The sequence below is a fragment of the Pelecanus crispus genome, chromosome 5 (assembly GCF_030463565.1).
Source record: "Pelecanus crispus isolate bPelCri1 chromosome 5, bPelCri1.pri, whole genome shotgun sequence".
NCBI classification, from domain to species: domain Eukaryota; kingdom Metazoa; phylum Chordata; class Aves; order Pelecaniformes; family Pelecanidae; genus Pelecanus; species Pelecanus crispus.
The window spans coordinates 1,070,805-1,214,983 of NC_134647.1; the positions used below are offsets into that span (position 1 = coordinate 1,070,805).

The window sequence follows — 144,179 nt, forward strand, 5'->3', positions numbered from 1 at the left end:
TGCGGCTCATTCTGTATATCAAAAGTAATAAATAACGGCAGTAAAACACCAAGACAGTTATAAAAATGACAACTCGGCCTCAAACACAGTATTTAACAGTTCAGTCTGGAACGGTAACTTAACGAAATATCGAAGTGCCACACGTAAAACATGCAGTGCGTCCGTACGTGTGTGTATGTGCACCCCTATCATACACACGCGTACAAACGCACTGCATGGGTGTGCATGCCCTCCCCCCAGGCATGCAGTGTTTGAAACACCAAATAAACCGCCCCCTCCAGAAATCCAACTCCCACTTCAAAAAAAAAAAAAAAAAGAAAGAAAGAAAGAAAAAACAAGAATCACATGACTGGTTTTCCACCTAGGATCAGAACAATGCAAGACAGGGACATCTTACAACTCTTTCTACAGTACATTCACATGGAAAAAACAACAAAAAAACCCCCAAAACCCAACAAAGCCAACATTCCTGAAAACAAGTGTGAGGTGATAAATAAATACTTCTAATTTTTTCCCCATGTACAGATTCAGCTGGTTTAAGCAGCACATGCAATCTTCTCTCGTTACACAAGGCAGCCACGCAAGATCTTGCTGTGCCGAACAGGAGGGCAGGGAAGCATGACAGTAAAGTGCCTAAGATGCAAAGCAAATTCCTATCGGAGGGCGCACGCAGAGCCAAGAAAATCCCGAAGTCACATTCTGTATGCAATATTACCAAAACAAGAGAACAAAGAGTATACTTTGGGTACAAAGCAGAAAATCCTGGCTTCACAGGTAAACTTGTTAATTCTTAACAGTGCCATTTAGAGAGGAGTGGAGGAGAATTTTTCTTTACATCATAAAAAAAGATGTTAAATATTGTAAATATTTTTCTTTAAATATTGTAAATATTTTTCTTTATGTGGCCTGGAAAAGGTCTCATTACTTCTACTTTTTTTTCCCTTAAATTATTGTTAATAGGAGAATCCTAAACCACTTCCCTCCTTACCTTGCTCACTGAACCAAAATAACCTGTGCGTTGTACATTCATTTCCCTCCGACGCTGCAGTATATGCAAAATCTGTTACTGAGTTCTTATTTGAAAAGGATTTTGGAAATTCGAAGCCGCGTCAAACATTACATACTTCACCTGAATATACTAGAACATATTCCCAAAAGAAAAGTTTACAGGACCACAGAAACAAACCCCTTTGTTCATAAAAAAATTTTTACGTTGTCAAACGTGCTAACTCCTCATTCACACAGGCTGTGCCTCGCTAGCGCAGGACTTGACGCAAAAAAGCCATAACCCCTTAATAATATCTGCACTTTGGTACAAGGCAGCGTCAAAAAAAATTTAACATGCAGAAACTGTCTGAAAGGCATTTTACCCGAGACTGTCTCCTTCCCTCCAGATTTTACCAATTGTTTGGACTGACAGAAATATAACCGTTTACTGAATTTTAAATGAGGCTTGCCCTTTTTTTGTAGCTACTATTTTTAAACACATGAATTTTTCTGTTTTTTTTTTTTTTTTAAAAGGACTCTGCCTCTCCAGCCAAACGCAACATCCGTACTTACTATGCTACATACTAACACTCCTCAGCATCTCCCTTTTGTGTATGTAATCATTTTCCTTTTTTAAATATCAAAGTATTCTTTGCTGCTCATTCCTGTACTGTTATTTTGCATTAGTGAAAGTGGTCACATCAGTTAAAAAATACCAGATTTTACACAAGTAGCAATTCTGGCACCTTGGAAGTGAGGCTTGTTTTGAGTTGTAAATTGGCATTTATACTCAAAGAATATAACAGAATGACAAATTCATCAATAAACCATTCTTTATGGTTTCCCTTCCTTGTTCTACAGTAGGCAGAAATCTTCCATCTGATCTTGAACCCGGTCAATCTAACAACAGAAAGGTAGATACCCAGATACAACAGTGTTGAGAACAGCTCAAGTGAGTGGTCCTAATTTTTTTTTTTTTTTCCCCCATTAATCTGCTGAAAAATAGCCCTTTCACTTTTCTAGAAAAGTTAGTGGAATGCAAAACAAATTTCATTGTTTCACTTTGTGTTTGAGCATTTTTAAATAAACAATTAAGACTGTTATGCTATCAAAACCTGCCATATTCTACGTATCATCAGTGTTTGTCCAAAACTGGGAACAGTATGAAGCACTTTACAGCATAAAACACCACCTGCCAGACAGTGCTATTTATTAAAGGAAGCTTATTTTTATTAATATGGGAGAAAGGAAAGCTGTCCCCTAGCTTTTAACTAAATTATTAGCTTGGGTGATTAATCAAGATGTCTTGTAGTTTTCCAGCTTCATAGCGCTGATATTTTTGTCTGGCCACGTACTGGTACCACTGAAATACAGAGCACTCGAAGGAGCAAACCCAACCACCTACGGAAGGCTCGTGGCAGTTCTTCACCGTAATCACCACCGCAGGAAGCGTCAGGTTTGTTCCTTTTGTGCTAATATCTCCCTCCAGAACATCAGCCTTCCCCCTCTCGCTCTTTCTTGAAGAGGACAGATCAGCAGCTTTTAAATACTAAGCACGTATTCGCCAAACTCAACGCGATGCATTTCAAGGCAGGGCTCACCTTCTGAGCATCGTTTTCTTTAAAGGTAGGGGTGATATAAAAGTTGATGAACAAGGCAGCATGTGCACGTGTGCTCGCGTGTGCACCCACGTCTTTCCACACTGTATTCCCGAACTCTTGTTAATAAACTCCTACGTCTAAAGAATACCCAATCCAAAAGGCCACATACTGGAGTATCAAGAGCTGTACAGAAAACTGTTAATAATGAAAACCAACGCACCGATGTATTTCTGTAAGAGCTACACTGATAGAGAGATCCGGTCATCTTGAACGAGCAAGGACAATCAGAAGTGCTGGAATGTTCTTCAGCAGAGAGGCGCAGCTACGTGTCTCGGCTAGCTGCGGCTGCGAGCGGACGTTGTGTTTGAACTCACAGCCCACCACCGCTCCGGTCCACCGGAATCACCGCCCTCTGACGCAGATTCTCCTCGGCAGTCTTCATGAGCACAGCCAGCCGGCTTCCGGAGACGTGGCCCTTCTGAATAGCACTCATGAGCTGAAGACACAAGAGGGAGAGCATCCCGTTAAGTCATTTGCAAGACAAAGGACGCAGGTAGACGGTGCAGCCCCCCATGGAAAGCAGCCAGAGGGCCATCAGGGTGCTACAACCCAGTCCCTGAGCAGGCACCGCGCGAGCCCTCCACCGACACGGCTCACGTGGTGCAGGACTCCAGCTTGGTGCTAACAACTCCTCTGCACGAGAGGCGTACGGACACGGCTGGCTGTCCTGCCCCGGGCCACCGACGGCGGGCACCGACAGTTCTGGTCTAAACAGTTCTGGTCTAAAGAAGGGCAACAAGGCTGGTGAAGGGTCTGGAGCACAGGGCTGGTGGGGAGCGGCTGAGGGAGCTGGGGGTGTTCAGCCTGGAGAAGAGGAGGCTGAGGGGAGACCTGATCGCTCTCTACAACTACCTGAAAGGAGGTTGTAGTGAGGTGGGTGTTGGGCTCTTCTCCCAAGTAGTTAGCGATATGATGAGAGGAAATGGGCTCAAGCTGCGCCAGGGGAGGTTTAGGTTGGATATTAGGAAAAATTTCTTCACGGAAAGGGTGGTCAAACATTGGACCAGGCTGCCCAGAGAGGTGGGGGAGTCCCCATCCCTGGAGGGGTTCAAAAAACGGGCAGAGGTGGCACTTGGGGACATGGTTCAGTCTGGTCTACCCTTGATTGGTTTAGAGTGGACTTGGTAGTGTAGGTGAATGGTTGGACTGGGTGATCTTAAAGGGCTTTTCCAACCTCAACGATTCTATGAACTATGAAACAATGGCGGAGTTTGTCCAAGAGCCATTAGCAAGCGTTAATGAGTGTACAGAACCGATTTTTCCCATCTATAAAGCAAACCTGCTGTATGGGTTCAAAGACTCGCCTCAAAGCTCTTTACATTTTCCAGGAATCTCAGTGAACGCTTTGGCCAGGCATGGGTGGCAGGAAGAGCAGAAGCACCAAACACGGCCCACTTGGAAATAACAGTGCAGGCAACCATCAACACCAGGGTTTTCCAGCGACATTTAAGAACGCAGGATAACCCATCTATTTCACAGGCTTTTTTTGTTTTTTTTAAAAAAAATTCTGGAAGACATAACTAATATAAGAACACCATTCCTGATCTACCACTGACCCCGGCCCATACCCTTTTTCAGTCACATGCCCTTCTCTGTGGAGACAGTGTACTTGACTTCCACAATTCTTTCAAATCCAAATTCCTTTATAGACTTTTAAAACTAATTTGCCTTTAAGTCCTTGAAACTGGACTCAGCTCTATCTTAACGAACACACACTAGTGCCAAGATTTTAGTTAATTCTTTTTTATCCCATGGATAAAGCGAGCATTAGACTTGAAATTACATGCAGTCAGCTTGTCAAAGACTGCTGTGGAAAGCAATCGGCACTTACAAAATGCAATTTCTTACTCCCATTGAGTGCTAAGAATCCTTCAGATTTCTTCCCATCTATAGGAAAATCTATTCATTATATCTGCAGCTGGACCTACGCAAATGCGGTATCAACCCTGCCAAGGCAGGAACGAGCGCCTGGGAGGGGAAAGGGTCAGAAGGGAACCCCGTGCTTTACGGACGCGGCTGAGGCTGCATTTTGAAGGCATTTTGATTGCCCTGTGCAGCCCGGAGGCAAGGCAGATGGCGGAGTCGGGGAGGACCGGCAGCAGTAAGAGCAGTAGCTACAGCCAGCAAGGGAAGTCCAGCGTCGCTTGGGCTTGGCGCGCTCCCTCGCCTCCCTCCCCACGTCCAGAGCGGTCCCCACGCGGACAGGGAGGCCCGAAGAGGAGAGGCACTGCCCTCGCGCCCCTTCGCCCTGCCCGACCATACACTCGACCGCCAGCCTGCTGCCTGTCTGGTCTGACCACACCGCACGCTCTTTGGGGAAGCGACCGCAGAAACGATGGCTGAGCCTCTGCCACCGCCATAAAAACAGGAGTTCCTGGTACATGGGTCCCAAAGGAAATCTGCCGTTGGGGGAGAAAAGCTTCCTCCTGATTTAACATGGGTTTTGTGGGGTTTTTTGCCTTTATATACCCAAACTAGTTCCCAAGGTCCCCCTCCTTTCTTGAGCATAAGCGACAGCAGCGCTCGGCTTCTGCACGCAAGTCTTCAGAAAAAGTCACTGCCGTGAGACAGCTCCGTGTGCACCTAAACACCGCCGGAGCTCTGCCTCCCTGCCACGGTGCAACGTCCTGTTTGCATTAAACGCCGATCAGTGCGCTCCGCCTTCTCCTTGCGGAACACCTGTAAGCATCGGTGCCTGCCGGGGCCAGCGCTCAAGACCTTTATTTGAGGTGCGCTGGCAATCTGCAGCTGGCCGAATGAACGCACTTGGCATGGCTCCGCTCCCCACCTGGAGAGCTACGCAGCCACCCTCGTACAACGTGTTCTATATTCTAATATAAACGTCCACAAATATTTGCACATGGCTTTCCAGAAGCATTCTGCGGTAAAACGCAATTACTTGAAAGTTTTCAGAAAGCAAACACAAAAGTATTGGGAACTGACTTAACAGATCCATTTAAAAAAAAAAAAAAATTAAACAAACATTTAATGTATTTTGTTCCTTCCATGGCAACCTCCTGTTAATTTTATTACCACACTTCCTACTTCGCACTTGGCTACTCAGCAGCTCCCCGCGCGCCGCTCTGCCTCTGCGGGAAGAGGCACAAGCCGTCGCTGCTGCAGTGCCAGCCACTGGTGCCGAATGCTTAGATTGCACTGCGAAATGTATAGCAGAAGCCAGCAGCCACAGAGTTACAGAGTTTTACAAAAGTAAATGCAAAACTATACCAAAACAGTGATGTGCCTTTTATATTTTACAGATATTACGACTTAGGGTGTGCAACCGCTAATGAGGCTGTTCAGCGCAGTAAGGCAAAACCCCAGAAAGACACCAAAAAATCCACAGACGACATAATTACTAGTTATTTCAACTTCTTAACCACAATGCATCCAAACTAACCAAATCATAGTTTAACACAGCCCTTACAGTAAATGGTGGGTTCCCCCCAACGAATTAAAAGTTTTCAGATGCAGAGGGATGCAAGAGGGAGACCCTTTTCGATAGCCAGAAAACCAGCTGTGATCTTCTCTTATATTCAAATACATAAGCATAAACTCCCAAAGCCACCATTTCTTCTCCTCCCCCCAACCCACCAGAGCTTGGTTTGGGTTTTTTCCCCCTTCCCCCAAGTACATTTCAGTTACCCAGCTAACTTGCTGCATTTTAGGCAAATAAATAGTCCTTTTTTCTAATGCTGGACACAACCTGTGAAAATTTTCTGCATTTAGATTCAACAATGCTGCTCTTATCTACAGCTCATCTCGAGAGAGACAATTACCACTTCCTTTGCCTTGATCTTGTTTGTTTAACTTGACACAGTGAAGAAAGGGCTGACATTGACCAAAATCTCCAGCATTAATTTATCTCATGTTCGGCATTCATCATTGCCACCATGCAGGAAAGGCATGGCAGTCACTTGAAATACCACACCAAGAAAGACTCTACAAAAACAAAGCTGGCTGGCAAACTGCACACGCAAGAGGAGCTGGGCAAACGTACGCTTCAGTAGCACCCTTAATTTTATTTTAAAGCCCTGCGAAAAGCAGATGTATGGGTTGTCAATGTAATGCCTTTCATACAAACCGAGAGAATGCCAGCCAATCCAGGAGTTAAAATGGGATTATATGGACTGGATGTGCTTTAACCACAAGCTCATTCTTTAAAAATATTCAAAATAGTTTAGAAACCACTAATCACTTAACAGACCCATATAAATGTCAGCGTGCACAACCGTGCCATATACCTTCCAATGGACAAGGGTATCATTTTGAACATATTTAAACAGCATTTCTGTACTTAAAAAGCCAAATTCAGGTCTGTACTGTGGTATACTAAGTTGGACCTGTTCTTTAGGTCTCACTGTTTCTGCACATAAAAAAAAAATCCTTGAATTTCAGAGTTGCTTGAGGATGGGCTCTGTGTGTCACTTGCGATCTGGTAAATAGCATCAACACTACAGTGTTTACCCAAGTAAGACTCACCCAGTCTCCAACTCAGCCCTTCAGCAAAGAGGAAAAAAAATTAAATACCTATGCCTTTGTTCATTAAAGTACAGCTTCTCTTGTAACAAAGGAACACCTACCTGCAAAAACTCATTGAGCTCAACCTGTCCGTTTTTGTTCAGATCCACTTCATTTAGAATATCGTGAAGTGTATTTTCAGCAATTTGCACACTGATGCTCTAGGCAAAAAAAAAGCACAGAAGTATGTCAGCTGGATTGTTCAGCACTATTTATGCCACACTCTGAAATTCAGATAAGAGGCTTAAAAAGGAAACTAAAAGAACACAAGAAAACATTACCTCCAAGACACGCTGCACATCCAGTATAGTAATAAACCCTTTCTTGTCCTTGTCAAACATGTGGAATCGCTTCTTGTACCTGCAAGATAAGGATTATCAGTGCGAAAAACTGCACTCAGAAGAATGACAGGTATTAATTCCTAGCAGCACAGGGAACTCTCTTACTTTACTTACCTTTCAATATCTGAAGGCATTAGACTGATTTCAGACCTGTCTGTTAATTGATCTGATTTTACTTTGTAGCCCATTTCATAATAGAGAAATTTTTTAGCAGCATCAAGTTCTTCCTACAACAAAAAGAGAAAAACCGTATCTGAGGAATAGCAAGTTCTTACACAATTATTTTTAATGTAGTATTTATTATCTTCTTCCACTTAACTAGAATTTATCCAAGGCCCCAAAATTAAGCAGATGGTAGCTGAAAAGTATTTAAAAAAATAAGCTTAGGCACTTTTTAGTCTTGAAAAGAGACCTCAAGTCTAGTAAAGTCTTCTAATTACTGTGTAAGTGCTTTCAGGGCCATACCACACCTTCAGTCACACATGGTATATATACTTATTTCATGAAGAATGGCACTTGCAGGTCAGGCCTACAAAATGCCATTGAACTCACAGCGGATATCTGAGTGCAATGTTTCACCTAACTGTGTAAAATCAGGGAAAAAAAAAAAAAACCCCAAACAAAAAAAACCATCAGGAGGCTCAACACCAGGCAGGCTCTTTATGTTTTAAACATAAATGGTTTTCTTGATGGTAGTAACATTAATTTATTACCTGAAAGCCCAGTGCAAGGTCTTCCACAGCCAGCTTCTGAATAAGTGCTAAACACCTGACACACACAAAGTACTGCAGAAGAGAGTTCTTTCTACAGCGACGGGTACGCCAAACGCTGTTCTACGAGCGCTACAAGCATCTGCCACACGGGCACCACCGTGCAACAGCCCGCACCGCAGTCAACAAAGAGCAGTAAGCGTGCCGAGCAACGGCTGCAGCAGCAGTGGAAGATTCCCAGGCACGTACACACAAGCCACTTCATCCAGCAGAGACTTGCTCTTGGAGGCGCATTAGGAGACCAACTAAACTACAGCAGGCTGCTCTTACATCCTTCAGTATAAGCACACAAATTAGCCTTCGAGTCCCAAACCAGCAAAGACTTATTTAACGGTCTTACTACAAGATCTAAATTACAGAATGCTCTTCTGGATAGGCATTGAATTGCCTCGTCTGTCAAGCCGCAATCTAGCACATGCAAGATTGCTGTAAAAATGGCAGCACTTCAAAATGGCCCAAGACTGGTTACAGAAGAGACGCGCACTAACTCAGGGGGGTTTTAGCCTCATTTGAAAGAAAAGGAGACTTTTCCAAAAGAAACCCCAGTGACATTAAGGGAATGCAGAGACTGCCTCGCTGGCATTCAGGAGCTCACACGGGCCACAGACGGCTTTGCAAGCGTTACAGGTGCATGCAGGACTTGTTCGTGTTCCTTCCTGTGGGCTACGGTGAGAATGGGTGCCCAGCTCCCCAGCTACGGGCTGCTAAGGCTGTAGCCTTAAGTAGTAGTCTACAGTCTTAAGGAGTAAGTAAGTAGTAGGCTACAGTCTTAAGCTGTAGCCTAAGGCTGCTAAGGCTGTCCGTGCAACCCTAATGTCACGCTGGTTTCAAATTCTTTGCTTTGCAAGCTTCCCATTTTCTAATCTGTTTTTATGGAAGAACTGATACAGCCTTAACACGGTAAATTATTCTATGAGCAAATCTCACTGGGTAAGGGCGAGACACCTCTAACTTCAGTCAAACACCTCTGACGATGAGGTTGCTCAACATACACGCACACAAGCAACACAGCTCAACTGGGACATGATGGTCTCCCTTTCTTTATGCACTCCTGTGGGGAGGCTTTAGGATCACAGCAGGTCCTCTGGCCAGCAGGATTCAAATGAGCCCCTTCCAGAATGTTAACCAAACTTCTAACAGGCTAAAAGGTTTCATGAACAGTCCAAGGGAAACTTCCCATCCCCTTTGAGGTGGAAGAGCTAGGTGAGCATTCACGGGTTCTGTTTGCTTCAGAGTGAAACAAGTCCCAAACCATGTGTCCCATCGGGGTACAACACTCCTTGCGCTGCCTTTCCTCCTCCACACTCTGGGCAGCGTTACAAGTGCAGCCTCCAGTATTGTGGGCATTTCTCTTTTTATGACAACAGAAAGAAGCGATAATCGGTAACTTACACGATGTGACAGTTCAGGAGGGGCAGGATTCATGTCAGTAAGTGGGTTGCCTACATCTAAGCTAGTTATCCTAGTTATCCAAGGTACTCCCGACAGTTTGTGGAGATCTAAACGGGGCTGTAGGGTGCACTTCAATGCATGTACAGCAGATGCCTTGATTAGGGTAAGTCATCTTACCATTAGGGTAGTCTGGGCCATGGTTCAGTCTGGTCTACCCTTGATTGCCTTAGTGTGGACTTGGTAGTGTAGGTTAATGGTTGGACTGGGTGATCTTAAAGGGCTTTCCCAACCTAAATGATTTGATGATTCTATCTGACCAAGGTCTGTTTGCTGCAGAGCAGGCATGCAAAGACTAGCTTAGACAGAGACAGCCTGTTACCAACACTGCAAGTAAAGCGGGATGAGTCCCACACCGTACGTCTGAGCGCAGACCCGCTGGGGAGAAAGGAAGCTCACAATGACCTTAAACATGAGTTTAGGCCGGAGAATGGTGCAAACTCAGTATCATCACTTTTCGAAAGACACAGCAGACAAAAAGGAGTGACACAGATCACAAGATCCTCCTTTTCCAAGGCAGATCTGTTGAAAAGTGTCAGTAAATGAAATATCTGAATGGGAATAGGATAGTAATGCCAAGTCGGCTTTCATTTTTAAAGCTGGGGAACAACAGGATACAGATCTTCACTTTCCCCTCCCCCCTGGCCAACACCAACTCATTTCACAGCTATTTTGATAAAATCTTTATCATGAAATACATGAAGTGAATCATTCTCTCGGGAAGAAAGTATCACTTGAAGTTTTCTATTCAACTAATTTAGATCGTTAACATGGAAACTACTTAAGAAAAACAAAACAGTTTCAGATGAAAAAAGCCCTTTGTACCTTTTTTTTCTGCTCACTCCAGTTAAGTTCCTTCCCCATTATATCTACGATTCTTGGCAGGGCTTCCTCTGCAGCCTGCACGTTCAGAAAGGCCAAGCGAGTACGTCGGGAAATCATATCCACTGCCGTGCGGGCATACTCTTTAACACCATAGACAACCTAGGACAATACGACAAGTGGAAAAAATGCAGATGAGAAAGCAGAGAGGCATTGTTGGAAACTACGTTCAGCATCACAAACCGCGCTGCTGGGCTGGCTATACAAAATGAGCTTTCTGGAGCTAGTTCCCACCCACCCCAGAGAAGGGTTTGAAAAGCTCCCTTTTCCTTGGAACATTTTATAAAATGCATTCTGGGATCAAACGTGTATATATGAAAAAACAGACGTTATATAATTATACATATTTAATTATATATAAATATAGTAATATGTGTATATATACACATATAAACATAAAAATAAAGCATGGTCCAGGAAAGGGGAAAAACAAGAACAGAAAAAAAAAACAATCTGGACCTCACCAAAGGAAAGGACTTATGGAGATGTTTTACAGAGCGAGACAGACTTGCTCTAGAACCTGCTTATCCCAAGAAGAGAATCAAAGAACGTTGTGTAGTTTTTCCACGTACCTCAGCTTCAATATAAGGAAATTCAGATACAAGACGTTTTCCAACAATAGGCCACCTCTTTCCAGTAACTTGGGCTATTTTGGCCACCTCAAAAGCCTTATCACCGTATGTCGAAGCTAGATGCTGAGCCACCTATGGAGTTGAAAACAAAATTCGATATGCTTCTGAAAGCACATCAAATATACACACGTTTTTTTCTTGTCAATTCTCTTATCACCAGTAACAACTAGGCTGAAGAGAGTATTAGGTTTTGATTGTGTGGGAGGAAACCGCTTGTGTTGTGAATGGGTTAGACCAGCACTGACACCACTATGTACGTACCATGTAACTGTGACTAGTGACGCTCCAACTCTTCTCCTACAATGATCACATCTGAAGTACAGATTTTGTTGGGATCAAAGGAAGACAGACCCTAGCACGTCATAACGTTTTAAAGCAGGAAACAGTCAAGATTAGGAGGAAGGGAAGAGGGGAGAAAAGAAGAACAATTACTAGAATTTATTTTTGTTAAAACTAGCTTTGCTTCGGCCAGATAATAAGCTCTTATCAGGTTCAACAGACCTTTGTACAAGTTATGCTGGCATTAGATTTAGTGGGGAAAACAAAACCCTCTGACACAGAAACATCAGAGCATCAACAGAAAGCATGACTCACCTCACTTTCAAGTCCATAGTCTTGGACCAACCTAATGTAGAGAGTGGGACTCCAGTCCTCAGCCCCTTGTAGCTGCAGTCCGATGGTCTTACTGGAACCTGCCTTCAGACCATGCGCCTGAACAGCTGCGTCGATGGTGTCCTGCGCCATGGCACGGTAGGTTGTCCACTTCCCACCTGTAACCACACATTTACTTCTTTATTTGGGGACAGCAGGTGGAATACCAACTTGGTATGTACTATATGTATTTTATATCACATCATTGTTACTAGACTTGCTCCAACAAGCCAGTCGTGCCACCAGTAACATCATTATCTAGTTATAGGAACATGAAGGATTATCCTGTAACAAGGAAAGTTTTGAATAAAATAACTGGGGAAGCCCAAAACTGTACTTTAAGAGAATTTCCAGTACCTGCTATTGTGACAAGGCCACTATCACTAATGGTAACGACATGATTCCGGGATATCGACTGCGTGTCTTTGGAGTTGGGGTCTGTGACCAGAGGACGAATGCCACTCCATGCTGCCAACACGTCTCCTCTTCTCACTGTCCGGAACCAAAGATCAGCCAAAGTCAGCCAGGAACTGATGAACATTTATCTCATATCCCTCCCGTGGCCTCTGTGGCATTGCCTCCAAGCAGGCACTCGCTGTGAAACAAGGAACTGCACCACACCATGCTTGTTAGTGGAGCAACTCAAAAAGCTGGAGAAGATTCTCCAAAGTAGTGGAATAAGCTGGGCTACAGAATTAAAAACAGCACTGCCCTGATCAGTATCAATAATATTCTCTAGCCCAAAACAAAGTCAGAGACAGAGAGGTCCATTTTTCACGCTGGTTAAAAATTCAAAGGAATAGAGATAACCCGGGAACTGATCAACCAAAAGAGATTCAACTGTCATAAACTCACCAATCAGCTCAAAAAAACCCCAAACCCAAAAACCAAACCCTACCAAAACCAAAACACACAGACCCCAGCACCATGTCTTCTCCTTGTTTGTCTGTGCTGACAGGACAGTCCTTACATTACGTTTTAGAAACAAAAATAAAGTTTGATCCCCATGAGCACAGCGTTTGCTTTTAGGACTTCAAAGCTTTTTCTCTAGCTTGTAGGTTATTTTTCCCTAGTTCTCCTCCTGACAAGTGATCTTTAACCGCACTTCCAATGGAGACTGCGGATACACATACGCACAAGCAGAAAATTTACTGGCGAGGTTGTGGTCGGCTGCAGCACATCCCCAAAGCCTGTATCCCGACGCCAGCGCTTGCTACTGCACAGCAACCCAAAAGGGCCCAGCTGACTTGTCAAAAACCACCCAGAAGTCCACGTCTCTTACACAACCACCTCTTCCAACCCTGCCTTCTCTTCCTCCTCCTCATCACTGCTTCAGAAACGCTGTCCCGCTCCACAAGAAGCCCAACTAAATGGCCACTTACTCCCCCCCGCCATGCTGCTACTCTGCTTCCAGTCCAGTTACAAGCATAGCCCTAAAGCCGACCCTGACTTCTCAGGAAAAAACTTGGAGGAAGAAAACCTGAAGGCATCACGTAGTCACAAAAGCCCTTAGCGTTTGTAGGAAAATGCCCCAGCCTCCAAAAGTCACTTTTTTTAATATATAAAACATGGGACCAATAGAGAATTTAATTAAATTAGTTTTGTTGCTTATTAAATTTGCAGTAGAAAAATCGACTGATCTGCTTTATACTGAAGTCTTTGGAACTTTTTTTTTTTTTTTTAATACAACTTTCAAATAAACGATAATTGAAAAATCAGTAACGGGGTGTAAAAATATCCCCAAAGAACACAAAATAGATTTCAGAAATCAATGGTGCTCTGCCAGCATGTTTAACCTGCCAAAATGAAGTGTTAATCACAGAAATAAGATACCATATTACGTTTATAAACTAATGAAACTAGAAAAAGCAGCATGCGTGACACTATAATTAAACAGTTGGAACACATCCAAGCCTGTGTAAGTTGATAACCCTGGCACTGTCTCTGGCAGCAAAAAGGCAGGTCTGCAGTGAGTTGATATGGCCAGCACAGTTGTTAATTCAATAACAAGCAATCTATAAACACTGCTAATTGCATATGTGAAAAACAGCGTGCACCTAGGTAGGTTTCATTCAAAAGAATTAAACCCTTCATAATGTACTTCTGTAAAATACCTTGCAAAATCTCTGTCTTATTCGCAGTCTTAACTCCACCAGCTACCTGTCTGGCCTCCCACACTTACTTCTGTCGACTTCTGCTCAAGAAACTTAGAAGTACATTTCCCAAAGACTTTTTCCGAACTTTATACAGTACAGAGCCATCAGTTATCCGCTTCAGGAAACAGGCAAGCTAGCATTTCCAATCTCCGGACCGCACGTTTTCCTAAATACAAGGATGTTGCAGTGTTCCTGACAGAGTGCTTTTCAGATTGATTTTAATGCTGCCACAACAGAAATACAGAAGTATAAATGCTTTCAGAGAATAATTTCAAAAAACCTCACTACGAAAAGAAGCCTCTCTGCGTTACACCAGCACGGCGTCAACACAAAGCAGGCCAGCATCTTGCAACAAACGCGTTCTCAGCTCAGCTACCGAAGGGAACAACTGTCAACCAAGTAATTTTTACAAATTCCCCTTCTCGCCTGTTATACTTTCCTCTCCCACTGAAAACTGACACTATTAGATATTCACCATATCAAGAAAAGTAACTTCTAAGAATAAAGCACCTAGAAAAATGAAAATGAAACCAAAAATACAGAAAAAGTCAGAACAGCTCTTCCTTCAAGAACAGCAGGTGAATTATTTGGTGTACTTGCGTTGACGTACAACCAAACTGTCCCAGTTCTGCAAAACCTTGCATCTGCCACCCAAAGAGAGCAGACTGGCTCGGCCGCGGAGCGAGACGGTCAGCGCCAGTCAGATGAAAGGTGTGTGAAATCTGAACTGGCAGATACCAGCCGATTTCCATTTCAATAGTCCAAGTAGCGCAGGTATATCTGGAAAAGCATCATTTTTTTTAGCTCCGATAACATAGATCAAGACGACACTTCTGTCCCCCTAGTTTTAGAAACCCCCAGATGCACAAGAACCATAGTTACCAGAGTCACAGGAAAATCTGCAGACAGGCAGCATTTACTCAAACTGCAATGCCACAGACTCATCTGCACCTTTCCAGGGAAAAACAGAGCTGGCACAGGTTTACCTTCAACGTCAACGCTAAGGTAGTTGCGCACTTCATTCAAAATGAAGTTTATATCTTCTTCTGTTGGTATCGGATGGGAAGTAACATCAGTCGGGCTGTCTGTGGTCCCTGCTATAGTCATCTTCTCCCACGGCAGGAAGAAGATCACTCTGCCGTCGCTGGTGGCTGGGTCAAGCAGTCCCATGTTATCAGGGCTGAAATAAAGAAGGGACACGGTTCAAAACACGTCAGGCATCACCAGGGATTCTGTTCTCGCACACCTTGTACCCCAGGCAAAGCATTAGAACATTACCTTTGTTCTTAGGTCAAATGATTTTTAAAAAAAAAAAAAAAAAAAAAAAAAAAAAATTTAGAGATTTCACATGTGGCCATGACCCGATTTTAAAAGGTAGTCTGGAGTTCTGAGCAATAAGGCCCCTGAATGTGATGCTCAGGTATTAACAGAATTTGGTTTCTTAAGCAAGGTAGCAGACCACAACCTTAAATCGAGCAGTCAGGCCTTTGGCACCTCACATTTCCATTCACTCTTGAAAGTCTTGCTCATTGGAATTTCAAATAGAAACATTTGGAAATTTTAAAACAGCAATTACTTGAAACTCCGGATGGAACGAACAACTGGTTTTAATCCAAAAAATGGACAATAATTTATATTATGCCACAAAGAGAAGGGAAGGCTGAAACAGAATACACGTTAAGATGGAAGAAATAAGAACAGAACCCTAGTTCCGTCTGTCTTACCATAGTTAAAATAGAAATGAATAAGGGAAGCACGTATACAACAGAGAGGGAGAATGAGTTCTAGGGCCCACGCAGCTAGATCCCATGCATCTAGGTATATAACAAGATAAATTTAAGATGAAGTATTATTAACCCAGGTTATCAATGATCTGCTCCCTAAACAGAGGGCAAAAGCGAAGGCGTACAAAATCCCGACGGCTTCTACAGCCTGCGCTCGCCGTAAGGGTGGGGTGGGAGGGGAGGTGGGGGTCAGCAACAGAAAGTCGAGAAAAACCAAGAGAACAGCAACACTGAGATCGTAGGCATTACGAGGACATTTAAAGAGAAAAATCCCGCTGATAATGCAGCCTGAGTTTGCTGACCACCTGCCACCTGAACAGGAACAAACGCCCACAGGCTCCCCAAGGATTCGGACCAAGAAGCGTATTCCGCACGCTCCCAGCTCTCACCACAGCGTTCCTGAACGGGGAACCGCGTTTTAAGGAAAAAAGGGCAAAAAGGTATCACCTCCGTAATGACTAACAGACGCTAATCGGATGCTAGTGTTCAGAGGTTGTTTTTTTTTTTAATTTATGCCAGTCCTACAAAGAGAGCGATTCAGTAAAATGAAGAAAACCAGTAGTTCTTCACACAGGGAATTGTAACTGGTGTATGAACGTCTCCACTTGTACGAACCCAGTTCTCCTTATCACTTATTAAATAGCTCTGCTTATATTTCAGAAAACACAAGGCTTCTACAAACACTCCAAAGCAAACAGCTTTTGTCGAGGAAACCATTTCAGCTGCCCTCTCCCTTCCCCACCCGTTTTCCTCTACAGGCAAGGTGCTGCCGGTCACTGCGAGCCCCCGGTTTGGCACCCGTTCCTGACAGCGGGAGGATACAGGAGTCTACGGAGGAGGACAGGAGGCATGCATTTAGGTGCTAATAAGGACCATCGGAGGGGAATAATTCAATGTCTGAAATAACTACTAACGCAATAAGCTGAAGGTAGACAAAGACCTGCTTGGGTATGAATTACCCACTTAAGAGAGCCGCAAGCTGAATCACGGAGTATTTCATTTTTAGGGACTCTAAACTGATTACTGAAGGTAAGTTTTCAATATCTGGAAAGGCTAGAAGAGAAGCTGAAAATTTCATATAGAGCATGTATATTAGAACATTTTTTAGATGATATTTATAGACAGCTTAAGCATACAGTTGGAGAAGTACAATTTAATAGGGGAAGTCAACACAGATTTGTGAAAGATAAATCACGTCAGGCAAATGATTACTTTTTAAAATGAAAAAGCTATTGATTTAGAGACAGGGGAAACTAGAGATTTAATATATGGCAGAATATTCAGAAAACTTTAGACGTTTTCTCAAAAGTATGATTTTTTTAATGTGATTTCGTAAAAACTGTTAAAAGTAAGGAAGAGAAACAAGTAACGACTTGTTCATCAAGTCTTGTACTAAGTTTCACCGCAACACCTACGGACTGAAGCATTTTCAGTTAGATTACACAGCAAATGATGACAAAGGATGAAACAGTTTTCCATATGCCAATTGATTTACTGAATTAACAACTACCGGCTATCCTGGGAAGCTTTCTCAATCTCTTCTTGCTATGTTTGTTCCATCTTACATAAATAACTGAAAAGCCATGAAAAAAAAAAATTAAAATAAGGTGTTTCCTGTCAAAAACAAGCATCCTAACACCCAAATATTTGCTGTTCTGGGATTCCAGATGCACTCGACCAAAGCACCACAAATGCCGTTAAAGAGCAAATACGTGACTTTCCACAGAGTAGAACTAAGGTTGAACAGACAAGTTTACCTGGAATCTGGAATGCAGAGCAGATAGGAGAATTCAAGAAAGACGGAAAACATCTGATATTTGTCAGAAGGGAAAGGGGGGAAAAGAAAAAAAAAAAAAAAAAGAAGTATTGCACTCATAGGCACATTTCAGGCAGGAAGCCTATCTGAACACAGGGTAGCCAAAACCCCCTCTCATTTTAGCAGATAATAAACAATAGGGATTGAAAGAGACTTGCTGCAGCTACTAGAATAGATGTGTATACTAAAAATAGAATTAATTAGAGGAGGAATACTGGGACTATTAATGAAGAACATAAATGAGTAAGAAACCCAGGGGAAACGAATGCATTAGGTTAATATTAGGTTTACAAATCTTAACTACGTTTATGTCTAAAAACCTCTACCTGTTACAAAATTTTCATTTCTGTGGGTCTGGGCCAAAATTCTATAAAGATTTACCGCAAGGCAAGCGGACGCAGTGAAGTGACAATCTTCCTTTGTTGAGGATTATTCCTTGGCACCAGGAGAAGACTGGATACAACGAAGATTAAATACCACGAGTATTTTCCATTTAGCAGACAGTTCCTGGTTTCAGCTATCCCACTTCAAGGAAATGCAGTACAGTTTTATCTAATCAGCTGCACTGCGGAGGCAGTATGTGGGTAGATACTATTTTACACGAAAAAGTAATGCCCACACGCTGACATACACAGGGGAACAAGGAGAACAAGAATTCTCTACATTTCCCATTAAATTTATTAGGTTATTACACAATAAATAAATTAGAGTCCTCATGCAAATCAAGCCAGCTTCTACTTTGAATTTACAAAGTGATTTGAAGTTTTAAAGCTTTACATGTTTTTGCTGTAGGGCCGTGAAGTCAATCACACATGTGCTTCTCATGGCGTGTGAGGACACCAGGATTACAACCCACTTCTCCACGCTGCTAGTGCTTTAAAGCAGCTATCGGGTCATCTTCCCATTTTTCATGTGGAAAGACACCAAAAAAAGAAGAGAATGCAAGAGTGATTTAACACGAGGCCAAAAATGCCTCAATTTTACAGTCTATGGTCATGCCCTATTGGGACAGCTCCGGCAAAAACAACGTGTTGTGCACTGGAAGCCTGAATTTATATTCACAGAGGAGTGCAATGATGATATGGAAGGCATTATTATAAGTGCACTGTATCAACAGAATTGGGATAAGTCTACAAATGTGAATTTCCATTAGGATGCTAATGACTTCAGAAACCAAAGGTAATATTTGAGCTTCAACTGACGAGGCTGACTTGGCAGAAGGGGATTTGGTTTTGCAGCAGCAAATAAGGAACGAGGCAGGAGTCTGCAGAGAGCGCCCAGAGTGCCACGGAGCCTCTTCTGTCACGGGGGCAGAGCGGGGCGAGTCCTTTCCACCGAAACGGCCGCGGGTGGGTGGGCTTGCGTCCACAGCAGTGGCAGAATTTAATCCTGTTATTCTGAACTACTTATTATATTGCCTACGTGCTGCATTCATACTTACTGTGAGCGGAGTGGTGATGTGGCAGAGCGTTACTGCATAGAGTTTGATATTTAACAGGACAAGAGTTTTCCTCTCTGGAAGGGTTTCTTAAGGGAGGTGAACAAGCAGTCAGTACACTCGACTCAAACTCATTGTTAAAAAAAGGTGCTTTTCACAAGCCTGTTGTAGATGCTCTGCCTAAGCGCCCTTCTGCTTCAGCAGGAGTTCTGCCTTGGTGAGTTTTAACTAAGAACTACAAAACTTCAGTCTTTTCTGAATATATGAAATTGTTATTCTCGCAGGCAGTGCCAGAATCCTCTTTAAAAAAAAAACAACCCAAAATAAAAATCAAATCATGCGTTCAAACCTACCGTAAAACCCACAAATGCGTCTCCGCAACCTTATTTATTACAGACGCCAGCAGAGATTGTTACAAATGGTTTCGGCTTTGGGTATCGTTACCTGTAATAACCAGGCATCACAATATGCACGCCTGCACTTGGCTGACAGATGTTTGGTACTTCCTGATCATCCATTTTGCGCACAGAGTCTGTGAAAGGTCCCGTAGCATTGATAACACATTTGGCTTTGACATCAAATTCCTGCCCTGTGAAAGAAAACAGTATCCATCACATACATCATTTGTTTTCCTGCTCACTGACACTCTCTATTATTAATCTACCTATGAGCTTAACCTACTGTAAAGTATATCGTGCCTCTCTGAACAGAACAGCTGGAACGGTTTTTAAAAATTAACAAAGTTTTCACGTAAGACCAGATTTGAAAGAACACGTTTTACGGTGAAATTCCGCCTTATCTGCGAAGGCAGAAGAAGGCAGACTGGGTAGAAGAGGTTCAGCTGAAATCTGCCTCTCAAACGAGAGGGATTTCAGTCTCAACCCATAGACTCGGTAAATGGGATTATTACTGTACAGCACGGAGCATTTTACAATATCATCTTTGCTTGACAGAAGGGTTTGGATGTAAAGCTTAGTCTACCCTGCCAAAACACTAGGATTTGAGTGAAAAATCTGACAGAAGCTAAAGATGATTGATTGACACTAATGGCATGCCACTGCACTCTGGGAAGATGGCTCCTTTCTCGGTTCATCGGTATTTACAAACAGCAGCGCTCCCCGCTCCTCCCTCGCTTCGTTCTTCCTTTAACGAAGGGAGCGGGCTGTCGTGGCGCGCCGCGCCTTCCCTTCGCCCTGCCGCGGAGAAGCCCTCGCTTGCCCCCGGCGAGCGACGAGCGCGCGGCGCCGCAGCGGCCGGCGGGCGTCGAGCCCCCGCGCCGCCGGGAAGGCACGCACCTGTGAGGACGTCCCTGCAGCGCACGCCGCACACGCGCTCCTTCCCGCCGGCCGGGTCTGTCGTCTTGAGCAAACGCAGCACTTCAGCGTAATTGGCCGTGGCAGCGCCGTACCTGGCAGCGGTGAGGGCGATGGCGAGGTTCATCCGTGCGTCGTTGTGCTGTCCTGCAGCGGGGACGGGACCGGAGGAAGGACACCAGTCACCTCCAGCCACGGACTTGCGGTACGGAAGCGTGTCAGAACCGATCTGTCACATCTGTCCCTGTCACATCGAATAGGCGTGATGGCTGCTCGCGTCTAACGAGAATTATTTAAAGATACATCCCCTCCGCTGCGCCGGAGCAGCCGGCCGCCGTACCGGCAGCGGCACGCCTAGCTGCGCTCCCCGCGCCGCGTCTGCAGCAGCCGAGACGATACAGCACGCCGCAGCCTTTGCATGCTACGAAACTGAGAATCAGTGCTCGCTCACCTCCAGTTTAGGAGAGAACAAATCGCTTTTTTCTTTCCCTTTCCCTGTGCAATGGCGCTGCAGTTCTGTAACTGTACCTAAGCATTCATCTGACAGTCCAACCAGTATTAATCAACAATTCCTACCAGCAAGCGTGCCACACAACATTCAACATCCAAGAAACAGCCTTTCAGAGACTCTGCCAAATTACCAGCTTTCTGTAACTGTTTTTTCCTCGTATATGCATTTTAACTTCCCAACATACAACATAAAAGCATCCAAAAAAGAGAAATAAGTAGACAAGAATTAATGAAGGATTCTTAACATATATCATTAAAGATTTATTACTGAAATTCCCTCGTTAAAGAAAACCAAGAGAGAGGCGGAGGGACCATGAGGGGAAGATGATTAATTACTTTGAAATACTGGCTTCACCTGAGACTTTTCCTATTTATTATTGCCACTGAAGTTAAAGTCCTGGATGCTGGCTGGAAAGAATTACTATACACTGAAGGGGCCAGGCTCTGTGTGTCCTGAATAATTAATTTACGAGAGGGGTAAACTTCCTGAGGTACGGTTCACTTCCCCACGTGTTTGGACCCGCTTCTAGCAAAGATAATACTGATAAAGTGATAAATTTGTAATAGATATTGTAGTTGATTTATGTTGCCAGCATTCCCAGCGTTTAGTATAAATGGTTTATGTAAAGTTTGGTCCTTCTGATTCTGCCTGTGCAATCTCCAGCCACTGCGCAACTAATCTGTTCCCAGCTAAAAGGGCAAAGTTATAAAGATGGGATCAATGCTTCGAAGGCACCACCTCCCCTCCCCGAGCTGCTCATTCTAACACAGCCCAGGCGATACACTGCAATCAGTCTTCAACTGCAGGAAAAAAAGTTCTGCGAAGCGTACAGAAACAGTAACATGATAAAGCACCGATGAAGAAACAAACACTAACTCCAATTCAACTAAGCAAACAATGCCCAGAATAAACTGCAGAAAAGAACAGCAAAACAACTGAGCGAGATGTCAAGAAAAGTTGGGGATGCTCCATCACACAAGACGCATAAGACTAAACAACCATCTGTCAGAAGTGGCAGGCAAATCATTAAATAAATGCATCAACATTTACGCTGCGGTAGCGTCAGGGAACGGGTAAAACCACCTTAAGAGGTTTACCTCAAACCTTGACGTTTTAACGCAGGGCTGAGAGAACGTCTCTCTCGTATACAGAGGGAGCAGCAGACGGAGAAAAGACGAAGAACAGCGACGAGCTGCTGTACAGTAGCTGCTTCCAGGCAAAGCAGAACGCAGCACATACTCCAAAGTAATCCACAAAACGCTCCTCTAGCCCAGAGTCGAAGGCTTTCGGAAGTGCAGTGCTCTGGAGACACCCCTCCGCATTGTGGCGCCTGACCTGGGACCGCCTGACGCGCGGGGTCCCGCCTGACGCGCGGGGTCCCGCCTGATGCGCGGGGTCCCGCCTGACGTGGGACCGCCTGACGCGCGGGGTCCCGCCTGACGTGGGACCGCCTGACGCGCGGGGTCCCGCCTGACGTGGGACCGCCTGATGCGCGGGGTCCCGCCTGACGTGGGACCGCCTGACGCGCGGGGTCCCGCCTGACCTGGCACCGCCTGACACGCGGGGTCCCGCCTGACGCGCGGGGTCCCGCCTGACGCGCGGGGTCCCGCCTGACCTGGGACCGCCTGACGTGCGGGGCCCCGCCAGTCTCGGCTGTGCGGGACAAGCAGCCCAGCGCAGAGCAGAACCACCACCCCCAACCAAGCGCCGTCTGCGCGTAAATGAAACCCTGAAGCACCCGTCCCCGTGCGGCAGGATTTCTCCTTCTGCTGCAGAAGGACCCCAGGGCCAAGAGGGTTCCCTCAGTTACTTTTTGCTCCCCCGTCAACTTGCTCCTGCCGTCGGTGCGTCAGGCGGCACCCATACAAACGGGTTTTCCCTGACGCAGGGCGTGGGTTCACCACGCAAAAGCAGCACGATTTACGCTGCTAGCCAATATTAGCTCTGGTCTATGGGAAGTCTTACTCTCTAAATTTTGCAAGCTTGCCTCTTCCCAGTGTTGCGACTTAATTGTCCAGACCAAAAGCAATCCAGAGAAGCCAAATCGGCAGAATAAATAATGTGGGAACAGGTGTAATTTCTAAAAAGAACAAACATCTAAGTAACAACTGTTTATTAAACCCAAAAGCCAAGAGCTGCTCAGCATTTTGTTGAAACTCCTAATGTCAGAGCGAGCTAAGGATATGCTCGGTGCACTTCAGGGCTTGGACTACTGTGTTCAAGACAACATTTTCATGCTTCCTCTGAAACTCTCATCCATTTTCCCCTCATCGTTATTCCGATGTGAGAAACCCCTTGCCATTACTCAATTCTCAGCTGTCCAAAAGGAACTCTGAGTGCCTGTGTAACATATTTGCAGGAAGAGGACTGGGAAATAACCTGTTCCTGATTAACTACACATCTAGAAAAACCCACTGGCTTCACATCGATGTGATCTACAGCGTGGAGTCCTAGAGTATTTCATAGTATAAACAGCAGAGATCTGTAGAGGTCTGGATTTGAAAGAAATGAAGAGTGACTTACCGGCTCAGAAATTTATCATCTGTGGAGAATAATACTGCAACAGTTTGGTAGACATCAGGTCACAGTACAATAGTTTTTATACTCAGGAACAGCTTTTTTTTTTAAAGCCCTCCAACTCACATGTGCACATATTCCCCCAGACAATTAGGTTAAAATCCTGCACTTTATATGCAATTATCTTTTATTCTTGACGTCGGAAGAAGCGGTTGCTGTTCCTCCATGCACACCCACCATTATAAAGGTTCCGTAGCCAGATCAGTTCTTACTACAGCACCACTCACAGCTGACAAAGCGTATTTTCTGCCAATTAAAGTAAAACTAGTTATTTACACATGTGCTAGTTTGGAATCAGGAATGTTTCTTGCAAAGAGATTGGTCTGTGTCCTGATACTTAGATGATCCTTACCACTCTAGAGAGAAACCGAAGGATGAAGCAAAGATTCTGCATCTCAACCTTTTTGACTTTTCACTTAGACGCCATTCTCCCCAGGTAGGATTCGGAGATCGTCCAAAGCCAAGATAAAAGCACCTCCAAGCTTAACTTCCACCAGAATAGACGTGTAAAGCTTTCTTGACACGAGCACCTTCACCATGTTCAGAAGATGCCCAGGAAACCCAAGGCATAGTTGTGTGATACACTGCAAGGTAACCAAAAGTTTCTGTGGAAGGTCCTGGATTACCTCCTTAAGATAGCTCTGCATCCCCTGTCCTGCACAGCAGCCACTGGTGCGCCAAAGCAAAGCAAACAACTGCTTCCCCTTGCTACCAGAGACAAACCCTCTATGATATCATGGGGTTTTTTTTCCAAGATGTTGTTAAGCCAGAAAGTTATTTTATAACAACAAAAAGGGCTAAGCCAAATTAATTTGGCATCCTTTTCCATAAATGAGCAAGCTCTGGAAGATCTCATAACTAACCTGTAGGCAATACAGTGAAATTACCATTATGACATTCACCAACAACAGATGTTCGCAAACACCCTGCCCTGGAGCGGTCACTGCTGCTTCAGTCCCGCGGCTCGAGGGCTCGTTCTGAGAGCACGTGTTTGTTGTGTGCGTGGCAGCTGTCAGCTGGATGCGTCTCAGCGGTGGTGCGAAAGGCAGCCGTACCTCAGCATCTTTGGAAGAAGCGTCCAAGAGCCAACGGATGGAACATTCTGAGTTTTCTTTGCAACTCCTCCCGTGATGGCTCCCAAAAGTAAGAGGATGTTTAAATCCTTTATGTTACTTCTAGCAAGAAAAACTGAAAGAATCATCCCTCTCATTATTCACTGTTGTCATCTGCTTGTAATACAGTAATAATGGAGTGATGCTTTAATTTTTATTAAGGGTAGTCAACCTCGCTTTTAACAAAACACCAGCCTAAGTGCTTCCATTAAATTAACACCAAATCCTCCCAAAAAACCCCTTATTCTTAGAAGGCATACTGCTGAAGACATTTAGTGCGTGAAGACATTTTGTGTAAGTGTGTCCTACATCATTTTAAGACCAACAGTGATGCCATTTGGTTTATAATTTCTTTTTTGTGTAATTTAGGAAAATTCTATTTTCATTCCTTAGTAGCAAATGTTGTATTTCTTCAAAGACGAACAGACAATGCTTCCGTTGGCACTAAAAGAATCCTCCCACAGAGTGCACATAGTGTACATTCAATTTTATTTTTATCAATGCTGAACCACAGCCAGTAGTGGTAACATAGCCCACAGACTGTAGAAATTTGTTTGTGACTGATTCAGTAGAGTTGTGTGAAAACTACAGCGCTAATCAGGCACTCTGGCAGTTCTAGTACGTTCCGTCCTGTGTCGCTCTGACACCTATTACTTTCATACCAACTCCTGCTTTCTCCTCTGCAGCTCCATGCCGTTGAAGATAAACAGCACACAGTGGCCAGTGACTGCTTTTTTTCTTTGGTTTAAGAAGCCAGAAGCTCTTTTAATCCTACGAGCGTAACTTTTGTTCATTTTAACCTTTTTATGCTAAGAACTAACACTCCGTTATCGAGTATACCTGCTGCATGACCGTTAGTCACCTAACAACGCACGCAAGCGTTGCGGCAATTGCCCCAAATACACTTTGGCTCATTCTGCAACAGCAATAGCTGTAATGTGTGGGTTTGCAAACTTCTTGCTTTAAAGAACAGGTTGGTCCCTGCAACACACACGAAAGGCTTCTCACCTTTTCTCAATTTACAGTCTTTTCTGATTAGGCATGTCTGGTTATTGCTGTGGAGGTCAAGTTTAATGGAGAGTTGGAAATTAGCCATGCAAGAAGCTGTATGACAGTCTTAATGAACTTTCTCAAGAGGGCAAATCTTTCTGTAGAACCACCTACCAGGCTTCTTTGAAAGGAAAAATACATTAAAAGAAATATTTGAATGAGAGCGCTGTGCCCACAGTACGGTCACAGTTTTATATCCCTACATAATGCGGCCGTGCAAGTAAGTAGGGGGTTTTTGTTTTGTTTTCTTTTAAAAAGCTGAGGGAATAAAGACAAACAAATACTTGCAAATTAATCTCTTGCTTGTAGGTTACTCCCTTACTGATACCAGTGAGCTCCGCTTATTTAACTAGAATACTGAACTGCAACTCACGTGGCAGTCCCTTGGAATTGGAACATACCCAAAAACCTGTCACCCAGCACCAAGACGGGGATATTACTGCATCACCGCAATGACGACACCCATTCTCCCCAAAAGCACTGATACTCTGAAAGTTATTTTAAAAGCATATTTCTGTACCTATACACTATATTCTTACAACGGCCTTGCACTAGATAATTGCATGCACACAGTAAAGAAAAGCACTGCATGAAACTGGGTAATTTATTTCATATGCATGGAAGTTTTCTTGCTGTGTATATACAAACCTTACCAAAACCTTGCCAAATTTAAGGCTAATAAGTGATAATTATACATCACTATACATAACTAAGTTACCAGGACGGCCTGCATCCTCTAATTTTTAAATAAGTGCTTAATTGCATGAACAGTTTTATTACAAGCATTAAAACAGGAACTCAACATCTGTTGTACATACGAAAGTCAGCTAGATCCAAGTTTAGGCATTATGAATCAGCTGGAGTGACTCAAAATTGTTCCAGACTTCTCTGAAAAAGAACTCAGCGAGTTCTTCTCCCCAAACATAAGTAGAGTAAGTTCAGAGGTAAACATCGAATTTGACTCATGAGTCACATGTCATTAAAAATGCCCTCAGACCTGAACTATTTCTTGCTCTCCAAATCACATGAAACTTAAGTCAAAAATTCGCTGAAAACTAACAGACTTTCTAGGATACGTAGCATGCACGCATTTGTTCTTGGACCGCTTCAGAGGGAAGAGCGTTCTGACTCAGTTAAATCAGTTCCACGCCGCCCACGGGTAAGAGCACAGCAATACCACACCAGGCTGCTAATACTCCTCGTACAAACCACGTACAATTTGCATTCTGCTTTCCACTGCGTTATCTGTGCTGCTGACATACGGCCCAGCCAGGTGGGGAGGAGACACATCCAAATACGCACTCTGCGCTGGGAAAAGCCACACACGCCACAGTTTAGCTCTTCAAGATCTGCCCCACGATGCAGATATTTTCAGCCCTCCCTCTGTAGGAGCTTTGATGGAAAGGGAAGCCTTGAGCTTGGCCTTCTCACAGGTAAATTTATTCTAACAGATTCAAACTCAGATTTGACACATCAAGTTTAAATAATCCAGCAGCAGTCGTTTTAAGTAATTTCTTGCTTCCTCCATTTAGCACCACCTTAGACCACAAGAAATAAGCTTCTCTACTCCTGGAGCGATGGAGGTGAAGAGGTAGCCATCAGCATCCGACTTTCGGGTTCTGCTCCTCAAGGGTCGGGAAGGACCGATGCCCATTTAGCAATAACAGCGACATTTATCAAGCCTTGAGACACGCGGCTTGCGAGTACGCTGCAGAGACCGCCCAAAATGCAACGTAACCACTATTCTACAAGACAAGCTTAGGGAACTTGAGAAATCCAAGATTACTTTCATAAGGCAAGATTAAAGGAATGGAGGAACCTGTGACCAAACAAACTGCATGTACGGATAAAAATGAACAAGACCACAATGAAGATTAGGAAATGAAAGTATGACACGTTCCAACTTACGTACAGAGTTATAAACAAACGAATAACAGAAGCAAGAGACAGGAAGCCCATAAAAGCTTTTAAAAAAGAAAAAAATAAGAATCACAATACCCTGAGAACGTCTGTCTAACCGAGTCTACTGCCAAGTTATGGAACAGAAGCTAAAACTCCTACTGAAACTAAGATATCGGCATACAAAATTAAGCCAGAATATCCAGGCAAATCGAGCGAGAGACAAAATTTGGAATTATTGTTCTGTGCTACTGCTTTGTAATTATGTTGTTTCCCACTTCTTTTGTATCAGCCTTCAACTTGTCACTACACTCATATTGCAATGTCAGCGCAAGTAAAAGCACAGTGTTAAAACGAAACTAAACATTGTCACTGTCAGTTTATGGAAGCCGTGCCGAAATGTCACCGCGAACAACTGTCACGGCAGGTCTGCCGCGGCCGTGCCACCGCGCCGGGAAGAAGCGCGGTGATGTCAGTGCAGCGCAGCACCAGCACACGTGCCGACGCGTGCGCCCAGCGCCCACCCTAACAGCTTCCCAGTCTGGGCAAGCTTTGCTTTGTGTGCAGCAACAGCTATTTTTCAAGCCTAAATGAAGTAGTGATCTACTTGTTGGCTACCGCGTGTCGTGTTCGGCAGCGGGACGCCCGCCTCCGCTGCGCGACCCAGCGGAGACCGGCCGGGGATGGAGGGACCAGCCAGGGAACAAGATTCTGTTCTAGTTTTACTTTCACTAAAAATAATCCAGCCACCAAGGCAGGAAACATGAAATTATGACTCTGCCCTTAATGGGTTTAGTGGTGGACTTGCTAGTGTTGGGTTAATGGTTGGACTGGATGATCTTCAAGGTCTTTTCCAACCTCAACGACGCTACTACTACACTATGATACTACTGTGAAGTCACAGGAGGGACGGACTGCCGTCGGCGCTGCTCCCGGGGACGTGGCACGCTGCGAGGGGCCGGGCCGGGCAATGGGGTGCCAGCTGGAGGGGACCTGGCAGTGTTGGGTTAATGGTTGGACTGGATGATCTTCAAGGTCTTTTCCAACCTCAATGATACTACTACTACACAATGGGGTGCCAGCTGGAGGGGACCACATGCACCGAGCGGTGCCAGGCAGGGGAGCCGGCAGGGGAGCCGCTGATGGAGGGATCCACCCCGTCCGATGGAGAAGTCGAGCAGCAGCGTTTTAACTGATTATTCTCCCCTGAACCTAGAGCGACCCCGTGCATGAACAGATGCAGAAACAGGCCAGGAGGTGCTGGGCCAGGTGAAGTCTGCTGATGGGAGAGGAGGAGCGCGGCGAGGAAGATGAGCAACGTGCACCTCCCGGGCCATTCCCGAGGATCGGCGCTGCTCCGGCCCTGTACCCCAAATGGTTCGGCCACCGGAGCAGGGGAAGGAGCAGCAAGATGTAGAGGCATCCTATAATCCATTTTCCTTCAACATACATATAATCATACCTACGATATGGAACAGTGTACATATTAACTAATGACCGACTATTAAGTTCACATAAAATGCACACATATAAATTACAGCAGAGTTACATGCTTCGGTGGAGTCTTTCCCCTAAAAGCCACGGCACACTGGGGAACGCTCAGATGTTTGTGGCACAACGTGCAAATAATGTCGTTTTGCTCAGGAATAATCTTAAATCTTTTAGGTAACGTGATCTGAAGAATTATTCCCCGTTCACTTCTTAAGGGACACAAAACCCATCCTTTGCTTATACGAGCATTAAAAAAAAAAAGAAAAAAAAAAAAGAGAGAGAGGCACAGAATTCACTAGAATATTCATCATTTCCAACCTTAAACCCACAGCGTACAAACAGACGAATCCAGCAAGTCAGAGAGCAAAGCCAATTTAATCTGTGGCTCCCCTGAGGTAAATGTAGTTCACAGTCCTGCCCCCACCCCAACCTCAGCCATAATCCCTGCTTCCTGGAGGTAAGAAAGCACTGGAGTGAGGAAAATTCTGCAGCAGGATATAATGATCCAAAATGACAGGGACAATAATGACAATGAATTTCATGTCTCCCAGTCATGAGCCTGGGATGCTTGACTGGGCTGACTTACACAATTAAATTGTTACAGGTACAGCAGGAGACGCAGTTATCGTCTGCAGGCTTTTGGGAAGGACGCCTCCGGCACGGGGAGGAAGAGCGCTGCGGATGCACGGTGCCTTTTGTTCGGAGCAAAGGGCCGCTCCTGCGGGGCCGCCGGTGCGGCTGCACCCTCTGACAGAGGCGAAACCGGGTTAAAGACGCAAGCCATTTTCGGCTATTGGCTTTAGCCCTTTCGAAAAACGATAAAAAAGGCTCCGAGGGAATGGAGCACGGCGTGACCGGAGCCACCGGGCGCCGGGAAGCGCTACAAGCAAACGGAGACCCAGCGCATTTTATCAGAGAATCGGGAAGCAGCGCTTTACGAGGGATCCCCACCAGTGTTTATACTAACGCCAGCAAGGAAAAATGCTACCGCTTCCTTAGGTTCAGCCGGAGCCGCGCATTTCATTTTACAGGCGTTCCACTAGAGGCAGCCGCTATTACCTTTACAAGCCCTCTCGTAGCAGGCTGCCGATTTTCTTCAGGATCTCGCACACAACTCTATTACACAGAACATGGGGCAAAATGCATTTGAAAGCAACGGGATATGGAGAATACGCGCGGTATTTTCCAGGTTATACCTGCAGTTAGTGTGCCTGCAAGGCTTCTTTCATTCATCCAGCTTCAATTTTGAAATGCCGAGAAATACGGTTAGCCGTGTATTTCACCTATAGAAAGTCTTTTTAGTGACAAACTGTCAAAGAGTTTTTATATCCAGGGAAGGAAAAAAAGTCACACAGTTGTCTGCGTCTGTAACAGGGTAATACCCCTACTACAGCTCAACATTCGCAAAATATTAATTTGTCAAATATGAATTATAAAGCCATAACATTTCATAATTCAGGACACACTCAAAAACTAGGAAAAATAGCTACAAGAGCCTAAATAAAAAAAAAGCATTTATTCCATTTTTGACAGCTTAATGAATGCCCTACTCTTTTGCATTGATTTTTGCGTGTATGTGTCTGTGTGCGCACGTGTGCCTGAGAAGGATTTCTCGTGGGGTTTGCTGTAAGCAAGGAAAGCTAAATCCTCTGCCAAAGCTTCTTTTTCTACCTTTAAATAACCTCCATATTTAATATTTCAGGAGAGAATACATACAAAAATACCGAGAATGCAAAAAGTAAAAACCAATCACTTACGTCGCAGCAAGTATACCGGAAATTAGTAGAACAAGACCTTAAACAATCCAATACCTTCATGCGGCAAAAGAGTCACAGAAGTAGTGTATGTTAATTCCTGCTTTCAGGAAATAGCAGTAAATTCAAAGAGCGGGGTGAAAGCAGACCCAAAATCTCGCATTCATGACCGATTCCAGAACACAGGTTTTCCTTACACACCTAAAGGCTCATCTTGCAAGGCAAAATATGTTAACAGAAGAGTCTGCAGGCACCTACAGATAGAAAAATAATGCTTCTTTAAAAGAATTGCGCCACTTAGAATTTCTAAACACTTTAAATTGAAATATTCTGGCCAGTTGGATCTCTGCTTTAATGTTTTTCCTAGTTCTTAACATAATGAACTATGTATAATTTAAATGGAGATTAATTCTTCCATTTAAAGTGCTTTAAAATAATTCTGCCTATGATCTTGAGATCTCAACCCAGCGTCTCCACAGTGCCTCTTCTCCAGTTTTCCTTGAGCTACATAAGTGGAACTGACAGATCACTGCTCAGATAGCAGCCACGTTCTTCCCCCAAAATGTTGCCTTTTTGCTGTTCAGGAGTATCCTAATATCAACAAATGCTAAATGAAGTCTGACATGTACCCCTAAGAAACAAACTTGTAAGTTGAGGCTTCAAAGAAAACCTTGAATAAATAGGACACATTGTGTACACCCAGGCTAACATCCAACATATGCTTTAGTTTCCCGATGCTGAGACAGAGCAAGAATAGCCTCTGGTAAAGTCTGTGATTTGCTGTTGCTGGTACTTCCAACATTTATAATGTACCATTTTTTTTTTTTTTTGCCTGTATAAACATTTAAAAAAAAAATGTAATTAAGAATACCGCAGCAACATTTCAGAACACAACAGAGTCATGAATAATGGATTATCTGACATGCCGCTAGTTTGATCAACAATTACAAAACAAAACAGAGAGCATTCCTGATATTTCCTTTGCAAAAGAACATTGCCGCCAATAAGTCACAACTGGACAGGTGGTTTTATCACATAAAAAAAATAACCTACATAATGAATGTTTTTAATTCTTCCCTTTGGTGGCAGTGATCAACATGCCCAACAGTGAGATGCGGCCAGTAGGTGCTATTAACAGCTACAAACGCAAAGAAAGTACGATTGAGACAGGAGTAGGGAAAAGCAAGGAAACAAGATAAAACTACATTTAACTGCACATACAGAACCAGTTAAGACACGCCATTCTTAAGAGGCCAATTTATTTGTTATTTAGAGAAGACAGAAGGGATGGACAGAGGAAATACGTGTCTTAAAGGAGGTCATATCTTTATTTGTGCCTTTATTTAATGCTCCATTTTGACTAATCCTCCTGAAAGAACTAAAAGGAGTTTAATTCAGTCTTATCATCCCCTTCTAAAAGTTCAATTCCCTCTCCCTTTTGTCCTTCATTCCTCTGGATTTAGGGCATGAAAGCATATCATTAAAATTCAAGTGTAACAATTTACCAGATCTAAAGTATGCTTGCTGAAACATTATGACTTAAAACAAATTTACTGTGGACAGAACACAGGTTAATTGATCATGATAAAATAATTGATGTGTTACAACACAGCATGAGCCCATCTACACCGCGGGCCATAGGCTGACCTACAGAGGAGTCACTACAGACAAAATTTAATTCTGGAATGCGGCATCTTAAAAATTGGTTTAACGCTGTAGTTGGAAAGTTTTTATTCTGGATTAGGTGCAGCCTCAAAGCACTCAAATGTATATAATGAACTCACAAGTTTCATACGTTAGTCCTTCAGAACCACCTTACTCTTCTGGGAAACTGAGGTTCGGTGGAGCTTTCAGAATTGTTTTAACTGCAAAATACCATTTCTTTAAATTATGCATTAAAATCTGGATAACTAAACTGTAGTCTTATAAGTGAAGCAAAATAAGGCCAGATATACTAGCATGAACAAGTAGTTTCACTGGCAGCAAAACTTCAAGCCTATTTTTGGTATCTCTCACCAAATTAGTCTCCGAGAGTCCGGCTAGCATTGCAGCGGCTCCTCTGAAGGCGAACCCTTAGAGTCTCCGCCAGCTACCTGATTTGATGAAACTTGTGTGAATAAACAGAGTGATTACACAGTCCTCTTTCTCCATTGAGCTGCTCTTTAACATTTTGTACATTATTCCCCGCCCCCCATTTGACACTTCTTGGTTTCCAATATGCAGAGAGTGGGTTTGTTTCCTACTGCTTGGGAAGGCAATAAACCATCAGAACTCTGTGAATGAGAGAGATGTCTCCGCACTGTGCTTCTGCACAGATGTTTTCCACTAACAGACCACATGGTATCTTGGTGCGCAATTTTCATTTATTGTAACACTGTTTAAAACAATCATTCGTCCAAGAAACTCAAAGTCAAATTTTAAGGCTATCTTGTAAATGCGTATCTTTAGAATGCAGGAGTAGTAAATAGCTGCGACACATCCAAACTATCTATTTAATCTGAAAAAAATTTCAGTAGATTATAAATAGATTTCAAGTTACAGTGCTCTTATGAGAAGTGTAATTACAGATAAGAGAACCACTTCGTTCTTCTTGCATGCTCCTGGGATCCCTTAAAACAGTCTAAGGGATAGCTTATGGTAATGAAAAAATAAATCTGAATTACTTCTATGTATGCTATTTACAGCAGCTCTTGTTACAGTATACAAAAAATACCACATAATCCCATAACAAATTTCACTTTAACTTATTTCCTCTAGACCTTAAGAATAAGCTAGAGAAGATGCAGTCTCCATCAGAGATAAAGGATGAACTTAATTTTTTTTACTTAAATCTCACCCCACTCCCGAATGAGAGCCTACACATATATATTCCTGCACAAATACGTAAACTTTTTTTTTTCATTCTGTTGGGCTCTGTAAGAGCCAACTTGCCACTATCAACATGCGCTTTTGCCAGAAGCCGCATAAATACTACCCGAGTCCAGGGTGTTTTGAGAGTCCCTCCTACTTCCCGGTACAAAAGCCCCTATTGATAAGCTGATGAGTAGCGTAAATGCAGTTCTAAAAAGAACTACCTTTATAATCAATTTTGTCTGAAGACCTTTCCGGCTGCCAAAAGGTCAGAAACTACATCTTCAGGTAAAAACTAACTAGAACTGAACCGCTACTGAAGTAAATCAGTATTTAAGCTATTTATTCTTTGGAGGGCTCTTCCAAGCCTGCAAGGAATCTATGGCTTTTTGCCCTATCCTGAGCACAACTGACATTTTGATATTACCGAGCTGGCCCCATTACCAAGAAAGTTTTACCAAAACTTTCTGTCTTGGACGGGGAGTGGAAAAGGCCTGACTGGAGAAGGGGGAATACCAATCTAACTAAAAACACATCATGAAACAGCGTATAAGTCTGATGAAAAGAAAAAGCATTCAAGAAAGCAATTACGACAATGTATCCCGGTATTCAAACCTAAACATTGGAAAGATCACTGTTTAAAATTTGTAGAATTTCTGTATTTTTTTAATTACTGAAGTTCTGACAGTTCGGGGATGTAACCTGCATGACACTGAAAAGTACCGAGACACAGCAGCTTTGGATAAAGCTCAAGACACACTTACATCAACACAAACACCGATATTCCAGACAAGCGAAGTTTCTAGGCAGTTATTTGTCAAGTAAGTCAACTGATCCTTCACCAGGGTTGCTTCAGATTGCCTTGTGCATCTGTAGAGACTGAAGGGACAGAGCCAGAGCCAAGAAGTTCTTTGCTTAGAAGATCCAGTGCTGCCTGTTGCTATACAGCCATGCTAGGGACTTACGACTAGACTTACTTCACAGAACAAGACAAAAAGGCTGATCCATTCTCACATTACAAGCAAAAGTGACGCTCCTTCCAAACGTGAATACATGTGAACACTTTTGAACACAAAACCTGCTATTTCTGGACAACTGCAATGAGTTCTATTAAATCATCATTCTATTTTGAATGAACATCAAAAGACTTGCAGAAAGCATCTTCATTTTCTCCCACTCAGACACTGATTTTGTGTAAGTGTTATACAAAAACACACCTAAAGCTAGCTGATACAATAGACTAAATAACTCAAGCTGGAAGCATTTTTCCCTCTCATGAATTTGTAACGCTTTAAATGTAAGGGGGTTTTAACAGAAACCATTCATGCCTTATAGCAATCTCTAGTATTTGATTATAATTACAATGAACCCTGTCTTTGCAGAGCAACCAGTTTTACTGGTGATACAAAAAGCAATTGGTCCAGGCCTCATCCAACCCAGTGCAAGAACCACAACCAGCAACCAGGTCATCTGGATGGGTTTGAAGTTACTTGCACAGTGGAAGTGCTACAGCAAACCATTTAACACCACTGGAACGATCACACTTTCTTGACTTACGATACCTCAGAAAGAAGTGTTCAGTCTGAGATGTGTATAGCAAAATCATGCACAGCTGGAAAGTTGTAGGGAATAACCAGAACACTAGAATGTTTTCACATATCACTATACCTACTAGCCAAGAAAGCTAATACATTCTCTCCTACATCCAGTAAGTTACTGTTGCGAAAACCATAATTTATCTACCAAATTAATGCTTAAGATGCAAGCTGAATCTTTCAAGTTGTTGTTCTTCCCTTTAGAAAGTCGAGGTACATGATCTACAGTTGCATACCTGTGTTCCCTCCCCATACCTGTGTTCCCTCCCCACCCCAAAACACAGCAAAACATAATAATAAAAGCACAGAAAGGCAACATACCGTCATAGTAGACAATAGCTCCAACAAGCTCGTCTTTGCGTAGCATTGGAAAGAGCTCCAAGGCTCTTGACTTGCTAAGGACATAACTACTTTTCAGACATTGACTTCCAGCCACGAGGTCATATAGTTTTATTCCAAACCAGTAGTATGGCAACTGCCACCATCTGCAGGGGGAAAAAAAAAAAAATTCCCCATGAAATAAAATTAAAAAAAAAAAAAATTTAAAAGTGCATGCACACACTGTTATTGTAATATAAACATGTTACATACCACAGTGTGTTGTATTTCACCAGTTTTACTTTGTACCATCACAGAAATTCACTGTATCACAATATAATGTAAATATGCAAGAACTTATGTATTGTTTGTTACTGTTTTCAACTGATCTACTCAGTGCAGTTAATCAAGCAGATTCAAAGCTTTATTTATTCTAGAATTAGGATCGCAAACTGGCTGTTTGTACTTCAGTGCAAGCTGAGATATTAAAGTTATGTGTTGAGGGAAGAACCAGGCCATATGTGCAAGCTGAAAGGTCTCCTCAAACACACATCTCAACTCATGCCTCCTGCACAAACAGGACCAAATAAACGCAGCTGACCCCGACCTAGATGAGCTCCAGCTATTACAAGCCCCTTCTACCAAGACAGGAATAAAGCCATACATTAAGATCATTCAGCAAAAGCTCACTGCTCTAAGCCGCCTGTTACAGCCAGTACCTGTTCTTACAGATCTAAAAACCTAACCCAAATCACTTAAGGTCAGTCTCTCTCATGCGAGAGGCAAACTCTTCTCTCAATACCAAGCTGTCGTGTGCTGCGGAAGGCAAATGCACCGAATTACTGCCCTGAACACTGGTGGCTGTAAGGACTAAACAGCACATTGCTAAGAGCGCTATGACAGCATGTGCTGGAGACAAGGATGTACTGGAAATAGCAGCAAGTAACACCCCAGGCATGAGAGTTCATTCCAGCTGCGGGCTGCCCTCCTCCACCGCACTGGGGTGGTAGAAATGCACGGAAAAGCTGAAGTCTGAGAGGTGCTCCCAGACAGCAGCGATAGCTGGTCGGTGCCGTAAGAGAATTTAATGCTTCTACAATACGGCAACATCTCACCTCCTGGAGGACAAAGCTTGTGACAGGTTTAAAGACATGCTTGGAAAGAGGCACCTGGAAACTTCTCCAGGGAAATAGCTCGCTTGTCAAAAGCAATGGTAAAGGAGAGATATTATAGCAGAGCTTACTTGTAAACAGGTAGCATTATCGGCAAAGGAGCTGATAGGTGAGGAGCAATTTCGAGCAGATTTGCGCGCTCCTCAAGTGCTTCTTTCACCATCTTGTACTGAAAAATAGAAGTGTACGTTACTCAGTTTTGTCTCTATGTGCAACATTTAATGAGAAACTGTTTACTGAAGCTCTCACGTTTACCGTTCTTTCAAAGACACACTGAGATTTGCTGAAACAAATCAGAAGTTAAGTAAGTTTCCCAAGAAAATTAAGTTTCACTGGTTTCATGTTGGTGTCTTGGCAGGTCAGTTGAATGATTTTGCATTTGAACATAAAGCTGTGTTACTCCTAACTGTGGGCAGGAGGCACTTAAGGAGGGTTAGAGCTATCCCACGGTATAGCTTCTGTGCTGATCCCCACAATTAAATCCCATACTAACTCCGAGTTGCAAATGCAGAAGTGTTCTCCAAATCAATCAATACGAATCAATATGAAGTTGTTCTTTGGCAAAAAAGAAGGCTGATTTCTATAGCTGGATAACTGCACGTTTTATACATTTTTGCCCTGAGAAGTCACCGTTTCTGTAGCGGTATTATAACCACTAAAACATTAAGTTAGAGAGGTTTCAGTGAGAAGACAAATCAATTTCCCCAAACAAGAACATCATGCTTCCACCAACAGAAGAATACATAAAAGCATTTATACATAATCACTCATTTACCTTATGTATAATCACTCATTTACCATGTTTTCTGTCCCGAAATAAACAGGACAACCACTCACTCCCCCAAGTTCTGATCATGACAGGTAGGAAGCTCTTTTTCTTCTGAAGGCAGCCCTGTCTCTGCCCTCCTTCCCCAGAGGATACACAGTCTGCAAGGTATGGCAACTAGACTGCCCATAAAAAAAATTAGCCAAAGGCAGCAGCACCGATTTCCCCAGTCCGGAAAGCTCAACCGGAGAAGACACTTTCTATGTACAGTAGCTGTGGAACACAACAGTCAAGCATTGAAAAAATAAAAAAGGAGACTTGGATATAATTGGGATAGTGGAAGTGTCTACCAGCAATTTTTGCTTAACAACCAGCATAAACAATTACCTGCTCAAAATCCAACTTCATGATGGCCTTCTGAAGATACCTCACTCCACCATGGATCAATTTAGTACTCCTGCTGCTGGTCCCTGATGAGAAATCATCTCTTTCTAGAAGGGCTGTTTTTAGTCCTGTGTTACCAGAAAACCAAATTAACTTCTTAAATTACACAATTTGTATGTAATTCATTAAAGACACTTCTCTAGGGTAGAGACAATCAGAAGAAAAATTACTCTGTACATGGATAAATTTGTATTCAAAGTGTAGTGCACTGTCTATATTGTAATGAAAAATTTTAGCCTCCTTCCTAAGGGAAAAGTCAAAACAGAACTTAAACAGAAGCACATTAAAACCTGGATATTTCACAATAGAAAGGCATTACAGTACATTATAGGGGCCATGCTCCCTCAAGCAAATTATAGTTCGTATTCATGGCAGGAACAGAATATTTTCACGAATACTTTTAACTCTTTGCAGCAGAGAGCTCTAAACCTATCACACTAACAATTTAAACAGCGTACCAGAGAGGCAGACAACTGGCATCTTTGTCTGCTTAAGATGTGCCCAAAACCAGAGGAGAGCCAGCCATGGGCATGCCCACCGCTCAGGGAGAGCTCACCAGAGAACGAGGTACACATATACAGAATTCTGCCCTATACGCAAAATTGTTTGATAATTGAGGCTTAATACAAAATACAGCAGCTTACCTAGGAGGCGTAGCAGAGGGAAAAAGTTCATCTACAGCTTACTATGCAGATACTACAGTGCTCATACAGCACACAGACATCCTCCTTTTCCACATTACCTATGCAAAGGGCGCACGCATACACAAAACATTTGCTACAAAATATTATTAAGTATTTCAGAAAAACATTTACTCAAAACTGCGTACACGTGTTCCCTGACGCTGGCCAGCACTGACAGTCTGACCACCACAAGGAAGTGGTAACCACAGGGCTCGCCGACGGTCACGCAAACCCAGAACACAAAGTGCTCTACGAGGAATGTTGCAATGCTTATTCTAACACTTGGGGCGAGGTTGGCATGTTCGTTGCACAAGTTCCCAGTTACCCTGAAGGCCAGGAAAAAGCTTTCCATGGGTGAAGGCACGCCATGTCATATGGAAGTCGCTACAAAACCATAGACCCCAACGCTGTCTACACGGCATCCCTTGTACAAGGGAAGCGCCAGCACCTTCTTCGTGAAGGAGGCTGATGCCAGGCTCTGTGACGGAAGTTAGGTGAAAGGAAAAGTTGCAAGAAACAGATGATTAACAGATGCCTTTTGATGATAAGATACAGGCAACAGCCTGGCCACATCCTCTGGCACATACCTACAGGGCAAGCACCACTGACTTCCAGCACCCAGCGTGAGTAAACCCAACCAAGACGAGCACCGTAGGGCAAGTAGGCAGCAACCTTTCACTTATAAAAGCTATGTGGAAGGACAATCCGTTAGCATAACAGGCCCCCTCCATCACTGGCAGAATTTTAAAGGTAGGCAGGCAAGGCAAAAAGTAAATTAAATGCAGTGACGTTGCCACCAAAACTAGCAGCAACAACATGACGATGCATAGCCGAGGAGGAGAGCATCATCCGCCTCAGCAGTTAGCCCTTGGTCTTCCCTTCGCCCTCTTTGAGGGGTGCTTTATGTTATTGGTTGGTCAACATACATTTTAGCATTATTGGTCTCCCAAAACTTTTATGTCCTTAAAAAAAAAAAAAATCTAATTATTACCGGTAACTTCCAAAGATCAGAGCAATTTATTTTTGTCAAATGTGACTGAAGATTAATGGATACAATCAGAAATAATTTGGCAAAGATGTATCAAACGCATGAAAAGCAAAATTTGTTGTTAAGTGAAGCAAACATAATAAAAGAGCAAGTTCCATGAATGAACAGCAACAATACACAATTCATTAACCAAATGCCTAGGAATATTTCACACTTCAGAAATCCACTGATATAATCAGAATATCTAGTAGAAGGGTAAACATAGATTACATATAATAATTTCTGTGTGCTTTACAACTACATTTTCTACCACAATATAGCAGAGGCAGAAGTGAAGAGATCCCAAGTTATCTTTAATAATACATGAAAAGAATTAATAACCAGATTTGAATTTGTACGTATCTACCAGTGGTAGAGACCTTACTGCTTTATCTATTTCAGAATTATCACACCTTCTGGACAAGTGTTTTCCAAATCAAACTACAAACCACTCCTGGAGTCAGGTTTTGCCCCTTGTTTCTGAGGTGTATCTACAGGTTAAGGAACCTGAAGAACATTATGGCTATCTACTATGTTTTACACTTTTTTTTTATTTTATTTTATCTTCAAACCCAGAAACAAAGTCTACAAACACAGAAACCGAGGAAGGCTGGTTCTGTCTTTCATTGGCTGATTGTACCAAAAACAACTGAGAACACATATTCCAAGACAAGCTTTTCTCACAAATCTTTTACATAGCTTTTTGGATAAAAATACGATACTCTGGGGGAATACAGAGTTTTACTAGAACGCTATTGACGCTACAGCCTCTCCTGCAGAAACAGTACCCGTGCATTCTCATCTCTGCATCTGAAGATCTATTTTCTGTAAACTTTTAAAACTACTTATTCTCTTTGAGAACCACCAGATTTGATTGAACCTGCTGGCCAATTTCAAAAGTTACTGCATGAGGTGGATGACACAGAGCGGACATTAGCATCCTGCTTTTTCACACCCCAAACAGAGTTTTTCGCACGTCTGACTGACTGCATGAGCTATTGGGCAACGTCTGCACGTCGAGTGGGCAACAACTGACTGTCACCATACACATTCTCATCCTCCTGCAAAAGCCAGGTAGAAAGAATTAGCTTAAACTCGTTTTACCTTGAGCTTTCCGTAAGCTAAGGCTATGCATTAAGTTAACATCAATTCTGCTGCTTCTAGTAGCTTCTTAAGCCAGTTACACAGCTAATCCCCCAAAAAGAGGGGAAATCGGAGCACAGATCTACTGTATGTGCCTTCAGACTGAATGGTGCTAGTACCCTTCACTGAAAATCCAGACAGACTTCTCCAAACCTGCAATATCCTAAGCAGCTACAACTCCTTCGCAGAAGTTGAAGATATCTCATGTTGTAAGAAATATGAGCTGGAGAACCACTGTGCCTCATCTAGAGTTCACGCTTGCCCTTTCAAAATGGTTGCTGTTCAAGTCTTGTCTTCTCTTTGCTGCAGATATTCTCCTGCACAAACAAGTGAAATATGACTACAGATAAACCCACTAAGTAAGGAGCACCAGAGAATAAGTCCACCCAAGAGGCCCCAGCAAAAAGGTTTGCTAGAAAACTGTATACAAGCACCTAGACAATAAAGACTGCTGAAACAACCAAACACAATGGCTTTTTTTCCTTCAAGTTCATTTTAGCTTCTGAGAACAGAAGGAAGTTTTATAACCAGGCATTCAGAGTACACCTTCTTTATCTTCAAGTACTTTTGAAAAGCCGGTCTGATAAATTTATTATAAACCCCGTAATCCAAGAATAAGAATGCAATTAAATTTTCAAGCCTCACCTCTAGTGACTGCATCTAAAGCACAGCCACATCCTGTTGCTCCTCCGCCTATAACAAGGACATCAAATTCACTTGTGGTTTGCAGCGCCAAAATCTGTTGTTCTCTTGTGGGGAAATGGCTCTTTATTGGAACAGTCACAGCTTCTGCAGCTTGAACATGCACAAAGGTACCCTGCAACGATTAAAAACAACACACAGGGATCTGTAGTTATTGTTTATAGACACACACGTGTACACATACACACACAACCAAATCACAGCATTTTCTGTAACCATAAAGGTAAACTCAAATATTCCCAGTCACTTCACCTGTATTTAATGATACTGAATTAAAACATTATGGAGCAACAAACTATTAAAACCATAAAGGGTTAGCACACATTTACTTCATCTTGCCTACTTCAACATAATGCTGTACTCAAGCGCTACTACCTATATTAATTATTTCTAGGAATAGTCTTCTACTATGACAAATGTTACAGGATGCTCGGGAAGTATTTTAATAAAGAGACACATGGATAGGCTCTCAACTCTCTACCAAAAAAATCCATCAAAGCAAAGGACTTAAAGATGAATGTACATTTTATATTTTAAAATTGATTACTTGTACAGTGGCATTAATCTAAGCCCATATTTGATCAGGTTCTTGAGACGCTGCGGTTTACTGTCAAATATAGTATACTAAAACACCAAAGAAACATGATTTCCATATCCTTTTTAAAAATCTTATAAGCAAAGCAATTTACATGCTACAGCATGCTAAAATACAACTTTTCTTTAAAATGACAAAACTTAATGATGTGGCAGTTTCCAGACAAGTTCAGATTTTACTGGAATGGCTTTGAGAATCTCTCGTACTCCGATACTCCATGGGACAGAGCTGCTCTCCATTTAGCGACCGTGGTGAGAAAGGCTGCCATGCTTGCTCAACTAATATGGGCCACTGTTTAGATTTTAAGGTTTTAACCAGTTTCTGAAGGCTCTCTTCAGTTAAGATTAATGTAAACTGAATTCTGAAAACCTTTAGAGCCACAGGAATCCCCAAACCCTATTACTGGTCACATACTTCATAGCAATAATGCTATGAGTGCCATCACTCTGGGTTCATATTCATCACGCTAATTTAACATACAACGGGCTGTAGGCAGGTATCACTTGCAGTTACTCAGACAGTTAAATAGAGTGCAAGACCCCAAAAGTCATGCTTGCTTTCTCTTCGCTCTCAGCTCTAGCTTTGCTTTTTGTTCCAGCTCTTTTCCTCCCAAATTTTATTCATTCACCATTGTCCCTCACTCTGCACAAAACTAGTCAGTGAATTTCTCTCACCACTATTTTTGAAGACCCAAAGGACCCATCTTTTCCACCACAGAGTAATCACTTGTGCGTAAGTGCAGACAAAGCACCTACATTTACGATACAGGAAGGGCAGTCGAGGTCCTTGGCCACCAAGCCAGAACATCCTAGCTCGGCAGCAGACCCCCCCGACCTTGAACATTGCTCGAACCGGCTCTTTCAGAAATAACAAGGTTTGGGCACTCTGAATTTTGTTTGATTGAGAGGAGTGTTTTTATTGGTACCTAGCACTTCCGAAGGAACTGTTTTAACCCCTACTGATTTGAAATACATATGTGAAAACAAATGAAGGCCTCCACTACACAGACCAGGAGAACAGGACAGAAGAACTAATCGACCCATTTGGAATGGATCAAAATAAACAAACAGGAAATTAAGAAGTAACATTTTCAGAGTTTCCTGAAAATTATAAACACTTTCGACAGAAGAAAAACCTGTTTAAAACCTATAGTCTAAGGTCTGAGCATAAACCAGTCTTCAGTCCAAATGGCAGACTTAACTGTTGTAAAATAGCTGGTGTCCAGATCTCCTAGACAGGAGAGAAACCAATACAAATTTGAGTGACAAAACGCTAAATACTACTTTCTTACTATCATCTAGAACGATTTGTCTAATCTCTTTCCATCCACTGCTTGCAATGTGCAAGGACACGCTCTCATTTAAGTTTTTATTACCAAACGTTCCTTGAATAAACTGAACTGGGCAAGTTGTTCAATTACAGAAATAACTTTATTGCTTGTTGCAGTGTTAACCGTGAATTGCAGTTGCCACAGAACTAGCTCCTAAGCCCAGCCTCCTGTTGCAAACACCATCACAAGCACCCTCCACCCTGCCCTGCTGTCTTATCGTTACTCGGCCCGCATGTTGAATTTCCCCAGATAGATGCTCCTACATCGCTGCGGTTATGAAAAGCTCTCCACCAACAAAGGCCACCTCCAGGTTTTAGGAACTCCAGCCACTTTCCCTGGCACTTGCAATGGGGAGGGAACATACACCTGCCAGATGAAGACAGCCTGGCTGCCAACAGGTAGCTCAGCCGCCTGCCACCATCTGTCCGTGCGCGCAGCTGAACGGTCTCTGTGCGTAGCTGGTGCAGCGGCGAAGCTCCTCTTCAGCAAGCAACTCACTGGTTGTCATAGAGCTCTGAGCGGACCTCGCGAGTGAAAGGCAAAAGCGATTCTTGCAACACGTCCACTGTAAATGAACAGCCAGTCCCGCCACGCACAAGAAGCCTGAACTCCGATTATATGGTGCGTACATCCTAAGTATTTTTGTTCAAAATTATTTGCTCATTCTTCAGCAGTATTACGATTGAAATGCATTATTTCTCAATGTTCCTATCGCTACTATTACAACCAAAAATAAAATCTAGTAACTAGTAGCCACATCTAAAGGAAGTGCACATTCAAAAGATAATTAATGATCAAGTTCATCCTGTAATTATGGATTATATTGACTATAATGCGAGCAGCTCATGCAAATTACTTAGGAGAGCAGCAACCACTTCCATTGCACATGTGTTACAACTCAATCAATGAGGAAAGCTGGACTAGAGAGAGAGTGCTTCACTTTATATTAAGGATTTATATCTTCCCAGGAATAAAGTGAAAATTAAGATTTAAAACAACCAAAATTTGGCAACTGATGACTCCAGCTGTGGCGTCACCACTGATTTTCCCCGAGCACCGTGCTTGTGGTTTCCGCTGGGGTCACCTCCAGCCCAGCCAGCCCAGACCCCAGCCCAGCTTGGGCACGGGCTCCCCTCCGGGCACACGAGCAGCCGCATTAAGCACTCAACCAGCTGTGGCCCGGGCTTAGTCACCAACTACAAATGCACAGTAATGATAGCTCTCCTAATTAGAGGCTTGTTTAAACCCACCGCAACCCTCAAAGAGAGACATACGCGCTCCAGCCCCAGGAGCTGAAGGAGATAGGAGACAGCGGAGAGGTTGGGTCAGTGAAGCAGACAGGTCAACCTTGATGAGCCTCCCAATTACAGCTCCCCTCCCGCTCACACGTTTACGTACCAACACGTGGCAGCTGGCAAAGATCACCAGATGAGGTACAAAGTTTTGGCACTCCAAAGAAATTCAGCTTCCACATTGTTCTTCTGACCAACGAATTCCGTACATTCCCACCTACTTTTGCCTCTTGCCCCGCTCTCTCCCCAGCCTACTCATCTCTAGCAGCGCTAAAAACTGTTATATCCCCCAAAGTATGGTAGAAACTTTTATATCCCTAAATATGGTAGACTGATGCAGTTCCAGAACGTGTTTTTCCAGGGAGCGACGGACACAAGGAGGGAGACACTGAGAGGATCCAGCCATTCCCATCGCCACTCCTTCCTCCGTGGCTCTAAAGATGACCCTCCTGCTTCTGCGGAGGTTTGCTCTGCACAGCTTCCCCTCCCAAACGGGGACAAGAAAGCAGCACATGAAAGGTTTTTTTCCTGCTGAATACCCAAAAACTGCGACAACGCTGCAGCTTTCTGGGTTGCACAGCAAGTATTGCTGTCTGGCTTCCTACACTGCCTCTGTTTTTTCCTCAGTAAGCTGCTGCATTAAGCATGCTTTCTAGCGCTGTCTCATTACAGAGCGTGCAGACAGACAGCCGATGCCAATTTCCTAACTTCCCTAAATGTCACCCTGCGACTTGGAGACAACGGTGACAAGGCAGAAACTGTGACGACCAAAACCACCCGTGGCTTAGTCTTGCATGCGTTCTGGTTGATCAAGTTCAGCTACATACGCTCAACTTTCTCAAGCTTTAAAAAAGCGGAAATCCCCATCCTCAAAATCAGTTTTGCGCTGCATTTCCAGACATGCCTTCTTCAGCAAAAGAAGTGACTACTTTCAAAGTGTACAACTTAACTTCAGGAAAATAAGAGAACACAAGAAAAACAAAACTCAGGGTTCAAGAAGTACTAGCATCATTTGGGTTTGACTATATTTTTTGTTTTGTTTTTGAACACATTTACAACAAATGGCTTATAGTAAAACACAGACCAGAGTCCCAAGCAGATAGCCGATGGTATAGCAAGAGCACAGAGATAAGCATTGAAATACAAGCAAAGTGATTAGCACACTAGGAATTGATAGAGATATGATTCATCTTGCTGTCAATTAAATGCGAGAGTGAAGAAAAGCTGCGTACAGGGGTTCCATCTGCAATAATGTGATTAGTTTGGCAGTGAACAAGTGTGTTTACTGAAATAAGCAATTGCTGTTTATATCTACAACTTCTCAGGCAAGAGTTCCCTGAATGGTTTTGATTACACTCTTAGCAAGAAGAAATTTAGTTTGGCAGTTTGAATTCAATCATGAAGTTATAAAGTGATCTAGTAATCCATAAGCAAGCATTCTTGTTAATTTGCTAATGTAAATCTCCAGGTAGGTTTCCAGAGTCAAATTCATCATCCTTATTCATTAAAAAAAGGAAGTAATTTAAAAACCCCGAAGCAGGCCCCAATGCATTATCGTATTATCGCACTCTATTGGATTCACCTTGATGAGTAATTCCTGCTGACCAAGGATGTACTTCTACACCAACAAGAGAGAAGGACTGCCTGGTGGGCTTAGTTAGGAAAAGACAGCAATCTCTTACAACTCCAAAACCAAGCAGTGCTTTTTTCCTTAATGATTATGGGGCGGGGGGTGGAAATCATCAGTGGTTTCAAACTTGGCACATCGAAGAACACCCACATCATATCTAGTACTAGCCCACTTGGCTTGATGCATTAAAATAAAGGCACAAAAAGCAAGAATGCAGCAATTCAGTCAGCATCTACAGGAAGCAAGAGAAACTGGTATTGCCATTTCTCTATCAGCATTAGCGTTAGAAGCACTGCTGAAACAGCTAGCAAAGGCTGGCTGTTACCACCTTTGCCATTCAGGTATCTGAATATTTGAGGCAGAATCAATCAATTATGTACATGGCCTGTGTATTTTATGTCTCAGAGGGGCCCAACTTCATCTCAGATGCGATTCTTCTTTTCAGGAGCACATGACTGGTAGTCAGCGTAGTGTACACAGATTTGAGAGTTTCTGTACTGTTTAAGATTAAATTCATTTACAGCGGTAGCACTGAAAAAAAAATCTAAGAGTCTACACACACACTTTTGCTTTATCAAAAAACAGTTCAGGAGGGACTAGTTTCTTCAGACCGCTGCACTACCTGCTGTGAAGAGTTCCTGAACTGTCTCCTGTTCTCTGGAAAAGGGATTTTTCTTTTTGATCTAACCAAAAGCCTCCTTGTCACTTATGCATTTGCCCTCAACAGCCTAAGTCAGTAAGGCTGCACAGAAAGCTTGACCAGCTTCCTTAAGGGTAATGGTTATTCAGTATGAAGGAACCACTCCTGTGTGCTTACTGAAAGGGGTTTTGCTTGAATTAGTGTCATTCCTATTTATTCCCTTACACATAGCATTAAGCTAACCCAGCTTATTAATTCAGTAAATATCCCAGTGATCAGGTTACTCAACAAGACACAGAAGTGCAATATTCATCTATCAGCTCATGAGGCAAATTCAACAACAGTTCTGTCATGTCAACACATGTTCCCATCCTCCCTTTGCTCAGCAGGAACTGCGCGTTGTCAAAAAACCCAACGCACAGCAAGGGCAGTTTACTAAACTGCTTGTGTGCCTGCATACGCCACACACAGATACAGATTCTCAGGTTATATCGTCTCAATTCCTGTTGCAGAAGCACGCTCCAAGATGTCAGCACATGCGTGTGTGTATAGAAAAATAAGTTGGGATAAAAATCTTGAAAACCAGGACAGATCTGAATGAATGGAGTGTTTTGTTTCCAAGGTGTAAACACTTTACAGCTGTTTACAGACAGCCAAGGTTAACCCTGCTAACTGTGCCATTCTCCTCACAGTCAGGCTTTGACCCTCAAACCTAGCAAGGCCAATTTAAATTTCAACCTCGGAACTTGCCAATACTCATCCCTTTCAGCAGGCAAACCACTCACTACCATGCTTGACTAACAAATCACAGAACCATCTAGGTTGGAAAGGACCTTTCAGATCACCAAGTCCAAACGACCTCCCACCCGTGCTCAAGCGCCAGTTCACCACCCTTCAGCTTCTCCCTTGGAATTGCCTGGGACAGCCAAGTTTCACAGAAGCTTCCAACACCAGCTGAGTGAACACGGAAAACAAGGAAAGACAGATCAACTAGACTGTGTGTTCAGGATTACCAGCCAGCCAAGGTCTTTATTCTGTAACTGGGTGTCCAGGACGCCAGCCACAGCACAGACATCCAGTCACTGAGGCAATACAAACGTGGGTAAAAAAAACCCGAGCATTTTATTTGTGTCTTGTTATGTGATGGATTCTGTTCTTGAAATAACAACAGATTTCCTACAATGTGTAGCCAATTAGTGCACATCTTGGGGCATTATCCTTCCCTGGCAAAGGAAGACAAGATCTTTGCCCTAGCATATATTTGATTGGCAGGCTTTATTAAAAAGAGGACACTCGGGCTAGGGGACATGCCCACAGCTTAGATATGTCAACACAACAAATGGACTGTCCTCCTTTGTGTCAATCCCTCCAGTTATGTTCCACCTGCTGCCCTATATTAGGTGTTTAAGGCAGCAGCTTTAAGGGACATCACGTGGGAAATGCGCAAGTTAGTACAACATGAAAACAACACGCTGTTCACTTGACAGATCCATTTGCTTACACATATGCTGGAAATTTTCAGATCCTTTGTAAACTGAGCCTACACAACAGGTTTAGAAACTGGGGAGGACAAGTGGTTATTTCATTCTGACACCATGATCAGCTTCTGTAAAACTCTGGTTTTTAATCTGTCTCTGGAAATTCATAATGGCCATCCAATGGCCACCCATTGCCCCCAAAAATGGGAATTCCCTGAATTCTGGAATACTGCATATACAAGTGAGCTCTCCAGCTCACACTTCACTCCCAATTCCTCTTATTTAAGAGTCCTAAAATTTTAAGCTGCCATTTCCAACAGTAATGAAGCCAGATTGTAAAATCCTGTGATAAAGACTCCAGAGAGAGTTAAAAACAGTATTATCAGCTAGGTGCAAGACAGGCAGCCCAATGGGAAGCTCACTTTAAATGCTAGGTTTTATTTTCTGCAACATTTTTTCAGAAGCCATAAGGATCCTGGCTTATCCACTTTCCAGCTAGGTTCCCCAGAAGTGACTCATCTCATTTGCTTTACCAATACCTCAGCTGCTACTCCTCCTCCCCATAGAAACAGCCAGAAGATTCAGATTATCATTTACATAATACGCATCTTCATGGAGCTAAGTGAAGACTGTCTCCCATCACCCACTGTTTTACCTTCAGCTAGGCCATTAAGATCCACTTCTTCCGTTCCTATCTTCAGTTTGCCCAATTTGAGTGGCAACTTATACTACATGTGTGGCAACTAAAGCAGTTCAGAGTAACAACTTGCCTGGATAAAAAGCTGACTACATTTCTAAGGTGCAATGCAAAATTTTGTATCAGGAATAGCGTGGCCAGCAGGAGCAGGACAGGGATCGTCCCCCTGTACTCGGCGCTGGTGAGGCCGCACCTGGAATGCTGTGTCCAGTTTTGGGCCCCTCGGCACAAGAAGGACATTGGGGTGCTGGAGCGTGTCCAGAGAAGGGCAGCGGAGCTGGGGCAGGGTGTGGAGCACAGGGCTGGTGGGGAGCGGCTGAGGGAGCTGGGGGTGTTCAGCCTGGAGAAGAGGAGGCTGAGGGGAGACCTGATCGCTCTGCAGCTCCTGGCAGGAGGGGGCAGGGAGGGGGTGTTGGGCTCTGCTCCCAAGGAACCAGCGATAGGACCAGAGGAAATGGGCTCAAGCTGCACCAGGGGAGGCTTAGGTTGGATATTAGGAAGAATTTCTTCACGGAAAGAGTGGTCAAGCATTGGACCAGGCTGCCCAGAGAGGTGGGGGAGTCCCCATCCCTGGAGGGGTTTAAAAGATGTGTAGATGTGGTGCTTAGGGACATGGTTTAGTGGTGGACTTGGCAGTGCTGGGTTAATGGTTGGACTCAGCAATCTTCAGGGTCTTTTCCAACCTAAACGATTCCATGATTCTGTGAGCACCTGCCCACCTGGCTGCTCAGACTGACACCATCTCAAAGGGAGGATGAGGTAGCTCCTTGGGCTTAAGCTTTTTCCAAACGCAAGCAAAGCAAATCAGGCCAAAGCTCTGACTACACCTACTTCAACCAGTTTCTGGAACACTGACTGCAAATATTTTTGGCCTCACAGCCCATATTTAACGGAAGATCAAAAGACATGTTCCCTTATTCAGATCTACTAAGCCCAGTCATGGTTACAATATAACTCTAAAGCACAGCACAACTGCATTAAAATTATGGGCATTTATTTGCTTTAAGACAAAGAGGAGTTGTTGATCCACACCAGCTCTGCCTAAAACCAGCCCACCACGCATGTTCCTTTTACTGATTTTTCCTTGGCTTCTGCATCAAGAAGCAAGTCAAAGAGCACAGTGACTCCGACTCTACTGCGAGGAGCAGCTATGCCAATGAAATCTGTGTCCTACAACAGCAAGAGTCAATCCACAAAGTGACACGGGAATCTACCGCACCTCCTTCTGCTACCACTACTTTACTTTAAGAGCAAGTCTCCAATATCACCCTTCACTGCTCAGGGAATTTATTCTGCCTGTGTGCCTTGGTTACCTGGAAGACAGCACTGAACTGTGCCTTGAGCCTACCGGGGTCCAGGCTGTGCCCACCCAGATAGCGGCCAATGCCCACCAGAAACAACAGGGGCCTTGCCACTGACTTCTTTGGCACATAGCCCATCCTAAACCAGTTTTCAGCTTTTTGAACTGAGCGAGAGCTGCCACCATGACTGTTTTGAAGCCGAGATTTTTCAGTGGTAGTGCTAGTGGTTTCACTTCAGGCTTTTAAGTTTGAAGATACTGTCCAAACTCTACTTAGTGCTTCTGCTTCAATCGGTACTTTCCACCCCTCCTGCAACTGAGTAAAATCCCTAGTGATACACAAAGGTCATTTTTTTTAAACATGAGAAGTGGTTTACAAGAATCTCACTTCCCCACTGGTTAAAGACCTACAGCAGTGAAACATCGTTTAATGCCATCCTCCAGATTAGCACCTACCAAATCAAGCCGAGAGGCTCTTGGCATTCCTTTCCAAACAAAGCTATTCGTATAAGCCTAACATACGCTCAAACAGATTTTAAGTTTCATATTTTATCAGAAATCATAATTAATACTTACGTGTTTGTTTCTATACTGAGAAAATTGAGAGAGGCCAAAAACTGTTGCTATGGCACCTCCTCCAATGAGAGCGGTTCCTTTCACTGCCTTCTGAAATGCCATTTTTTACTGTAAGAAAAGATGATAAAAATTAATAGGCAGTTTTACCATGTTAGAATCTAGGCTACGCAGAACAGACCATTTGCAGAAACTAACGACAATGTTGTGACAAGTTGAAACTTAGGGTAGCAATATATTAATTAGCGATTTTCATTGCAGTATTAATAATTTCTAAACAAAGTCTAGACAGAGGCAAGCCAGAGCGCTCTGGTATTTGCCATGATAGCCAAACAACAAAAGAGTATTTGGATATACAAGTAGGTGTACACACACACCCCCCATTTGAACTTCAGTACGCACATATAGAATCATAGAATCGTTTAGGTTGGAAGAGACCTTTTAGATCATCCAGTCCAACCGTTAACCTAACGCTACCAAGTCCACCACGAAATGTGACAAGTGCTTACAATACTGCAGCAAAAGCAGAACAAGAACACCCTGTTGTCAGCCAGATGGTCACCAAATGTTTATCACAACAGAACAGCTGACCTGCTTGACAACATCACCTTTAGCTACCCTCCCGCCCCACCAAACTGTTTCTACAACCCCATTTGCCTAACAGCACTCCATCCTGCCTTCCAGCCAGGAATTATGATCCCAGTAGGCACTGTACACCAGCAAAGCTTGTCCTACCCAGGAACGGCGAAGAGATGAGCTGCTAGTCAGGAAGCAGGTCCTTCAATGAGAAGCAGCAGAGACAGCGGACAAGATTAAGCGGCTTGAAATAAGTGCAGAACTTTGCCATCCAGCTACAGAGGGTTTAAAGCTAGCCCTATGTGGGTCAGGCAAACTCTTAAAAGACCCAGTGTTCGGATGCTGAATGACAAATTTGCATGGAACTGACCTGAATCTTAAGCAGGCACAACCTAATCCATCTTCCCAGGACCACGGCAGCTCGCCTCGCATTAGAAACAACACGCGTCAAGTCTGCAGGACTCCCGTCAGCACTCCAAGCCCTCCGGTTATGAAGACATCGTTGCCCAAGCCCCACACTCACCCAGCAGTCTCCAGACGAGAGATTTCGCGCCGTTAAGGCTTACAGCAGAAGCAGGCCACGTGTACGGCCCCGTGCCAACACCAGAACACCAGCGGACTCACAACGCGGCAAGGGCGGCCCCGGGCCAGGGGCAGGGAGCCGCGGCGGCTCCCCGCGCCGGGGCTGGGCAGGGGGAGGCCCCGGTAGCCTCACCCAAGCCTGGCTAGGGGCCTCAGCCCTCGCCCTGGACCCGGCAAGGTGCCGCGGGCCAGCCCCGCCGCCCTGGTCCAGCACGGCTCCGGCACGGCACCTCGCTGCACGCCGCGGCTGCTGATCGAGGGGCTTCGCAGCCCTGCCTCCGCGGCCCATCTCGTGCCAAACAGACTGGGTTATACACCATTACTCTTGGCACTGCACAGCTTTCTCGCCCAGGTTTGCACCAAACTACAGCTGAAGAGTTATTTCTTTGGCCTTAGACATACGATTAAACATGAAACACTGTATGTTACTATACGCCTGTACACATTTCATCTATTAGCTCTTCCCGCTAGCGTAATTGGGTTTTTTCTTAAAAAATACCCCAAACACGTTTAAGACACAAGCCAAGAGAACTTCATTTTTAAGATGGTATAGACCTTAACTTCATTCCCCGTGCGCTTTACTTGCAGCACACTTAGTGGGGGGGAACTCCACGCACAATTATTGTACGCAAACATTTGATGTACAGATGTTGTATGTATGTGCTATGTACAAGTTCTTATTGCACTACATACAAGTTATTATTGCATGGAAGGCCAAGACTCACACCTTGCCACAAGTTTTTCTGAAGAGCAGCACGTATGCTCTTGGAGACTCCCACCATAACAACCTTTCTTGGTATGTATGGAGAGTATCACATTTTCCATTTACCTCATGCTTTGGTCTCAAAAAAGGACCAACGTCATCTTTCCTTTATACCATGACAGGGAGGAGTAAAAGGAAAAAACCACATAGCAAGGGACGTTTCTCAAAGGAAAGTTACTGCGGAGGCCTGGCCTCAAAAGCTACAGCACCTACATGGAAACAGGGAGTAAGCGTGGAGTTAGGTGTCTCGGACCTTGTTGCCACAACAGCGAGCAGCCACACTACCACCGGTACACAGCACGTAAGGAGCGTGCCGCGCCAGCATGCCATCTGTCACCGGCAGCCAGGCTGCTGCAGCCACCCCTGCGCCTCCCCAGACGCTCGCTACGGAGCACGCCTCAGCACCTGCCCTGGTTCCGGCTGGGATAGAGTTAATTTTCTTCCCAGCAGCAGGCACAGTGCTGTGGTTTGGATTTAGGATGAGAGGAATGCTGATAACACGCTGATGGTTCAGTTGTTGCTCAGCGCTGCTTATGCCAGGCAAGGACTTTTCAGCTTCCCCTGCTCTGCCAGGGGCACAAGAAGCTGGGAGGGGGCACAGCCAGGAGAGTTGACCCCAACTGCCCCAAGGGCCATTCCATACCATACGGCGTCATGGGCAGTATAGAAACTGGGGGGGTTGGCCGGGGAGCAGCGATCGCTGCTGGGAACTGGCTGGGCATCGGTCAGCGGGTGGTGAGCGATTGCATTGGGCATCACTTGCTTTGGATATTGTTATTACTGTTATATTGTTATTATTACTACTACTATTTTACTTTATTTCAATTAGTAGACTGTTCTTATCTCACCCCAGGAGTGTTTCTCACTCTCACTCCTCCGATTCTCTCCCCATCCCACCGGGACAGGGGCAGCGAGCGACAGCTGCGTGGTGCTGAGCCGCTGGCTGGGGCTGAAGCAGGACAGCACCGCAGCACCGCGGCTGCCTCTGCCCGCTCCAGCTCCCAAGGGGTGCAAGGCTCCCCGTCGGGTCTGCGGTCCGCCGTGCCGCACACAGGCTGCCACTGCAAGAGGAGAGCGAGCGCCCACCGAGGAAGGCTGCCCGGGGGGACCCGCTGGAGCGCTCCCACAGCGGCCCGGCACCGCCAGCTCGTGGGACAGCCACGCACGCCAGGACGCAGGCCTGCCGCCTGCAGAGACCCTCTGCCGTCGGTCTGGCACAAGCCTCGCACAGCGGGATTTGAGCAATCAGAAATGTCTTATCACAGGGTCCGATTCTGAGGCACTATGCCCCGATCTTCTAGGTTTATCCCCCCCAATTAGGAAAAAAAAAAAAAATCACCAAAACTAACCATCAGCTACGCCCTACCACCATAAATCTGTTAAGACTGCCTTTTGTAATATCACTTCTACATACCTGAAAATGCCTACGGATACTCATGAAGTTGTAACACAATATGAAATTCAGTATTGCACAAGAATTAAAACTTGCAGCTGGAGAACACGCACTGCCGTCACCACACTCGTAATCTCCTGGCAAATAAAAGTACTAAGACAATCAACACCAGTTCACACACCGTCTATAGCCGCACGAAGCATATGGTGGTGGTGAGTACATACACATCATCCAAGCTCTCTGCGTACTACACGTTTCTACCATAAGGTTTCTCCAAGTCGCTAGAATAACAACTCGTCTTTCAGATTGCAAAGTGGTGGCAGTCTTGAAGTAGTTTCACACACCTTACACATCAGCAAAGGAGTCGCTTCAAATAGGAGTATGAAACCCTTGCAAGTGCCTGTTCCGGGAACACAATATGCTCTAGAATCCAAGGGAGTTCAAAAAGAAAAAATTCACATCTTCCAGCCAGCTGGCTTACGTGTCTGCAGAGGCGCTGGCTTTCAAGAAACCAAGCGGAAGCGTGTCCTTTCAATGTTTTACCAAGTTCATTGGTAAGGCAGGGCGACGGCTGAAGCGCAAACCCTTACTTATCCCAGTTCAAGGAAACTCTTCAAGAGCTCGCTAGCTCTGAACAAACGAACCGAGAGCCACAGCCCCGCAGCCGGCATTCCACGGCAACGCCGTCCAGCGGGCTCCTAGCCAAGTGGCGAGCCCGCTCCGCGGCCCAAGGCACCCCCAGCCCGGCTCAAGCCAAGCCTGCGGAGGGGCAGCTGCAGGACCGGGGTAAACGGAAGCACGGCCAGCACTCACCCTTGCTTCTTGTCGCCCGGCCTCCTTGGGCCTTTTCTGAGATTTTGTTCTGACGACCAGGTACACACCTACCAGAGTTAAACCTTTACACGTTCACTGCGGGGCACTGAGAGCAGCACAAGGTGTACAAGCCACTGACTAAAAGTCTCAGTGACCACTGCCTACAGGAGCTTACTTTAAAAATGCCGTTTCCCAGACAGCTTTGGAAGTCATTTATTTTTGTTTATAAAACAAGTAAATCGTGATCTTTGGACTGTATGTTCTACTGGGCCTTTTTAACAAGCATTTCGTCAATGCTTCTGAAAAAAAAAAATCCGAGTTTTGAAAACTGAAGAAATAATGTCCATGTCTTTTATTCAGTTGACCTTTACTTCTTTAGTTATGGGTTAAAAAAACCCCTTACTGCATCAAGCAAAAGCTAAAGCTTCCTTGTGAATCACACTAGAAATATCATTGCATATATGAAGAAAAAGCACAAATTTCCTCAAAGTTGTGTGGTAGACTACTAAGTTGTTTGTACAACGATGCTGCATAAATTTATGAAATAGTCAGGAGAAATAAAATCAACACTCACCACGATTGTGAGTTGCGTAGATAGTGTTACGCTATTTTCTTGGTAGTTTGAAATAACAAAAAGGTTGTCAGAAGAACAGATAAGAAAACATCCCTCAAACAGAACATGCTCACGTACAGAATAAAAGCTGTACGGGCCAGTGCTGGGCAATAAGATAGTGCCTAGTGTCACACCTGCTCTTCGTGCTCAGAGCGCTGCATCTGCTCCGCTTCCACGTCCCGACGGGCCTCTGCAACGAGCAGGCGCGGTCCCGAGGTCTCTGCTTTCAGCCCCTTCAGCTGAAGGAGCTCCCTGGGCCATCTCCTCCGCACCTCCCGCCGGGCACCGGCCGCCGGCCACGCTAACGCGCCTCTCCTAACCCCCCGCCCTGCTGCTGTACTCGCACGTGCCGACGGGCAACGCTTCGTTAGGATGCTATAGGTTCTCATGCATTAACTAGAATAAACACTACTTCTTCCAGATAAGGGAATGTGCTTAAACAAACAGCAAAACCAAGAAGAGCCCCCATGCCCCCACAATGCTCACTTTGATCCAGAAAGCTTTGAAGCATCTGTCACCAGCTCTAATGCAACACTACAGAGGCAAGCAACCAGCTTTTAAATAAAAGTTTCCTATACAAACTCTCTGTTAGGAACGCGAACTCCACTGCCAATGGCATGCAATAAGTGTTCCTTCATGTGTATTAAAGGACGGTCAGTCTTCAGATGTTAAATGATTATCAAAATCAAATGAAAGTTCAACTCAAAACTGGTTTCCAACTCATCCAGAATTTTCAAGAAACCAATTTTGAGATACAAAATCTTTAGAACGGTGTCTATTTACCACAGTCTTTCGGCATATTGACCTTTTCCACCTTCAAATTTCTACCAGTGAAGCTTTTTACCTTACAGAACCCAGTGCAAGCCACACAACACAGGCAGAGGTCTGCGGAGCTCCACCGGCACCTGGAAGTGCCGGCACAGGCACGGGCAGTCAGATCTGGGGAGCTGCAACACCGCTGCCTGTCCGCTTCCACCGCCTCCCAGAGCTGGCGTACCCACGTGCATCCATACGCAAATGTGCAGTGCTAACAAGGGCAGAGGAAAAAAAAAAGAAGAAAGATCTGAGAGTACCTATATACCAGGCTGGAAAACGCAGCTGTAGAGAAGCTGCCTCAAAAGCAGCAAAGGCAATAACCTCAAAGGAGGATCAGACCAGACAGCCGAGCGGCACTCACCTGTTGTCCCACCTGAATATCACAGAACCGTTTAGGTTGGAAAAGACCTTTAAGATCATCCAGTCCAACCATTAACCTAACACTACCAAGTCCACCACTAAACCAGTTAAGGGGAGAGGAATAATTGCACGTTTCCTGGCTTGGTGGCTGCATTATTTTTAATGAAAGTAAAAACTAGGAATCATTAAGGTTGGAAAGGACCTCTAAGATCATCAGCCCAACCATCAACCCAACACCCCCATGCCCACTAAACCATGTCCCCAAGTGCCACCTCTGCCCGTTTTTTGAACCCCTCCAGGGATGGGGACTCCCCCACCTCTCTGGGCAGCCTGTTCCAATGCTTGACCACTCTTTCCGTGAAGAAATTCTTCCTAATATCCAACCTAAACCTCCCCTGGCGCAGCTTGAGCCCATTTCCTCTCGTCCCATCGCTGTTCCTTGGGAGCAGAGCCCAGCACCCCCTCCCTGCCCCCTCCTGCCAGGAGCTGCAGAGCGATCAGGTCTCCCCTCAGCCTCCTCTTCTCCAGGCTGAACACCCCCAGCTCCCCCAGCCGCTCCCCACCAGCCCTGTGCTCCACACCCTGCCCCAGCTCCGCTGCCCTGCTCTGGACACGCTCCAGCAGTGTATTCTGTCCTTAGAATACAAACGTGGTTGCCCATGTACTGTTACAACTCGATCCGACTGCCCCACAGCTTCCCCCCACAAACGAGCACAGCTTGGTTGCTGCACATGTGCAACATGCAAAGAGCTGCACCAAGCCCTTCCACCAACACAGCCCGTCCGCAGCAGCCCAGCTGGCATCAGCGGCGAGCGCCGTGCAGTACGGCAGCGGGCACGAAGGTACAGGCACATAGGGAACAGGGCTCAGGATCACTCCTGAAGCAGGTCCCTATACCAGTCTCACCACGGATACAGCTGTACTCACCACACTGAAGTGGCATTAGATACGCCAGGAAGAACAATTTTGCCACTTGCATTACGCAAGATAACGTGTAACACAAAGGAACTGGCAGGCTCAGCGCTCTCTGCGCAGGAGGGATTTCTAGCCTCGACCATCAGCTGTCGGTAAGGGGCTCCCCTCTGCTTGCCCGACAGCCGGGTACGTGTGTCATTAGCTGTACTCGGAGCAGATAGCCGGATTATATGCAATTCTCCGGAGAAAGGAACACTCCCAGGAGACCAGCTGCTCAAATTGCCACATAAATCTTGCTCACCGTCGGCAAGAGAAGCTTATTCAGGGACAGAAAGGAAAATACGGCTTAACGTAAGCCACTCCAACGCAAAGCCAGACGGGCATTCAAGCCTACAGACGGTGCTTTCACACCTAGAACATCTCAATTGCATCCTAGGAACCCGCGAGCCCGTATTTGCGAGGTATGAGCAGATGTATTTGGATTAGGCTGAATTGAGCTCGGGGCATTAGCAGGTACCGCAGGCAGGCAGAGCTCCAGGCGAACGGCCAGCGGAGACACGATATATACGTGCCGGGCTGCCGTGTGCCACGCCAAGGCTCTCCCCAGACCCTCCAGCGGGGCCCTACGAGCGCATATTGCAACTCCTCCCTGCCCAAATGCTCCGGCTTCTTTCCGAAAGGAACTGCATTGCATGTGGGACATGGCATGCAGCAAGGTCTCCTCTAGGCAGGAGGACAGCTTAAACACTGCCCACAACCAGAGAGAAATTAGAGGCTCTCTAAACACATGCTTGTGGTTTTTTTTTTCCTTAAGCTCTGTCCCAGAATGGCTGCTGAAGGCTACCGTCAGCACCAGGCAGGATAAACCAGAGTGCAGAAGATGAAAGGGGAAAGAATGCAGTCCACATAGCTGTGACAGAGGTTGTACACACACTGCTATGTACACGGAGAAGAGCCTACGCTTAAAAACCCCTCATCTTTTGCAAGTAGGTAATAAAACTTGACTCTCTTCCAAGCTGAGATCAACAGCTTGTGATGGAAACTGAATTTTATTTTAATGAAAATTATAACAGCAAACAGCATGAGAAGTGATGCAGTCAGAATTAAAGTCATCTTTCCATAACACAAACATTTTGAGTCACCTTTTAAAAAAATGGCTCAAACAGAGTATAGTGCTTTAATGCCGTAAGTGCCATCCGACGCTGTAAATGTGCACATTAAGCCTTACCCTTAGTTTCAGTACAGGTCAGAAATGGCACCCTTTGCACCATGCCCCCGATTCGAGGTGGGCTGAAGGCCCTGCCAGGCTCTGGAAGAAGCTCAGGCAGGAGCGAGGAGCCCTCGACTGGCACGGGAGCAGGCAGCGGCACGCCGTGAGGAGCGGGTACTGCGTACAGCGCGGTCTGGCCGAAGAGTTAAATAACCCACAGGGAACATTGCTCAGCGAGGCAGTCGGGTATTGGTAAAGATTCACAGGGACGTTAGCTCAAACTTCTAGCTATTAAAGGACTCATGGTAAGAATAAATAGGCTTTAAACTTGGAAGGAAACACAAAGGGGGAAAAAAAAGAAAAGGTACTAGTTACGTGAAATGGAAACTACACAAAAGACTTATCAGGACAAGTTTGTGCTTTCAGTTTCCGTAAGTTAAAAAAAGTTAATACAAGCTGTCGTCACGGCAGGAACCGCTCCCTCCTGCGGCGTGTTTCACCGGCCGCCCAGCGGCACCCGCGCTGACGTGAAGCGGCACGCAGCGGCGCTTCCATAGCGAGCTCCCACTCCATTCCAGGCTGGTGACCGGCGACCCTGCCTCAGCGAGGCCCCCGGCCGAACCGCACGAGCTCACAGGCCCCGGACCTCCTGCACCACGGGCAAGGGCTGCGCTTCATCAATTAGTACGCTTCTTAAAGGCTGGGTTCTTCTGCTTCGCTTTCAGCCCCACATTTAAAAACCAAAAAGCACACAAAGCACAGCTTATATCCTGGTTTTTTGAAAGAGAGGATTTCATCCCCCATCTTCACTAGATGCTTCCGAACAGTGTGCCCCACGCAGCAAATATCTGCCACCGCGCCGCCCTCGTTAGCCTGACATAAACCCTAGTAGTTGCCTGCCTTATTTCCCGTAATGCCCAGCCCAGGTAGCTGCCAGACTGTTGGCTGGATCTTATTTGGAGTTGTGCAACTCTGTCCAGCCCAGAGCATGCACAGGCACGTACCGGGGGTCCCGCTCCCACCCGAGGAGACCCTTCCCGAAAACGAAGCACTGCAATTGCCGGCACTGCTGTACTCAAGCACTTTCTAATTATTAAGATACCGGGCTGGACCTAAGCAGTGCATGGCGAAAGTTGGGGGAAAGAATGAGAGGAATGAGGGAAGAGGGAGGGATGGGGAATGGTGGAAAAATTCAGACGCAAAATCGTGAGTTAGAGATCAAAGAAAGATGACTACTTTCGCAAAAGTGGAGAGACAGATGGATACAAACTGTGGTTTAGCAATAGGAGTGTGTGACGCCCTGTGCGCTGCCATCAGACATGGCGTATGAGACGCAAAACCTGTTAAATTAAGAGAAGAAATCCAATCTGTTATGTTGTATATCTGTGTGCTTTATGAGGCCATTACCATGGAATCTGGGTGCTTCACATTCCATTTTAAACGAACACATCTAATAAAGTGAGTCACTCAATGGAAGACTTAAAAATAGAAAACTTATAATCATCACCACTACAGTTTGCATAATTTGCCATTGGCACAGTAGCATTGTCTAATGCAATCTTTCTCATTCCTTCTACAAGCTTCTCCGGTGAGTTTTGGATGGCGAGAGCCCCAGACCGATGTCCCTCCAGGCCGAGTTGAGTCTTGCGCTGCCTCCGCTTCCCCAAACAGCCGAAGTCGCTATCCTCAGCTCCCTCCAATCCAGCTTCTGATCCTTCTTGCAGGACTACTGAAAAGGTGGCCGCTGCGACGGCGCGCAGAGCAGCAGTACGGCGGGCCACAATTAGGATTCTCGCTCTAGGTAACTTTGGCGTTTAAAGCTGTGCTATTCAGAGAGCGCATTACTGGCAATTTATGGGTACATCAAGGCAGCAAGTGGCCGAATAACAAGAAAAAGGGGATGCGATCAGAAAAAAATCCTACTGGCACCCCCCTCAACAAGATCATCTCCCTGCCCTCCTACAGCTTTCCCTGCCTGCTTTTAAAAAAAAGACTGAAGTGGTTAATACTAAGTTAACTTAGTCAGACCATACAAGCCAAAGTAAGCATCTTAGAAGTGATTAAAGCTTAAACCAGCCAAAACTGAAGATGCTTCACCCACAGCACTCCTAGCAGTCATCGAGCACCCCTCCTCAGCTGATACGGATCTCATCTCCTGGGCTGCCCTGTGCTACGCGTGCCGAACCAGCAACGGCAGCAAGCACGAGAACAAAGCAGCACCCTCTGAAGGGCAACCAGGGCTGGTCACCTATCTCGCCAGCAGAAGCCCGGGCCACTGACTCATGCACTCGTGACTTCCACATGTAATTACTGCAAGCCGTATCCATAACCGAGCCACACACCAAGAAAGAGTTCCAGTAGCTACGAAACATGGCTGATACCATGGCAGAGTCCATCCTCCTCATCCTCTCCCAAAGCCTCCGACGGTTACTTCGGGTTCTTACACGCAAGTTAGGGCTCTTTTTAATTAAAGCAATTATCCAAGAACTACCTCACCAAGCAAGCACAGAAACATAACCCACAGTATCTAGGCAGCTCACAGGGTTACAAGTCCCTTTCAGCCACAGACCACACCACAAATTTGTAAGTTCCTGCACACAGAACTTAAAACCCAAAAACCCTGCAGGCCACCCTGCACTGACAAGTGGAAGCAGAGCAGCAGTTTGCCATATGGGGAAAACCCTTCCCACGCTCCCGTACAGGCAGCTAGCTCGGCTATCATGCCCAAAAGTAGTTGCAGCGCTTGTCATGCACAAAAATACAGGAAAAACAAAGCAAAAAATAGGCATACTATCCTCATTCCTTCTCTCGGTCCCCACTGCTTCAAACGACTTAATTTGCTTTTTGTACTCAGGTGACCAAGATCTTCCCACCCAGCGTTAGATGATATCCCAACTGCTTTAAGCTGTATGCTACAAGGAACAAACTTTTCTGGCTTCTCTTTCCACTATTTATATTTTTAACCTAACCACTTTTTTCTTCCATTTCATTACCCTCTTACAAACAAAAAAAAATCTTATAGATAACGAGGAGCAAAGTCTACTTTGTAAGTCTTTCTTGGGATTTCAGATAGTAATAATTTTTCCAGAGAAAGCAGTACGTTTCTGAGAACAAGGCAATACTTACAGACGACGACGGCTGTAATCCCAAGCACTGTACCCAAGAACTAACAGGAATACAAAGAAACGCTGAGGTCACGAGTATTTTGAGTTTTCCCACCATACAAACATCATAATATATTTATCAAGTTTTATGATAAAAGTATTCAAACAACTCCCTCCTGTCCTGTTGAAAGATTACTTCAAAATCTGCCATGCAAAGAGTGGGAAACCCAGTCTCCAGCCTGATTACTGACTGAGTGTACGCAGGATGATTTCCACACTTTTTTGTTCTGGTGCCAACATTGTGTTTAGCTTAAGTAGTTCAAATAGTCATTCTTGCTTTCTATATTAGCGGGGGTTAAGATCAGCTCTAAAACCCACCACACACACACAACACAAACTTGCAAATACTAGAAACCAATTACTGTAATTAGAAAGAAATGTTCTTGTTAGCTACAGTTGATTTATAGCTGCTCACCCATTTTTTTCCAGATACTCTTCATTCCTCTTATATTCAATGCAGATATTTGATTAGACAGTATACCAATTTAGCTTGATCCTAATACTGAATTATAGCCATGGTTTTCTTCCCACTCCCCAGCCAAACACTAAAGCAGAAAGGATAAAAAACCAAGGTGTTTTGCTTATTACAAGACTGGACATAGACCTGCATAAACAAACAGGTATGTGCCCCCAAAAATACCTACAAATTAGGTGATTGCTTAGGTGTGTCACGGAAGTAACCTGGTTTTATATACTGGAATAAAGATTGAGACCTGATAGTACATGCAAATCTAATCCCAGAGGAGGGGCGTGCATTTGATACCGTTTTGAAATCAGACTCAACACCTGGTTTGAGAAACACTTTGCTAAGCAAAAAAGGCGCAGTCCAAGACTTCGTCAGCGGAGAAACGACAGTCTGGGCTCCACCAGCATTATCAGGATATAAACCGGGGCGAGTTCATCCCGCATCTGGAAACCCCTCTTGAGGCAGAGCTACGCATTCCCTCGGGAACCCGGCTCCAAGAAAGTTACTTAGGGATACGAAGCGTTCCTAAAAGCAATACCGTGATACTGTGGAAGAGTCTTGATCACAAATGGTTTGTTCATTTACGTAATAAAAATTGCTTTCCAAAATAATGCTTTTTGGAAGAAGAGGGCCACATCTACATCAGCAAGAGCCGTGGCACAGCTGCAGCGGACCCCTAAAGCAAAGGGCTGTTGCTGAGAACACAGCCTCCGTGCTCTCCGTGCTCCGCATCCTTTACTCCTAAGTAGCTCCAGCCCGGACCCACAACTACCCACGAAGGAGCCAAAGCACACGAGGCCTTCCTTCTTTAAAGGGCGATCTTCCCACTTTTCTCTGATCTGCTTCAGAATTTTTTTTCCCCCCCAGCCTCTAATTTTTATTTTGTGTTAGCTTCCCTCAGCTTTTCAGCTGTGTCCCACCCTCCGAGAGCACCCAACAAGGAAGGGGACAGGCATGTGCCCAGCTCTCTGCGCCCGTCCGGAGGCGGAACGCTGCGGGCTGGCTCACATCAGCTGCAGGGGCACACCCACGATGATAAAGCTAATCCCTGGAAAAATGCAGGCTCAAACTACAACCGGAAGGCCGAGCAATATACAGGGATTAACTAATTTATGCAAGTAGACTATCACACCTCTGGTTTAAGCGCAGTGCAGCAGAGGCCCATATAATTTAGAGAAGGTAAGAAAATGAAGTCCTGTTTGCCAGCATGTGAACAAGCTTTATGGTAAAAGTAAACTGCAGCTTAACAGAGCTGCTTGCAAATGCAAACCCTTGTTTTGAAACCATTGAGATATTTACATGGGAAAGTAGAAAGTAACAATTGCAAACCAACTGTGGAAAATGCATGTTTCTTTCAAATATTTGCTAGAGCTTGCAGAGACTTGTGTGAAGACAAGGTAGGGAGCAGAAAGGAACCTGTATGAGCTTTCATTTGGAAAACTGGTTTGCATTAAACGGCCTTTGAACCTACCACAACCATCCAGCTTTCCAATCTTCTATTAGTGACACATTACCAGGTAGAGATGGATCTCTAGAGAAAATACTACATAATGTAAGGGCCTAGCTGACAAAAGTTATTATTACTATGCTCCTGTGCATGCATACATGTGCACACACATAATTAAACAAAACAAAGTGTATATCCATACATACACAACCAAAGTAACACCATAAATTAGATATAAAGTGTGTGTATAGTTTTTCATGCACGTGTGCCTACTCAAAATCTTTCATCCAAAGTTGGACTAAATAAAACTGGTAAATGGCTAACATTAAAATTAGTAATAATACTCTGCTTAGTGCTATTACAGAAGAGCCAATACTGGATTTTGCCCTAGCTATCAACCCTTCAAGACCTTGAAACATCGGTTTGAGCCTTTATTCGCTAATCCTCAGTCACTGCTAATCACTAAGCATTTCTGAGGAACCACACCTACAAATGAGAAAGAAAAGGCTTGATTAACTTCAATTAAAAATACACCACGCTCCTAATAGCTGCGTCTCCAAGCTTGTTTCTTACCCATGGTCAGACAACTATCTTACAAAGGGACTTTAGAGTCTCCAGGCCAACGTCAGTGTAATTACACTTGAGCAAACCTCTCACGCAGGGAAACTTTCTGGGTGGAAAGCCCATCGCGGAGCAGCAGTCACGGTTCAAAGAGAGCTCAGCGCGCAGGCAGACTGCGAACGCAGAGAACGAAAAGACGACACGCAGAGAAGCCCAGCCATGGCCCGAAAACCACTAGAAGACAAATGCCAAGAGTCTGTAGTGGCAACAGACCTGCGTGTCCGCAGCGCTCCAAGCCTTCAAGAGCAAGCAGTCCTTGCCTCCGCAGCCACCCTGCACGTAGCTGGAAACCGTCCGCACTCCGGCCGGCCGCTCCACGCCTTTGCCCCTCGGGAAAGCTCGGGGCAGCTGCAGCGGGCACCGCGCTCCGACACGAGGGCTTCTTGCGCAGTAGAGACATTAGAAGCGTGGCAATGAGCGGGGCAGAGAAGAAAAGTGCAACTACTTCAGGGTGGAGAAGGGAGAGCCCCTGCTCCCTAGCAGCGGCTGGAAAGGAGCTCGCTTTCAACGCACCTTTACTACCAGTTTACAGTTAATAGTGCAGTAAGCTCAGCAGGTAGTAAATCTGGCTGGTTGAGACCCAAGGTCTCCACACACACGCATTTATATCTTTTCCTGCAGTAATGGGTGTGCAAACATTTACTGAAGTGACTGGTTAGATAAGAACTCAAAATTAAGTCTAGGACTTCCTTGTGACGCCAGTACACTCTCACCCAGAAACGGTCCCGCGAAAGCCTTCAACGCAAGCGAGAAGCAACCGTTCTCACTTTCCAAAGTTGAGTGTAACTACAGCGACGCTTTTCTTCGCCCAGCATCCACGGGTTTTTTTTTAATAATAGGAGCTGCTGTATTCTACCAGCTCTGGCAGAGAACGCCTAGCCAAGGAGCCCTGCAGCCCCCGTTCCTAGAGGGGCACCCACGGGCACAGCTCTGCGCGGGGCCGCGCGCCCGTTCAGGGGGACGCTCTCCGGGAGCTCAGCCCCCCGGCACGGCTGCCAAGGGCTTCGCCACGCTCCCGCAGACCACGCTCAATTTGGGGGGGGGTCATTCTTTCCACCCAAGAACTTAACCAAGGGAGAGGGGAAGGGGGCTGGGGGCCCTTGGCAGCGTACGCTCCCGCTCGACTTTGCAGAAGTCAGACCTGGAGGAGAAGAGAGGCGGCGACGACGCGTTTGCCAGCGATTATTCACGAGGAGGCAACGGCAGCGCCGAGCCCGAGGTCTCAACACGCGTGTCCGTGCCCGTTCCCGTGCCCGTGTCCGCGCCCCCCGCCCGACCGCGCCCCGGCCCCCCCGCCCGCCCCGCACGGCCCCGCGGGCCGCCGCCCGCAGCGCTCCCGCCCCGCCGCCGGGCCCAGGCGCTGCCGCCGCCGCCGCCCGCCGCTCCCCCCCGGCCGCCGGGCACTTACTGCGGGGGCACCGCCTGCGGGAGCCCGGCCGAGCCCGCGTCCCGCTCCGCGCTGCTGCCCGGCCGGCGGGAGGGGGGGGGGGGGGGGGCGGCCGCCTTGCTCCGCGCCTCCTCCGGCCCCGGCACGCCCCGCTCCGCCGCCGGCAGCCCGCCACGCTTCCCCGCCGCCCGCCCCGCCCTCGCCACCGGCGGCACCTCCCCGCCGCCCCGGCCGGGCCGGCCTGCCTGTGTCCGGGAGCGCCGGGTTGTCGCCTGGAGCGCTGCGCTGCCTCAGGGAGCGCCGGCCGGGCTGTCTCCGGGGGCGCCGGCCTGCCTCGGGGGGGGCCCGGTCTGTCTCCGGGGGCGCCGGCCTGCCTCGGGGGGGGGCCCGGCCTGCCTCGGGGGGGGGCCCGGCCTGCCTCGGGGGGGGCGCCGGCCTGGCTCCTGTAGCGCCGGGCTGCCTCAGGGGGGGCCCGGCCTGCCTCGAGGGGGGCCCGGGCTGCCTCGGGGGGCGCCGCCGCGCTAGGCCCCGCCGCTGGGCCTGGGCCTGGGCCTGGGCCTACGCCCGCCTGCCCGCCCCGGCCGCTATTTAGAACCACGGAATCGTTGAGGTTGGAAAAGCCCTTTCCGATCATCCGGTCCAACCATTAACCGACTCTGCCAAGTCTACTCGAAGCCAATCAACCCATTTAGGGGCGTCCCGGCCCTCCCCGGCCCCTCGCTCCGGGCAGGCCGCGGGGTCGGGCTGGGCTTCTCGGGCTGGTTTGCCCTTGGCTTTGAAGCGGGAGCCGCTGCGGGAGGGCATTGCTCGTCCTCGGTTCTGAGCACTGTTCGCTTGTGGGCCAGAGGGGCTTCCTCCTGGCGAGCGGGGAGCAGAGCCATTACCTTACAGCAACACACACGAATACATTATATTATAATACACATTAACACATTACAGCACACAACACACATTATAACACACGTTATAACACCTAGTACACATAACACACTATAACACACTTATAACATTATAACACACATTATAATACACATAATGCACTATAACACACTATAACACACATTATATTATAATACACATAACACACTATAACACTATTATAACACACATTATAACACATATAATACACAACACACTATAACACACATAACACACATTATAATACACATAACACTATAACACACTATAACACATTATAATACACATAACATTATATTACAATACACTATTATAACACACATTATATTATAATACTATATTATAACACATTATATTATAATACACACAACACTATAACACTATATTATAACACACATTATAATACACATAACATTATATTACAATACACACTATATTATAACACACATTATATTATAATACACACTATATTATAACACACATTATATTAATGTCCATTTATCTACCACAGATGCTCCCCTGCCTGCCCAGCGGGTTAAAGTGCAGCGCGGCGGAGAGAGAAGACCTTTCCAACACCTCCCCCGATCAGCGTTGGAGCTGTGATATTCATCACCTGGCTGGTTCACAGAGGAAATCCCAGACCAGAAAAATGCCAAATCTCTGAGGGCCCACCTTTGAAAAAAAAAAACCCAAAACAACAGGCAGTGCACAATGGAGGTACAGCGCCAGATTCACATCTTTTCTTTTCCAGTTGTCCTCTCCGGCGGCTCCAGCGTGGCATGAGGCTGGTTGAGGAACGTCGTCGGAGGCTGCCTGTCAGTGAGTTGATCCATCCTACCAGCTCTCTTACTTGAACTGGAACTTCTCATGAAACCCCGCTGCGCTCCCCATTTCTACCAGACTTGGCAGGAGCGCAGTTCAGCAGTTCATCCAGGTCTTCACAGACTAGGAGCCAGGCTTTCCACCCGCAGGCAGGCTGCACAGCTACCCTCCGGCCGATGGGCTTTGTCATACGACTTTTCCAACCTAAACGATTCTCTACGGTGTAGTTACAGGTAGTCCTGCAAGGAGCAGGGAGTTGGACTGGATGATCCTTACGGGTCCCTTCCAACTCGAGATATTGGGTGATTCCGCCCCCCTGGGGCACAGCTAATGGAGCCCAACGCAGGATGACACTCGCTGTCCGGAGAGGAAACCTGCAGCACCAAGTGCTGGGACAGGGTGGATCTCGCTTTGGCTTTGCAGCACAGTACGCAGGCTTGTTTTTCTCTATTGAGGCCCTCCTGAACTGAAAGCTTTCCAATTCTTTACCTCTCCAAAATAGCAGATTTCCAACCTTGAACTTCCCTGGGCACTTGCTGTGTAAGGCTTGTAAGTGAGTTGCTGACTGGGTGATACCTTGAGACATTTTATCTTTATTCTTATTAGTACTTTCTGTTTTGTGATAGCAGCGACAAGACTTGGAAGAGCTGCTGCTAAGAGTTAAGGTATCGAATGATCCCCTTTGTTTCTCATCCTGGTTCCCATGCTCCAGGCTCCTAGGGACACAACTGACAAACACAGCTATGTTTTTTGGGGCAATCAGCTGGAGATTCCTGCCTGTTGCTTCTTTTGCAGTGAGAAAGCCAGACACACATTAGTAATGAGCCAGGATCTCACTCCCCCTCCAAAACTCATTGCTGAACTTTTGGCTGCGCTTTTCCCTGCAAATTTACATTTTTAGTGCACTGCAGTTGTGGTTCCACAAGTGTTTGGGATCTCCTTTTCCATGCTGGACCAAAACACGAGGTGATCTTGTGACTGTAAGCCCGTCACGGGTCTGCCTTTGCCCGTACGCGGCCTCTTATCAGTTGCCTGATGCAGCCGGTGTCACGCACGCAGGACCCCTACGCACCCAACGCGCTCCACTGTCCCTGTTCCCCGCTTTCCAGGCATACCGGGATCAGCTGTGCATAACCGTGCTTCTTGGCTGTCTCCCAGAAACTGCTTTTATTGCTGTTCTTCCCTGCTCGCTGCTTAGTCAACACGCTTTACGGGCAGCATGAGGCGTGTTTTCTATCAGGCGCAGAAAAAACAACCTGCTGCTGCCATGAAGGATGGGGCACGTCTCCCTCCCACGGTGTCCTTCAGGCACGCTCCAGCCTCCCGGCAGCCAGCTAAATGTCAGCAACAGGTCCCATCTGAGGAGGCCGTAGGAACCTAATCCCTCCCTCTTGGGTCAGATATAACCAGATGAGCTAAATTGGAAGCTGCAATAATAATGTATGGCTATCAGCTCTCTAGGTGGCATTTAAAGTCAGTAAACAACTGCAAGGGTTGGATTTCAGAAGTTTTGCAAAGTCAGGGATATTCAGGCCACCGATGCTGGAAGCAGTTTTTATCCCAGACGCATTAGGAGACGCGGTGGTGCTCTTAAAAGGAAGTAAGATCTCAAGTGGCAGCTGGAATTAGTACGCTCCACGGATACTCAGGCTTAGAATCCATGGGAATACCTCAGCTGAACAGAAAGAACGGAAAGTGAAAGGAAACCCCCCTTCCCGAAGTGGGTTCATTCGTTTTTGGGGGTGTGGTTTGGGGTGTTTTTTTTGAGAGAGAGTGTGAGAAAGGAAGAACAACAATTGGGCTAGGAAAAAAAGGATTTATATGCAGTTTGCGGTGAATAATTTCAGCGTGCTCCAACAGACACAAGTTCTAGATGTGAATACCTACCCCATATACGTGTGCTACCATGGCACTAAATGTTGCCGTTTCGTCCGAACCTAACAAATACCCAAAACGTCGTCAGAAATTTGTTAGAACTGGGAAAATATCCTGTCCTCCCACCCTGCAGGGCTGTTGTCTGCCCAGATGTGGCTGCGTTGTCGGCATCAATTTAGGATATTTTTTGATGGATTCAAAACCAGGCAGTGCATGAGTGTGAAAAGCGCCTACGTCCAGTTTCCAAGTGAACGTGTTCTGCACCCCAGCGCTTCTGTGTTTCACAAACCCTTCCAAACCAGCAAAAGCTTAAAGGGGGTAGAAAATGAGAGTGCTGCACTACTCTTCTCGTAAAAGGGAAATCCAAGACTGAGTGGAAACTTGTATACAGATCGCATTTACCCAGCACTCTCCCTTTCCAGGCGAGGTTCTCCACACGTTCACGGTGCAGCTACCAGCAGCCGAGGGGTGGGCAGTTCTTTGCTCCCTTGGTTAGGCTTCTTTTAAACTACCGCTGCCTTTTTATCTTAGTTGCTTTTCATCTGTTTTTTTTATCTTAGTTACAGGCTGGTAAAGATTGGTGTTTGTAAGTTTGAATCGTGAAAGATTTTTTACAAGTTTAAGCAAAAAAATGAGATGCCTTAAAGTATCACAAAATTCATCCCTCTTGAGTCTGTTTTTTATTTAATGTCTAGATGAAAATATTACCTCCTGAGTCTCCGTGCCTGTGGCTTGGTCCCTGGGACACCTGCCAAGACAAGAGTTTTAGATGCCCGAAATCATGTGCTCAGCAGGTGTAAATTGTGTTCAGGGAGAGTTCACCTTTTGTCCTTAACCCCAGAGGCAGTTTCTCTTCATTAGCAAGGGAAGATGGAGAAAAAGATTATCATCATTTCCTGACTGCATGCCAAAGTTATGTATCATAAGAAGAAAATCTGTTCGTACGTTCACAAATATGTTTTCTCCTCGTCTGTCTTCAGGAAAATGTCTTTGTGAGGAGCAAGGGATAATAATAATCGCAGAGGAGTTGAAATGAAGTGGCAGAAACAGAAGCAGAATTGCTCTACCGAGATTTTTTTCAAGCAGATCCATGGTAGGTCCTCCCATTGGAAAATAAAAGTACGTAGTCATGGCTGTGATTAAACATTTAAAAGCGTTCCCATCTCTGGCTGCTGGTATCAGGTATCATTCGGAAATGCAACTGTATTGCTTCATATCAGATACTCAGTTTACCCACGGAACCAGGGCTGTATTGCTCATGTTTAAACATTTTCCCCCTACGCTGCAACAGATAAAAACATCCGCCGTGTTTGTGTGTGTGTGTGAGTGTGCCTGAAGAGAGAAAATGGCTCATTTTTCTATTAAAACTCAAGTAGTGTGTTATCATCATCATTATGTCTTATTGTTTGCTGTTATATAAAGATAACACGTCAGGGCCGAGTCACGGAAACAAATGCAAAAATCGCAGTTTTAAAAGAATAAGGTCGCAGGTCACATTATTTGTTGCAGAACACAGGCAATAATTAATTGGCCTCTCCCTGCAATGGTAGCACAGGCAGCTTAACTACGCAAGAGCCAGGCAGCGGGAAGAAGCGATGCGGAGTATTTTGCTGGGGCAAACAGCTGCGCTCGGTCTAACAGAGAACATGAATTTCACTGGTAGAGAAGGAGGAAAGACAGTCTCTTTTAGGAAGCAAGACTGCTTGGACTAAGTGTATTTATTTTCCGTTGTTTAAAGATATTTGTTGTGGCAGGAAATATGAAAAACAAAAAATCTTCTAAATTTATTTTCTCTTTATGTGTGCCAGAGAGATTGCATTCAGAAAATGAAATGGAAGAGGCTTTTTGAAATTTGTGCTATATTATTTTCTTATCTCAGACAATGACAGACCGAAATCAGTCCCAATGAATCTGCTTTTTATCCAGATATTTTCTCTCGTGGGTTGATTCAGGAAAAATCTTACAAAACCTGTTCAAAGACATAGACAATCACTTTGAGAGCCGTAGCCTAATATTCCAGCATGTAATGGAGACAGACAGGGTGTGAGCCTCTTGTGCTCTTCCAGCGTCCCTTCCACTAGCATCGCTTGCCTGACGGCTGTTGTTCGTGACCGGTTGAACAGCACGCGGGACAAACGCTTTCGGCGTGTCCACGGCTTTGCAAGGAACTTTTGCAGATCGCTAGCAAGATAATCAATAGCTGCGTGGGGAAAAGTTACTTTAAATAACCGCATATATCATTGTCAATTTGGGTTCGGTGACCTTTTGGAATCCAGAACTGCTCCGTTGGAAACAAAGGGATGTAGGAAAATCCGTGAGTTTCCACTTCGCTGGTACCTGAAAGGCATCAGCGTTACTGGATGTGAGTGACTCCTCTCGGCGTCTGAAGCCCGTGGATCAGATACCACGCCTCGGCTTCCTCTTAGCGCTGTTTTTGACCACGCCAGCCACCCTGGAGTTTCCCCAGAATTTCAGATTATACTTTTTCATCCTCAGAAATATTTTTTTCCCTGCAGATTTAAATAATTAATTGGGACGTGCCTGGTGGGTCTTGAGATAAACTTAAAAGAGGCAGCAGATATGTGTGACCAAGTGACCTTTCGCTGTCCTGCTCGTCCCTGCGCTCTCGCTGTGCTCAAAGGGACGCTGTCAAAATTGCTAGCCCTTAAAACTTTAACCTGCACTGACAAGTTGTTCTACATTATAAGTCTTACCTAAAAAGATTACCGCGATTGTTTTGTTTGTTTTGTTTCAACAATCCTTGCTGAAGGCTCCACAATATGCATTCATTTGTCCTTTTGGGTAGGTGGATATTTTTAAATGCCCAGCTTATTCCCTGACCTGTTAAAATCGAGTGGACGCGCGTGTACTCCGCTCGGCGGAGGACTTGCCGGGGGTGGTACAAATTTTCAGCACTCTGCAAAAAGAGACAAGAGCACACTTTGGAAGCCTTTACTGAAGAGGCTTTTAGAAGCCATGTCGAAAGGCCTGCAGTTATCCGTCATTATTTTGGGGGCCAGGAAGAAGTCTTGACTGGAGTTCCCTGGTAATATTAAGTATCGGGTAGGTGTTAGTTAAAGGTGAGAAACTGGTGACCAGGCAGTTGTTCTTACAAAGAGGTGTGTTGCATTTCAGGTCGGTCTGAATTACTCCTTAGGCAATATTTCTAACGAGATCTCCATTTAACACAGCTCCACATGAAGAGGCGAATCAGAGCAAACCGTACGGATACGTTTCACAGAATCATAGAATCACAGAATCGTTGAGGTTGGAAAAGCCCTTTAAGATCATCCAGTCCAACCATTCACCTACACTACCAAGTCTACACTAAACCAATTAAGAGCAGAGTAGCAATTTCATGTTTCCTGGCTTGCTGGCTGGATGTTTTTTTAATGAAAGTAAAAACTAGGAATCACTAAGGTTGGAAAGGACCTCCAAGATCATCAGTCCAACCATCAACCCAACACCCCCATGCCCACTAAACCATGTCCCCAAGTGCCACCTCTGCCCGTTTTTTGAACCCCTCCAGGGATGGGGACTCCCCCACCTCCCTGGGCAGCCTGTTCCAATGCTTGACCACTCTTTCCGTGAAAGAATTTTTCCTAATATCCATCCTAAACCTCCCCTGGCGCAGCTTGAGCCCATTTCCTCTCGTCCTGTCGCTGGTTCCTTGGGAGCAGAGCCCAGCACCCCCTCCCTGCCCCCTCCTGCCAGGAGCTGCAGAGCGATCAGGTCTCCCCTCAGCCTCCTCTTCTCCAGGCTGAACACCCCCAGCTCCCTCAGCCGCTCCCCACCAGCCCTGTGCTCCACACCCTGCCCCAGCTCCGCTGCCCTTCTCTGGACACTCTCCAGCACCCCAATGTCCTTCCTGTAGCAAGGTGCCCAAAACTGGACACGGTATTCGAGGCGCAGCCTCAGCGGTGCCGAGTACAGCACGCCTTCTCTTCTCTGTGTGCCAACAGGGACTGATGCAACAGCAGCTCTCGCGGGTGGCTGCGCAGCCGCAGTCGTGTCGCGTGACGCGGGAACGTGTGGTCGTACCAGCTGGCGAGGAGGGAGCAAATGATACCCACTTACCCCACCCCAGGTAATCCACACCTGCAGTTTTAACCTTGATTTGAGCTGTTTTACTGCTGCCTGCCTGTCAGTCCTTGCCCTGTTCCTTTTGCAGCCGCACCAGCTGAACTTGGGGTGTTGGAGGCTACAGGTGCCCCTGAGCTTGAGCATCCTCCTCAGAGGTGCGCGGCCGAGTCGGCGGCAGCGTGGGAAGACACCGTGTCACGCCTTAGCCAGAAGATCAAGATCAGAGTCCCTTCAAAGGTGACCCGGAATGGAAGAAAATGTATTTGTCCCCTTCTGGCGGATAAAAAGGCCTCAGAAAATGCTTTCCCTTCTTCCTGTGACAAGTTTTGCCTTCCTTGTTTCTGGTGAAGGTCTATGGCATCTCCTTAGCTGCCGGAAAGATTTTTTAACTGACCCGAAGGGGATGATGTCCCTAGTCTGTGACAAGATAACCCCTCTCACCCGCTCATCAGATATTGGACAGAAACGTACAAAAGCACATTTTGAGCAATCTCACTAAAAGTAGTTCCCTAGGTGCTGTAACCTTGTTGTATGGAGTTGGGTTCTTCATGCCATTCAAGCTATCTGCTGAACTTTGAAAATTATGTATGTTTTACGGATGACCGCTAGAGACACATTTATTTTTATGAAGTATTTGTACTCAAATTTTGTTTGGGACGGTAATTATACTGAATATTCCTGTAGCATTCTGCTAGCCTAACAAGAAATGTATCTTTCTGCAGTGAGGTTTTTGCAGGGAGCGTTCTCCCAACCATTGTGATGGCTCAGACAATGAACTCCTAGGGATTCCGTGTCTCACTGGAGTGGGATGCAGATTCTTAATCAGCTGAACCGATCCTATGAAATTGTCACCAGTTCTGCGACTCTGGACCACCATTTTCTAACATTACAGCTCTTGATCCTCTCCTTCGTTCTGCACTCTCCTACATGCAGTCATTTTGAAAGGGAAACGAGTGTGAGCCTGTGTCGTGCAGCTTGAGAAAGGGTTTCCGGAGCGTGTTCTTGAGCAACATTTGAACTCCAGTGAGGCACGTGAGTTGCCAAACTCCTCCTGATTTACAGAGTTCTCTGTAGTACATCAGCCAACACCCACAGATGTTCTGAGCAGATGCAAAACGCGGCCTCATGGACATGGGAAGCTGTTCTTTAAATTATGAACTATGAGTGCAAGAACGGGTTTCATTTCTACTCAGGGAACGAGACGGGCTTGCTCATGGTGCAAAGTTTGTTGCTGCGGCCATCCTCTGTAAAATGATTCCCTGACGAGCGGCAGGTCCACAGACACCCAGCCTGTTCTGTTACTCAGCCGTATCTGCCCGGGAGAACCAGCCCAAGGACTCCTCTCCCTTACGGAGCGCCGCTGGTTCCCGTGCGGCTGTGCACAGAGCTTGCCAGATCCGTCCCCCTCCTTGCAGTGTCTCAGATCTCCCATGTAGTTAGTGATAGGATGAGAGGAAACGGCCTCAAGCTGCACCAGGGGAGGTTTAGGTTGGATATTAGGAAAAATTTCTTCACGGAAAGGGTAGTCAAGCACTGGAACAGGCTGCCCAGAGAGGTGGGGGAGTCCCCATCCCTGGAGGGGTTCAAAAAACGGGCAGAGGTGGCACTTGGGGACATGGTTTAGTGGGCATGGGGGTGTTGGGTTGATGGTTGGGCTGATGATCTTAGAGGGCCTTTCCAACCCTAATGATTCCCAGTTGTACTTTCATTAAAAAATAATCCAGCCACCAAGCCAGGAAACATGCAATTATTCCTCTCCCCTTAATTGGTTTAGTGGTGGACTTGGTAGTGTAGGTGAATGGTTGGACTGGATGATCTTAAAGGGCTTTTCCAACCCAAATGATTCTAGGATCCTATGATTCTATAAGTTTGGGCATCGTACCGTGATGGCTGCTGTGTGAGTAGATCCTGTGAGCCTCTGAGCTCCTACCTGGTGGCCTTCTCTGGCAGAGTCCTTCCAGTATGGAACAGGAACAAATATACACCTTTTGTGACTTGGCCTGGAAGCTTTTGAGTGTAAAAGGTGGTGGGTATAGTATAGAATTTTCTAGGTTTTTTTTTTTTTATCTGTTAGAGGAAAAAATGCATACAGACATTGCTGACTTTCTCAAAATTTTGGGGTTTTTCCTTGGGAATAACGGTTCAAAAGTACTGACTGTGAACACGGAGTTGAGAAAAAAGGAGAATAATAAAATAAACAGCCTGGATAAGTGCTGGTGACGACATCGTGCGAGCTCCTCCAGGCAGGCGCCAGCAGCACAGGCTCTGCAGCGCGCATTGGTGGTTCAGTGGTAGAATTCTCGCCTGCCACGCGGGAGGCCCGGGTTCGATTCCCGGCCAATGCAGCTTCCTTTTTGTCCCGCGGCCCCCCCCTAACCCCCGCCCTTTCATTTTACCCGCGGGGTCCCCGGGTGGGAGGAAAGCGGCTCCGTGGGTGAGGAACGCGCGGCGGGCCTGGCGCGCTGCTGGCCGCTGCCTGGCCGCGCAGGACACGGGAAGAAAGAATAAAAAAACAAACAAGAAAAAAAAAAAAAAAACAAAAAAACCTGACTGGGAGTTAAAAAGGAGCCGCTGGAGATGCCGGGGATTGAACCCGGGACCTCACACATGCGAAGCGCGCGCTCTACCACTGAGCTACATCCCCGGCTGGGGAGGCCCTGCGCCGCGCGCTATGAGAGGGCGGGACGGCCGACCCCCCCCTCCCCCCCGCGACCGAGCGGCCCTGAGCGCCGAGTCGCGACAGCAGCGCAACCAGGTGGGGCCGGGGGTGGGCGCCGCCGGGGTGAAGCCCCTTCCCCTGCCCGCAGCCTGCGGCGGGGGCCCGGCTTCTCCTGGCGCCGCGCCCAGCGCCTCGGGGCCCCCGGCCGAGCCCGTTCGGGAATTTTCGGGAATTCCCCGCCCGGCCCCGGAGCCGAGCGGCCGGGCCTGCGGGGCCCTCCGCCCCACGGGGCTTTTCCCTCAGGGAATTCAAGGCTTACAACCGAAATCCGCGGTTCTTTCTCTCAGGGCGGCCCCTTAACGCAGTCCTTGCTCCTCGCCATGAAAACAGAAAATGGTGCCTGGTCCTGGCGCGCGCGGCTGCCTCAGCGCGCCTCTCCCGGACTCGCAGGGCCGTTTGGGTCCCAAGGGACCTTTAAAAATCACAGAACCATGGAATGGTTTGGGTGGGCAGGGCCCTTCAGAGCCCCCCCAGCCCAGCCCCTGCAGTGCCAGGGACAGCTTTAACCAGCCCAGGGTGCTCAGAGCCCCGTCCAGCCTGGCCTGGGATGGTGCCAGGGATGGGGCCTCCACCGCCTCTCTGGGCAACCTGGGCCAGCGCCTCACCACCCTCACTGTAAAACATTTCCTCCTTATAGCCAGTCTAAATCTATTCTTCTTGAGTTTTGTCCTGGTTTTGGCTGGGATAGAGTTAATTTTGTCCCTACTAGCAGGCACAGTGCTGTGGCTTGGATTTAGGATGAGAACAATGCTGATCACACGCTGATGTTGTCGTTGTTGCTGAGCAGCGCTTACACTAAGTCAAGGACTTTGCAGCTTCCCATGCTCTGCCAGGGGCACAAGGAGCTGGGAGGGGGCACAGCCAGGAGAGTTGATCCCAACTGCCCCAAGGGCCATTCCATACCATACGGCGTCATGGGCAGTATGGAAACTGGGGGGGTTGGCCGGGGAGCAGCGATCGCTGCTGGGAACTGGCTGGGCATCGGTCGGCAGGTGGGGAGCAACTGCATTGGGCATCACTTGCTTTGGGTATTATTATTGTTATTATCATTATTATATTGTTATTATCATCATTACTATTTTACTTTATTTCAATGATTAAACTGTTCTTACCTCAGCCCAGGAGTGTTTCTCACTCTCACTCCTCCGATTCTCTCCCCCATCCCACGGGGGCAGGGGCAGCGAGCGGCTGCGTGGTGCTGAGCTGCTGCCCGGGGCTGAACCACGACAAGTTTAAATCCATTATTCCAGGATACTACCAGTGAATACCAGAGTGCATTTAGTTTTCGCCATCGCGTACCCGTTCCGCAGGGCCCCGGGGCGGGCAGGACCCCTCGCACCGAGCGCGGCTCCTCCCGCGCGCCCCGTTTGGACACGGGCAACCTCCGCGACCGCCGTTTTGCTACCGGAAAAGCAGCGTTTAACAGCTTGGCTGTCTTCAAAACAGATTTGAAGCAGCAGCTTTCTAGGAGTTACCGAACGTGATTTTCATAATTAACAGAATGTACGAACTATGTGATCTGTCTGGTAACGCAAAGCACGGAATGGCAGGGGCTCCGAACGAGGCTGAGCCAAGGGTGCGGAGCAGGTTAATACCAACCACTGCAATAAAAACACAAAGCAATTTAAAACCTTCTCTTCGGGTTTTTCCTCCTTCTGTTTACCTTTCTGCAGACTTCAGAATAGTAGAAAATGAATAATACAGATATTACTATGCCTTTATGGATTTCTCAGCTGTGATGGACAGGCGGTCCAATCGTGCAGCTTCCCGGCTGGGAGGTGGATCGAGGCAGAGCACATTCAAGCCGCTGAGAAGAGCGGCTACAGTTCCAAAGCATATCAGCAAGTACTTAATTACCCCGGTGGAACCAATACAAGAGCTTATGCGCTGCCTATATTAAAGTGAAACGGCGCTCCTGTTGCAGCTAGATCTAAATATCCTCTAGACCATCACCCACCAACTACGGAGTAAATTGAATTGTTCAGGCAAGACTCAGCATGTGGATGCTACGGGAGAAAATAAGATGCCTTACACGGAGCTGCAAAGTAAAAAAAACCCGAGCCATAGAGGGCTATGGCTCTCCTCGGTGGTAAGCCCAAGCCTACCAGAACTGCATGTTCTTAAAACTCCAAGAGGCAGAAGGGGGTCCCCGTTGCTGCCGTGGGAGTGATACGGCTCCCGGTGCGGCCACACGCACATCTCGTGGTCCTTCCGACTATCGCCCACAGCGCCGGCCTTGCCCCGATGTCTGGAGGCAGCCCCTGGTTCCAGGAAACACTTTGTCATCACGCGCCGAGCAGTTCGTAAGGCTGCTGGATGCCACGGCACAAGCTCGACATTCAGCTTTCTCAACAGCTCTCTCAGAGGACTACATTCACCTCTTTGTGTTTGGGTTTCTGTGCTGACATCAGGGAAAAACAATGTCACTCTGTTATCTGGCAGCTCCTCCGCATTCCGCGGTGGGATTAACTCATTCCTGGTACCTCGCAAACCTTACGCGCCTTTCAGGGAGGCCTTCCTGGTCCCTGGGGACGGGGTTTGCCTTGAATCTGCTCCAGTTTTTGCGTTTTTCATCGATTCTCGTTAGATACATGCTTAAACCCCCTCTGTATTTTCCACAGCGATTTTTCTCCAAGCTGCTGGATGTCTGTAGTCCAGCCTGAAGAGTTCTGTCTCAGAGTTACCCGATGCACAGGCTGCGTAAGAATGATCACAGCGGGATTCTGAAGAGGCAGCCGCCTAGTTCTGCATTTCTTTCTGATACAGTTTCCTATCACTGCACTTGTTCCCAGCATTAAATGTTTGCACTCGAAGTTCCTTCTTAAAATAAACACTCTCATTCAATAAAACACGGGCGTGAAGCACAGCGGTGCAGACCAGACGTACGAAGAGCGTTCATTCCATCGATCCAGCTCAGCCCAGCGCATTCCTTGCCTCGCACAACCGCAACCCTGCCTGGCCTGCGCGAGGTCTCCGCTCCCCGCCTGCGCCGTCTTCGCTCCGTTCTTGACGCTGCAAGCCTTTGCTGCAACCCCCGCGCACGGTTGGTACGAGTCTCGACCGAGCGCTAGAGCCCGTGGCAATGGCATCAGCCATTTATCAATAAATAGCTACGCTTATTTTTCTTCTGTCATACGATCATATCGTCCATTTGTTTGAAGTATCCGATGAGTCAGTGCAGAATATTCATGAATCTCTTACATTATTTATACTTTATTTTAGCATTCCTATCCTCCTTCAAAAAACATTCCTGCCGGAGATTAGGAAAAACCGTGAAGCAACAAATTTCAGAGGTTATGAACAACACACTAACTACTGACTTACGCTGCTTACCAAACCACTTTAAATAATAAATGTATTAGAAAAAAAACCTGAGGACACAGTTGTGATTTGCAAAGTTAAACATCTAAAAAAACCCTGCTGATGTTACATTTACTAAATAGTTTTTATCTACTGCCGCTCATCAGGGAATATAGTGCTCAGAATAACCTTTAGGAAGTTCTGCACATATCTTAGACCCGGTTTGAATGAAGTTACAATCTTAAGTCCCCCAAATACAAATTGCTTTTTCTCCTGTATTTTTACATCTTTGATTTTTATTGAATTAGCTTCCTTGTGTACGCTGAAATGGAGGAATAAAGCAAGGAAGTCTTTCATCAGTTCCCCGTCATGCAAGGCGTACTACAAAGTCCAAGCGTTTAGCTAGTTTCTGTCGTTCCCGGTGAGAACATCATAAGAACATCCCAAAAATACAGGTTACAAATCAGCCCACAGTAAAGAATTGTGAAAGGTAGAGTTAAAGAAGGAGATAAAAAGGCAGAAAACAGGATTAAAGTACTGAACTGGGAGATTCATTAGGGTTGCAGACAGATAAGTAAATTATAGCCCTGCAGAAATTATTTGACTGGGAAATTAATTACACAATATTACAATGGTTTTCTCAGCCAACTTCAGCCCTCGGGAAGCAGGTAGGAGTCTGCATGACTTAATAAAAGGAGCCTCGACTGGTCTTCAGCTTAATCAGAGATGAAAATTAACATTTCAGGATTTGAGGCAAATAGGAGTTTTTTTGTAAAGCTCAGAAAGACAGAGTCTAGCACACTTATACAGGTTTACACAGATTATAAAGCCGACGCATCCAGACAGTGGAATGCTCCTGCTTTCTTTACAGGCCTTTAATTTACAGACCTACCCGCGAAGCCAAGGTAGAAGCTGGTTTGGAAACCAACACGGCAGTCTCGTTAGGACAGATCATTCAATGGGACACTTTAAATTTGTTCAGAGAATGCCTGATTAAAATACTCTGCAAAATATTTTACCCCAACCCTGCAAAAGTACACTATTATTATTAGGGGGGTTGGGCTAGATGATCTCTCAAGGTCCCTTCCAACCCAAAGCATTCTATGATTCTATGATTATTATTATTATTATTATTTCTTAAAGCGTTGACTTGTTCTCCAAACCTTGTTCCACATTTGCAGTTCTCACTCTGTCCCCAGCATGCAGAAACATAATACATAAGAAATATTTTTTTTTCCCAGTTTGCTTGCTATGTGTCATATTTTTAAGGAAGAGATATCATGAGCTCTTTCTTGGAACAAATGTTCTTTGTTGTTCCTGGAAGAGTTTTGGGAACATATATACCCCAACTGAAACACATCGCCTTCTGGTGACAAGTATCATACGACGTCCTCATTAGCCCAGTCTGAACCACAAGATCATTACAAATATTAAGTAAGATCTTTTCTGATTGCATGAAATTACACAACAAGAAGGCAAGGCTCATACTCATCATCTCAAATCAAGCATAACTCTTACTTCAAATTACCACAGAGCATTTCAGCTTCCAGTGCTCCATTTTCTCAAGGGGAATCTCCTGCTTCTCCGTTCCTCATGTTCTTCAGGTTACATCTGGCATCCAAAACATAAATGTTTTTCCAGAAAAAAGGAAGATGTAAATCTTTTGGAAATAAATAATTTTGAGACATTACAGGATGAGGTGTGTAGCCTTTTAAGCTCAGGATAAAAATGTGTCCAACCAAACGGACCTGGAGATGTGGCCTTGTATTGACAAGTGCTTTCTTGCACTTAGTAACGATTTTTCATCGTTGCAGATTACAACAGCCAGCAAGTTCTTCTATGTATGATGCCGACTTGTAGTGTCGCCGAAAGGTTTGATTTCTGCATGGACAAAACCAGTTAAACTGAGTAAGGGTTTTCTGTCCCGCGTCCATTTGGTCTCTTCTTTCCTCCTGCCAGCCGGAGGCAAGCTGCCTCAAGCGTGGCTGAAGAACCATGGAACTCTTGTTGGTCCTTGGCAATTCGGAGACCTTCCCTTGCACGGGTCTTAATTTTGTGCCATTAACATCCAAGGGGCCACAGTTTGCTTTCCACCCAACCCCTACGCCAAGCGTGGTGCGAATTAGGTGGATTAGGAGCCGGAGAGGGGTGGCCGGTGCCCCTCACCGCTCTGACCAAGAGGACCCCGGGTGGGACATCAGGTCACCCCAAACATGCAGCCGCCAAATAGTTCTGCTGTCCCTGTTTAAAAAAGCAAGGGAGCACAACTGCTAACCGTCCCCATCCCCAAAAGTGCCCCCACATCACATCTGCTGGGCCGCTGTGGAGCGAGAGGCTCGGGGGATGCGCGGTCGCGTCCAAGAGACACCGCTCAGCGGTCTCGTCCGAGAAGCACGGCGTTTTCATTGGTTTTGTCGACACAGGCCGCATGTATAAAGTCTTTGGGAACCATTGTTCCCTTTGCTTCCTCTGCAAATCAGGGCCCTGCTCTGCTCAGCATGCTCTCCCCTCAGAAATCATCAATATTCTCATGTAAAACCATCTTTTCCACTTTCCTGCTCCATGTGGGAAAATGGACTTCTTTACCCAGGCTCATAGAGAAAGAAAACCAAAATGAGGGCTACTACTAATCACTCTTGCAAAAAATACAATTGGATTTAGTTTTTGTTACTAGGCTACTTCTGAGCTGATAGGAAACTGGAAGCCCTACATTTTCTCTCATTTCAGTAATATTATAATCGCTGAATTATAATGACAATTAATTCAGGAATTATTACATATATTTTAATTATATAAAATTATCAGAATAACTGCTTTATTCCTCTGCCCTAGTGCAAGTAGATGAACACAAGTGCTGTCTTACAAGAGCATCTAGAACTCATCTATCACATCCTGTTGTGGTTCTGCTGCCAGGCAGCCATATTACAGCAAACAAACCTAAAAATAACTGTGAAAATGCATCATACGCTGAAGGACAACAAGAATTTGTTGTTAATAAAAAACTGAGCAAAGTGAAAGTCTCACTGGCAGTGGACTTCAGGAAGATGAGTAACTGAGAAACCCTCAGGAGAGGAGTTTATTGCAAGCGAACAAATTCCTGTAAGGGATATTCTACATGGAGTCTCAAGTTCATCTCATGGAAGGCAAACCCATATATGTCGTGGTAACTCCTTCAGCAGCTGTGAACTTCCTATCCTGGTACGATGCTAAGACTAGAAAGAGGAGATTACTCAGAGCCAGAAAGTAGCAACAGAAAAAAACACAGAAAAACAGAAAACAACACACACACACAAAAAGACTTTTAATTCAGTGAATAAGGATTATTTTTCACTTCGGAGCTTGAATTAGATAAAGTAGCAATAACATGTAATGTCTGAGAAAAGCAAGATCCTGACCCGTAGCGTCTCACCCTGCACCCTTGGAATTCACGCACTAGTTCAATAAGGGGATGTAGCAAGGACTTAGGCGCATAGTACGTGTCTGCAAAAAAGATTTGAGCCTTTGCAGAGCCGGACGCTTTAACCCAAGGTTTTGGGGCGCTGGGCTGACCCCCCAGTGAGGCTGCCCTGCTGCCTCGGCAGCGCTGCTACCCCCGGAGCCCCCGGATACCCGCCCTGCGTACGGTGTGGAAAGCTGCCCCGTACCCCGTGCGCCGTGACGCGGGACACCCACATTCCACTTTCTGTTCTTCCCAAAGAGCATCGGCGCCGTCGGCTCGGCGCGCTGCAAACACCAAACTCTGAACGCCCCGGCACGGGTGGGCGATGGGGCCGGGACCCCCGGCTCCGCCGCGCTCCGGGCTGGCTGCGAGCCAGCGGCTGTGCAGCCGCACGGGGTTAGAGCTGTGTCCAGGGAACCCCATCAAAATGTTGGTGGTAATGTTTAGCATTCTGCCTATTCTTTGAGAACAGTTAATTGTATTCTGCCTGTTCTTTGAGAACAGATAATTGTATTCTGCTCAATAATCTTATGGCAAATTTCCCCGCCTTGTTTTTCCCTCCCAGACTTGGCTGATTTGGATGCCACTCAGAATGAAACACTTTATTAATAACAGCATTTAACTCAGGCCTCAAACTGAAGGTATTTCCCCAGTTTTCCTCTGATTCCTCCATCAGAGCAAGTCTCAGTACCAGACGGGTGTGTCGATAGTGAGAGGGGGTGGACCTGCCCATTCTGCCTTGCTAATATATTGACAGGATTTAAAAAAAAATGTTCTCACATCCACACAGTCGTTCCTCCTGCCCTTTCCCCGTCCGCTGTCCCCACCTGCTCTCCTGAGAATCAGCTCTTCTCTGCTGGCTGCATGTACCTCCGTGGCATTAACCATGCCAGCAAGGGTCTTGTAAGGCAGTTTTGTGGTGTTTGCGTTTTCCAATATACCAGCACGTCCAGCTAATTCCTGCTCTAATTCCTACTGAATAAATTTCCCAACCTCATTGTCCAGATGTTCACTTGCTGCAAGGTATGGTCTATTTGACAGCGAAAAAAAAAATGCAGCTTTACTCCTTTAGTAGCTGCTTTCTTGGTCACATTTATCAAAGAGGTTTTCACTGGTCTAGATTTTCTTAAATGCTGGTCTAGTATGCTGTGAGCTTGCAGCGGCAAAGTATCTCGATATAAGGCTGAGCAATATTTAACACACAAGACCATTGCAGTGTGTGTTGAATAGGACCTTCATACAGCATAAGAATAAATTCTTACAAAGCCATTATATGACCATTATTTTAGGTAAATGAGGAAGACTAAAACTTTACATTTCTTTAAAAACTAGACTAAACTTTTCATTTCTTTAAAAAACCTTAATAAAAGAACATCAGATTCTCATGGAAGTGGGAATTCAGCCAAACTGATTCTTGCCCCTTCACGTAGAAGTTGCCACTGACTCCAAAGAAACATGTCCAAGCCTCACACCCCAAAGACACAAGACCAAAAAATTGTCCCCTTCCTTGCTCTGTTATTATACAGACTTGGTAGTGTTAGGTTAATGGTTGGACTGGATGATCTTAAAGGTCTTTTCCAACCTAAACGATTCTATGATTCTATGATTCTATCTTAAAGGTCTTTTCCAACTTAAACAGTTCTACGATTCTAGGATTCTACGACTCTAATCCAGACTCATTCCATCTGCAGCAGCGGCGATTTTCTTCAGTAACACAGCACAGATTCTGCGCCTTCCAAGTGCACGGCACCCAGCGGGGACCGCAGGCTCCGGCTGCCATCAGCATGACGCAGTCCCCGCCTGCATGGGCGGAGAACGTGGATTCTATCCCGATCCCCGTGACGTGAACACAGCCGCTCCCCGAGCACCAAACCCTCATTCAAAGCAGGATTCAGGGCAGCGAGTACAGCCTTACATCACCCTTACAGCACCGGGCTGCCGTGACCGAATCCTTACCGCCGCGGTTGGCTGAAAGATCGGGCCGATGTTCGGCTAAAGGCTCAACCACTGCTTCTGCTGGGCATCCCTGCCCCCGGCAGACCTGGTACCGGCTGCGGTGGCTACCGAGGGCCAGGCAACGCTCGCCCGCCCGGCCCGACCGCGGCAGAGCTTGGGCGAGGTCGCTGTTAGTGAGCGCCGGTGGGTTGCTGAATCGCGGTGAACCAGAAAGCAATACATTTACATCTCATTATCAATATGTCAATAGGGGCCAGTTCTGTAGATTTGCTTGCTGCAAAGTGTGGGCTGATTTAATAGGAATTTGACTGATATAAAAATTGACTTGGTTTTCCAATGATACCTTGTACTGGAATGTTGTGATCTGGAAACTAATATATTTCTTCTCGCTTATCACATCAATATGGCCTAATTTTGCTGGCTTTTGTATTGAACAATCTGGTGAATATACAATCCAGTTTTGATTTCTCTCTTTATGATACCTCTTACTATTAAAGCTCTCTCATCCAAAAAATAATGTATTTTTATTTACTAGTAATATTAATGGGATTCAATTTTTCCCTCAGTTTTAATCTAGCTTTTTCATATTGAAGAATCAGATCCCATTCAGTTAGACTGAAAAAAAAAAACCCTAGTTTTTCCTCTGTTCTGTGTGCAGGTTGAACTACAGTTTGGGTATTTTTATTCACTACTACCCTCTCTTAAATTAGTGTTTATTACTTACGGTGTTTCAAATGTTGCAAAGAAGACTGCGTTATGTATTGTGCATTATTACTTGCCTGTTTCTCCGTAATTATTTCATTGACTGGATCTGGTAAGCATATACTTTGTGTGCCATTGGGCGTAAGTTAGTTGGACTGGATGATCTTAAAGGTCTTTTCCAACCTAAATGATTTATGATTCTATGATTCTATGATTCTATGAAGTGCTACGCTTGCACTAAATTCCAGCAGAGCCTCGCTGAAAGCAAAGGAGCGCTGCAGGGAGGGCGAGAGGGCTCGAAGCTCTGACGCCCTCCTCAGAAAGTCATTGAAAGACATGGGTGAAAGAAAATGAAAGAAAATATGGGTCCTCCCCCCATGTTTTTTGAGGTTTCGCTTTCTGTTGCGATCCCCAGAGGACCCGGTGGGCCTGGACGGCAGACGCCCGCGTTGCCAAGACGTGGAGGCTAGATCCATGGCCGGGCTCTCGCAGCGGTTGTAGCTGGGGAACACCTCCAGGCACAGCCAGCGTGCACAGCACGCAAGCCGATCCTGTGCTCATCTACATGCACATGGACCCTGTACTGAATGCTTACGTTAGCAAATTGAAGTCCACACGTACGAGCTGTAGGCGCTGGCACTGCAGACGTTGCCTTGAGGCTTGCTTTGCCAAAGGAGCTGTTCACTGTGCCACTAGCACCCAGCTCTAGCTGGTATTTACTCCCCACAAAAATGCTCCTCTTTGTTTTCTCCTGATTCTTAAAATCATAGAATCATTTAGGTTGGAAAAGACCTTTAAGATCATCCGGTCCAACCATTAACCTAACACTGCCAAGTCCACCACTAAACCAATGGAGGGTACAGTAATAATTTCACATTTCCTGGCTTGGTGGCTGGAATTTTTTTTAATGAAAGTAAAAACTAGGAATCACTAAGGCTGGAAAGGACCTCTAAGATCATCAGCCCAACCATCAACCCAACACCCCCATGCCCACTAAACCATGTCCCCAAGTGCCACCTCTGCCCGTTTTTTGAACCCCTCCAGGGATGGGGACTCCACCACCTCCCTGGGCAGCCTGTTCTGATGCTTGGCAACTCTTTCCCTGAAGAATTTTTTCCTAATATCCAATCTAAACCTCCCCTGATGCAGCTTGAGGCCATCTCCTCTCATCCCATTGCTTGTTCCTTGGGAGATGCCTTGCAGCCACTTTGGGAGCAGTGAGCAGCCGCCATGCTGGGTCCTCCCCCGGTGCACACTTCCGAAGGTGGCAGGGGCTGCAAAGCACCCAAATCCCAGCGGAACGGGTGGGTGCCCCCCGCCTGACCCAGCACCAGTCCCCACCAACCTGGGTCTCCAAAAAGTGGTGAAGGAAGAAGACCCCTGGGCGCAGAGCGGGGAGGGCAGGCAGCACAGAGAGCGCAGCATCGTGCCCGAGAAACCGCACCAGCACTGGGAGACGACGAAGGGAAGCCATCAGCATCAACGCTGCCATGGGTGGGCCAGCCGGAGCCCCCAAAAGGCCAAAGCAGCAAGCCAGAAGCGTCATCCTGGAGCCTCTGCAAAGCAAAGGCTGCGGCTGTGATCCACCACCGCGGACATGCCCAGAGCACAGCTCCGGAGAAGGGCCCGAGAAGGAACGGGGCTTACCCAGGAGTAAAGCACATTTCTTAGTGACAGAAAAAACAAGGTTCAGCTGATATTCCACGACAGCATTTTAAAACTGATAATTAAAAAACTGTCTTAATTTTGGTAAACCATTTTCAGCTTGGACTTCCCTTTTTGAAGCATTGGAAACAATTAACTTCTTTAAACATAGCTCCTTCATACTCTGTATTAAAGTCAGGCATTTTAGGAAGCAAAATGGTATTTTAATAACTATTCTCCTATTCACAAACTCCATTCTCTACACAAGTCCTGTTTTCAACTAACATCCTGCATTAACGGGTTTATTCTCCCTGCCATTTCCCTCTAATGACAGCAACCGTCACATACGTGAAGAGTTTTGCAAATTCGTAGCTATCATGAGTTGCTTTTTTTTCTTAATTTTACCACTGTTTTCTGAAGCCTGCAGTACGGTATGAGCCTCGTACCCAGGAGATAACCAGAATTCTCATGAGATTTTGTTCCTGAACTTGCATTCTGGCATTTGGAAAAAAGTTTTCGCAGCCATCTTGCCAAAAGGAGAGCGTGTTTTATAACTCCGACTTAGTTTAGAGCAACGATTGCAACACACAGCGTGGTTGCCGCTAGAAATTAAACGTGCGTTTTGCAAAGCGTGCCTTCCCTGGGGCTACCTGAGGAAATGGGGAGATGCAAACTGGGCATCCCGGGGGAAAGCCCCTCGCCTGGGGACACAGCCCGGCTGAGGGGGACCGGGCTTCTGACAGGCGCCGTGCAAAATGTGGGGTGCCCTGAGCAGGGCCGCGCACCCGAGACGGCCCCGGGCGGCCCGTGGCTGGGGGTCTCTGCTTGTGCCGCAATTTCAACCCAGACCGCGCCGGGACGGAGGAGGCGGCGGGCACCGGCTGGGGCTGGCACGCTCCGTCGCAGCCCTGCCAGGTCTGCGCGCACAAGGCTGCCGCTCGCGAGCCGTGAGCATCGCACTTTCCAAAGATACTGTGCAAAATACTCAAAATGTCTCTGTTTCGGGAGGCCTCGAGGCTTACAGCCTCAACGGAAAGTTATCTTCTTCGGACGTGAGCGAAGGGGAAGCACCGGGCCCCGCGGCAGCCACGTCGGTCCTCAAGCACCGCGGCAGCGCCAGGCAGGCCATTGGCACCGCTGCCTGCGTCCCCCGCGAACGCCGACCGCGCCTCCGCCGCCCTAAACCCACGACGCCTTTACACGCAGCTATTTTAGCGAGCGAGGGGTCACGGCCATCCTCTGCGGCGGTGAATTCAGCGAGCCAAACGCTTCCTGCCTTTGGCAGCGAGTCCGTCCCACAGTGAATAGTTTGAGAGGACCACAACGAACCGTTTCTAGTTGGGGATTACAGAAATAGACTCCTGGTGACTTGGGCAACCCAGGCATTCCTCCGGCATTATGTTGCACATCTGCGAGGCTTTATGCAAGCGACGGCAAGGCGGGACGGAAGATAACGATGCCGTGATGTCCCGAGAAACACCCTCTCGCGCACGGGCGGTTTTGGCACCCGCGGACGGGGCTCCCGACACCGAGTCCTGAGCAACCTCACGCTGTTGTTATGAGGCTCCAGTAATGAAAAACATCTTGGAGGAAAAATACTTGGGTTTGCGTCAAGTGCCTTTCCTGGCTCCAGCCCTGAGCAGCACCGGCCCCCGGGCAGACCCAGAGACACTTTCGGAGCTTGTCATCGAGCCCGCCGTGCCCACGGAGCTCTGCACCGCGTTGTCCTCCTGGAGATGGGGCCAGCAACACCTCCCGGCACGGCCGGCCGCTGGAGAGGGCTGCGCTGGAAACCCGCTCCTTCTGCCAACCTCTGTGATTTTTTTGTTTTCCTGCAGTCAAATATGACAGTGTCTTCCAGGGAATGTATTCCTGAGGACTGTGTGAGGGGGAAGGATCCCAAGTACGCCAAGAAAATCCCTCCCAAAACACGAAGGGGTTTCACTTAAAACAACAAAAAGGATTGCACTTAGAGAGAGTCGTTAGCTACACCAGATTTCTGTGTGTTTTGTCAGTTAATTACCAAAACGCGGGGGAAACAATGCGCGATTATGCTATTTTAGAGGGCTTGTGGCAAAAATACATCACTCAAGTGACGTTTCTGGGGGGCTTCCCGAGCTGGCAGAACCAGTCCCTGAGATGATTCCCAAACATGCAGGCGATGGCTAGCATGGACCCCGGCCACCTCCACCGTCACGCCAGCCAGACGCTGGCACGGGGACACTCCACATCGCCTCTGCCATCCTGATTTCTCCTGCCTTGCTGACGGGGGTCTCTCGACTGCGGAAACGCGGGCGGGCAGAGGGAAAAGGTCCCTTTGGATGCGCAGCGCCGTGCTCGCCAACCGGCCACGGCAACTGGAAATTGCAGTCAGATGCCTGCTGCTCCTGCTGCCATCGGCCGGCGAGAGCTTCCAGCAACGGCCTGGGTCGGAAAACACGAAACAAGGCAGCGAACAGGGAGAGGGCTTGAAAATCGTGGCTCGGAGTTCTTTTAAACATGGATGGCTTGCTTTTACTCCAGGCAGTCCCTGGGAGCGGTCGGACAGCACTCCCTGCAAAGATCCGGCCCTTCCCGCTGCTCCTTGGAGGGCTGCACGGTCGCGACGTTGGAGGTCAAATGCGCCCGTCCGGGTAGGTGCCTGCAGCCCCGGGCGAGCCGCTAAATTGGGAGCATCTGATCCCCGTGCAGCTCCATCGCCTGCACACGTAAATTCCGGGGGGAAAAAGGTGTAATCGCATGCATACATTCTGCTGGCAGCAAAGTGGCTTGAGGAGCTGGAACGGGGCAGCTCCGCTTTGCCGCCGTCACTTCCCTGACCTGCTATGGGGCGGCTGCTGCCTCTTCCCCATCGTCTTCCCAGCGCCATCCCGGCGCCAGCACAGGGGCCTCTGCCATTCCTGGGAACGTCTTGGGGCTGTTTTACCCTTGTTCCAGCCTGGCTGGCATCCTTGTCGGGTCAGAGGAGTTGAGAAAGGAACAGCAAATGGGAGGCTGCAATTGCCTCTGCAGCACAGTTACTACTTTTGGCTTTTTCATACCTTTTAGGAAAACGCTGCCAAGTTAAAAACCCAATCTACGTACGCGTTACAGCGTGCATGCGCGGGGCGAGTGTTTAAGTATATAGGTGTGTGTTTTGTGCAAGAAACCTTTACGCTGGACTTAAAGTAGTCCGTTTTCTGGAATCGGTTCCGTGCAGAGGACGCCGGACTGACCCCAAACCACGGAGCACCTCCCCATCGCCGGGGTGGGCACTGGCCCCCGGGCAGGGCTGGACATGTTGGGTGCCCAAAAGCGGGCGGGGGGGCTGGCTGCAGGTGTGCCGGGGTGTGCCGGGGCTGCGGGGGGGGACGACCCCCAAACACACCCGACCCGATCGCCCCAAAGCCCCGTGGCGGGGCCCAGCGGGGTCAGGGGGGCCCCTCCTCAGCTCGGCCGCACCCCCCGCCCGTGGGGCCGGGTCGCTCCTGACACCCCCGGGCCCCAGCCCTGGGCTGCTCCGGGCTGCTCCGGGCTGCTCCGGGCTTCTCTGGACCCCCGGCTGCTCCGGGCTGCTCCGGGCTGCTCCGGGCTCCTCCAGGCTTCTCTGGACCCCGGGCTGCTCTGGGCTGCTCTGGGCTGCTCCGGGCTTCTCTGGACCCCCGGCTGCTCCAGGCTGCTCCCGGCTGCTCCCAGCTTCTCTGGACCCCAGGCTCCGCCAGGCTGCTCCGGGCTCCGGGCTCCTCCTGGCTTCTGCAGGCTCCGGGCTTCCCCAGGCCCCTCAGAGCTACCCCGGGCCCCGGCCCCGGGCCCCACCGGGGGCCTCCGGGCTGCTGCGGGCTCCTCTGGGCACCTCCGGGCTCCGAGCGCCAGGCTCTGGGCTCCTCCCGGCCCCTCCGGGCTCCCCCGGGCCCTGGGCTGCTCCGGGCTGCTCCGGGCTCTGGCTCCCTCCGGGCCCCTCCGAGCTCCTCTGGGCTTCGGGCTCCGGGCTCTGCTGGGCCCCTCCGGGCTCCTCCACGCTCCGGGCTGCTCCGCTCCGCACCGTGCCAGCGGCGGGGGCCAGCATCGGCGGGGCGGTGCGGGAGGGAGGATGAGCCAGGGCGGTGCGGGAGGAAGGATGAGCCGGGTTGGTGCGGGATGGAGGATGAGCCGGGTTGGTGCGGGATGGAGGATGAGCCGGGGCGGTGCGGGAGGAAGGATGAGCTGGGTTGGTGCGGGATGGAGGATGAGCCAGGGCGGTGTGGGATGGAGGATGAGCCGGGTTGGTGCGGGATGGAGGGAGGGCCAGCTGGGTTGGTGCGGGATGGAGGATGAGCCGGGGCGGTGCGGGATGGAGGATGAACTGGGGTGGTGTGGGATGGAGGATGAGCCGGGATGATGCGGGATGGAGGATGAACCGGGGCGGTGCGGGATGGAGGATGAGCTGGGGCGCTGCGAGATGGAGGATGAGCCAGGGCGGTGCGGGACGGAGGATGAGCCGGGGCGGTGTGGGACGGAGGATGAGCCGGGGCGGTGTGGGATGGAGGGAGGGCCAGCCAGGTTGGTGCGGGATGGAGGATGAGCCGGGGTGGTGCGGGATAGAGGATGAGCCGGGTTGGTGCGGGATGGAGGATGAGCCGGGGCAGTGTGGGCAGCGGCGGGGGGCCCCCAGAGCCGGGCTGGGGCTTGCCGCGGTGCGCGGTTCCGGCGGCAGTTCCCGCACAGCTGGATTGCTGGGGAGGGCAGATGTTGCTAATGGCAGCTTAAGCACGGATGGGCAGAGAGCATATGGGATGCAACACGTGCCATATGGCCCGTTTAGCCTTTCACCTCGAAGGACATCAATCAAACATATCCTGGGAAAAAATGTAACGGCTCAGCGCGGGAAGACGGATTGGCCCGGTGCGATCTCTGCTCCTCGACCTGTGCGACAGCGAGGCGGTGACCGCATCGCGCGGCTGTTGGGCGGAGGATGTGGCCGAACCGAGCCAGGCTTCGGACGCTATAAACATCCGTTCACGTTCCGCAGCCTTGACAGCTGTCAGAGCAGGCGGGCGTTGACGTGCGACCCGTTGTGCTTGCTCGCCAGTAGTAACAAAGGGAAAATACGGCTTTATAGTCTTCCATAGAAGGTGTTCATAAGAATACACGTGGAAATATGCGTTACCGTAATAAATACCTGTCCTGGTTCAGCCCTAGGCAGCAGCTCAGCACCACGCAGCCATCGCTCACTGCCCCTGTCCCGGTGGGATGGGGGAGAGAATCGGAGGAGTGAGAGTGAGAAACACTCCTGGGCTGAGATAAGAACAGTTTAATAGTTGGAATAAAGTAAAATAGTAATGATAATAATAACAATATAATAATGATGATAATAATAATGTACAAAGCAAGTGCTGCCCAATGCAATTGCTCCCCACCCGCCGACCGATGCCCAGCCAGTTCCCAGCAGCGATCGCTGCTCCCTGGCCAACCCCCCCAGTTTCCATACTGCCCATGACGCCGTATGGTATGGAATGGCCCTTGGGGCAGTTGGGGTCAGCTCTCCTGGCTGTGCCCCCTCCCAGCTCCTTGTGCCCCTGGCAGAGCAGGGGAAGCTGAAAAGTCCTTGACTTAGTGCAAGCACTGCTCAGCAACAACTAAACCATCAGCGTGTTATCAGCATTGTTCTCATCCTAAATCCAAACCACAGCACTGTGCCTGCTCCTGGGAAGACAATTAACTCTATCCCAGCCGAAACCAGGAGAACTGTGTTCGCTGGGTGCAGCAGCGGTGCCTGGCCTGTACGGCTGCTGCCGTCGTGGCTGAACCAACAAAACCGCGGTTGTGGGGACCGTGACCCGGTGACGGTTTCCTGCTAATAGGTGTGCAACTACCGCTGCCACAGATCGGTTCCTGCGCTGCTTAATCTTACAGAAACGCTGCAACTTTCCTTCAGACCCTGGGCATTCGCTGCGCTCGCAGATAGGCACGACACGCGTTCTTGCGCTGTTACTGAAAATGGCAGTACCTGAAGCAGGCCTGCACGCAGACGGTTTCCAAAACGCGGTCTACGGGGTCAGCTGCAGCGCGTCCTCCCGTGGAAGCTGTTCCGATGAGCTGGAAAACCTCGTTAGTGGTGGGCGGAGCCTTTCAGGAAGACGGATTTTTGCTTTTTGGAGCATGCTTGGGGACGGTCCTCCTATAGGGGCCGTTGGGGGTCAAAGATGCTGGTGATTTGTGCTTTGCGTCTTTTAACCGCTGACGGGAGGGAGCGGGAGCAGCGAAGGCACCGCTGCGTGCGGACGCCTGTGCCCGTGCGTGCACGCCTGTGCTCGTCCTCGGGGGAAGGAGGCGAAATGGCCCCCGGGACGGGCAGGGGCAGCAGCGGCCAGCGCCGCTTCCTCGTGCCTGGTGCTGGAGGGGTCTCCGAGCTTCTTCAGTTTACCGGCTCTGCGGTTCGGAAGCGTTGCTCTCCCAAGGGAGCGTGGCCTGCCCATGTAGCGGCCGGACAAAACTCCCGCCCGTGCGGGTTTTGGGGTTACCTTCCAGGGAGACCAGCGCAGAAACGAGCGCTAAGGGGCACTTCGGCGTTGGCGCTTCGGGGGAAGAGCGACGGTTCCTTTTAATTAAATGTGTTCTTTGTGCTCGTGTATTTCGATACCAAAATACAGCATTTCCCCACATGTATAAAATTGTGTTTGCATTTATTTAATTTAGAGTTCTTTTTTAAAAGCATGTAGTCTTGAATGTTTGTTCTCCCTTTTTTTTCACATCATTACTCTGATACTGCTTGATTAGCTCCCTCCCCAGTCATGATTGGTAATTAAAATAGGCATTAAAATTAGTCACTTAGCAATTTTGCTGTTCAATTGGCAATTAAATTACTTAATTGCAATTAAAGTCCTAATTTTAATTGGCAAAATGATAGATGTAGATTTAAGATAATATGTATAAATACTTTAATAAGTGTCTATATAAGGATTACTTAATTACTCAACTTCAAGTTTATGCTGTTAACTTTGGAACTTTTAAGTGAGTAATGAAATTTATATTACATCTATTCTAAGGATATGGTAATTAGACGTGTTACTTATCCCTATAAGGGCCTTTGCAGTAAGTTTCTTCTGCGACGTTAAAACTATAGCCTGGCTGAACGATTGTGACACGACTGAGGCCGACGGGGACGCGACAGCTCCGCGGCGGGGGTCCCGGCAGCGCGGGGGACGCGCGGGGCGGCCGGCCGAGCCCTTCGATGAGCGCCAGGGGACCAAACCCAAGCAGCGCGTCGTGCACCGGCCGTCGGCGAAGAAGTGGCTTTAAATAGTCCTCGGCAGGTCAGAGGCATCTCGCGGGGTTACGCGATTTCTTTACGAATCTCGACCGCCTCGTCTCCCGTTGGACAGATCTCAGTAGTAACTCTGTAGTAGCAAGGGACTATAACCACAAAGTGGAAATGATCTTTCTGGATGCCGGCGAGCCAGACGGTGGGAGGCAGTGTCTTGGGTGTCTGGGTTTTTACAGCGTAAGCTTAAAGGGAAAAAGCATTTTCAAAGTGAGAACGATGACTGACTGACAGCCACGGGAGCGCATGAGGAGGGAATGGCCACGGTTTCGCGTAAACCACTCGCATTCAAGCGCTTCCTCAGGGTTTTTGTGCAAGGCAAGGATTTTGTGTTGAAAAGGCTGGCTTTTTAGCTTAAGGTTGCACCACCTTGGGGGCATTGGCTTTTATTCCGTCGTTCTGCACAGAACAGGACTTGCAGAGTTTGGGGAACCGGTACTTGCAGAGTGTGGGGAACCGGTACTTGCAGAGTTTGGGGTATCGGTACTTGCAGAGTTTGGGGAACCAGTACTTGCAGAGTTTGGGGTATCGGTACTTGCAGAGTGTGGGGAACCAGTACTTGCAGAGTTTGGGGTATCGGTACTTGCAGAGTTTGGGGAACCGGTACTTGCAGAGTTTGGGGTATCGGTACTTGCAGAGTGTGGGGAACCGGTACTTGCAGAGTTTGGGGTATCGGTACTTGCAGAGTGTGGGGAACCAGTACTTGCAGAGTTTGGGGTATCGGTACTTGCAGAGTGTGGGGAACCGGTACTTGCAGGGTTTGGGGTATCGGTACTTGCAGAGTTTGGGGTATCGGTACTTGCAGGGTTTGGGGTATCGGTACTTGCAGAGTTTGGGGTATCGGTACTTGCAGAGTGTGGGGTATCGGTACTTGCAGAGTTTGGGGAACCAGTACTTGCAGAGTTTGGGGTATCAGTACTTGCAGAGTTTGGGGTATCGGTACTTGCAGAGTTTGGGGAACCGGTACTTGCAGAGTTTGGGGAACCGGTACTTGCAGAGTTTGGGGTATCGGTACTCGCAGAGTTTGGGTATCGGTACTTGCAGAGTGTGGGGAATCGGTACTTACAGAGTTTGGGGTATTGGTAGTTGCAGAGTTTGGGGTACAGTGTTTTGTCCCAGCCTGTGCTACACCTCGTGTGCTCGCTCGATTGACCTTTTAAGCAGAGGTGCCGTACCTGAGGTGCGACAGCACCCCACCGCCCCGGCTCGCTGCGGGAAGGCACGTGCGCTTACCTGACTCCTGCCTTTTATTTTTGGCAGGCTGGCCCGCGGCAGGGGCTCCCGCGGGAAGGCCTGGGCTCGGTGTCCAGCGCCGCATTCCAGAGCCCACCACGGAGCAGCCAAGCGTCCCCCTTCTTCCATCTGCACGGCCTCTTCGGAGCAGCGACCCCGCCGAAGCCCCGCGCGCCGTGGCAGCCGGTGCCGGGTGGGCCTGCAAAATTGACGTTCCCGATAGGTTTTTAATAAGTGCAGCGCCTTAATTGCCCTTGCCCAGTGGTGCTGTGCATCCTCCCCACCCACGCGCACTCTCTGCACCCCACGCGCTCCGGCCCACAGCGACCCAAGCGTGTGCTCGCAGTGATGCAAATCAGGGAGGCTGCGTGCGCGCAGGGCTGGGGAACCACGCGCGGATAAAATAGAACCCGCTGAAATCCTGCGTGGGACACGGGCACGGGCGCCTTCGGCGCGGCTCGCGAGACACGGAGGCGAGGGAGAAGAGGCGGTGCGGCCGGCGGCCCCGCTTCTCTTCCCGAAAGCGGGGGCTTTCCCCCGCAAAAAAAAGAAAAAAAAAAAGAAAAAAAAGAAAAAAAAAGAAAAGAAAAAAAAAAGAAAAAAGAAAGAAAGAAAAAAAGAAAAAAAGGAAAAGAGAAAAGAAAAGGAAAAAGAAAAAAAAGAAAAAAAAGAAAAAAAAAAGCAAAAGCGCGCGGGCGGGGCGGGGCGGGGGGTGCCCGCCGCCCCGGGAGCTCCCGTCGGGGCGCGCGCTATTTTTGGCGCGCCGGCCGGTTGCGTCAATGGTGACGCAGGGAGGTAGTGGTGGTGGTGGGGGGGTGCCGCGCCACGCCCCCTCCTCACTTTTTCCCTTTCGGCGGGCGGGTGACGCCCCCGCCCTCTATGCAAATGAGGCCACGCCCCCTCCCGCGCTGAAGGCGCCGCGCGTGGAGAGTGGCGGGAAAGGCGGGGGCGGGCGCGGGGGCTCCGCGCCGCGGCGGGGGGGGGGCGGGGGGTGGGGGGTGGTCGCGGGGCGGGGGCGCCCCCCCCACGAGGCGTGTCCCGCCGCGTGACGTCACCGTCGGAAATTTACCAAAGGGAGCGCTCGGCCGAGGGGGGCGGGGGGGGAGGCGGGCCCCGCCGCGCGGCCATTGGGCGGCGGGCGCTGACGCGCGGTGACGCGCGGGGGCGCGAGGCGCACGTTGGCTGTGCGGCAGGCACCCACATAAACAAAGGCACATTGCGGGGCACGGGCACTCCGCGCGCCCGCCGCCGCTCCGCCCCGACGCAGCCCCGACCTGTCGCGCCGTGTCGCGCCGTGTCGCCCCGTGTCGCGTCCCGCCGCGCCGCCGCCCGGCTCTTGGATGCCCGCGCAGGTCGCCGCTCCCCGGTGAGAGCCGCGCGGCGTGGGGGGGGCGGGTGCGTGGGTGGGGGGGCGAGGGGGGGGGCGTGCGTGGCGGCGGCGGCTCCGCGCTCCCGACCCACGCGTGGGTGCCACGGAGCGGCCGGCGCCTCCCCGGCTGCCCCGGGAGCTGCCGCGGGGACCCCCGTCACGCGCGGGGACCCCTGTCACCCGCGGGCGCCTGTCGGCCGGGGACCCCCCCGTCACGCGCGGGGACCCCGCCAGCCCCGCACCGGCTGTCACCCGCGCCCCGCTCGGGCGGCGGCTCACGGTCCCGCGGGGCGCCCAGCGCCTTCGTGGGGGTACGGGGGGTGGGGGGGTGTCGGGGGAGGCAGAGGCAGACCCACGCCTCGCCCGGCTCTCCCGGGGACGCGTCCCGGCGGGGACGGGAAAAGCGAAGCGGCTGCGCCGGGGCACGCGCGGCGCGGGAGAGCCGGGCTGGCCGTGCGGGAGCAGGGTGACAGCCCGCCCGCGGGAAGTTTTCTTCCCCGTTAAAAGGAGAAAAAAAAAAAAGGCAAAAAAAGCAACAAAAGCAAAAAAAAGCAAAAAAGAAAACGCCAAACAAACGGAGCTCCAGGGAAGAGGGGGGGCTCAGGGTGCCCTGCGGATGCTGGCCGTGCCCCGGGAGCGCTCCCGCTCCGGTGGGTCGGGGCTCCGGGCGCTCCGGTGGGCTCAGAGCTCCGGTGGGTTTGGGATCTGGGGGCTCCGGTGGGCTCAGAGCTCCGGTGGGTTTGGGATCTGGGGGCTCCGGTGGGCTCCCGGGGCTCTGGTGGGCTCGGGGCCCCGGTGGGTTGGGGTCTCCGGCGGTGCCGGGGCGGCCCGAAGAGCAGGTCCGTGTGTCTGTTTCAGCCAGTGCTCCGGGCAGGCTGGAGTCATCGTCCTCCTCCTCCTCCTCCTCCGTCTGCTAAAACCGTGGAAACTTTGCTGTCCGCTGACCTCCGACGCTGTCCGCCTTCAGCTCCCCCGAAAACGCCTCCAACTCGGCTGAAGGTTTGTGCGCTTCGCTCCCGCGGCTCCGGAGGGGCCGGCGGGGGCCGGGGCAGCGGCGCGGAGCGGGGCGGAGGAAGGCGCGCGGTTGTGCGGGCCGAGTCTATATGACCCTGTTTCGTTTCCAGCCATGCCCTGTGTTCAGGCTCAGTATGGGTCCTCGCCTCAAGGAGCCAGCCCGGCCTCCCAGAGCTACAGTTACCACTCTTCGGGAGAATACAGCTCCGATTTCTTAACTCCGGAGTTTGTCAAGTTTAGCATGGACCTCACCAACACTGAAATCACTGCCACCACTTCTCTCCCCAGCTTCAGTACCTTTATGGACAACTACAACACAAGCTACGACGTGAAGCCACCTTGCTTGTACCAAATGCCCCTCTCCGGACAGCAGTCCTCCATTAAGGTGGAAGACATTCAGATGCACGGCTACCAGCAGCACGGCCACCTCCCCCCCCAGTCTGAGGAGATGATGGCCCACTCGGGCTCCGTGTACTACAAGCCCTCGTCGCCCCCGACCCCCTCCACGCCCGGCTTCCAGGTGCAGCACGGCCCCGTGTGGGACGACCCCGGCTCCCTGCACAACTTCCACCCCAACTACGTGGCCACCACGCACATGATCGAGCAGCGCAAAACGCCCGTCTCCCGCCTCTCCCTCTTCTCCTTCAAGCAGTCGCCCCCCGGCACCCCCGTCTCCAGCTGCCAGATGCGCTTCGACGGGCCCCCTCCACGTCCCCATGAACCCCGAGCCGGCCGGCACCCACCACGCCGTCGACGGGCAGGCCTTCGCCGTCCCCAACCCCATCCGCAAGCAGCCCTCCATGGCCTTCCCGGGGCTGCAGCTGGGCCACGCTCCGCAGCTGCTGGACAGCCAGGTGCCCTCGCCGCCATCACGGGGGTCCCCCTCCAACGAGGGGCTCTGCGCCGTCTGCGGGGACAACGCTGCCTGCCAGCACTACGGCGTCCGCACCTGCGAGGGCTGCAAGGGCTTCTTCAAGGTGAGCGGGCAGGGTGGTGGGCAGCGGGCAGGGTGGTGGGCAGCAAAGCAGCGGGCAGGGCAGCAAGCAGCAGGCAGGGTGGTGGGCAGCAAGCAGCGGGCAGGGTGGTGGGCAGCAGGCAGGGTGGTGGGCAGCAAGCATCAAGCAGAGCAGCAGGCAGGGTGGTGGGCAGCAAGCATCAAGCAGAGCAGCAGGCAGGGTGGTGGGCAGCGGGCAGGGCAGCAAGCAGTGGGCAGCAGGCAGGGCGGTGGGCAGCAGGCAGAGCAGCGGGCAGAGTGGTGGGCAGCGGGCAGGGTGGTAGGCAGCAGGCAGGGCAGCAAGCAGCAGGCAGGGTGGTGGGCAGCGGGCAGGGCAGCAGGCAGGGTGGTGGGCAGGGTGGTGGGCAGTGGGCAGAGCAGCGGGCAGGGTGGTGGGCAGTGGGCAGGGCAGCAAGCAGCGAGCAGTGGGCAGAGCAGCAAGCAGGGTGGTGGGCAACGGGCAGCAGGCAGAGCAGCGGGCAGGGCGGTGGGCAGCGGGCAGCAGGCAGAGCGGTGGGCAGCGGGCAGAGCAGCGGGCAGGGCAGTGAGCAGCGGGCAGGGCGGTGGGCAGGGTGGTGGGCAGCGGGCAGAGCAGCAGGCAGCAAGCAGGGCGGTGGGCAGCGGGCAGAGCACCGGGCAGCAAGCAGGGCGGTGGGCAGCGGGCAGAGCAGCGGGCAGAGCAGCAGCGGGGGGGGGGGGACCCGGCGGGGTGAGGAGCCGCTTTCCCCTTCAGATGGAAATTGCTTAGGACAGAGAACCGTGTCTGAGCTAACCAAGTGGAACAGAATTCCCTGTGGTAAAATTAAGTGATCTCTTTATTTCACCATCCTGATTGAATAATCTTATCATTTTAAATAGAGGAGGTCTCCAAGGAATGTAAATAATATGAATGCCCACGGATTTGTATTTACCGAGCGTCTCCTTCCCTCCTCTTGGCATATAAAACACAGCTAGGAGCTGCGAGGTTAGCTCAAATGTTAACGCTATCAATTTGCTCCTGTTAAATGCCCCGGGAAAAAAAAAAAAAAAAAGGGGGAAAAAAAGAGGGGGGGAAGAGGAAATAAAGGGTCGGGGAGAGGGCGGCGGCGGGGGAGCGGGGCCCGCAGCAGCGGCCGCTGATGCCGCCCGCCCCGTTCCCCGCAGCGCACGGTGCAGAAGAACGCCAAGTACGTCTGTCTGGCCAACAAGAACTGCCCGGTGGACAAACGCCGCCGCAACCGCTGCCAGTACTGCCGCTTCCAGAAGTGCCTGGCCGTCGGCATGGTCAAGGAGGGTGAGTCCGTGGGGCCGGGCTGGGCTGAGCCGAGCCGGGCTGAATTGCGCTGAATTGCACTGAGCCGGGCTGGGCTGAATTGCGCTGAATTGCACTGAGCCGGGCTGGGCTGAGCCGGGCTGAATTGAGCTGGGCTGAATTGCACTGAGCCGGGCTGAGCCGAGCCGGGCTGGGCTGAGCCGAGCCAGGGTGGGCTGAGCCGGGCTGAATTGAGCTGGGCTGAATTGCACGGAGCCGGGCTGAGCCGGGCTGACTTGCACTGAGCTGGGCTGAATTGCACTGAGCCGGGCTGAGCCGAGCTGAGCTGAATTAAGCCAAGCCGAGCCGGGCTGAATTGAGCCGAGCCGAGCTGAATTAAGCCAAGCCGAGCCGGGCTGAATTGAGCCGAGCCGGGCTGGGCTGAGCCGAGCTGAATTAAGCCGAGCCGATCCCGTCGCGGCGAGCCGGCTGAGCATCGTCTCTCTTGCAGTGGTGCGCACAGACAGCCTCAAAGGCCGGAGGGGTCGTTTGCCATCCAAACCGAAGAGCCCCCAGGAGCCCTCTCCCCCCTCTCCCCCGGTGAGTCTGATCAGTGCGCTGGTGAGAGCCCATGTCGACTCCAACCCGGCTATGACCAGCCTGGACTATTCCAGGGTAAGCTGGACCGAGCTCGCGTAGGCACCTTGCTGCGCCCACCGCCCGGGGAGGGGGGCAGCCGGCCCCCGCCATGTCCGCAGCCGGGCCCCGCCGCTCCTCCCGGGCCGCGGCGTGCAGGAGAGGGGGGCCGGGGGCCCTCCCCGCCGCCCCCGGGCCGCTCGCCCCGGGGGTCCCGGAGGGGCCGGGGGGCTCTGCCCCGCCGCGGGTTGGGGCCCCGCGGCAGCAGCCCCTGCGCGAGGCGGGAGCGCCGGTCCCTGCTGGCGTTAATGGCCCCGGCACGTCGGATCCCCTCGCTGGTCAGGGAGAGGTTGGACTGCGATAAAAACCCGGCTCCCCGAGCAGAAGCGGGGCTAGCAATTTCACGGGCTATATACTCTAGAGAACCTCATTAAGCGCCGCTCCAAATGAATCTCCAGTTCCAGGCGAACCCCGACTACCAGATGAGCGGGGATGACACCCAGCACATCCAGCAGTTCTACGATCTCCTCACCGGCTCCATGGAGATCATCCGAGGGTGGGCGGAAAAAATCCCCGGCTTCACCGATCTCCCCAAGACGGACCAGGACCTGCTCTTCGAATCCGCCTTCCTGGAGCTCTTCGTGCTGCGGCTGGCGTACAGGTGAGCGGCCGGGCGCCGCGCGGGGAGCGTCTGGGCGGTTATGGAATCAGGTCCTTTCAAGGTCCACTGCTCTGCGTTTTATTAACTCCTCGGTAATTAGGTGCCTCTTAAATCCTTCATTTATTGCTCCTCAAGTAATTAGTTGTTTAGCTTTTCTCCCCCCCATCTTCTCTTTTCTCCTTTTTTTTTTTAATTTCTTCCCTTAATTTCTTCCCCTTTCTCCCTTTTTTCTCTTTCACTCTCTTTGCTATTTTATTTTTCTTTCTTTCTCTCTTTCTTTCTCTTTCTCCTTGCTCTCCTCTTTTTCTCCTTCCTTTGCTCTTGCTCTCTTTTTTCCCCTTTCCTTTGCCCTTGCTCTCTTTTTTTTTCCCTTTCCTTTGCTCTTGCTCTCTTTTTTTACCCTTGCTCTTCCTCTTGCTCTCTTTTTTTTTCCCTTTCCTTTCCCCTTGCTCTCTTTTTCCCCTTGCTCTTCCTCTTTTTTGTCTTTTGTCTTTGTGTGTCCCCCCCCCTTCCTTTTCTTTCTTTTTCTCTCCAACTTTTTCTTTCTTACTCCCTCATTCATCTGTTCCTTTCGGGGTTGTCACGTTCCTTCCAGGTCAAATCCAGTGGAGGGCAAGCTTATCTTCTGCAACGGGGTGGTCCTGCACCGGTTGCAGTGCGTCCGCGGCTTTGGGGAGTGGATCGATTCCATTGTTGAATTTTCCTCCAACTTGCAAAACATGAACATCGATATCTCTGCCTTCTCTTGCATCGCTGCCCTGGCCATGGTGACAGGTCGGTGCCCCCTTCCCGCCCGGCCCCGCCGGGCAGCTCCTCTCCCCTTTTCCTCTCCGTGCCAGCCCGGTAACGTCCCGCTTCCTTCCCTTTTGCAGAGAGGCACGGGCTTAAGGAACCCAAGAGGGTGGAAGAACTTCAAAACAAGATTGTAAATTGTCTCAAAGACCATGTGACTTTTAATAACGGGGGGCTGAATCGCCCCAACTATTTGTCCAAACTCTTGGGGAAGCTCCCCGAACTCCGCACGCTTTGCACGCAGGGCCTGCAGCGCATTTTCTACCTGAAACTGGAAGACTTGGTGCCGCCGCCAGCAATAATCGACAAACTTTTTCTGGACACTTTACCTTTTTAAGACTCTTCCCGTGCACTTCCGCTGGGCTGAAGAGGAGCTTCACGTGTCCGAGGGGGAATTCGTCTGGGCCCCAGGCAGCACCCCTGGGTGCCAGCTTCCCGTCCAAACCAGTGTTGTAACCTCCTGCGGGCGGAACGTCAGCGGGCGCTGGGGCTCTGGGGCATCACGGATGCAGATCATGGACCACACAAATACCATGGTATAAACTTTTTATTATCAGCTTATAAATGAATTTATTATTAAGGACTTCTGATTAAAAAGACGACCATATCTGGCAACGCCGGGTGCGCAGCTAAGACTCATGCGGTGACAAACGAACGCGTTGAGGTGACCCACACGTCTCACCCTCCTAAAGACTAAAGTTTTCTGCTGTAAAAGAAAGCTGTAATATATACGAAACCTAAATGTTGCGTGGGTGGCATGTCATTAAAGAAGGCGAAGGCTTGTAAATTTATCAGATGCGGTTTGGCTTTTTAAAAATTATTCTGTGCCTATTCATGAAGAAATATGGAAAACGATTCTAAAAAAAAAAAAATTAAAAATAAAAGCTAAACGTGTTTGCAAAAAAAAAAAAAAAAAGACCCCAACAAAACAAAACAACCAACCAACCAACCCAAAATGGAGAATAAAGAGAAAGAAAAATAAATCTCTCCGTACCAGGAAAGCATGACGATTCTAGGGTGACAATGTTATAGGCACTTGCTATTTCAGTAATGTCTATATTCTATAAATAGTATTTCAGACACTATGTAGTCTGTTAGCTTTTATAAAGACTGGTAGTTATCTAAGCTTCAAACATTTTCTCAATTGTAAAATAGGTGGGCACAAGTATTGCAAAACCCGAAACCCTCCCCAAAGGGACACATAGTGTTTGTAAACACCGTCCGACATTCCTTGTTTGTAAGTGTTGTATGTACTGTTGATGTTGATTAAAAAAGAAGTTTATATCTTGATTATTTTGTTGTCTAAAGCTAAACAAATCTTGCATGCAGCAGCTTTTGACTGTTTCCAGAGTGCTTATACTATACATAACTCCCTGGAAATTACTGAGCACTTTGAATTTTTGGTTTGTTTTGTTCCGTTTTTTTATGTCTGAAAGTGTTGGTTAATATATTATTTTATCTTCGAGTAATATTTTTAATATTGCCATATTCTGTAGTATTTTTTTTCTTTGTATATTTCCAGTACGGCACAGGATACAAGTCACTGCTATTTTTTTTTTTTTTTCCCCCTATGGTGTATGACAGTTAGAAACGCTGATATTTTTTTTTTGTTTGTTTTTTGTTTTTTTTCCTCTCCTGATAACTCTTTCTTTGAGAAAGACAATTTTAATGTTTACAACAATAAAACGTGTAAACGAATCGAATTTCGTCTTCTTTCTGTCCAAGCGAGAAGCCCCCCCGCCAGCACCCATTGCCCCTACGGACAATAGCTCTGTCGCTGTCGTGACAGACCGCAGCGGCGAGGGGCCGGGGTCGCTGCCTTTCGCTGCGGTGGGCGGCCGGACCCGCCGGCTCTGCGGGAGGAAGAGGAGGGAAGCCTGAGGCTCGCAGGTTGGTCCTTTCCCCAAATTTATTTTATTTTTTTTTTCCTTCCCCCCCCCCCCCCCCCCCCCCCCACCCAGGGGCAGGGTCTCTGCGTCTCCCGCGGCGTGGCATCCCCCCTCATCCCGTGCCCGCGGCGCTTCCCGGGCCAAACGCCCCCCTTAGCGGGGCTGGATCCCAAATCTCGCCCCGCGGCTCCGGCTGGGGGGGCTCGGGGGGCAGGATGGACCCCCACGGGTGGTCCCGGCTGGTGGCGGGGGGTTGCTGTTTGCTGCCCTCCGCTTTTCCCGGGGAAGATTTCCCGCAAAGCGGGCGGTTTTCCCTGAAATCCCGGCTTTGCCGGGACCGGCTGCGGGCTGAGAAACTTCCCGGGAATTGCGGGGAGTGGGAAACCCCCCCCTCAACCCCCGGAGGGGGGTGGTCGCAGCCCCGGTAGACGGAGGAGCAGTGGGATGGGGATGCGCTCCGCGGGTGGGGAGGGGTAAACGAAAAGTCTGGGGGCACGCCCGGGAATTTGGGAAATTTCAGCTTCTTGAGTCGGGGGGGGAAAAAAAAATAAAAGGGAGCCGTGCCCACGGAGCGCATCCCGGTCCTGCGTGGCCACCCACTCGCCCTGGGGGTGCTTGCCCGGTGGCCACGGGCTGCGGTCGGACGACCGCAGCCCGTGGCCACCGGGCAAGCACCCCCGGCTTGCTGCGGGCGAGCCCCGAGACATCGTTCGCCGGTGTCGCGATGGATGGAGCGGACCCTTGGGCTTTGTCCCGGGGCGGGGATTTTTTTCTGGCTCGGAATTCCTAGAAAGAGTTTGCGAGGAGGAATGGGCGCCGGTGCGGGGGGCGATGAGCGGGGGGGTCCGGGCTGCCTAATTGGGGTCCCGAGCTGGGTGTTGCCACCGGGGCCGAAGCCTCCGGGATGTTAACCCTTAGCTGAAGCCTCCGCCTGCTCACATTTTCCCGGGAGCAGTAGGATGCTTTCACGGAACGCTCTCCTTCGCGGCAACTTTTCTACCGCGCTTAATCCCCTCGCATCTGCCGGGGAGCAGGAGTTGCCCATCCGCCGCAGGCGTTTGCCACCTGCCTTGGCTTTGCCCTCCAGCTGCCGAGCGGATCCCATCTTCCCCGCAGCTTTCCAGGCTCTTCCCTCCGCTCCGCATCCCTCCGGACGGCTTTCCGCCGCTCGCCCTGGCGCGGGGTCAGGAGGCTGGGAGGAAGGCTGGCTGCCCGGGCAGGGGCGCCCAGGGTGGGTTTGGGCAGGGTGCGCAGCAGGCAGCGCTTCCAGCTCTCCGGGGCGCGCTCCTTTTCAGGGAATTCGCCCTCAGCAGGCAGGGCAAGCCGGAGAGGGACGGGCTGCTGGCGTCTGTGCTCCCCGAGAGGAGCGCGCTGGCTTCCCTGCTTTGCAGAGCCCTAGGAAGGAAGGAAGGAAAGGCAGACAGACAGACAGAAAATAAAAAAAAAAAAAAAAAAAAAAAAAGCAAGCAGCGCCGTACAGAGACATTTAGGAAAGTGTTTGCAGTGGAAGCTCAGCGCAGACCATGGAGCTGAAGGAATAATTGTGAAACGGTGGCATCAACGGGGGGATTTATTAAAGGATTTTACTTCTGCCGGCATACAGCATTTCAGATTAGTAACCCTCTTAATTATTTTAGCTCCGTGCTGATTATGAAATGTGTTCCTGCTTTTTCTGCTTGGCTTGCGTGAGACGGCAGACAAACCCCATTCCGTTTGGTTCCCGCAGGATTTCCTTTTTTTTGTAGTTCGTTATCGGGCCGCTGGGCTGATTTGAACCTAACTTTTTTGCTCGCGTAGTTGCGCTGTCTTCCACGGAGCTGCTCCTTCGGCGCTCCGATGCGCGAGAACGGAGGCCGTTCGCTTTATTTATCTCAAAGCCGCGCTCCTGTGTCCCGCGACGCCCGCGCGGTTACGTTGCGGGCCGGCTCGTTGCTCCGCTCCAGAGCCGGACACCTCTCTCCTCCCGGTGCGGAAGGCTGAGAAGATTGCTCCAAGGCATAATTTTTCCAAAACGCGCTAGGGTTTACAAACTTGACCAGCAAACTGGGGGCCAACTCAGGCCGGGTGGCTGCTTATATGCATCCTGCTTATATGCTGCCTCTATGCATCGTATTCAACTCGTGACATTTAATTTAAGCTTTGTTCATCTGAGGGCCTGGGTAGCGCAACGTGCGCCTCGCGTGTGTTACGCTTCGAGGTCCGCAGAACTGTGCCCCTCTGCAGTAATTCCGCTATAATTCGCAGTTGGGGACGAGAAAGCGTCGCGGCGTATTCCGAAACCGCCTTTCCCGAACGTGGCGCTGGGAAGATGAATTACTGCAGGCACGAGACCCGTGTCGGAGCTTTATTAGTTTTGGAATGCAATCAGCAACACTTGCTTTCTTAGTCCTTTACCTAATTATCCTCATTGCATGTGTCACATACAGAGAGAGCAGCCAGGAGGAATTTATGTCTAGGGTAGTCAAAGCTAGAAAATTTGTGGTTTATGTGATTTTACCCTTCTGACTCTTCTTTAGTGGTAGAAATCCCTGTACTGGCTGCATACATAAAAGCACTTTGGATGTACCTGTAGCTGATTTTTTATGTATAAGTAAACTCACTGCTGCATAATCTGCACTTGCTGAAATGTTAGCCCTAAGTAACCTTTACAGCTGGTTATGGTGCAGAGGGAGATGTTGGTATTCATGAATGTTTTGACATATTTGACATTTTCTATATGGTGTGCTCTTTCTCTGTTTTTCTGATTTCCTCCTGTCTTTGCCCCCCTGTTTTAGCAGTAAAGAGTAGCCTTCACCAGGCTACTGTGGTCTGGGCTGGTTTGGAGGCAGAAGGGTGGATCTGCAAAGAAACTTAAGCTTTGTGGTTGTTTTTTTTTTTTTTTAAATAAAATTATTTTATTTCAAAGTGCGTGTCTAGGTAAATAATGGGATTATTGCATTTTAATGTGGTGCGACGATGACCGGAAGAGCTCATTTTGACAAAACAGGTGATTTGTGTTCTCTTTCAAAAGAAGCAGGTCTGGCATACAGATCTGTAAAAATCCGAAGGCAAGGGATTTCTGCATAACTAGAACTTAATGTAGATGCAATATAAATGCATTAGGTTTATTACAGTACTAGCAAGGCCGCCCTGCTTAATTCAGCTAGGCGACTGGTGATTGCTTGAGTTTCCAGCGCAATGTTTTCTGCAAGGTGGAGAACGTGCCAGGCCACAGAATGACTGATGGTAAAACTAATTTTGGATGCTTGTAACCAATACATGAGTTGAGTAGGCCCTCACGTCTATTCGGATAATTTCTAATTTTTATCCACATCTACGTACGGCATTCTGCGCGAAACCAAACCTCCTTAGCAAATCTGGGACCTTCACTCAGACGAGAGAACTTCCGTAGCGCCAGTCGGGTGTGTTGGTCGCGATGTTTTTCTCCTCAGCTCCCTCTTTTACGCCCGGGTGACTTTCAGAATGTAGGAAGAGTTTAACGCGGACGAATGTTTCTGTTTAGGAGTGTCGTGGCTCAGCCCCAGCAGCAGCTCAGCACCACGCAGCCGCTCGCTGCCCCTGCCCCCGTGGGATGGGGGAGAGAATCGGAGGAGTGAGAGTGAGAAACACTCCTGGGCTGAGATAAGAACAGTTTAATGATTGAAATAAAGTAAAATAGTAATGATAATAGTAACAGTATAATAATGATAATAATAATAATGATATCCAAAGCAAGTGATGCCCAATGCAGTTGCTCCCCACCCGCCGACCGATGCCCAGCCAGTTCCCAGCAGCGATCGCTGCTCCCCGGCCAACCCCCCCAGTTTCCATACTGCCCATGACGCCGTATGGTATGGAATGGCCCTTGGGGCAGTTGGGGTCAGCTCTCCTGGCTGTGCCCCCTCCCAGCTCCTTGTGCCCCTGGCAGAGCAGGGGAAGCTGCAAAGTCCTTGACTTAGTGCAAGCACTGCTCAGCAACAACTAAACCATCAGTGTGTTATCAGCATTGTTCTCATCCTAAATCCAAACCACAGCACCGTGCCTGCTACTAGGGAGAAAATTAACTCTATCCCAGCCAAAACCAGGACAAGGAGAAATGGCACTCGAGCAGCTTCCGTACGTAGGCACGCAGCTTCTTCATGCGCACTGCCTCGCTGGGGCCGGCGCCGGGCTGCTCTGATTGACAGCAGCGGTGGCGGTTCCGGCTGGGTTTCGGCAGGCAGTGGTTGCCGCTGTGTGTGCTGGGGTAATGCTCTGAGTGGCAGCACTTCAGGTTTGGCGACCGAAGTACTGGCTTTAATAGGCCAAAGTCCCTTGACAGCACTGGCAAAACCAGCTTTCCATGCTTGCTGCGTATCTTATTAAAGGCACGGGGGCTCGCACATGCTGATGAATACTACGTAACATTACTTGGCTAACCTGGTTTTCTACAAAGAGACACGAATGCAAAATTTTAATTATTCTATCATTTTAACGTTCCGTGCAAATTACATAGTACACTACAACAACCCAGTCAGAATTGCAGACAATAAAACGTAGCCGTAATCCGGTTGTAAAATAAACGGCAAAAAGCCTTCTCCGTGCGTTCCCGTTCTCCAACAAAACGCGCAAAACCAGTTGGCATCGGTAATCCTTAAATCCTGAGAAAGCGCTTACGTTTCGTTACCGAAGCAGCCGCTGAGCGGGCGATTTGGTGGTGGCGTGCGTCCGTCCCGGGGTGAGATGTCGCGGATGCACGCTGCGGAGCGCGGCCACGCCGGCGCCGCTGCTGCGTCCCTCTCAAAGCGCCGCGGTACGCACCTCGAAACAAGAGACCCTCCAGCTCCGTCATACGGAAATAAAGCGAAGCGACAAGCTCTGGAGCAAAACTTAAAAGGCCAACAGCAAGGGGCTCAGCTGCGGGAGGGGCGGGTGGCTCTCGTCAGCCCCGCTGGGAATGTTCTGGCTCCGGGGAGGGAATGCCACCGTGAGCAGGGATGGGCGCGGGGAGCGGAACCGCTGCTGAGGTAGGATGGGTCGCATCAAGAGCAGGATCTTCATTTGCACCGGCTGGTACCCAGGCCGGCTTGGAAGGCAGAGAGCAGCCACGACGTTTGAGGGAGGAAGCGTGGCCGCGGCGGCGGGCAGGGATGCTGTGTCCCAGCGGATCCCCCGGCATGGGGCCAGGAGGGAGCAGCAGCCGGAGCCCGCGCGGGGCTGGCGGAAGGACTGTGGCCGCAGCTCTGCGCAGCTTCGCAGCGGCTGCGCCCGCGCCTGCTGGGCTACCGAAACGCGCTCTGGGGAAACCGTGAGAGCGTTTGGAAAGAAAAGGTGCAAAGAGCGAACGCCCTCGCCGTGCAGCCGCAGGGTGCCACGCTCCTCCCGGGGGCACGTGCGGCGCCATCGCCTCGCTGCAAGCTGTCGGAAGGTGCTGCGGGCGGGTGGGTGCCTCTAAGGTGCAGGCATCGCTCTTTTTTAACGCTGGCGCGGCTAATTCTGTCGGATCGCTTCTAAGTGTTATTCTCTTTAAGACTCTCCCCGGGTGTGTGTGGGTGGACGTTCTTTTGCCCCAGGTATTTCTCCTGGTTTCATCTCCACTCACTCCCTGCCACGACAGCTCCTTACCTGCGGGAGGGAGGGCAGGCGAGCAGCTCTCCCGGCAGCCGTGCCAAGGTCGCTTCGCCTCCCGGGGCTGCTGGGGCGGCTGCTCCCCGCTCCCTGCTCCCCGCTCCCCACTCCCTGCTCCCTGCTCCGTGCCCTCTCCCCGGGGCCGTGCAGCCCCACCGGGAGAGCTCAGCCTGGGGTGCCCGGGGGGCTGGCACCACCGCGGGCAGCCCGCGGCGAAAGGCGCCGCCGCCGTGCCCCCCGCCTGCGGAAGGAAGGCAGCCCCCGGCGTCGGGGCGTCGCGGTGCGAGGCACGGCGGAGCACGTCTCCTCGCCAAGTCTGATTCTTGTTTTTGCATCTCCCTCCGGTTCTGGAAGTCCTTTACGTCAGCAGCCGTACCGTGGTTGCGTTGCTGGGTAACTTTGTTTCAGAGCCATTTAAGTAGTCGAGGATCCTTAGTTTTGACAATTTTACTCTCCTGTTACAAGAAATTGCAAACATAGAAGCGTAAAAGCGGGAATCTGCTGAGTCCACGGAAACAGAGCTCCCTGCTCCTGTAAACAGAGCTTTTTGTCTGCTTTTGTAACCAAAGTTACTTGGCGAACGGTCAGGGCTATCGCGCTTTCAAACCCCAACCTTTCCCCACAGCTGCAATTGAGCGTTTTGAGAAGCTAAGTGACTAGGTGCCGTAGTAGGCGTTTTTGTCTGTTTTGATGTAACACTGGCTATTTCCCTGGATGATGTGCCTAATAACATGGACGTGATTCCCGGGCAGTGACGTGACTTCCAGTACCTGCCTCTGAATTTTGCTTTCTAACAGGAGTCTGGCACTACAAACCTTAGGCACGCAAGTACACCGGCATTGATAAACTTGTGAAACCGAGGACTTGTTAGCTCCGCATCATACCATTTTACATATAGCTAATGTAAACGGCAGAGGCTCCCGAGGAACAGAAAGCCAAACCATGTATTTATGGTATTTACGGCAAGAATAATCTACTGTGTAACGGAGAGCATAAGCAAGGACAATAAAACACAGTTGCATCTATTACAAATTAATTTCAAGTCATATACTGATGCCTTTTCTCCTGAAAAACCCCTATAAAAATGAATCTTTGTGCTAATTCCTGAAGATGGAGCTTATAGAACCTAAAGAACTGTAAAATTTTTACTCCATTTCATTTCCTAACAAAAACAAATACATTTCATGTGTTCACATTACTTCTGTAATCATTTGTAAGTGAGCAATAAGGCTGTGACTAAGAAATACATATTTCCTACAATACATTTGTGTCAGAGTTGTATTTTTAGCAGATTTGCAAAACAAATATGAAATAATGGCATAAAGTTATTTGGAAAAATTATTGATATTAGCAAAACCAGAGTGAGGTGGTTAGCTAAAATTAATTACAGACATCTGCTGTCTGTTCCTTTGTTAACAGCTTAGGAAAGGAAGCTGCAGGTTCAGTAGACGAGGGGCTAGGCACAAACCATTATTTCTGTAGTCCTAGAAACACCCCTGCCATGGAAGCTTTGGCCAGGTGTATTTTCTGCAGCGATCAGAGGATGTACAAGCCCCGAGAACATTTACAGATGTTTCTGCACTGGAGCGCAATTTCCGAAAGCAAGCCGGTGCTGTTTTTATTCCTACAGCCACAATTCCTTTACAAGTTAAGCAAATATTTAATTGGGATTAATACTGCGGTGTTCTTTGTTCAGACAAACATGAAAATAAACCAGAGGCGGTTAGCTCTTTCAACGCAGAAGAACCCAGGCCATCGAATCCATGGTTTTACACCGAGTTACAAATCAGTGCATGGGAATGCAAAGACAGCAACAGAGTTGAACTGCTAATGCCGAGCCTCACAGAATCTTGCCCGAGAGGTTAATTCGGCGGGGCCAGGCTCTTAGCACCTTGGCATGGCTGGAAGCCAGCTGAGCACCCAGGTGGGGCCGGGGCTGGGCGAGGCGTTGCAGCCCTTGGTGCTGAGCTCAGGCTGTTTGAGCATCGGCGCCGATGAGTTGGAAGGCAAACAGCGAGCGTGTCAGGTTTGCAGCTGAAATGAATGCGGTTTTCTTGCAGACCATCAGGGTAGGTAGAGATGACCGATATATAAGGGCCCCACAGAGCCTGCTCTGACTGAGATGAGCCGGGTCTAGGAATTAGGGCCAGGCTCAGGCTGGCTTTATTTTCTGGATTAACTCTTACTTTGCTGTCTAGCATGGAAATAATGCAGGGCACAGATGCTAGCGAGAAGGAAGTAACTTTACAGAACAGATGTTAAGTTGGAGCTGGAAGGAAATGTAACAGAATTTAATGAGCTTGCCGTGGGACATGTGGGCAAAATTAAAATTGGAAACGTGCTTTGAGGCGCAAAGGCGAGATGGAGCAGCCCGGGTTTTCGGAACGCAGGAGTCCAGCAGAAGGAAACGTTGAGTAGCCTGTTTAAATGCGGTTGTTGTATTTGTGATAGAGTCAATATTAACATTTCTATTAAACTCATACTGTCGCTCCTGCTAGTGCAGGATTGTTTCCTGTACCGCTCGTGGCTGTTTGCTGAAGCCGGTGGCTATAAAGTACAGCAGGTGATGAAAGCGAGCATGTCGTAACCGTGAACTGGTAAAACTTTCCCGTTTAACCCAAGCGGGATTTTTGTGGATTCTGTTCGGTCAACAGCCTCTTTGCATCGATATTTCTCAGGATCCGATTTTAATGAGAAAAATAATTCAGGTGTGGCCGCTATTAGCTCATGGAGAATGTTTACTGCCAACTCATAAACCTCTTAGAAAACTGATTTTTAAATGAAAGCGTTAATATAGCTCTAAGCACGTTGTTGCAGAAATGTATAATTTTACTCGCTGCCATTTGAAAAGACCTGTTTTCAAATCCTGCTCAAGCCACGAACAGAAGTGATCTTGAGAGTCCTCCTAATCCCTACTGGATATCCCTCTGTTTCATAAATAATAATAAAACCTCTCTGCCACAGGGTTTGGCACAGCGAGGCACAATTGGCAGCGTCTCCGCGGCAGAGGGCTGGGGCTGGCTGAGCAGATGTGTTGCAAGTCTGCTCCATGGTGCAGTGGCACAGCTGTGCGAGGAGGCTCGCACAACAAATGGATGCATGGGCTTGGCTCCAGCTTGCAGTTCCTACAGCTAGGCACCTTGCAAGCAGTAGAAGCCATCAAGGTAAGATATGAGCCCGTGCTTTTTCTTTGCGGTATTTGTAAGTAGCGGTGTAAACAGATGATACCGCAGAACTGTCTTTAATGAATGTGTTTTGCATAAATGTTCGCATGAGAAGGTAATGGGGGGGGGAAAAAAAAGGAACCGTTGTTCGTGTAAAAAGTACTTATTAATTAAGCTTGAGAAATTGTATGGAAAACTGAAAGCTGTGATTTTTGTCAGAAGTGATGGTTCACTTCTAGCGTCGGTGGTGCTTTGCTAATACCAAGTGCCCACGTGCTGCTCTAACCCTTTCTCTGAACGGAGGGGTGACATCCCTGCAGCGATGGGGACCAAGGAGGCGCGACTTCATGGCGTGTTCGTTCCCTTACCTGTGATACAAAACCCCTACGCACCTGGAGATCTGCGCACCTGCCAAAAGCGTCTGTGCCCCGAGAGCATCGAGGCCTCGGCACGGGAACTCGGACGCGCGCTCACCTCCATGCTCAGCGAATAGCTCTGGAATTATCTCAGCTATTCGCACACCCGACGTGGATCCCGGCTCTTTGGCCAATTTTAACTGGACGCGACGGTCCGGCGATCCCCGTGCGGGAGGACCATGCCGGCAGTGGCCGAGGTGCAGCGCCCGGGGTCGTACGTGCTGTCGGGAGGGCGGATGCTCGGCAAAAATAACGCATCCGTGTCGGCAGCCCTTCTGTCTCGCCTTGGTTTTGGTAGCTCCTGCGACATCAAGGGAGAGCAGTACCTGGCCACCGCTAACGCAGCGAGCAGGATAAATTCAGAAATCTAAATGAGCCCTTGCAGAAGGGAGCTGAAATCTGGATTTTTTGCTGATTTTCTTTGCAGGTGTCTCCACTGCTGGGCTCTCGTGAAGTTTACATTCCCTGTAAATGTATTAGAATGTGTGACTTCAGTTGTTAACTCATCTTTTTCTCTAAGGTGTTTGCAAAGCTGATGACCTTCTTGGCAGGAACGTGTGATAGACAGAGCTGTTAGAGGGTGGCTGCATTTTCCAGCTCTTTCACAGACGGTGAACCTTGGCTGTGTGCTTTGTGCCTTTTTTGGGTTTTTTGGTTTGCTTTATTTTTTTTTTTTTTCCCTTCCCCAGGTAAAGCTCACCGAAAGCCAAGACACGTGACTCCTCAGCAGAGCCCAGGCAGTCCGCCAGCACTGGTCCGGATTACGGGGCGAGTTTGGGCAGACATAGCAGTTAAGGAAAATATCCCACGTAACCTCCAGTCCCAGTCCCTCCTTCAGTGACAAAACAGCATTTGCTGTGCTGTCAAAACAAGGTGGTTTTACCTAACAAGATGGGGAGAAAAAGTGCCGTCTCTGTGACTTACTGAGTTTTTTTCATGATTTTAATCAAGTGAGTTAGCACTTGGCTAAAGGGAAAGCTTTACTTTCAATTGTCTGTCCATGTTTTAATTTTAGTTTTTTTTTTTTTCTGTACCGTGGCAGTAGTTAGTCTCATGTGTCAAAGGCTGTTTCCACAATTATGGTTTGCCTAATGGTCCTTTTGTTATAATTCATAGGCTAATAGAAGTCAGAGATGGAAAAGACCTATTAGATTATTGAGTCAATGCCCTGCAAATGCAGGATATAATCTCCTAGATAGAGGATGTATCAGATATTATTAAACAGATTTTACACTTGATCTTAGCTAAATTATGGTTAGTAGTCATTCGATTCCTTGAACGGTGTAATAACAATAGCTTAATTTCAGGTTTTGGGAGAGTATATCTGGATTTAAGTTTACCATTTGGCATTTCTCTGTATTGTCTGTAGATGTGCATACTTTCTGAAGGAAAGATTATATATTCCTAACAGGCACTGCTGTGGGGGGAAAAAAAATAAAAAAAAATCCATCAAATATCTCTAAAAAAGCCTTTACACTTTCCTGGGTTAAAGCAGTGTAAAATATCAACTTTGTAGGGAAAAGAAAGCTGAAGAGGGGAAAAATCCTCATCAACGTAAGCATCAGCAGTAAATCTTTATGGAACCCAGCTGGTTTTGCTTTGTTTTCCGGCTGAACTCTGAATGCCTCTGGATTTGGGCACAAGTGAACTCAACAGATTGAGGGAGGCTTGCTTTAATAAAACAAGCAAGCAAGCAAGCAAAAATTCCATGGAGAGCAAACCTACGCAAACCGACCCTAACGATTTCACCTGGGGAAGTTCACTTCGATGCAAGAGCGGCCGCCTTGCCCAGGCGCAGGCAGCAGGCTGCGGACGTGCCAGGCTGCGGCGCGTCGGGCACCTTGCGGGCAGCAGCTGCAGGCAGGCAGGAGAGGGGACCCGTTCTGCCTGGGGGGGTTGTCCGCTGAACCCGTGCTCCGCTCTCCACCGCACCGGCTGGATCCCTCTTCCGCGCAGGCAGCTGTTGGCAGCAAGGCTGCCCGCCTGCCCCTAACGAAGCTGTCGATCATAGCGAAGCAAATACGCATCAGCAACGGCCGGGAGACCTGAAGTTCTGCTGACTTCCAAAATGAGATGTAGCAGTGTTTGAACCCTGCGTTCCAGTGAATTAAATGGATCGCTGTTTACTTTAACCTCGTCAAGATCACATGGCTCATGCTAAGGAACTACCAGGAGAACCGTCCGTTCGGTTGCCTTGTGTTCTAAGTATTTGGAAGCTGGGAAATTGGGATATTTTAGCATTGAGTGCCTTTGCAAGGCATTGCTGAAGTTGGACGTCTCGGGAAGATCGCCTGCCCTCGGTCCCGTCTCTGCTAAGCCAGAGCTCATCAGTGTAAGGACGCTCAGGCGTGGGCTTGAGCGGAAACCTTATTTGCTGAGCGGTAATACTGCATTTGCTGTCTTCCTGGGTATTCCTGCATAATTATGTATTCCCTATTTCTCTTTCCTATTTTTAATGTTTTAATTTTCCTGTGGCCGTTTAGAAGAATCAACATAATTAACATGCAGGAGGCAACTGGTCTGCCTTCAGCTCCTCCTTCATCTAACAACCTGTTTTTTCTCCATTTCTTTTGGTACCTGGCGAGGTTTTTGAATAATTCCGCATGTGTGCTCAGTGCGTGATGAACGTCCGAGTGCAATGTGTCTCAACCTGCCAGCTCCGCGCAACTGCCAGCAAGGTCTGGGTTCCTCCTCGCTGTTTGAGAAGGTCTGAAGAAGCCGTGCTTGTTTGAGTGGGGTAAATTAAATGTCTTTCCTTCTGTCACTTCTATGGACTGATTTAATACACAGCACATGAGGCTGATCTGCTGCTGTCAGGAGAACTCGGGACCAGGACTAGTGCTGTTCTAAGCAATGTCTCCCTGTTTTGGGATAAAGGAGCTATGACGAGGGATTCATCCCACAGTTTGGGAAGCATTTGGAAAACTAAGAGCTGGAGTGGGAAGGGCACGTTGACTTAAAAGGCTGTAATTAGAAGATGGAAAGGCTTTGTTGACTCAAAGCTGTAATTAAGATGGATAGTTTTCCTCCAGGACAAAGATAAGGTGCAATTCTTTAGGGCTGAAAAACTGCGGATTCTACTTGAAGTTCTTCATTGGTGGCCTCTTGATCAAAACCCATTATGAGTTAAAGATAGCCACCCACATTGCTCCTCTTTGCCTGTGTCTTAGATTATGCCCAGTCTTAGCTGCTTTTCCCAGTCTTCCCAAGGTCTCTAGTACTAAATCTGTGGGATTTACAGTAAATCTGCTGTCGGTTGTTCTCAGATCTTCCTTGCACCAGATTTCCCCGATGATAGAGCTGCGGGGCGTGCAAGGAGACCTTGGTAGCTATGACACCGCGTGAGAACGTGGCGGTGTCCATGCTGAGATCCAGAGGCACGGCGTAAGTGATGGGGGCTCGGCTGATAGCCGGAGCGTGCGTGCCCGTGCGCTTGAGGCTGAAGTCGTGTGCCCAGCCCACGGACACCGAAGGAATGGCTGTGGCTGTCTTCCTCAAAAGTTTTTTTTTTTTTTGGGCATACTTCAACCGAGCTGAGTTTGATTACGTAAAGCTAATATATGACATAAATTTGACCTCCAAGTTATTTTCAGTACTGTTTTCATCCCCTTTTCCTATCATAAATTTCTTGCATAATATCTCTGTAAGAGAGTCTGGCCGTTCTGCTGTTAAAAAACAGTTGTCATCAAATATGCGGGGAAAAATTGGAATGTAAACATGAATGTTGCAAAGACTGAGCAGAAAGTTGCAAGATTTTTAGATGGAATTGTAGAAGTAGAAACTATTACAGCAATAGGTTTATGCACTTTATAATCTCATGTATCTAAAAAGAGAAGTCCATAACATGATATCTCACAGCACTTTTCTCCATGTGACACTTACTGCAGGAACCCTTCTGACCCTAACAGGTATTGTCTTGAGAGTAAAGTAGTATTGTTTCTTGAGTTATGTTTAGTACAAACCCCACTATATATATTAAAATGCAACTTTTAGAACAAGTTGACCTAGAACAATCCTTTCAAAAGTGAGTAGAGACTCTGGGTACCTCCATCTAGACATGCTAGAGACATGACTGGTTTCCAGGAGGAGATGTGTAAGATGCCCTCTACCATTACAATATTCTGAAGTTCCAGGCATAAAAATGCTCACTGTTGATGAAAATGTAAGCTTTTCGTCTTAGCTGGACTGATGAACAAGCAGAAAGACTCTTTAAAAATGCCCACGTGTTTCTAGGCTTTCCTGTAGCTGCTCTCAAGTACATTGATTTTTATACAAAAGGGTTTGTTTCAAGTGCGTTATTTCAAACATGAGGAGCATACCTGCGATGCTGGTTTTTCCCTCTTCCTTGGTTTGCAGTTTCTGCAGCTGATCTGCACAGTACCAAGGTGACGGTGAGGAAGAAAGCACAAACAGCGTAAGGTAGCGCTTATACTTCACATAAGCAAAATGATGATTTTCCTGATCATAGTAAGGAGTGCTTGGAAAAATGTGCAGGGGAACATCTTTCTGCATGGCACAGAAAGGGTTTTCTACATCGCGAGCACATTCCCCCTGTAGCAGGTACACTTACGGAGCCTTCACAATGCCCTTTACCTGTCAAACTCTATTTGCTCTAAGTTTTCCTCCTCAGGGTCTATAATAAGCTTTAAAAACAATATATGAAATATGCCTTGAGGACCCCAAAACATTGGAAGCCAGGGTTCCTGAAGCATTAATAGGGGAAAAAGTGATGCATCTCCTGAAGCCGTGTGTGTTTACCTGCTGTTGCAATGTGCGTCTGAGAAGCGTACAGTATAGTACGCCTGTAAGTAATGGAAGTCTCTCTTGGTTTGGGGTCAGAAAGAATGGATTTTTCTCTCCTTCTACTGATTGCTCTACCTGGACAGTAACTAGACAAACATTTACAACTCGGATGATGTAATGCAGTTAAGACTCTCTTGTAACAATCTGATTTGCCTATCTCATTATAGAGAGTGACACCATTAGAAGACACGTGTTGAAGCTTTCAAGATGATTGTGGTATGTGAAGATACAAAGGACATGGACGATAAAATTTGTTAGAGCTTAGATGCCTGCTGTAGAAGTGTTGTGCACAGATTCTCATGAACAACTTAGTCCTGTAGCTGTCTTTGGAGGAAAAATAACAGAATATGAAGGACTAAGTGTTAGAATTAACATTCTAGCTTGAAGTTTAATTGCATTTATTAATAGGAATATGGTCTCCTTTTTTTTTTTTTTTTTTTTTAAACCTGAAGCCAAAAATCTGAGAAAAAACTTCTAAAATAAGTATGTTTGTGCTTTCCTCGTGCATATACACGTATCAGGAGTCAAAGGTAGGATGAGTGCACGGTGTAGGCTATTTCAAACCTTTGTATTCCCTGCACTGGTAGAGTGGTCAGGGCTGATCAGCTCTTACTGTGAGCTCAGACAGTTGTGAGGTTGCTTTAATACACCTTCTGCTCCCTAGACCCTTGGGGAAGATGAGATCCATATGAATTTCAGGGCAAGACTCCCCCGTTGCTAACAGACAGAAGCCTGCAGTGGTTGGGACACCTCGGGGTAGGCGGTGGTGGCACTGGGGAGAGCGCTGGGGACACCGCTGGCATCCGTGGCAGCAGAGGCTTCAGACGACCCGAGGTTTCTTGCAGCTGGGGAGCACTGGGAATGACGGGAGGTAAGCGTGGGTGGTGTTGCTGTTGCCTGTGTCCTGACTTGGCTTTGCATGGCTTCTGAGACCCTTCATCCCGATGCACCTGCGGTGAAGTTTCCCTGGGATGTGCATCGGGCAGATGAAACCCCATTTCGTGCTGCTCCATTCCCATGGAACTTCTCATGTAAATCAAAACCACACTCCTGCTGCAGGTGCAGCACTGCACTCTTCTCCAACCCAGTATCTATTTGCAGTAGTCATTATAAGAATCTTTATTTTGATGCCATAAGCGAAATCCATGTCTTTTTTTCACTTCTTGCAAATAACATTACAGTAACAATTGCAGTTCCATGCAGAAGGAGAAAAATGTAACTAATGAGAGATTTCTAATTCCAGGTTTCTAAGGGGCAGTTGCTGTAAACATCTATGAGTCAAAAATAATTAAGCGCAAATCACAAAAAAATACTTCAGAGTGCTTTAATTTTGGGGCTGAGAAGCCAGGAAACACTCTCTGCCCAGACATGGCCATGGCATAGGATTTTGTAGGCAAGAGTCTTGTACGGTATTTTCAGTGTCAGAACTGTTGAAGTAGTAAGTTGAAGTACTCTTGCCCTACTAGGACTGGCAAATTTATGGCTTGCCCACCCCCTTTATCTCAGTAGAAAAACATATAAATTATGAGATGAGGCTATTTGGTATTTTAATTTTTTAATTTAAGGTCCATGCCTGCTCTTTTTAAAACACTGCAGTTAAGGTTTTAAGGTTAAGTTAAGGTATAGAAAGGTGTGTGTGTGTGTATATATATATAAGGTATAGAAATCATACGCTGGCTGTAATATTTCTCACTGTATCGAGTCTGACCTTGTTTTGTTAGACCTGATTTTAATACACTGGTAGCACTTGCCCTGTGATAAAAATGATACTTTATCCTGACAACTGGGGCTAGTTCTTCTGGGAAAGCAGCAAGTGATTCTGCTGACTTAATAGGAGAGTCTGCTGAATGTGCCTTTCGGATGCTAAAGGGCGCGTGCGGCTCCTCGGAGCCGCAGGTACCTGTGCACACAGGCTGTTCAATCCTCGCCCAGGAGAACAGAAGCTATCAATCTTACGGGGAAATAGTTTAGCTTTGTGCTAATAAAGCTAAAGGCCAAGAGTGGACAGAGCTGAATGAGAGTCTGCGGGAGGCAGGCGTCGAGGGGAGGACAGCCCCTCTGCCCGCAGCCTTGCTGCCTGCCGGCGCGATGGGATCCCTCGGCGCGTGCGGAACATCCAGAAATCAACTGCAGCCTTCCCGGATGCGATCCCTTGCCCGCCTGCCTCGTGGTCAGCGTCCGTGCTGCCTCGTGCTAGCTGCTACGCCAGCACGTAAGCCTGTTTTCTGGTGTGTGCGTTGTCACGGCTAACACGGGCTGGCGTACCTGCGCTGCGTGTGTTGTAGCTGTGGGCTCGGAAATCGGGCGCATGGCCGTATCATCTTTAAAAATATCTAAAGGAAATGTTCGTTTCGGCAAGTGAGATGCAAAAAGCTTTCAGTTCCTTGATGAATGACTAGGGTTATTGTGTCTCTAGCTTGCTTGCAAGTGTTTTTCTTAGGCAAGGCAAACTCTTGGTTTTTTCTGAAGTCTGTTAGGTTCAAAGCTATGGATCAGCCCTCATCCTGCAATGAATAATAAAATACTTCCCAAAATCAACGAGAACAAAGCTGGGATGCAAGTAGTAATGTGAAAGTTGTGGTTTATTTTCTCCAAGCTACTTTACTGTGCTTGGTTATATTGGGAGGTATACGGTTACATTTGGAGATGCATGCTTAATCCTTATGCGGGCAGTCTTTAGCTTCAGTAGGAACTTGTACCGGTAGTAAGTAGATTAAAATGGAAGCTTTGGAGTCTGATTTGATTTTTTTCTCTGTTCAAAGAGATTAATAATTTTATTAAATAATTTGAATTAATTTATTAATCCTCCAGATTAATAAATACAGCTTAAGCATACAAGTTATAAATGCAGTTTAAATATACAAACACTAAGATTAAGCTGTAAATGCCAGTTCTCTATTGCAGACCTTAAAATTTGAAAATTTCCAAGGGGAGTGGACCATCAGCCTTGGAGCATACAAACTATTACAGGCACTCTCTCATTGCTCAGCTCTCCTCTAAGGACTTACCGAAGTTGGGTTTCCCAGCCCTGGACCTGATCCCCTCGGCCGGTGCTGAACTGCGCCCTTTGGAACAAGCCCTGGTCCCAAGGTGAGGAGGTGGTCCTCGATGCAGCCTGGATTCTCCTTTCTTCCTCCATCAACAGCAGATGGATTTATTTTTAACTACTCATTCCTATGCTAATCTCTCTCCTGGTTAATTCGGTTTGGAAATAGAAATGTGCTCACTGAAATTTCATGTATTTAGAAATAGCATCCCCCAGGAAAGATGTATGCAATGTGGAAGAGTAGTCTTTAAAATATAGAGCCATGTATTAGGAAAGCAAAAGGATTGACTTATCCATAGTCTTGCATCCAGATTTTATCACGTCTTGATACAAGCTCTTAAAGAGGTATTTGTAGTGTTGTAGTTCTGTATGCTGGCTTAATTCCCTGGCTCCAAGCACAAATTAAGCACTTTTTTGCCTACAGTTTGAGCCCTGCCATGGCTGCGGTTCCGGGCTGCTCTGGGGGGGTCCCTCGCCCTGTGCTCCTGCTTGGAGGAGGGTCGGGTCTCCCGGCGTTGGCTCTGGCCGTCCCGGAGCCTCGTGGCTCCATGCAGAGCTCTGCCAGCCCACGGCTGACTTTTCCAGTTCAACTAACTATATGAAAGTCCTTCTTGGAAGTCAAAGCAGCTCTTCCCTACAAATGTGTAATAACAAACATTCGGGCAATAAATACAAAAGCTTTACTTAACTACACCGAAGTTATGACTCGGTTTGTGGGTATCACCTGCTATGTTTGAAGACTGGGTGAATGGGTCGATAGCTGTTATTCCTGACAGGTAGTTGGTTATTGTTTAGAAGAATTTGATGATTTGGCTATTCAGAATAGATTATCTGCAGTGACTAGAAGATCTAAATATTAATCCATGTATAGCTTTATAATGCAAATTTGATTTTTCATTTTACATGATGCTCTGCCACAGTTTAAAAAATCCCACAGCCCAAAACACGGTAGATCTACTCACCCCCTTGATATTTAAATAATTCATAATGTCGATAACACAGACCCTTTCTTGTTTTGTAGTAATTAGTTTTGAGATGAAGTCTAATGTAAACTAACTCTGCTATAATGCAGATTACATCTGTGACTCTTTCGACAGCGCTGTCCTAGTGAACACGCAGGTAATTCTCAGGTTTGCTGGTGAATATTGAATTAGCGTTCCTAGAACCTTCGGTGGTTTAGTCTCCGGTAGCACTGCTCTGAAGCACAACGAGGAACACTTCAAAATCTGCAAACCGGGCTTGCTTTATGGCAGAGCACTTCAATAAACCACCCCTTCCTGGTTGCCAGAACACATTTAATACTTCTGCTCCATAAAAGATCATTTCTTTCTAGGGAGAACTAAAGCAAACAGAATGAGAACGGTCCATATGTATAAACCATGCACGGTTATTCTTACAATTACAAGTAAGATAGTGATAATTACCATGGCAATTTGTTTCTTTATGGATGAGATTTCTTCAAAGATGCAGAAATATCTCTTCTCTGTATCCTTATGTTTAGCTTTTCTCCGAGATAAAGGTTTCACAGCAAACGTTTTAAGGAAATTGATGGTGCTTACAGGAAAGCCTCGTTTTTTAAAAATGTTGTAACATTTTTCACTAGTCATATAACTATCTAAATAAAAAATTGGCCTTAAGAGTTCCCACATCACATTTAATATCCAAGGGGGCTCTTGGTAGCTAACCAAACTAGGGAAAAACATACAAGTGCGTCATCATCCATATTGCTGGTTTGAATGAACATGGGTTACCAGCAGCTGAAAGCTAGCAGGGTTATTCTGGGGCCCTGCTGATTTGCTGAGCTTGGCTTAAACCCTCTCCTGCAGAGGAAGGTGCTGCCTTGGGCACCTACTGATTCATCACGCCGGGTGCTCGTTGTCGGCTTCCCTCGGTTTACCTGCGAACCCACCCCTGCCGCCTTTTGTTCTGGCTCTGAAAAATCCCACCAGCGCCAAAAGAAGAATCGCTTTTGCCCACACAGAAGCCAATGGGATGTTGAAGTGGTTAGTTACCAGAATTGATTCATCAAGTAAATTGTTCAGTAAAGATGGAAAAATTAACATGTTTTAACAAATGGAATCTGACTGGCTTTATCGTGCATGTTCAAGACACTAGCAGTGGCTCTGCCTTTTGATTTGGGCTCGCCTGCTCAGTTGCTTGGCAATATAAATTTGAATTTCTGCATCCACTTCTGAAAATTTATTCTTTGCTCTTAAATTCATAGATATCAGCATTATATTCCTTAGTTAACAGCAGTTCTAAAGTTGAGATTAGTTAGCGACAGGTAAACTTGACTTAGGTTCTGATTAAAACATTTTTGGGGAAGAATCATTTACATATTTTTATATTGAGGGATTTAATAAAGTCAAATTATTATTATACATATTCAGAGCCATGTCTTTTTGCATGAACCTGGAAAAGTGCCTCTTGAAATATGTTTATAATACAAGCCTGAAGTCCATTGCTTTTGTTCCTCTAGATGAGAAAGGAGTCCTTTTCCCAAGCTTAATAAATACCTTATTTATTTATTTTTTTTTTAAATTGGATCTACTTATTCACCACCCCCTGTAATGTTTAGGTAAGTGCTGTAGGGTTTTCCAAGTGCAGCGTCAGAAGCATTGCTGATGTCTGCCTTTGGGGGTCCCATCACAAGGGTTGGTTTGAGGTGCATGAGCAACATAGGCAGTGAAGAGAAACAGGCGTCTTCTCTCAGTGCTTCGGGTGCTCTGAGTTCGGAGCCGCCCTTTTCCTGCGGGCTGTTTTGGAAACCTGAAGGTAGGTACTGGAGGTTCAGTCACGTGAATTACACAAGAGCTGTGTCGGGATATTTACTGAATTCTAGCGGTCCGCGGTCTTAGGTCCATGGACTGCAGCTCTGAGCCTGTAAGCTCCTGCAGGTCACGTTGTTCTCTTCTCTCCCCACCAGCCTTGGGCTTGGATCTGTAGCATCTGGTGGCTCAAACCACATCAAAATCTTGTAGAGCACACGTTCCTCGGAAGTCATGAAGAGGAGAGCTACTAGCTTCCTGACGGTGCTTTTCATTGTGGTGTTTATAATTGGTAGGAATTGCTTTCTATTGCCTGTTATATATTTAAAAAGTGATTTTTCTCTTTGTCATTAGAAACTGGTTCTGATTTCCTTACAGCAAAGACTTTCGGTAGATTGTATCGCCAGAAAGACAAATCTGCTAGGTCAACTTTGATTACATTGGGGAGACATATTCCATTATATAATTCACTGGGGTCTGTACTATTCTTAAAGCAAAATATAAAGCTACCTCAAATGTCAGAGTTTGATAGATTCAAAATGTGTCCCCTCCAAACTCCATTAGGCCTTCTAATCTTTAAAGCTCTTCTTGTTCCTCCACCCCCCGTGCCTTCCTGAGTTTTATTCCATGTCAGAGGCACTTCTCCCCATAAACACTCTGGACAATTTAATCTTGCTTCCATGATCCGGCTGGGACGAGTGTCATGTTCTGCACGAGGGAGGAAACTTATAGCAAACGTTTAAGTGGCTTCTTTCTTTCATTTAAACGTAATCAGATGTTTTAAGGGTTTAATACAAATCACAACAATGCCAAGTTGTGCATGCAGACTAACACAAAACAAGAGCAAATGTGACTGATAAGGTAGGTGCTGACTGAGATGGTGTCTCCGTAAAGATGTGTTCTAGCAGGAGATGCTTGGCAACACAGAGCAAGTGGAATTGTAGGAATACTGGGAATGATTACAAAATTGGAAGATATTTCTATGGGGACATCACTGGTGTGGATAGTAAAACACGTGGAAACCATGCACAAAAAGAGCATTTTAAGTCGAGAGGAGGGGAACTCTGCAAAATAATTTCATTTGCAATTTTAGCAAAATTTAACTGTACCCTACTTCATAAAAAACCCCAAAAGCTGTACGCTATTTGCATGCAGAAATGAGAGCTCGTAGTGGCACTTACATGTTGAAGACGTTTGTGCCTAGCGTATGTTTTTCTGTGCTGTCATTGGCTTAATCGTTTTACAGATTTCAGGTGGATGTTGCAAGCGTAAGTAGGTGGTTTGCCTGACTACGTGGGTTAGGATGTGTAGCCTCCCAAAAGCTGAGTCAGTTGTCTTCTAAATAATTAGAAGAAACTGTGTAACCAGTATCAAAAGGCGTATCCAGATGAAGCTGTGGTGAAGCTTTTTCAAAATGGAGGAAAAATTCCTAGTCTTTGGTACCTTTGCTCTGGTTCTGATTTAATGGGAGACTAATAAAAGATAAGTTGAACTTTGACTGCAGTGTGATTTTTCTCTGTTTATTCCACACAGAATTTAAATTGGCCTTTTTTACAGTTTTGTTAGATACAATGGAAAAGTTTTGCAGAGTTTGTCAGGGCTATGTTTTGGTTTTGCCAGCCTGAGGAATAGATGCTATTGAAAACCACGCCTGTAATACTGCAAATAGAGCACTTCTGAATAACTGAAGCTCTGACTGGTTGAACTCTTGTGAATAGTAGCATTTTGTCAGCAGCTAAATCTGTTCTCCATGCTAACTGCCTACTTCTTGTGTTGTATAATTACTGAGTTCAAAATGGAACTCGGAAGCTGAAAGCTAAAGAACAGCTTAGTACCCTGCTCTTCTACAGACAACTTAAATTTTAGCTCAGTCATGTCCCAGGCATGTTTTATGACAATTCTTCATACAGTTACGCAAGACATGATTTCCCCATTGATATGTGCATTTCTTTTCTGTTGGGCATTGTCTAATTCTGCGTGTAAAACTGAATGACAGTCGCAGGGACTGAGACGGCAGATTCTTCGTTGTTACCATTACTACATCTTAGTAATGGTTAGCAAGTGACCGTCTTCGGCAAGAGCGCCCATGACACTGTATGATTCAGTCATTGGTTGTATGGGATAAACAGATCAAGATGTTATAAAAGTGTGTTGCAGAATAAATGCCCCTTGTCTTGTAAACAAATATCTTAATTTTTTGGGGGTGTTTTTTCCTGGTGGAAGTGTGGTGTAAAATTGCAGCGTTCTAGTGTATTAACAATATCTCCACTGCTTTCTTAAGCTGGGGTCCAGATGATTGCAACAACTACGCAACATGTAGCATTTTAAACATTGGCAAGATTAAGAGATGCAGTGCTTTGCTTAGTTTGGTAATCTTTTTATTGTTTAATATAATCTTAGAATTATACATCTGCATGTATTAACTATGTTATGTGAAATACGAACTATCTGTGTTTCAGGATAAACCTAGATTACAGAAAAAAGACAATTTCTCTGCTTTATCTGGGAAAAAGGGAAATGGTCGAGGCAGAACCTTATGCTGGCTAGTTCTGAAGAAAAGGGTTTTTTTCAGCTACCTTGGTTTGAAGCCCTGTCCAAATGACATGAGCAGCAGAAGTCTCAGGCTTGTCTTCTTTGCCAAATGAGGTACAGGCAGAGCAAGGAAAAGACTGGAAAGCACCAGTTCTACTGCTAACCACTCTTATGAAACCGAGTTCAACAAGGCTGTGGAGTAGGCAGGAAGCTGTAACGCTCACAGGCTGTATCGTGCTGTGCACAGCACCGTTTGGAGATGCCCAAGGACCGTCTCGCCTTGTACCAGGTAATAGCTGCTCCTAGGAAGTCGCCTTTCGAGACTTTCTCTGCTATGGCAGGCGAGGTGATTTTGCGGAAGCTTGGTGGATTAATACAGCAGAAGACTAATGTGAATAAATTCATGACAGCCACAGAGACCGTAGCAAAACCTTTTCTCTCCATGAATTTCATAGCTCCGAGACTCTGTACTTTTGACAAGAAGCTCAAAACTTGGGCAGGGGGAGCTTCTTGCTGTGTCTGTGGAATATCTGAGGTTTGTGTGAACAGTGTGTTGAAAATTGCTCTTTGTCTTTGCACTTTTTATCCTGATATTTTATTAGCAGTATTTTCTTTTATGCGATGAACATGTGACAGTGCCTTCTTGGGGACATTTTGGACTTTTTTGGTTTGAACTACAGGTGAATCTCTCTTTATACTTCTAAGTTTCTTTATGCCTGAATATACTAACCATAAAGGGATGTGGTAACTCTTATATGTAAGATCAGTGGTTGTTCTTGGAAGTTGATACTAGCTTCTGTTACGGAAGTGCTTAGTACTTGGTCACTGCTTAAAAGGCAGTCCTCACCAGCTCTGACAGCGCTTTGTGTATCAGGTACCACCTTCATTGTCCTATGGGTTGAATATTGGCAAGACTTGACAAATACCGGGGTGCTTCAGTTAATGGTGACTGCTGCGAAGTGTTGTTAAATAAGAAACATACGTTCACATATGTTGAGGGTTCAGAACTCACTTGTACGCTACAAATGTTAATAATGATTTTTTTCAAGCTTTCTGGTAGTCATTTCTGAGAGGGGTTCATTATAAAATGAACTTTCTCTCTCATATCTTCCCCGATTTAAAAAATACAGAAGTACTAGTTTCAGTATTAGCTTCAGGATTTCCAAAACAAAAGTGTGTTTACAGAGAACAGCCTTCTCTTACTTTTTTTGGTTGTCAGCTTCTTGAGAGATAGCTGCCCCTTGCTACTTGTTTTACCTCTTTCTAAAGCTCTTTCCACATCCCATAACCTCCCTCCACAACCAAAAAGGAAGAAAGAGTTTCATGACGTAAGCGTTGGAAAGACTTTTTCCCCGCAGCTGTGAAATTTGTCATAATACAAAGAGGTTGTGCAAAGGTGCCTGACTATGTAAACTCCACGCTGAAGGCTTCAGGTGGACCAGAGAACCTTGTTTGTGCTCTGTGCCCAAGAGTGAATTTCCTCCCAGACGTTATTAAAAGCTCCCGTGCTTAACTGTGGCATGGCTAACAGCAAATGATCACTTAAGTCTCCAAAGTAATAAAGACAGGTAACTTGCAGTAATGTGAAAATCTGTGCTTCTGCAAAAAAACCCCACCCTGCTCTTGTTTGGATTGCATCTGACCCACAAATACTTCAATACCCATCTTTCAAAACCGAACTGAAACTTAGTGTGAATTTAACCGTTCCAGGGAATTCAAGTAGTGAATCATGGTGCTTGAATAAAACCACACAAAAATAACATAAACAGTAAAAACATGTGACATTTGTTCTGTCTGAAATAGCTTCGGTTTCTGAGCTGGAAGTTGGAAACGCTTGTTATCACCCTTTTCAGGAGTTATGTACCACTAGGGTACATGACTGAGAGGCATCCACTTATAAGCAGGGTATAAAAGGTTGATAAATCACAAAAAAGACATACTTTTATGTGGAAAAAATGCATTCAGCATTTTTTCCTGAGTAAAGTATGCAGAAAACCTGCTTAAATGGGGCATATAATTTTTAATGAATCAGACCCTTTCTCCTAGGAAATGAAGCAAGTATGATAAATATGATGGAAACTGGTGAATATCTAGGGCCTAGTAATCATATCATATTTGAAATCCACCTGAGGGTTTATATGAAAGGTAGTAGCTCAAAAGAATTAGTCTTTAGACTAGCAGACTTTGAGGAATGTGGGATAAATTGAAGAAATTTGATTGTAATCAATTAACAAAAAAAATGTGCTACTGAAAATAGGGAGGCACTAGAAGAACAATCAGAAAGACACGAGGCACATTAATTTCAGTAAATCAGGAGCCCAGTTGCTTAACAATCTATTTTTAAGGAATCCAGGCATTACTTTCTTGGGAATGCCTACCCTGTAGTAAAACTTCCCTTATCTGATTTCCTTTACTTGACCAAAAGTTTTATGTTTGCTGAATACAAGCAACACAAGTTTTAAAAATCCTTGTAAGAGGAAATTCTCCCATTTCAGACCTAGAACCCACCCTTGTGGGGAGTCACCAGTTCTGCAGGCGTTCGTCCTCGTCCAGAGGACTGGGCAGAGCTGCGGACATCCTTCCCAGCGGTGATGGAAGAGGAAAGCCAGGTAGTCAAAGGAGATGATGACTGAAAAAATTTAAGTGTCGTAGCTCTGGGAAGAAAAAAAGGTTCCATTGTTTTCACTGCAGCACTGGTGAAACCATAAGGGGGAAAAAAACCCTTTTTTTGTCCAGACAGTAAATACATTATGCCAAAAAAATTTTGCAGCCAGCCAGTTAGATCTCGGGGAGATACAATGACGGAGTATGTCAAGCCCTGCGGATTGCGTTGCACATATGAACAGACAGTAGGCAGCTAATAAGAGAAGTGGGCCACGAAGGTTGTGATTCTGCTATTGCTGACAACAGAAAATAACACTGGAAGAAGTACTGCTCTGCTTTTGTGAACGTGTGTGCTCTTCCATTTTGTGAAATGGAGGGATTTGGAGGCGGATATAAAATTGATGAGGATTAAATTTAGAGACAGGCTCTGAGCTCCCGAACTTGGAGGCTGGTTTTTGAATTTCCCACACCTGTAGAACGCGCTGGCCAGGAGATGTGCATGTGACAGGAAATATGTAAATGAAAAAATGTAGCTTATTTTGACCTGCACAAGCAACTGCAAACTGAACAGTACATTTTCTTTGATTCCAATAACCAAATGCACCACAACTCCTAAACAATTGCATTCCTGTTGCTGTCTGAGTACAAAGAAGATGCATTTCTTCATTTTGGTTCTAGGCACACATGCAGAGTTTTCTCAGGAGCAATATGGAAAAAAAATCATGTTTCCTTGAGAGAGCTTCTGACAGATGCTGGAAGTTTATAGGGATATTAATACATAGAAACATTTTTTATCTAACTAGCTTATGTTCTTTTCTTTTTACTATACAACAAAATTGTGAGATTGTTTTGTTAAAGTGTTTTCTCTTTAGAGATGGCATCAGATGTATGATAGGTGTGGTAGCGTAAAGTATCAGCAGATGAAGAAATTAACATTAAATCTGTTCATGTATTTCTGTATTTCTGGAAATTCACATGAAGTTGTTGATACTCTGTTCCTTGCACAGAGCTCGTGTTTCAGACTGGATATACATTTTCTGCAAAATTTGCTGATTGGCAAAGCTTGAGTCAAAGAGGCATACAGCATTCGCATGCCTCTTATGGAGATAATGAGACCAATAAAATAATTCATTACTTTTAATAATACCTTATAAACAGCCACTACAAAAAAATACAGAATTTCTGGCAGAACAAAATACTCAGTTTATAGAAACCAGAAGGGAAATTAAATAATGGTCATCAGTATTGATTAATCAGGGTTGCATTTTTTTTTGACCAGGCTGACAGCTAGCCATAGATATTAGGAAGTGTTTGTCTGGGAAACTGGAATGCCTGTAACTCTTTGAGTAGTCGGGGAAAAAACACCCAACTAAGTAACACCCCCCCCCCCCCCGCCCCGAAAATCAACCCCATGGCAACCCAACACTATAATTCCTTTTTAGTGTACTTATTTGTTTTAGAATACACCAGAGTTCAAAAAGTAATAATAAAAAAAATTGCACCTGGGAAGCTAAACCAGAAGCCCAAAGGATGCACGTAAAGTTTCTAGTAGCTGGAGGGTTGTAGTATCACCCTTATAGTCTCTCCACTTTTTTGATTCATGGGGATGGCAGTGGACTGGGCAAACGTATCTCAAAGCAGATTAGCGTTATGGCAACGTTAAAATTATCTCTGAGTTTACCTGCCTTAATATGGGCATATCCTCAGCTGCAGTCCATGGCAATTAAAGGAAATCTGATTTTTGTTGGTCCTGTCTTTGTTTTGTAACAGAGCAATGAAAGCTAAGTGAAAGACCCTTCCTTCAGAGTTGCTGATCTTCAGTGGGAAAGTGGGAAAACTTGAAAGCTATAGGGGAAAATATGCTCACAAAGTTTTGGCAAAGTCTTAGCGAGGAGATAGCTGGGTATGGCATTGTCTGCTTTACCTTCCCATGTCTAGCAACAGGAATCAAAACACACCGCAGCTGACCCCAGTGGGATAGCACTGGGCTTTATTGCTCGTTTTGCCATAATTGACAGGACTGCAGTGCTTAAAGGATCTGTGATAAGAGGATATTCTTTCTGGGTGAATTAAACCAGTTACTCGAGAAGAAAGGGAGCAAAAGAAATTCAATGGAAACCTTAAGGTTGTTTAGCATATTGCTTGTAAAGGCTGAAGGTTTTGAGATTCCCAGTGCAGATACCAAGCTTGAGGGTTAAGGAAGGGAGTCCTTTCCGACCACAATCTCTTCAGCATGTTGGGAAAACCGGATAATGCTGTACTTTGGATTTTGGGGGCATTTTAACTGCCATGTAGAAGATCTCTTGATGACCAAAACTGTCATTATCATTAGAATTGTCAAGTAGAAGGATTTGACAGGTTGGTTTTGAGAGACCCTACCGCCAGATATTCATATGGGATAGATCTGCCTTTCTCTAATGAAGTGAACGGGGCTACCTTAATTTAACCAGTGGGAAACCTGGGTTTTGGGTTAGGTTGCAAGTTCCTTCCTAAAAGATGACCTGCATCTTCTGGAACTAGGACGTGAACTGTGAATCAGCCATAAGGTTTTGTCCTTGTAAAAATGTCCTGTTAAGCTGCTTCCAGGTAAAATCAAATCCAAAGCGCAACACTACTTTGAAACATCCCATTGCTACTTCCTACAAGGTCTGAAGTGGGAAAAATATTGGCAAAAGCAACTGTTCAGGAACATCGTGCAAAGTACATCTATTACTGTATTTTCAGTTTCTTGATAGGGTCTGGGGAATGGCCCTCACATTTAAGTATATAAAGGACAAGAGTTACTTGATATAATTCTTGGTGTCTGTTTAGTCAAACTTTCAAATTGGGAATTGTGCCTCTTAAAGTACCATTTTAAGCTATGACCTGGAATGACTTATGGCTGCTCTCTGATTATACAGAGACAAATGAACAAGGACTTTTTCTGGGCCACAAAAACTACCACGCTAATAATTTACAATTTTTTTTTTTTTTCCTTTCCTTACATTAACTAGGGCACCTGACGTCACTGGTTCAGTTTATGCAACTCCAACCAAGAAAACTGCCTGTAATAAATTAGGAGTCTAAAGTATCAGTGACAAAGTAGGAACTGGAAACAGGATGGACCGAAGGAATGAATATCTAGCATCTATTATGTATGGTTTTTTTACACCCAGATGCTGGGATCAACTTGAATACTTGAAAAAAACAAATGTCCTGTGAATACTTAGGATAGAAAGTGTATCTGGTAATATATCTGCAAACTAGTCAGTGACCTCTGTTCTCTGTGCTGCCTACAGCATAAGTCCTTGTGATTTATTGCTGCCTTGTCTGGTGATTTGGATGCAGGGGATCACTGTTGATCATGGTAATTCCAAAATAAAAATAACTTGCATTTCAAAAGAATATTTTATGTCTCATTTGTAATTCTCCCATGCAAATTATAACAATTTGACAGTTCTCCTTTGGTATGTGTATTGCATCGAAAGCATATGAGATGCGTTCATACACTATTTATTGTAATTGACTGCTTTTCATTGGCAGGATGATTGCATTTTCTCTACTTACTTATAAGGAGTATTTTCTAATATTGGCCTCACACTTTAATCATTTGCCACTTACAATTTTATCTTAGCATATATTTATTGCGTTTCTCTGACATTTTTAAAAATCCTACACTCTACAGAAACTTTTTGGATTTTATAGCTTCTCACTTTAGGATTATTTCTTTTTCTAAGATTAAATACTTTAATGGGAGGTTTAAAATGGTAAGATACTGTTACCTTTCTTGCTGAGATTGTGGCATCTTTGGGGGCAGGGCACAGGGAAAGGAGAATGTGTAATTTTGAATTTTAACTCATCTCCGTGGTTCTTCAATAAAGGGTTTCACTGTGAAAAGGATATTGAAGAACTAAGATGGTCTTAAAATAGTGTTCATGAGGCCTGGCCATATCTGCACCAGATGTGGCTCAAGGGTTAGGGAATTGAAGTTAGATTTAGGGCATATGTATGTGACATCTTTCAATTATGTTAATCTCTTTTTCTCACAGTCTGCATCTATTTCAAACTTTTTGCTTTAAAATCCTTTAAAATCCGGTGTTCTTGAAGTGGCAAACGGTGTGCTTACATCTTACAAGACCGTTAGGCTACCTTGACACTAACTACCTGTGCTCATTCAGAAGAAATTTAGAGGTGCTTTAGGCATAAGTTTTAAGCCTGAGCTGTTCCGAATTTCATGGGTTTACATGCGCGTGGACCTGATTTGCTTATCTAAAAGACAACGGTTTGCGCCGAATGCAGGATGGAAAAGGAGTGGCATTCGAATGCAATAAAGTTATGCAGGCAAGCTATTTCAGGTGAATACACAGGACAGCAGTAAGCGTCAAGGGTTATAACATTTTAAGATTAAGCAGCAGTGAAAGTGCTGAAAAGTGGAAAAAAGTAACGCAGGTCTGATATTTTGTGATGAAGATTTAATGAGGATTTCGCCTTGGCTGCTGCATTAAATCAGATTCTGTATGGTGGAGTTTTCATGCTGTTGGAGAATTCTGAAATTCTGTTGATTGTAGAGGAGAAGTGGAAAGTTTAGTTTGGGAAATTAATTTCATGTTTTGAAGAATGAATATGAAAGAGTAGCTGGAATATTGAGTTAAACCTAGACTGTTTTCTCGCTCATGCAAGTTTAGGATAATTGACACTTGAACACCATTCTCACTGTGAACAGCTCTCCGCCTTGCTCTTAGTCGTGCATTTTCTTGTTTTGGTATCTGTAACATCAGAACCGTAGGAGTGCCGCATTTTTAGGGTGGGTCAGAACTGTCGTCCACTGTCCTTTTCCTGTGGGCCACTCTACCGCGATCCGTTCACTCAAGGGGACTGTTGCTGCAAGTCTTCATGCATGGCCGGCTTCCTTCCAGGACCTGGGGGTGTTGGTCGACAGCGGCTGAACATGAGCCAGCAGTGTGCCCAGGTGGCCAAGAAGGCCAACAGCATCCTGGCTTGTGTCAGGAATGGTGTGGCCAGCAGGAGCAGGGAGGTGATTGTGCCCCTGTGCTCGGCGCTGGTGAGGCCGCACCTGGAATGCTGTGTCCAGTTTTGGGCCCCTCAGCACAAGGAGGACATTGGGGTGCTGGAGCGTGTCCAGAGAAGGGCAGCGGAGCTGGGGCAGGGTGTGGAGCACAGGGCTGGTGGGGAGCGGCTGAGGGAGCTGGGGGTGTTCAGCCTGGAGAAGAGGAGGCTGAGGGGAGACCTCATCGCTCTCTACAACTCCCTGAAAGGAGGGGGCAGGGAGGTGGGTGTTGGTCTCTTCTCCCATGTAGTTAGCGATGGGACGAGAGGAAATGGGCTCAAGCTGCGCCAGGGGAGGGTTAGGTTGGATATTAGGAAAAATTTCTTCACGGAAAGGGTGGTCAAGCATTGGAACAGGCTGCCCAGAGAGGTGGGGGAGTCCCCATCCCTGGAGGGGTTCAAAAAACGGGCAGAGGTGGCACTTGGGGACATGGTTCAGTCTGGTCTACCCTTGATTGGTTTAGTGTGGACTTGGTAATGTTAGGTTAATGGTTGGACTGGATGATCTTAAAGGTCTTTTCCAACCTAAACAATTCTAGGATTCTATTCCTGCCAGGCTGTCCCCTCTCCCAGTCCCAGGCAAAGCGAGGGCGTTTGCGGAAGAGCAGATGCCTCCATGGCGTTCTTCTCGACACCCGTGTTGGTCATCTTCGTCTCTCGGGGTAAGAAGATGCTTTCTCCCCGCCTGCTCCTCCGCTCAGCAGCTCCGCAGCGCGCCCAGTGTGGCCGCGTGCCGCGGATGGCACGTTCCAAGCTGTGCGTGCGTCTGGGATGACGTCGTTCATTGTGAAAGTATGTGAGTATTGGGTAAGAAATGCTGTACAATGATAGCATTAATGAATTCTGAGAGCTTTCTTGGGGAAAAACGGATAGGAACGAGGCCCACAGATACTATGTATCTATGTGCCTCTTCAAGTATCTGGCCCACAGTTACTATGTGACCTCCGAGGAAAACCTCCTTTCATTTTTTAGCAAAAATCTATTTTTCTTTTTACAGGCAGGCTGTTCTTTAAGACACACCTAGCTCTCCCCGGGTTATTCAAGTTAAACATTTTTGCATTTATGCCCACGCCCAAACCTTGTTGTCTTCGGAGCGTGAAGCAAGCCCTGCGTCATCCCGCTGCTGCCGGGGGTGTCCGGGCTGGGCGGCACCCGCGGGCTCCGCATCCCCGCGGGCAGGGCAGGGCAGTGCCGGTGCCGGCAGCGGGGCTGGGCAGGGTGCCTGGAGGAAGGCAGGCGCTGGCTGCGGTTGTTGCTGGCTTCCAGGCGATCTGTGGGTCTCAGCCCATGGGGGATCTGCCCGGCGTATTCCCTACAGGACCCTCCTGTGTGCGGGAAGCGTTGTTGTGACTCCTGCTTGTTAAAAGCCTCTGACGGCATGGGTGGGGTAGAGCAGATCTGGCAACTTCTGCATTTGCTTTGGGAGAAACTTTTTTTTTTTAAGTGTAATGGCAATGAAAATTTAAAAAAAATGCTTACTAACTACAGCTTTTGAACGTGATTTCTATTAAGAGACAGCTACGCTGAACCCCAGTGTGCTCAAGGTTTCATGCCCGTCTCTGCAGATTGGCAGTTTGTGTAAGCACATTTTCGGGTTTACCCCAGCGGGTGCCCGCTGGGTCCGTGGGTGCTGTGCTGGTGCTGAGCCATTGCCCAGGGCGCGGGCGTCCCTGTGCCCAGGGCTGGGCCAGGGCACCGGGTCGCAGCAGGAAGGGTGGTGGTCCTGGGGTGCCTGCTGTGCCGTGGGAATCATGGAATCACGGAATGCTTTGGGTGGGCAGGGCCCTTCGGAGCCCACCCAGCCCAGCCCCTGCAGTGCCAGGGACAGCTTTAACCAGCCCAGGGTGCTCAGAGCCCCGTCCAGCCTGGCCTGGGATGGTGCCAGGGATGGGGCCTCCACCGCCTCTCTGGGCAACCTGGGCCAGCGCCTCACCACCCTCACTGTAAAACATTTCCTCCTTACATCTAGGAACATGCACCAGGGAGGAGCAGGTGACCTTATCCATGCCATTCCCAGTGCTGAACGTGCCTCCGCTTCTCGTGCGTGCATGCGTGTGCCTGTGCTCGTGCATCCCGCATGCGGAATGCCGGTGGCCGAGGCTTACGAAACGCCATGGTATGGATACACGGGCACAAGCTTCTGTGAAGCTCATTTTGTTTTTTAAATTTGAAGCTAAGGGTGCGTCTAAGAATGCAGAAAAATGCTGATGTGTTATTTTATTCAGAAATACGATGTGACGTGGTGATTATGCTCTATTACGATATATATGCTGTCTCCCCCTTGCCTTTGTACTCTGACCCGGGATCACATGTGATGCCCAGCTGCCTGATTTTTATGTACCAGTAATATACAGGCCATTTTTATAAACAACTGTGATGCAGCCAAGCGAGTCCTATTAGATTGTTTGTTTTGATCTCACGAGTTTCAGGAATACAGCAGTGGAGCTGCAGAACAATTGTACGTTGTCCACACTCAACAGAGATATATATCCATGTGTAGAGGCAAGGTTATTTATTAGAATGATTTAAAAATACATTTAACCAGAACAGATAATTGCTTTATATATTATACTTTGGGCTATTTAAGGTAAATACATTTTTAAAGTGTAATGTGAAAAAAAACCCCAATAACAAACACACGAGAAAAAATAATGAACTTAGTATTAGGGTGAGAAATTAAGTAATTACTTTCAGTTTTCTAAAGCCGGTTTGCCCGAAGACTGAGCAAACAGTTTTTCTGTGTCTGGGTGGACCGTGCTGTTTCCTGGTGCCTGGTATTTTCACATGCAGGCAAAATCCTTCATTGCTCAAGCCTGATGTATATACGCTATGTGAACCTGAAAACGTGGGTTATTCGTTGTACGCAACTTGTCTTTCCAGGTCGCATAAGACAGAGCGCTGTTGTGACTCAGCTGCGGAAATATTTAGTTACTAACAGTACTTTACCGCTCCTTCTGAAGCCATTATTTCAAGGGTTTGGGGCTCAGAATTGTTCCAATTAATTGCTTGTTTAATTTGCATATTTTAGTTCATAGCCTCATGATCCTCTTGGGTAATGCTGCTGTAGTTTGTGTCCCTCTGCACCACCGAGGCAGAGGCAGTACACTGGGATTTTGCCTGGCAAGGGTATTCCAGAGGGGAGGGGGGAAAATCTGACCCTTACTCACCATGCAGATATGCATCTCTGTTTTGAAGGTTTTGTCCAAAAGTTTCCCAACATAGTAAACTGCATGCAAATGAATTAATTTCCTTTCAAAAGAAGAAATGAGGGAGGTGCCTCTGGAATTTAATTTTCAATTTTGGGAAATCTGCATTGTTTAAACTCAATCCTTTGAGCTGTTTTTGCTGCTCAAGGTGGATGCACTCTAAATAGATTTTCAATGTAAGTTGCCAGTGGCGGCAGCATGCTGAAAAGTTGTTTGGTACGTTGGTCAAAAGACGGATAACTGGCTAACTTTTGTAACAGTCTGATGGCCTGAAATTATTAGAAGTAGCTGAAAGAAGCAGATGTTTATAACATGTCTATCTTTCATTCTTCTGAAGGTATTTACTATTCCAAGAACTTTCATACTAACTTGCTCACAAGGAAAGCGTGTTGAATGCCCGTGGATTTCCACGTGTGGTAGTAGTGGAAACGCTACACGTCCCTTTGAAACCTCTTTGGGCCGGGAATCATTTCACACTGGTGCAGATACTGCCCTGGCTCTGCCTGGGATGTGTTGATGGTCTTGGCTGCGCACTGGTGCGACAGTGGAGGTTGCTTCTGGCGATGTCCCGGGCCTGTGGAGCAATTGCCAAAGAGGTTTCTCATGCTCTGTCATCTACGTTTCTTCTCAAGTCCCTTCACAGCTGATTTCTTACTATGAGCGTCTTCTACGTTACAAAGCTCCTGCTTCAGAGCTGATGCTAAATTGTTTATAACAGAGAAAGGACATGTGTAATTTTTTATGTGTGTAGCTAATTCATCCAGATTCACATTTTGCTGTAATTAAATATGTTTTGTATCTCAGGTATAATTAATATTCTAGGACATCCAAAAGACAGTGCTTAAATACCTAAATTTTGTTCATGGATTCCGTATATGAGGCTGTTTTGTAAGCACAGGACTATGTAATTGTTCAGGGATTACCCTGGGTCTTTCATTAGTGATCTAACGTACCACCCAGGCTAAACTACCTATTTATCTGCAGGGCAATTGATTATAAACACAGATTTAACTAACAAATCAATCATAATAGCTGAGATTATACTGCCAATCCTCTTTTAGTGGATTTTTAGCAATTAGTACCTAAAATGTCACTTATTAATGTCTTCTATACCTTTGTTGACTCTTGATAGAACTCATGTAGGAGACTACCATGTTTTAAAATATAGTGGAAATGCTGTATTTTTGAGGCTATCCTGTAATTCTAGGAATTATTTATTAATCTGATTTACCAACTTTCCTTTGTTTCAAAACCAAATATGTAAATTAAGATTATGGGCCTGTTCTGTAACCACAGATAAAATTGTAATGAGCTTGTGGTTTAGGTCTTGACTCAAGCCTTTGTGATCCTGTAGGACATAATCCCAAATCCATTCATAGGAAGAAAAAACGTCTCCATTGACTTCAGTGGGCTTGGGATCATCACAATCAGCATTACAGTCCATGCAAGGAAAAAAGCAGAAGTCGGGATCAGAGCTTTTCAAGAACTTCTCGTTCTCTCTGAATGTCTAGGAAGTGTTTGTGTTCAAGAGCGAAACTCAATGTTTCATATGTTATTTTCCCAGAGGTTTGTACTAAAGGAATCCGGCAAGCCTTGCGTATAAGAATTCAGTAAAATAAATCCAGGTAAGATTTACAGGGCCAGGTTCTCACACTTCCCCTTACTTTTGGCATCATTGTCATTTAGAAATCTCCTATAAAATCAGTGGAACGTCTTGTGGTGTGAGGGGAATGTGATACTGAATGTAGAGGACCAGTCTGTCTCAGCGCATCCCTTTGGATGCAGGAAGTATCGCCTGGTAGTGGTTGAGGGTGCCTGCTCTAGAAATACCAACAAATTATCAAAATCTTAACATTTGTGGCCTCTGTATCATGCCAGAGAATCCTTTTTTTTTTTGTTTTTTGTTTTGTTTTGTTCCTTGGGCTGCAGCCTTGTAACCATGAGCAACAGGGCACATGCACCCACATGAAATCTTTGATGAGAGTCCTGCCTGTCGATGTCCCTGCTGCTCTCTGTGCGCAAATGGAGAGACCAGGAGGAAGATCCATATGGGCAGGTGGTGGCCCAGGGGGTGGCGAGCAGCAGCCTGTTTGCACGAGTGCATTGAGGAATGGGAAGAGCGACTTCAGTTCATGGGCAGCGATACATCTTTTGATTCCTGCTTTCATATAATGACGTGCACGCCGCATTTTGCAACAGTTAAATCTCACACGAGCCCTCAAGCGTGTTATAATGCTCCTTCCCTATATGCGACTTAAACCATATGACTTGTTAAATAAAGCGATTTCGTACATGTTAGATGCAGAACGACTCCAGCGTACTCCGTGTCATGTTACCGAATGTCTGCCTGCGTTCTGTGTTGCACTGGGTAACAAGCGCCCCAACTTGTGCTATTTTTAACGGGTTCCGTTTTTCTTCCAGCAGCTTCCACGTGGCTCTGTGGATCACCCTGCCCCACAGCATTAGTGTCTGAGTGGGAAATAGGACCAGAATTACGTTGCGTTAGAAACACAGGGCTACCATTGGTAAGCAAAATAGCAAAGTATTGTACCTCAGTTTGGTGTTGAAAAGCTGTCTGGTGCTTTTAGGGATAAAAGAATTGCTCTAGACTTCTAAGCATACCTTTAAAATACACCACCTTGTTCAGAGGCTTCCTGACTTGTTGGGTGAATGTGACTGGCTCGCGGTGGGGTTTTACTAGCGCAGAGCTGTGATGCACCTCCCTTTGGCACTGAAGAATCCAGAACTGGACAGGTCTCATCTTCAGTTCTCTTCTCCATCCAGCCCAAAATGTGATGGCTTCTACTCTTTGGGACCACAGATATCTTTTATCGCTTTAGGTTCAGAGGTCAGACCAGTCTTCGCGTGTGTCTGCTCTTTGTGATATTAGAGCTCTGGAAGCAACTGACAAGCAGCAGAATTGTTAAAATTCTTGAAAATTGCTAATTTAATCTTTAACCTTTCTAATATATGCCCTCTGCTGACCGGTCAGGTGGTTATTCCATTGCATCTACGCAGGGATTTGTCTTAGTGTGAGCAATAGAGTGTGTCACTCGGATGCGTGTGGGGAAAGAGCACATAAATGGAAAACAAGTCTTGGGTTGAAAATAGAAAGCAGATTCTTAAAGGACTGTGTTTGTCTTCTCTTACTTTTGTCCTTTTTTCCGTTCACTTAACTAGTGCACACCCAATGCGCATTGTGTGTAAACCTCTTTTTTAATATGTGCGTTCAGCAGCTGCCTGAAGGTTTAGTGAAAAAAGTAGATTATAGCAGGTTAGGGGACTGCTGGGGAATGGAAAAAGAGTTTCTATCCACTGTTCTTGTTCTGTGTTGTATTCAAGAATCTGATGCCCATCACCTCCCGCTTTCTCAGAATAAGCAGATATCAGTGCAGTATTTATGAGATGAATTTAATAAATAGTGATGTTCTTTGTACTACTCTTGTTTTCTACTTTCTGTTGGTCAGCTGTATCCTCTGTCAATGTGTCAGGAGCAAAATATGCTCTTATAAAGGTGAAATTAAGAGTTTTGAAGATTTTTTTTTTTCCCTTCTTCCCCCCCCCCCCCCCCCCCCCCCCCCCCGTTTACTCATCACTATCCCAGGTGGGTGATCATTATAGGTTTTGCCTGAGATTTTTGTTTTATGGACGCTAAATGAATATGGGAAGATGGTATTTTGTGAGAAGGAGGTCTCTAAATATCTCAGAGGTGAGGTTTTTTTCCACAAATACTTGTCTGTAACTTCTGGTGGTAAATTCATAACACAGGATGGATGATTCATGACTTGGGGATGTGTGCACACCTTGAGATAATGTTAGTTAGATAGTTTTTATGGATATGTTGAGATTATTATGATCATCCTAGTAGCACATTTGATAAATGAACGTAATTACAAATACAATAGCAATTGATATGATCACAGTGTTTACAAAGTGTGGTTCATTTTTTGTATTGATTGGAACATTCAGAGGCAGTGTGGAAGTATTCACTGAGATCTCGTAAAACAAAAAGCCATGGCTGCGGAGAAAGAGCCGGGTCAGGTGCACCGATCCCTTCACAGTGAAGACGCTGCAGTGAGTCTCTTCAACAACTTTTTGAGTAGCATGAAAGTACATACTATGGTATCTTTCCTATGTAATCTTTTTACAGATTTCTGCATACAATTAGTTTGTTTTTTTTCTTCCTGGAAGGCTAGCAACAAAACGGGTAGGGTCTGCCTTACTGAAAACACCAGTCTTGCTCCTCCTCAACTTAGGGGTGAGAAGGGTCCATTTTGGTTTTTTTAATTACATCAAAGATTTCTCTTAAAATAAATAAAAAAAAACCAATCCACAAAACAACCAAAACCAGCTGTTACGCTATATTTTAGTTGATGATTATTAATTAATACATACAGTAGTATGTTTTGGAAAGCCCATAATTTTTTTAGTTCGGGCTAGTTAACATAATTTAGGATCTTGACAATTACGGGATACATTCAGATATATACCAGTGAAGATTGCCATGCATTTTCCTGTTGGGGTACATGCTCCTCATATAAACTGACACATGAAAAGAAAAGCTGTAGAGAAAAGAGATCAAAGTTAAAATTGCTTGAAAGGAAGGAGATGATACTGCATCAGCCACAAAGGAAATATTGAACTAGATCAGAGATCAGCTGTGAAATTGCACCTAGTGAGACTTAGCCAGAGGAATCTACCTTAGAGCTTGAGTAGTCCTAAATGAAGGAGACGAACTGGGTTTAAGAGTATTTCAACAACGGGTAAGTCTGTCATTCTAGCTCTGTGCATCCTTCTGGAATTAGAAGGGATTCTTCATGATAAAATACAAAGTTTTGACTTTTCAAAAAACCTGTTATGCTTGCATATATTCAGTGGTATCCAATTTGTGATGTATTTGGTCTCCTTTCCAGTGTTCATGTAGCTGCTGGTGTATTTTAACTTCCAGTTTTTGCAGTTCACTCTTCTTGAGTGATGTCAACAGGACAGTAAGGGCTTATGAACAGTGAAAATAAGGAGATTTTCAATGTTTGCATCTGTAGCAAATCATACCTTATGCCGCCTATAATGCTCTTCTGTTTTCACATACTGAAAGGCAAGAACAAGTTAAAAAAACCACGCAAGCATTAGTTTGTCGTGCAGTCAAGTTAAATGGGGGGTGGTGGGGAAAAGGATCTTCTCAGGTCTTTCCGTTTGGAGTTTGCTGATAAACAGGAACACAGGTCTGTGCTAGGTCCATGTTATTTAGAGCAGCCAGTAATTACTGGGACCAGTATTTCAGAATGGTTGTTCAGTCTAACATATGGAGACGGTATATTAGCGGCTATTTATATTTCCTGCTATAATATGTGAAAGATACCACTTATTTTTCCACAGAAAGCTAATAGTACAACATTTCTTTGTTGTATTTCTTTTTAACATCTTCCGGTGGTGGAATTCCAATGCAGGCCAGGTTTTTTTTCCTTGCTATTAAGTACTTTGGTTGTACTACTCAGGAAAGAGGAGGCAAGGTACGGAGAGGTGTTGTCTTAAAATTAAAAATTTAGAACTGTTGAATATCTAAATTATTTTAAGTATCTGTGGTCCCTTTCCTTCCAAATCATGGAAAACCACATGCTGCTATATGCATTGTACATGCAAAATCATTTTACTTGCTCATTATGTAGCCATGAGTAAGATGGGAATAGGACATACGGTTAGTAGCACGTTCAACATCACAGTGCTCCGGAACCTCTAACGGTAAGACGTGACAGAGGAGGAGGAGGATTGTATATTCAGTTGAAATTAAGGGTGAGATCAGTGCACAGCTGAGTATAACCAGAGCACTGAAGTTTTCTTCTGTGAATTCTGGGGTAGCAGTGGCTGCACTGTCACAATCTGCAGGTGCTGTTGATAGGGGAAGCCTTCAATTCTTCTGCTTCTCTCTGACTTCCCATCTCGAAGGAGGACACTTGGAAGAATACCTCAGGACCTCAGCTGAGACTGACTGTCCTTTGTCAAACCAGAGAAGGTTCATCTTGTGGACGATTGATCATCCTTAGCTTGTCTTGGCTGAAATGTGATTTAAGAGTACTTAGTAGCTTGCATTAATTGGCTCTAAATGTGCAAAAGGCATTAAAATGAAATTCTTTTAATTACGTGACATTAAACATTCAGTAGTCCAACACTCAGTTGTAGATTGTTTTGGAAGTCGTTACATGAAATGTTGCTCGGTGCGTGTGTTCTGGCCACGGACAGGGTTGCTGATGTAGTGGTTGGAGCTGCCGTCCTGGGAGAGGCTGGCAGTTGCATCTGAG

At 47.1% G+C, this 144,179-nt stretch overlaps 2 protein-coding genes and 2 non-coding genes across 4 annotated transcripts; 2 read left to right on the forward strand and 2 right to left on the reverse strand.

Annotated features, from left to right (window-relative positions):
• Positions 1–1,488: 1,488 nt before the first annotated feature.
• Positions 1,489–66,210, reverse strand: GPD2 (glycerol-3-phosphate dehydrogenase 2). Its single transcript, XM_075710256.1, has 17 exons — positions 66,178–66,210; positions 51,034–51,141; positions 41,439–41,610; positions 37,884–38,008; positions 36,802–36,899; positions 35,562–35,725; positions 20,384–20,548; positions 19,533–19,677; positions 15,037–15,230; positions 12,252–12,386; positions 11,838–12,013; positions 11,184–11,315; positions 10,555–10,713; positions 7,625–7,737; positions 7,451–7,529; positions 7,232–7,330; positions 1,489–3,084 (listed from the first exon to the last, which is right to left on the reverse strand). The coding sequence occupies exons 2-17, from the start codon at positions 51,133–51,135 to the stop codon at positions 2,959–2,961; spliced, it is 2,184 nt and encodes a 727-aa protein (XP_075566371.1). The 5' UTR covers positions 51,136–51,141; positions 66,178–66,210; the 3' UTR covers positions 1,489–2,958.
• A 9,918-nt stretch (positions 66,211–76,128) lies between these two features.
• TRNAG-GCC (transfer RNA glycine (anticodon GCC)) lies at positions 76,129–76,199 on the forward strand. The gene has a single exon. It is a non-coding gene; the product is annotated as a tRNA-Gly (tRNA).
• A 227-nt stretch (positions 76,200–76,426) lies between these two features.
• TRNAA-CGC (transfer RNA alanine (anticodon CGC)) lies at positions 76,427–76,498 on the reverse strand. Its single transcript has one exon. It is a non-coding gene; the product is annotated as a tRNA-Ala (tRNA).
• A 22,123-nt stretch (positions 76,499–98,621) lies between these two features.
• NR4A2 (nuclear receptor subfamily 4 group A member 2) lies at positions 98,622–103,160 on the forward strand. The gene is given in 7 exon segments (XM_075710640.1): positions 98,622–99,206; positions 99,208–99,486; positions 100,647–100,776; positions 101,246–101,409; positions 101,829–102,031; positions 102,627–102,805; positions 102,904–103,160. Coding segments are annotated over 7 exon segments (1,797 nt in total).
• The last annotated feature ends 41,019 nt before the right edge of the window (positions 103,161–144,179 follow it).

Coding starts and splice junctions, on each gene's coding strand:
- GPD2 (XM_075710256.1), bottom strand. CDS start 51,135: ATGGCATTTCAGAAGGCAGTGAAAGGAACCGCTCTCATTGGAGGAGGT. Junction 41,611..51,033: donor CTCAGTATAGAAACAAACAC/GTAAGTATTAAT, acceptor TAATCGTTGCAG/GGTACCTTTGTGCATGTTCA. Junction 36,900..37,883: donor TGAAGTTGGATTTTGAGCAG/GTAATTGTTTAT, acceptor TCTATTTTTCAG/TACAAGATGGTGAAAGAAGC.